At 42.5% G+C, this 116682-nt stretch overlaps 2 protein-coding genes across 4 annotated transcripts; one reads left to right on the forward strand and one right to left on the reverse strand.

Moving 5' to 3' along the window:
- Positions 1-8713: 8713 nt before the first annotated feature.
- Positions 8714-108063, forward strand: Herc3 (HECT and RLD domain containing E3 ubiquitin protein ligase 3). Of its 3 annotated transcripts, XM_041644687.1 has the most exons (25): positions 8714-9153; positions 21762-22022; positions 43212-43371; positions 44171-44247; positions 44996-45217; positions 46073-46164; positions 47405-47535; positions 48678-48838; positions 51033-51109; positions 55955-56079; positions 57977-58036; positions 59034-59145; positions 59485-59674; positions 61694-61857; positions 61964-62077; positions 70047-70070; positions 70173-70262; positions 72585-72755; positions 73872-74015; positions 77110-77276; positions 79859-79925; positions 80377-80459; positions 104021-104204; positions 104393-104495; positions 106367-108063. In XM_041644687.1, the coding sequence occupies exons 2-25, from the start codon at positions 21791-21793 to the stop codon at positions 106573-106575; spliced, it is 3159 nt and encodes a 1052-aa protein (XP_041500621.1). In that variant the 5' UTR covers positions 8714-9153; positions 21762-21790; the 3' UTR covers positions 106576-108063. The 3 variants fall into 3 exon arrangements, with proteins under 3 accessions (XP_041500621.1, XP_041500631.1, XP_041500637.1); XM_041644697.1 differs by lacking the exon at positions 21762-22022; XM_041644703.1 differs by lacking the exons at positions 104021-104204; positions 104393-104495; positions 106367-108063 and adding an exon at positions 87675-87746.
- On the reverse strand, positions 92194-94047 carry Nap1l5 (nucleosome assembly protein 1 like 5). Its single transcript, XM_041644716.1, has 2 exons — positions 93422-94047; positions 92194-93188 (listed from the first exon to the last, which is right to left on the reverse strand). Exon 1 carries the CDS (start codon positions 93903-93905, stop codon positions 93438-93440), a length of 468 nt encoding a protein of 155 aa, XP_041500650.1. The 5' UTR covers positions 93906-94047; the 3' UTR covers positions 92194-93188; positions 93422-93437.
- Positions 108064-116682: the final 8619 nt, after the last annotated feature.

Consider the following 116682-nt stretch of genomic DNA (forward strand, 5'->3'; position numbering starts at 1 on the left):
AAGCCAAGCATGGTGGTATGTGTCTGTGATTCTAACACTTGGGAGGCACAGACTGGAAGACTGGAGGATTGGAAATTCAAGGCCAGCCTCAGCTACATAAGGAATTTGAATCCACCCAGGAATACAAAAGATTGTCTCAACGAACAACCAAACAGAACTGTGGAGGTGCATGCCCACCCTATCTATCATCCCAGGGCAGAGGTGGTGAAGTCTGGAGGAGCAGCCATTTCAAGTCATCTGTGGTTCTGGTGAATTTCATGACTGGTCTGGAGTACAGTGACATCCTATCTCAAAAAAGCATAAACAAGTAAGCAAGCAGAGTAGCTAGACCTGGTGTCTTACACCTATAAATCTGAGCGCTTGAGAGGCGGAGGCAGGAAGATGTAGTTCAAGGCCAGTCCTGGTTGTATATAAATTTTGAGGTTAGCCTGGGCTAAATGACACTCTGCCTCAAACAATAATGACGACAACAACAAAATGTTCAATTATGTTGTCATATTTAGAAAACAACAAAAATATTTTGCATAAAATAAACTTCTTTAAAATTATATTTATATGTTTTTGAAAATTCCAGGTTATTAAGCAGGCAATATTGAGCTATATTCCAGTCTTTGATGCCAGGCTATTAAGAATTAAATGCAGTTGATGAAGCAACAATTTATTTTACCTTTTTTTCTTAAATCGACTTAATGTATTTTATATAGTAAGCATGCATTTGTAAAGAGAAAAGCAAAATTTCTACATCCAATAATTTTCATTAAATTTTAAAATTTCTTCTTTGACAATTTCATTTATCTATATAATATATTTTGGTCAAGTTCACCCTCTATTACTCTCTCCCACTCCTCTGTATTCCTCCTTTGCCCAAGTCCCCTTCTTACTTTCATGCCCTGTTTTTTATTTTTAATGACACACTATTTAAATAGGGTTGATTACATGAACATTGATGCGGGGTTATTTACTGGTGCATAGGCAACAACGACCATGTCACTTAGGAAGAACGACTCCTTGTCTCTCAGCAGCCATGAACTGGGGGGCCCAAGAGTCTCTCACCCATCCGTGCTGGATTGCTGACGACACCATCTCATGCGGGCCTTGTGCAGACAGTCATACCTGCTGTGTTCACAAGAACAAAGGCTGTGCTACACACCCAGAACACAGAACTTTGCCCGCTCCTCCCTATCCTCCAGCTCCTGCATCTTTTCAGCCCTTCTTCTCTGAAGTTCCTTGAGCCTTAACTGGGTAAGGTTGTGATATACATGTTCTGTATATCATGAACTGAGCTGAGCGATCAACAGTCACTCTCAGCACTTTGGCCAGTTATGAGTCACTACAAACAGAAGTTCCTATCTGTGGGTCTAAACAGAAATGCTTAATGAATTCGTGACTTTTATGATGCTAAGAAAGATCCCATAATCCTTTGCTCCCTGACTTCAAAGCTAGCATCCTGTGGACAACACAGCCAAGTTAAGCTGCCATTTGGGATGACTCCTAGGCCGTGAGTGACATTTGAATCAGTTTTTCTATTCAGTTGCTTGCTAAGAGCAGAAGACTCACTAGGTCTTTTTATTTTAGAAGGTGGGGGCTTGGCTGGGCAGGTGTGGAGGGGGCTTCTTACCACAAGGGCACCCTTCCCTTTGTCCAGTGCAGAGCTAGCCTTTCTTTAATCTCCTTAACAATGGCATCCTCTCCCCCAGCACAAGCCAAGGCTGTATGTAACATTAAGCTTGCTAGCAGCCCTTTCCTCTCCAAACTATGTAGTCTGTATTTCTTCCGGTCCTCCTTGGTCTTTGTCACTGTAGATCTGCGTAAGAGTGATCACTAATAAAGTTAATCTCACTGGGTGGGAATAAGACTTAATACCATAATTTCTGAGACAAATTTGAAGCAAGCCAAATTTGAAAAAAGCAAATAGATACTGGTCAGGCCCATACCTGGTCTTTCCAGAGTATGGCCCTGATTTACATTAGTCAGAGACTTATAAAGGCCAAACTCGCAAGACTATGTATTTCTAGCTTCATCCAATTTGGGGAAACATACATCCTGACTTATTTCCTGCCTACAAATCTCCGACCTACAAATGGTCAAGTACATCCTGTGCAGTTAGGGTAACCAAGCTTGTTTATAGAAACGAAAACATGTGGCTTATTATCTTACATGAGCAATAGTCCCCCAGGAAGATACCTGTCCTTGGGCAAGTGGTGCTTACGGGTTAGAGGCATTTTTGTTTTATAGGTCTCTTAAGCACAGCAATTTAAAATTAAAACATAATTGTATTCATCAGAAGAACCACTTGACAGGGTCAATTAGGCTTTCTTGAAAGCTCTTCCCATAAATAATAGCTCAGGACTTTTTAATTTAGCCTCAGGCAAATTCTTAGAATGAGGTTGAAAGAGGCCACATTCTTTGCCAGCATATCACAAGAATGGCCTCTAGGCCAGTTGCTAATGGGCTCCCCTCTGAAGCCTCTTGAGCTGGACCTCCACAGACCCATTGCTATCCTTACTACTGTTCACTTCCAGGCTCTTACTAGAATGACTCTGAGGACAGTGTTCAACTAACTTCCTTGTTTAAAGTTCCAAAGTCTTCCACATTCCTCAACACAAGCAACGTGGTTCTTCCCAGCAACAGCCCACTCTCTCATTATGTCTTAGCTAGGTTTTTAATGCTGTGACGAAACACCTGACCAGAAGAAACTTGGGGAGGAAAGGGTTTGTCTAAATTGACAAGATGACCCCTCCAGGGTACGGTTAAGGGGAAGGTTTTTATTGTAGATATGGAAGGGAGAATTTTGTGTAAGCATTTGGAAGAGTTCAGAGCAGAGATGAAAAGGAAGAGACTGAAGTGGTCAGCAGACCAGAGGAAAGAGAGATGGAGAGAGTAAGGGAAGAAGAGAAAGAGAGGACCAAGGGAGTACATAGCCAAATAGCAGGGTTATAATGAGAGTTGAGATGGGGGTAGGGAAGCTCCTGTCCTGGGAGAAGTTTGGGAGTTAGTAATGAGAAGAGCTGAGAAGAGCCAAGATGCCAGCATAGTTTCTCTACTTTTTAACAGGTACTTGAAATACTGAAGAAGCATGGAGGCCAGCATGTGCTTTGATATACTAAGAGGCACCACAGATACTGTCACTGGTAAGGTAAGGGGCTCCTTTGGTAGAGGGAATCTGGCTTCCCAAGCCCCTGAGGAATGCTGGCTTTTGTCCATCTGCCAGAATTTGGGGACATGGAATTTCCTTTGGACCCATCAGGGTTTAGGTTTATTTGACTTAACTATATCAAAGTCACGGCTATATTGAAGGATGCCAAGGCAGAAACTCAATGGAATGGGAACCTGGAGGCAGGAACTGAATTAGAGACCACAGAGGAGTGTTGCTTACTGACTTTCTCTTTATGACTTACTCAACCTGCTTTCTTACAGAAACCAGGACCACCTGACCAAGGGTGGCACCACTCACAATGGACTTGGCCTTCTCCCCATCAATCACCAATCAAGAAAATAACCTATGGGATTGCCTACAGCCTGATCTTAGGGAAGCATTTCCTTAGTTGAGGATCTCTTCTCTCAGATGTCTGTAGTTTATATCAAGTTGACTTAAAAATTAGTCTGCACCAGTGTCTCAGTTAGAGCTTCTATAGCTGTAATAAAACACCACGAACAAAAGTAATTTATACAACAAAGTTTATTTGGGCTTGTGATTCCACAGGGTTTGTGGAAACTGGAAAGAAATTACCTCCAAAGGGAGTGCCACTATTTGGAGGTATGGAATTGTTGGAGTAGGAATAACCTCGTTGAAGGAAGTGTGTCACTGTGGAGGCAGGCTTTGAGGTCTCATATATGTTCAAGGCACATCTAGTGTTTCCGTTTACTTTCTGTTGTCAGAACAAGACATAGAAATCTCAGCTGCCTCTCCAGCACCATGTCTGCCTACTTGCCGCCACGTCCTGCCATGATGATAATGGTCTGAACCACTGAACTGTAAGCCACACAATTAAATATTTTCCTTTATAAGAGTTGCCGTGGTCCTGGTGTCTCTTCACAACAATAGAAAGCCTGAGGCAGAGTTAAAGTTCATGGTGTGGAAACAGGGCAGCAAGTGCCTGTCGTGGTAGCTGGAGCAACCTGCTGAGAATGTACATCCCTTACTGTAATCCCAATGTGAGGAGAACCCTGAAGGTGGCTATTGCAGGGCAGTGACTAACGAAAAGATGAGAAGGAAAACTCAGTTCAAATAAACTTCAACTTGGATCAAGACTTCAGGGAGTCTGATATCAGGTGGTTTATTCTTAATATATTTAAGTCCAGTATAATTTAGAATAAAAAGTTTTCTTGTGAAATACAAACATGATGCACAAGGAAGCATAATTATATTGAAACTTGACTCTGGGTACAGGTCATTTCTTCCAAGAAGTTGGGTTATAGAGATAGGCTGCCCTGTATAGCTAGGGCCTAGGGACGGATCTGGCTTGGTCTTGGTCGTACAGAAAACATAGTTGTCATTTGGGCTATTAGCCACTGCTGGTCCTGGTTGTTGGAGCTTTGGGGAGCTTCTGGCTATCAGGGTCATTTAGATTACTAACTACCTTCAGTTCTGGTTGTAGGAGCTTGATACAGCCTAGACCAACAGATAATGCAGATTGCCAGGCTATTAATCACTGCCAATTTCCAGTTTCCTGGATGGAAGAACAGGTTTTCAATTTTTGCCCCTGGGAAGGCTATCCTGGGTGCTTGATGTTTCTTGTCTCCTTGGAGATCTGTGGGCCCAAGAACCTTTTTGCTGTGCTCCCAACATCGAAGCACAGAGAGTGAACTGGAAGCAGGTGAGGCTTTAAGCTTTCAAAGCTCATACCACATGCCATACTTCCTCCAGAAAGGCTCCATCTCCTAAATCTCCCCAAATGGTGGCACTAACTGGAAATCAAGTAGTCAAATGCCTGAGACTATAGGGACACTTCTCATCTCAACCAGACCAGTTATAACACAGTTTGACAGGATCACCTGAAGGACTATGACTTCTCAAGCTCAAGTTCTTGACCAGGCTTACAATAGCAGGAAGGAATGTCTTCCTGTGAGGTAGGCCCCATATCTCATGAGAAAGTTGTTGGTCACCTCCTCCCGATAACATTCACGTCACTGCTGTACCCGTGGGCACATCTTGCTTGGCTGTTGGTATTGGAACATGCAGGGTCTTCTCCTGGTTAAGATCATCTGGCACTCTGAAAACTAACCAGAAGGAAGGAAGCTTCCAGTTTGATTTTTGTATGTCCTGGCACTAAAATGTGTGGTATCTTCAGCAACAGGGTATTATTAGGAGTAGAGTATTATCACCCAGTTCTGAGGTAATCAAGAGCAATGGAATAACCTGTGTTGTTTTGGGGTTCTCTGGAGCCTCCCTGATCAGCCCACGAGGAGGGATCACAGGCCTTGGATTTTCACTGACTAACCTATGGCTTTTGGGAGCAGCGTTATCCACACTTGCAGGGCACCTCTATTCAGACTCCCTTTATATTTTATCAGCTTACAAAGAAGAGGATTTCCATCAAGTTTTTTTACGTTCATCTTTAGCTTTTGTTATCCCCCTCTCCCACATTTTCTTTGCTTCCTCCACTCAAATCATCCTACCTCCTATTATTTTCCTTTACTTTCATGTATTATGTGTTCCAGAATCTCTTCCTCACTAAAGGCCTCTTTCCTCCCCTCCTCTCACAGGTCCTCAAACTTTCTGGCCTCCACGGACACTCCAATTTAAACATGTGAACCTGAGCTAGGATCCACATGTAAGAAAGAATAGATAACATCTGTCTTTCTGGGGGTGCTTATGTTTTATTTTGTCTTTGTTTTCAAAGCAGGCAAAGAAGAAAAAGAAAGAAAGAAAAAGAAAACTATCGGGAGATTACACACAGAAACACATGCACAATTAAAAATAAGAAAATAATATCTTTTCAAAAGAAGTGAAAATAAAGTCTTTTCACTGTTCCACAAGTAATAAAGTTCCTCAAGTTTGGGGCATTTTTTAAAGGAGCCTACAGTACTGTGGTTATATAGACATCACTTCTACTTCACCTCTAGGTTTGAGTCTTTGATAACCAACTTTTCTCTTCAATGTAAAATTTTACACAAAACCGACTAGATCCATAGGCTAAATATGCCAACCAAAATTGAGATTATTCTGAACTTGGTATTTGACACAAGAAATGGGATCAGGCACTTGTCTGCCTTAGGTGCTCATTGGCCATGTACTCTGCTCTTGCTAGTGGTATCATTTCTAAATTGCATTTATATCTTTGTAGCACACTTAGCTTTTCTAACACTGCTACACATCTGGAGAATGAGTGATTACTTTTGCTTCCAGTGTTTCCAAAAGCAGCTTTAGTGATCCAAATTTCAAAGGTTTGTAATCCCTTTTTTTTTTTAAACCATGATTCACAATCTCATATGAAATCACATCACCGAATGTAAGGGTCACAAAAATTTGTCATTTCTAAATGTGCAGTGACCAGAAATTAAGTCGGGAGGCAGTGAGTAAGCGATGATGTTCCTGGCAGCCGCCCGGCCCCCCAGGGCAATTTCATACCTCGCTGACTTTTTGTTTTGAACACACAGTAATGTACTTTCACTGCACAGATTGTCATACCAGGAAGCATAACATCATACCTAACTCATCGTCAGCAGACACTGCCTTAAACACCCAAAGCTCAGGCTTGAGACTACTGTGTAATGAATTACATTTTTCTTTTACTGTACACACAGTTTTCTGCTCTTGTAGAATCATATGGTTTAATATGGACAACAAAAAGTTGGTGTCTACTTACTGCCATTCCTGAGCAGGTTAGTATTAAATTAGTGTTTCTCTGGATTGGATTGTGGGAGAATGTAACTTAGTTGCTGACTTAAGGTTCATTAAAAAAAAAAATCATTCAATGAATTTTAACTTGAGATCAGAATAATTTCTCATAAAATGACCTTAAACATACTTATGACATTTTTATTATATATTTATGTGAAGTAGCTTTCTCAACATTGATGCTTATAGAATGAAAGTGTCTAATTCTAAAAAACATTGAAGTTGTTCTCTGTCCCAAAGTAACATGTATTCAGCAAGATTTAATTCCTTGGGTAAAATAAATGAACACACCCATTTCTCTTGTGTGTTAACTTTGTCCTCTTTAACAAATGGTAAAACTGTATGATAACAAAGAATCATTTTGAAGTAAAATTCCTAATGGTCTCAACACCTTCTTTACATATCTATATGTAAAAATTTGGGGGTAACGAGGGATTGCAAGAGGAGAAAGTTTAGGAAACCTTGTCTTCTATGACCTTAGTTACCCCATAACGGAGATTGTCCTTCCTTATCTTCCCGATGTCAGCAACCAGCATTGCCTTGTTAAGATGCATCGACTGCATGATCCCCAGGATACATCAAGACATACCAGTCCCCTGCCTTACTCTCAGGATATATCAATCCTGGAGATGGTTTAATCTGTCGGTCAGCCTATTAGGTTTTTTAGAGTAGGTGACTGGAGATCTGGTGTGATCCGAATGGTTTAGGGAAGAATTATTCTGGAAATGTAGATTATAAAATTTCTTTCACTTATGGTCATTTTTCTTTTTAGAATTTAATCAAAATAAAATGACATCATTGCCCTCCCTCATACCTCTCTCATGTATCCACCTCAAATTCACGACCTCTTTATTAATGTTATGTGTGTATGGATAAGGCAGGTTGTACTGGGGAATCTATTTAGTGTCTCTTGTTGCTATATGCTCTCAGGACTGAACAGCTGGTGTTGGTAACCACCTATGTGGCTCATGTCTTCATTTTTAATTAGTTCTTTGAGATTTTTGCATTCTTTTGGGTTAAAGCCCCGTGCTCAGAGTTTCAAATTAAAGGCAGACAGAAGCATGAATTAATTCAATGTTGCCATATGATTTCCTTGAAAAGATGATTTGAAGATGAGAGGAGCCCCAGCACAAGTCTGAGAGCATTTGTGGCCTTGGGGGAGAAAGAAGATCGTAGGTCATCTTCGAGACCTGGGAAAGTGGAGTTGAAACTTCTAACACCCCCTCCCCCCGCCATTTTTGGGGTATTAGACCAAAGGTGTGCTTTATGATTTCAGAACTGGTGACTTTCCAGCTCTGTTTCCTGCAGTGTGCCTTCCTCTCTGGTCCAGCCTCTTTCTGTGCACCACTGCGGCCTGCAGACCTTGGTCCCTGAGTGACACTGGGTTCGGAACCATAGCCCTGGCAATCACCCTCCAGCTCACCATGCCATTCCCCCCGTCGCTATCTCTCACCTCTGCATGAATATAAGAATCTGAGTCGAGAATCCCCCCCTCCCCCCTCAACGCCCTTCAATGGACATTGCTCCTTGGCTTCCCAGCCAGCGAAAAGCAATTTCACTCCTGGAAAGGTAACTCCGACAATCGCCTGTCCAGGGTCCTGTCATCTCTCTACCACCTCCAGCCTGCGGGTCCCACAACCTCCCAGCGGCGGGTCCCACCACCTCACGACTACCTGACTACCTCTCGGTTACCTCCTCAGTCCTAGGTCCCTCCCGCACCCTCCTGATCCTCTCCTAACCGCGGGTCCCGCCCCCTCCCGGTCACCTCCTGGCTGCGAGTCCCGCCCCCTCCCCGCCCCCCCTCCCGGTCACCTCTCGGGCCCCTCCCGTCCCGACGTCGCCCCGCCCTCTCCGCACCCGCCGCGCCCCGCCCCGCTGCCGCCGCCACCATTGGCCGGGCGGGAAGTCGTTCTCCCTGCTCATTCTGCGGCCGCGGGAGTGCGGGGAAACTTCATTAATACTGTGACGCCGGAGGCCGGGGTGGCCCGAGCTGACGGAGGGCTGCGATCGCCGGGGTTGGCGCTGAGAACCGGGCGTGCGGGTGCCGGCTATCTCTGGGGCACCGAGGCGGCCGCGCCCGCGGGGGAGGGGAGCTGGGTTGCCCGCAGCTCCCTGTCGCGGAGGCGCCTCTCCGCCCCGGCTCGGACGCGGGCCGCCGGTGACCTCCCTGCGTGAACAGCGGCGCGGCGACAGGGGAATTCGCGTTGCGGCTGCACGCGGGCTCCTCCCACCCAGCTGGCGGGCGGAGCTCCGAGACCCGGTCTCTGGTGCAGGCGTGCTGCGGCCGACCCGACGGCTGGATCGAGGAGCAGGTGTGTGAACCGAAGGGCTGAACCTGGGGAGACGCGCCCCGGGGGCTGCCGTGAGCGTGTGCAGCCCGGGCCCCCCAGGACGAGGGTTTGGACTTCGCTGTTCCAGGCTGGTTTCTGATTCTATATTACTTTAGAGTTCACATCGGCCTCATTAGGAAGTACATTAAATTCTTACTTAAGACGTCTAGGATTTTGCTGGGATTTATCTCATCCGGGGAGCTTTGGGGGAGGACGATTCAAATGATATCTTCCATTTTTATGTGCCTTTTGGCTCTTTCCACAAATAGGGAGCTATTTCTAGACCCTTTCATTTGATAATTTGATAAAGTGAACTGATTTTTAGCTTTAGACTGGAAAGAAAGGAAAGTCAAACGAGGATTAGCCTTTTTAGATGCGGCGAGAGCAATCTGGTACATTCAGAGGCATATTACAGTGCGGCTCTTTTTGGTATTTTCTTTTCTTGGAGAAGGAAAGCTTTATAAATCAGAAAAGCAAAATTAGGTGGATTATATACTCCAGTTTTGACCCCATTGGAGAAGTTAAGCTGCAGGAATCAGATTATATGCAAAACTCTGTTGTCATGAGCAAAATAGAAGCATGGCTCACTACTACCCAGTTGGACTTGTTCAGTAAGTAGTTGTCGATCATTGTGTTAAAGAAGAAATAGGAGTCCAAAAATGTTCCAGACAGTGTTGGAGAAGTCTTTGGGTATTGCATTTCATGCTGCGGGACACATTTGAATCTCTTAAGATTAGGATAATCACTTAAAGACATTGTTGTCAATAATGAAAGTAGCACCCCTGCTGGAGACAAAAGATGGCTCTGCACCAGTTTCAGAAATAAAAGTGGTGGTCTCCTAATCTGACGGAAGAGGTAGAAATGATGGCCAAAACTCATGCAGGACCACAGACTGTGTGGTGACTCAGACCAGAATAGCTGCTAGATGCGGGACCTTAACACGTCTTCATGCTTCCCTTTTGCTTTATTTGGGTGACTGGAGGTGCCAGTCTGGGACTTCTTGTATTGCACGTAGAGGATATAGTAACAGGGAGAGACGAAAGTAGAGTGTACTGTAGCAGTTGCAGTAAGGTAGCTCGGGAAAGCAAACGAACAGCAAAACTGAATTATTTTTCTGTAATTTCTGTCCAGTCTAAATGGGAGATGACTTGAAAATATTTTTACTGCTTCTATTAAATGGCCAGAATTTTATAAGGTCCTCTTTATGGCTTTAGTTCACGTAAAGATGCTTAACTTCATCAAGGTTGGTTTGAGGCTATCTTAACCAAACCCCTCCCTTGAGATACACTGGGGAACATTACATCTCTAGTGGTTAATGTATTCTTATTTTCAGAGGTTTACTCTTACCTTTCTTTTGGAAATGGAGTTGTGCTATATGGTGTAGACTGGCTTCTAATTTACGATAGTTCAAGTATGTGTTGAACTCAGTAATCCTCCTGCGTTGGCCTCGTAAGTACTGAGATTACAGGTGTGCACTCCAGGTCTGTGTAGACTACATATTTTAAGCACTTTGCAGAGTCCTGTTCTTTATTTTTTTATTTTTATTTTTAACATAACACCCTGTGCTGAGATTGGATGTTCTGGCTTCTAGTCCAAATGCCTAATGTATGATTAGGGGTGAGTTAACTTAAGCCCTCTGAGCCTTAGTTTTTTTCTCTGGTCATGTAAATGGGAAAACTATCTAACCCACAGAGCTGGTGAAGGCTCTGACCAATCTAGCTGCTTGGTCAGGGACAGTAACACATCTTCCTGCTTCCCTTTACTTTGAGGCAGTGAAGAGACAAGGTGAGTCCAGAAAGTGGGGACCTTGTTTCTGGGCTGTGCTTCATCAGCTTCTTGTTCCTCTCTTCTCCTTGTTCTTCCCCCCTACCCCTTCATTATAAGCCAGGGTTTCATGTGCCTGAGGCTGGCCTTGAACTCGCTCTGTAGCTGGTGCCAACCTAAAACCGATCCTCCTGCGTCCTTGCTCTTGAGTCCTGGATTACCGGCCGTGCGCCTTGCTTTGCAGCCACTTAACCACTCTGTCCAGAAGCTCAGCTGCCATTTCTGAATGGATTGGTAAGCCTTGGACGTAAGGTGGTCCCTTTGACAATACAACCCTGCTCTCTTTGACATTTAAAACATTCAGAAATGATACTTGCTGGTGCTAAGGGTGTGTGTTTCTGTGTGAGTGAGCTGGTTTTATCATGAGTCAGGATTGTGGAGGACAGTCTGGTTAATTCTATGGAGACTTGTTCACTCCTCCTCTTCCTCCGGCTGGCCTACGTTCTGGTTGTATAATCACTGATGATTTAGCGAATATGAGCTCACTTATTGCACACACCTGTGTCCTTTTACATTTTCCTTTGAAGTGTTTTTTTAGCAAATATTAATGTACATAATAATTTATATGTAATAATGGTTTTGTTTTCAAATTTTTAAAGATTTATAATGTATTTTGATCATATACAGCGTTGTCTTTAAACTCATATTAACAAAATTCGAGTGAATTGCTTTTGTGGCTTGGTTTCCTTTTGTTTGGGACACAGCTTGGTGTCATGTTAAAGAGTATGGCTTGTAGTCTAGTAGAGGAAGTTTGAATTCTGCCTTTTGACTTAGGAAGTTTCTATTTCAGCTACTTATTTACATGTTCTTGGGCAAGTGATTTAATCTTGCTAATCTTGAGGTTTCTAAAGTGGTTTTGCCAACTTACCCTCCCACCAGCTGTGCATAATAAGACTTCTGGCTGTTCTAGAGCCTTGACTTGACAGAGGGTAAATTAAATAAAGTGTTTAGATCTAGACCCAGGGCTAGTTCTGCAGCCACAGCGAGCGTTGTTGTTCCTTTGCTCAGAGATTATTTTTGAGCCCTGTCCTAGTTAGGATACTGTTGATGTGACGAAACACCGTGGCCAAAAGCAATGGGAGGAGGACAGGGTTTGTTTGGCTTATGCTTCCCCATCACAGTTCATTTTCAGAGGAAGTCAGTACAGGAACTCAAACAGGGCAGGAACCTAGAGGCAGGAGCAGATGCAGAGGCCGTGGGGACTGTTGCTTTGTGACTTGTTCAGCCTGCTTTCTCATGGCATCCAGGACCAGTTGTCCATAGTGGCACCATCTACAATGAGCTGTTCCCTTCCCCATCAGTCACTAATTGAGAAAATGCCGTACAGGCTCGCCTACAGCCTGATCTTATGAAGGTATTTTCTTAACTGAGGCTCCCCTTGTGTCAGGCTGACATAAAACTGTCCAGCACGAGCACCTGTTATGTACAGGACAACAGTCTGGTCTCAGAAACTGGAGAAATGAACAAGAAAGAGTCTCAGCCTTGGAGCTTCCCTGGAAAGCCGGAATTCTATTCTCTCAATTGTAGCATATTTGTGTGTTTGCTGTGTCTCTGTCCCTGTCAGTCTGTCTGGTTGTCTGTCTCTGCCCTGTGGTGTGTGTGTGTGTATGTGTATGATGATTTACACCTCTCCCAGGGAAGCTAGGGCAGGATGATTGTTTTGGGTTTGCAGCTAACCTGGACTACATGCAAGACTCAGGAATAGAACAATAGAGAAGATCTAGATCATCTAGTTCGATCCCCAGTACTAAAAAAACCAAATAACAAAAAACCCACCATTTTCCAGCTGTGGTAGTTCGTGCCTTTAATTTTCATACTCGGGAGGCTGAGGCAGGAGAACTAACATGAGCTTGAGGCCAGTCTGACCCATATATTGAGTGCCAGGCCAGCCTGGGCTTAATGAGTTAGATTCTTACTGATTTAGACAGTCTGGCGGTAGGCCTGGGACTAAAGTCCCTGAACTGTGCAGTGTTCATATCTCCATCGACACTAGCGAATGCCAACTTGTTTTCCATTCCAGCATGGGCCACAGAGCGACCCTGTCTCAAAAAGCAAAATAAAATACAAATTCCAGTTATGCTATCACACACCTGTAATTCTAGGGCCTCTGGTAGTTTGCATATGAAAAGCCAATGCCTCTGAACAGTCTGGTGGCACCAGACTCATTTTGTAAAACTGTAGCCATTTGTGTGCTTGTGTTTCTGTGCACATATGTGTACGTGTACACTTTCAATGAATGGAAAAGGAAAAGCCTGCTTACCCAAGCAGGGGATCCTGCTCTGCTCTGTTTAGTGATAGTGTCATTGTAGAAGGCATTCCCTTTCGTTCTGCTGAAACACAGGGGTCCATTTGAAATGGAGAAATACATAGAAATAGAGACTCAATCAGCCACATCCAGCATGGAAAACATAACTGTGCACAGGTTAAAACTGGAAAGTGTAGCTTTCCAAGATCAGGATTCAGTTCACTGTGCTCTTGCCTTCTACTGAGAATAGGAGACATTACAGGTGGACTCAGCTTGGATGCTCCATAGAGGTTGTTTGTCTGTTTGGGCTCAGGGTGCTGAGGGGGGCTCTAGGAAGTGGAAGACGCCTTACCAGTGCTTTTTCTAAATTGTGAAATATTTGTATTGTAAAGCAAAACAGGTGATGTGTATGTTGAGAAATGTAAGAACAGAAGGAAAAATTGTGATTCCTTTGGTAACTCAAAACTGTTTCTGAGACTCAGTGTTAGTTTAACTTCTATACAGTATTCTATTTGATGCATGTGGTATAGTTTGTTTCCTTTGAGACAGGTCTCACGAAGTCCACACTGGCTCCTCATCCTCTGCCTCTCTAGATGGTGAGCTTACCTTTTCGCCATCACACAACGCATCCCTGTCTCTGCCCTGAGCATCCTCTCAAGGGATGCTTTATAGGTATTTACTACCATACTTGACTCCCCACCCCTGCGTTTCTAATAATTATAAAATTGTTATCCATGTATCGTGATGCCTAGATTAATGTATTTCTCACTGCATTGTATAGTAAGGTGGCCGGTAGCCAATGTGCTCACATATATTAAAATGAAAATCAAATAGTGTTATAGTATTGAAATGTCAGGTCTTCCGTTTTATTACCCATACTTTGAATGTACAGCCACTGTAGCGGACAGTGCCAGCACACAGCATTTCAGCACTGCTGCAAGTTCCAAGTTTTTAGCTTTTACTGTCTCTGCCTCTCTGCGTTTGCAGGAAGACCATAGATTCTTAATGAGTTAGACAGTCTGGCCCGAGGCTCAGGAATAAAATGAATGTGCTGTGCACTATTCGTGTCTCCGTATCGTCGCTGAAAAATGCCACCTTGTTTTCCAAAGTACTAATGGCAGTTCACACTCACTAGCTGTGAGTCAGTGCTCTGGCTGTTCTGGTGTTACCAGACCTTCTTCCAATTCTCGCCAGGCTGGCTGGGTGTCTTGTGAAGTCAGCCCACAGCTCCCCCAGAGAGCCTCTCATTCATCCGGCTTCACAAAGCCTGGTGCCAGATAGTGAAGGAGGCATCATGGTGAGAAGGCGATGGGCTGGAGCACAGATGCTTTGTCTGATGGCTGAAAGGGGCAGAGGGCCCAGGTCCACTAAAGTAAAGGATAAGGAAGACGCAGAAAGGGAGTGTGGATGTCTTGTTGAACATCTGCTTGCCTTTTATGCTGCTCTTGCTGGTAGCAAACATTTTAATAATAAAGCATGTCATTGGGATGAATTTTGTTACTGGCATTTTTTGAGTTTTGTCTCAGTTTATTTGGAGCTTGGATTTGGGGCATACCTGCAACACACCGAAGCCTGCACACGGCCTTTCCTGCATATATAGCACCATTCGTGTATCCACCGCTGAGCGTATTTTAAAGGGAGTCTATCATTATTTTAAGTGAGGTTACAAGTCCTTTCTGAATATTATTTAGGCGCCTCTGACTTTCAGAGGAGTAGGAGTCAGTTATGAGACTGCTGTGGACATGATGTTAAGACCGTCGAGATGGAGGTTGCTGGTCTGTATTCAGTGCACTCCCTAGGACTGGTGCAGAGAGAGATGTCTGCCTTTTCTATCCAGATTCTAAAGAATCCCCGGAAAGCTCCCTGGTAGCCTCAGGTGCCCTGATGAAACGACGCTGTGTTGGCAGCTTTGCTTTGCTCTGGTGCAGGCTTGGCAGGACGTGGCTGATGTTGGTCCCAGCCAAGGAGATGAGGAGTGACACCTCAGTCTCTTCTGCAGCTGTCCTATCTGCAGAGGCTGAAAGCGGAGGACTAGGCCATTTGATGGTCACCCAGGGCAGGACTGACCCTTTCCACACACATCTCCATAGAGCTCTGTTATTCCCCCACTTTGGAGAGAAAGGAAAGAGACCCTGGCCTCTGCGCTTCCTCCTCCAGGCTTCCCAGCAGGAGTGTGGTTAACTCCGAACTTGAGCTGAGTTGACTCATGTGGCCGTTCTGGTGTCAGTCTTTTACCAAGACTAGATGAAGAAAAGGAGACTGTGTCATGTGTGACCCCCGGGGAAAGTTGTTCTTTGAAAATCATCCTGCTTTTGTTTTGTGATGGAGGAAGTGAAGGCTGGGCGGGAGGTGTAGGACAGGGGACTAGCTCTTCTCTCTTCTCTCACGGATTCTCTAATTGTATATTTTGAAAGGAAATGAAAGAATCTTCCCTAAGAGCGAAGGAGAGGTAATGAATGTAGAAAAATGAATGAGAGAAATTGGGATATCAAAATGCTCACTGATGCACAGACTGTGGCTAAGCTAAGTTCATGGACATTGGCAGCATCCAGCTTTAGGGGTTCAGCTAGAACATGCCTGTAAATGAAAGCTGAATTAATGGTTGTGGGGGCGTGGTCCTCCCCCTTTTGGGACAGTGTCTCACTGTGTTACCCAGGGTCGCCTTAAACTCACGATCCTTCTGCTTCAGCCTCCCAAATGCTGGGATTTGCAGGCATGCATCATCATGCCCAATTACCTGGCCTCTTTTTAACACCCTGAACTTCTTTCCGGAAAGCTGGGTAATTTTACTGCCCCCTGCCGCCATTTTGAGACATTGTGATGACCCCAACCATATTCCCTATTAGGAAATAACTCACCTACAGCGATGTCTCTTGATTGTGGCTACTGTTTAATTCTCTTGGCAAGATTTTACTTGACTATTTGAAGATGTCTTTAATTCAAGGGAGGTGAAGTTTCGAAGTTTTCATGTTCATTTATTGTTTTCATCCTAAAATGACTCTACTAGTCAGCCAAAGGTCATGCTTTAGGCTGTTTCTGTAGGATTATACTCCCCCAGAGGACTGAGAATTCAGCTGGGTCTCAAACACAAACTCCTCCAAAGTTGATTGACTCAGGATACCAGCACAGTAATGAAGGGAGATGCCATGCAGGTTGGGATGCATGGCCCCTGTTGAGCAACAATTTTTTATCACTGTTGTAGAATTGGCCCTGGTGGAAAAAAATAATTAGTCGCTTGTTAATCATGGAACCCAAGCAAGACAAATGGCTGGGTGAATTTAGTGTCTGGTGTGAGGGAGTCCTATCTGCTCCCCTACACCACTACCCCATTAGGAAGTAATTCTTCAGTACATTCCATAGATTGACTGTTGATCAGGGTGTTCATTTTTGCAGACAGTTCTGGGGACTTTTGGGAATGCTGGACATGCAGTAGTCCATCCTAGGCTCCTTATTGGAAGGTCTAGAGTGTGGAGTCTGAATTCAAACCCCTACTGTGCTGCGTTGTGTGTGGTCCTATAATTACTTTCTCTAGCGCTCTGTCTCAGTCTTTTCCCTTCGTGTGTGTGTGTGTGTGTGTGTGTGTGTGTGTGTAGAGTGTAGAGTCTGAATTCAACCCTACTGTGCTGCGGTGTGTGTGTGTGTGTGTGTTGTATGTGTGTGTGTCTAGAGTGTGGAGTCTGAATTCAACCCTACTGTGCTGCGGTGTGTGTGGTCCTATAATTACTTTCCTTAGCTCTCTGTCTCAGTCTTTTCCCTTCGTGTGTGTGTGTGTGTGTGTGTGTGTGTGTGTAGAGTGTAGAGTCTGAATTCAACCCTACTGTGCTGCGGTGTGTGTGGTCCTATAATTACTTTCCTTAGCTCTCTGTCTCAGTTTCTTTTCCCTTTGTGTGTGTGTGTGTGTGTGTGTATTATGTACTAATACCTATGACTTTGACTCAGAATAAGCTCAAATTAAGTCTTACCTCTTGATGTTCTTAATGATGTGGTTATTTTCAGTCAGGATCTCTTTTATTACAAGTAAAAGAAACCTAATTTAAACAAAAGTAGGTGCCAGGAACAACAGACTAAAAACACACACACACACACACACACTTATCTGATTGTAAATAATAGTTGATTCTTATAACTTCCAATAATCACATTTTATAAAGCTGCTGTTGTGAACAGCACATTAGTGACTCATGGAAGTCTTCCTTCCAGGCAGATACAGAAGGGGCACAGTGTTTGCGTCACCACTGTGTAATCTTGCTTTATGTATGCTAGTTAGTATATACTAGAACTAGCTATGCATCTCTGTCTGCATGAGTTGAGGAAGGTTTCCTGCTTTCTTGCTCTGGGTAAATGCTATATTTACACTTTAACTGAAAGCCCCGTCAGTGCTCCCCGTGTGAATACCCGACACAGCCGCTTTCCCGCCGTTTCTGCCATTGTTTTGCACTCCAGATATTTTTACGGCAGCTTTTGCAGGTGGATGATGTAAAGATTCAAGAAGTTTCCTCTTCTTTTTTCTTTTTTTGTTACTGATAGTAAATGAATCACAAATTACATTTTAATTTATTCTTGGAGAAAACTCACCTAAGACACACGTTTTCTTCGCGTAGCAGCCTTCTGCACCCAGTATCACGACAAGGCACTTCAGCCTGAGGGACGTTTTGAACAGCAGAATCTCTGACCTGTCCAGGCCATGCCATCCGCTCTCTACAGGAAGAATACCTGCTAACTTCTGAGCGGGACCTCTACTCTGGTCCTCTTGATTGCAAGGGGAGTCATCTCTAGCCCCAGACACATTTTCTTATATTGGCTAATCCTGTAGTTGTAATCAAGTATGACTAGTTCTGTGCTCAGAGGGCAGGTTTAGTTTAAACTTTACACGATATTTTGGATACTGACTACAGTGTAGTCCTTCCAAGAGTATTTTATGTTGTGGTATTGTGGGTGACACGTTACTCACGTGGCGGAGTGGATATGTGTGGACGTTGCTGTTGATCTTAGATGGGGAGCATGGCTCTGCTGCCTCCAGCTGTGCAGCATGGGTGTTCTTGAGCTCTGCGAGGGATGCTTTATCCAAACATTGTTACGGATGATGACAGGAGGTAATAATAAGTTGTGTATGATTACAGTGGCTGATAGATGATGTAGTATTGTGGTGTTAATACAGTTGTTGATAGGAGAGAGAAGACAAAACCTTAAAATATTAAAATGAAAGCAGTGAGTGTGAATTAGCATTTGAGCCAGGTGGGAAGTCCCATTATAAACACATGCTGTGGTCTTATTCTTGTACCCTCTCTGCCTGCTTTGTACTTTAGGTTTCTTTCCCCAGTCTTTGTAATTCATCAAAGAATAATTCTTTCTGGGTGGTGGTGGCACACACCTTTAATCCCAGCATTCAGGAGGACATCCAGGGCTACATAGAGAAACCCTGTCTAGGAAAACCAAAAAACCAAACCAAACTAAACCAAACCAGAAAACCGTAAAACTTAAGCTGAGTAATTTTTTAGTGTAGCATCTGATAGACACCATACCATATTAAACTCTGGGGAAGAAGCAATACTTTCTGGTTAAGACACTGAATTAAGCTCAGTTTTATACTTTCCAAAAATTCAAAGATTAAATTAAGATAGTGCAGTTGTGAAATTACATTTGAACCTCATTAGGGACACAGTACTGTATTGTCAAGGATTGAACCAATTGATTTCATTGGATTATAAACTGTAGTCATTGTTTTATGTTGAAGAAAGGAGTTGCCCATCTTAAGATCTGCGTCTGCACAGCAAGGCTGTCTGCTTTGTGCCCCTAGACCCTCAGATGTTAGCACAGTTCTTCCCATGGATTGGTTGGTGATGTGTTCTTGACATGTTGTGCCTAACCCTGTAATTCATAGCAAGACTGACATTTCCTTTTATTAAGTAGGACCCCTATAATGTGTGCAGTGCAGCTTAGATGTCCCCGTGCTTTCCTGAGAATCTGAAACTGACTTTCAGTAGGGGGAAATACAACTTTAACTAGATAGAAAAGAAAATTTAATTATTAAACATATATGAAAATTGAAATGTAACCTAAATGTCCCTAAGGCTGGTTTTTGGGAGATTTCCTTTCATATCCAAATAAAGTGATTTAAATAACAAACTATGCTAAGTAGGTGTCTCCTCGGGCAGGGAACAGTGTTTGAACCTGCATCTTATCATCATTTGCCTGACATTCCTGGTCCCCTCACGGTCTTCAGTCTTCACTCAGTTTTCAGGAAGTACTTTGGTTTTTTGTAACCCACTCACCCGCTGCCAATGTTCTGAATTTCCACATACTGGTAAAGACTTAGTCTAGGGATTTTTACTTTGACAGTTTGGGATTCGAGAAAATAATAGCAGGCAGCATGGAACCGAACATTGGGCATGACTCTTCTCAAATCCATTGCTTCCCACTCTGTACTGGCCAAGCGTGTGGCCAAGTGTGTGGCCAAGCGTGTGGCCATGTTACAGGCTTCAGTCTTCCCTCTTCCCCTGGCATCTTAAAAGAGGAGGACCCCCCTCCCCCACTTTGTGTTTCCAATGTTGGGTATTGAACCCAGAGTCTTGTATAGGTGCTAGGTAAGTTCTCTACCACTGGCCTGCCCTCATCCTTCTGCTCTTTATGACATGCTTGGGCTTTCCTACCTTCCTTTTCTAAATTCTAAACTTTTCTCTCACTGGGTGTTTTCTTCAGTGGGGAGTCACCTGCTTGACATTTCTAACTAGTGACAGTAAGAGCCAAAAGAAGAACTGCCACATCATTTTCCAGAGGGGGGGCATTATCCACTAGAGCAGCCCCACCCTTCCCCAGAGCAGCCCCACCCTTCCCCAGAGCAGCCCCACCCTTCTCTGGAGCAACCCCACCTTTCCCCAGAGCAGCCCCACCCTTCCCCAGAGCAGCTCCACCCTTCCCCAGAGTAGCTCCACCCTTCCCCAGAGCAGCCCCACCCTTCCCCAGAGCAGCTCCACCCTTCCCCAGAGCAGCCCCACCCTTCCCCAGAGCAGCTCCACCCTTCTCTAGAGCAACCCCACCCTTCCCCAGAGCAGCTCCACCCTTCTCTAGAGCAACCCCACCCTTCCCCAGAGCAGCCCCACCCTTCTCTAGAGCAGCTCCACCCTTCCCCAGAGCAGCCCCACCCTTCTCTAGAGCAACCCCACCCTTCCCCAGAGCAGCCCCACCCTTCTCTAGAGCAACCCCACCCTTCCCCAGAGCAGCCCCACCCTTCCCCAGAGCAGCTCCACCCTTCTCCAGAGCAGCCCCGCCCTTCCCCAGAGCAGCTCTACCCTTCTCTAGAGCAGCCCCGCCCTTCTCTAGAGCAACCCCACCCTTCCCCAGAGCAGCCTCGCCCTTCTCTAAAGCAGGCCCACCCTTCCCCAGAGCAGCCCCGCCCTTCTCTAGAGCAGCCCCACCCTTCTCTAGAGCAGCTCCACCCTTCTCTAGAGCAACCCCACCCTTCTCTAGAGCAACCCCACCCTTCCCCAGAGCAGCCCCGCCCTTCTCTAGAGCAGCTCCACCCTTCTCTAGAGCAGCCCTGCCCTTCTCTAAAGCAGGCCCACCATTTTGTGTTTCTCTTAGCAATAGGAGGACTCCACCTCATTTGGCCACCTGATGCTTATGAACTGGTAGAGAGGGAGGAGATTTTGGTTTTATTTGTTTGAAAAAGTGTGCTTTTGTGGGTACATATTTTTAAAACTTAGAGATCTAGTGTCTGCAGTAGTCAGCCAGTCAAAGTTGGTGTCCTGCTATATGGAAGAAGCCTGTGTTAGTCTGCAATCTCTGTTCAGGGTGTCAGCCATCTGAAGGCGTTGTTTGATGAGGAGGAAGAAGGTAGAGGAGTACCGGTGTCATAGGAAACAGGCCCAGGGGACGCAGTGCTGATTTCTGCAGAGGGCCTGCTTTCAGGTAGGAAGCATGACTCAAGTGTTGGTGATGGATGGGAGGCAAGCGCATAGTTTCCTCGTTCTTCACTGACTCAAGTGACAACATGCTGTGGATGGAGCTGGTAGTAGTAGGTCTATTTAACAGGATGGCTCATATAAAAGCAATTTTTTAAAAAGGCAGAGAGTGTGCAGAAGGAAGGACATTGAGAAAGTATGAGGTGAGCTCACCCCATCTCTGCCTAGTGGTGTGCAGAATGTCTGCTTCCTGCCATTGACATGCTCACTCAGTGTTGTAAGGGAGATTTATCTAAAATTTCATTTTAAGTGCTTAATAAAATGCAAAACAGCATCTTTATGACTTGTAGCTACTTTTGACAATATTAATGTGTTTTGTTTTAGTATGCAAGACGTGATGAACACCATTTTTAATTATCACAAAAGTAATGGATTTTGTTCCATTTTCTTCAACTATCACATCTTTTGCTCACATGGGAGGGTTATTTTATTTTTATATTTTTATTGGTTGAATTTGTTACTTGATTTCTTCTGACATTTTAAAACTTGTTTTTTAATTTTTTTTCCTTACCTCCTCCCTCTTTTTTTTTTTTTTTTTTTTAAACAAAACTGTCTTCCAGGCTATATGACTCTCTGAACGATAAGAACAATGTTATGTTGGGGGTATTGGTCTCTGGGCCAACCAGGCATCAGTTCCAACCTGCGAGGAGGAGGAATCGTGGCTGAGCCCCAGGTGTGCCGCTTTGTGTCAGACAGAAGCATCAAGGAAGTGGCGTGCGGAGGAAACCACTCCGTGTTCCTACTGGAGGATGGAGAGGTTTACACGTGTGGTGTGAACACCAAGGGGCAGCTTGGCCATGAGAGGGAAGGCAACAAACCAGGTGAGTGCCACTCCTGCTTGGTTAGCAGGGCACCGCTAGGGCAGATGGTAGTGGGTCATTCCTTCCCACACCGCTGTCTTCGGGGAAGCTCCGGCATTCCCCACTGACCTGTGTCTAATTTAAGATATGGAATGGAAAAATGGAGTTTCTTCTTTTAAACTTATTATATAACATGCAAATCAGGATTGAGAGGTGATTTTCCCTATTCAGTGAAAGTTAAGATGTGGCCATTTTAAACGGATTCCTCACGTGCTCAGTATCTGAAGTTTTCCTCCCGATTACCTCTTCGTTCTTTCCTTTCTGCAACATGCTTTCGGGAAGCACTCAGTGCTTAGCACTGTGTGGGACCTTGCGGCAGAGATGAGGGATGCAGTGACGAGGTAGGACTGTGATTCTTGTGGCAAGTGCTGCGTGGATGTTTGGGTGCAGGCTGTGACCGGATAGACTGGGGTGGGGTGGAGGGGTGAGGTGGGCAGAGCAGGACGGAGTTGATGTTTGACCCATGAGCCTGTGTGTCTGTCTGTCTGTCTGTTGCTGAGTACAGAGTATATGCCAGGGTTTGGGTAGACAGGTGTGTGTGTGTGTCTGTCTGTCTGTCTGTTGCTGAGTACAGAGTATATGCCAGGGTTTGGGTAGACAGGTGTGTGTGTGTGTGTGTGTGTGTGTGTCTGTCTGTCTGTCTGTTGCTGAGTACAGAGTATATGCCAGGGTTTGGGTAGACAGGTGTGTGTGTGTGTGTGTGTGTGTGTGTCTGTCTGTCTGTCTGTTGCTGAGTACAGAGTATATGCCAGGGTTTGGGTAGACAGGTGTGTGTGTCTGTCTGTCTGTCTGTCTGTTGCTGAGTACAGAGTATATGCCAGGGTTTGGGTAGACAGGTGTGTGTGTGTGTGTGTGTGTGTGTGTGTGTGTCTGTCTGTCTGTTGCTGAGTACAGAGTATATGCCAGGGTTTGGGTAGACAGGTGTGTGTGTGTGTCTGTCTGTCTATCTAATTGCCGAGTACAGAGTGTATGCCAGGGTTTGGGTAGACAGGTGTGTTTGTGTGTGTGTGTGTGTGTGTGTGTGTGTCTGTCTGTCTGTTGCTGAGTTGCTGAGTACAGAGTGTATGCCAGGGTTTGGGTAGACAGGTGTGTGTGTGTGTGTGTGTGTGTGTGTGTGTGTGTTACCGAGTACAGAATGTTGACCAGGAAGTGGGTGGACAGGTGCCCTGGTGCTGGGCTGAGGCTCATGATAAGGGCAGTAGGAAAGGCTCAGCTGAAAAGGCAGGCGTTCATTAGTGTCCTCACCTTAGTGCTTTTCACTTATTTCCGACAACCCGTGTGTATTTTCAAGCCTGTTAGTTTACCTCTTTTTCTTCTCACTTTATCATTTTAGAGCCTAGATTTGACACTCAGTGGCCACAGAGTGTCGGCTCGTGACTTTGGAGTGGTAGTGTGGAGGTGAGCCTCCTGGACTGTGACTGTGGTCCATAGTCTAACACCCTTGTGAGCCAGAGTCTTTGCTCCCCGTTGTTCCTTTCACGCAGCCCAGATCAAGTCTAGCTGTAGAAGCCTTACTGAAGAACAGCGGAGGGGGCTGAAGAGACGGGGCGGTGCTTGAGAGAGTTGCTGCTCTCCCCAGCACCCATGCCAGTTGGCTCAGAACCTCCTCTAACTCCAGCTCTAGAGGATCCAGTGCCTTTTTTCTGGTCTCTAGGCACACATGTGGCACATACTCACACAGACAAACATAAATTCGCATAATTTTGTAAAAGAGAGAAGACCAGGCACCCAACATCTGTGGGCCTGGAGGATTCAGGAGGGCTTATCTGTATTCATTGAGGGAAATTGCATCAGGTGACCTGATTTATGTTGTTTCCTCTGTATATACTTTATCCTATGGCATGTGGCTATGCCCTGCTGTCCCTGCTGTTTCTCCGCCTAAATGTCAACCTTAATTTGTAGTCGTGACTTCATGTTGAACACTTGAAAACAACAGACTACAGGATTTATGTGGGGTTTGATGGTGAATACGTATAATCTTAGCACTTGAGTGGTAGAGGCAAGAGGTCCCAGATTTCAAGGCTGTGTTCAGTTATAAAGCACGTTGAAGGCAGCCTGGGCATTGTGAAACCGAGTCCTCTGCCCCAAATTATGAAGTGTATGAGTATGCTCAGCGGCCCTCCCCTTGTTCACTGTCTGCCCCCGAGTCCCCATGTGCAAAGTGCCCACTGTTTGTGTTCGTGTGGGTGTAATTGCAGCTTTCCTAACCTGTTGCCACGATTCTTGGGATTTTGAAGAATGGGTTTGTAGGCTTACCTGTCCACAACGTCCTTTTATACGGTGCATCTACTATGAACAGCGTTCAAATGATTGATTGTTTTATGCAGTACAAACAGTCAGTGAAAACTGTCAATAAATGCATAAGTTGTATTTATTATGTTTTAGCTATTAGCATAATATATAACTACCTTGAAGACAGTGGGAAATTTTTTATTTTTTACTGATAGTCTTCTTGGTGGAAAACATGAAAAATGCAGATCTTTTTTCGGTCCTTCACAGCTCACTGTCTCACCTTAAGCTCATTAACATCCCGTTTCTTTAGGTGAGAGGAACAGTGGATTCCTACAGGGGGGTGTGGCAGCTCGGACCCTGCTCATCTTAGGGAATGGTCTTGGTCAGGCAGGAGTTGGGTACCTTGGACTCACCTTACTCCAGTGACTTATTTTTAAAATGTGTGTGTATTTGTGTGCAGGGGTAAGAAAGGAGTGGGAGCGGGGGGAGGAAGGGGTGTGTGTGGGCATGCCTGTACCATGGGATGTCAGTTCAGCTTTGTGAACTTTGTCCTTCCCTTCCTTCTTTATGTGAGATTGAACTTGAGTTGTCAGGTTTTGTATCAAGTGCTTTTCATCTCACCGGCCCCATGCCCATCTTGAAGGACTATGCTCACCTGACCAACTCTTGCAGGAGAGTATTCTGGGAGCTGAATGGTCATTTTAGTAATAAAGATAGCAAAGCCAGGTAGCCTAGTGCAGGGTTTGCTTAACCCTGTCTGATCCGCTTGTCCACTCTGGAGGTGGTCTGTGCTGTTGGTTAATGTAATATCTCCCGCCCTATCTCAAATGTCAGGAGTCATGCATGATCTTTGCAGTTGTCTAGCAGATGAAAAACTCTGACCTGTCTCTGGAATTACAAGACCGGATGCCTGAGCTGAGAGTGTGAGAGTTGGCCTGCTCTTTTTACTATCAGGAAATAAGTGTAGCCCTGGACAGGATCCTTTCTGAGTTTCAGTTCCCCTTTCTGTCAAAGAAGGAGACTTCTTGTTCTGATATTGTAGGTTTTGGGGGGGGGGGAGTAATTGTTGTTTTTGACACATCCTCCAGCTACGTGTAAACTTCCCTTGAAGTCAAAGATGACCTCGAACAGCTGAGCTCCTGTCTCTACCTCCCAGGAGCTGGGATTACATGTTCTACACGGTCCTGTACTGGTAGCTGTTTTCACTGTAAAGGTGGGGTGCACGTGTCTCTCGCTGCAACTTTGCCTTAGATCCTAGGGTGGCAGCAGGTAGGAAAAGAAACAGAAACCAGGTAGCACACTGATGGCAGCCATCTTTAGAAGACACTATAGTAAAGGGGTGGGAATGCAATCTCACGTTTTCACAGATCCTCGGTATAGAGTTCATGGAGCCTCTGGCAACCGCCTGGGCCTCTGGAAGGAAGTGAACGGTTCGGAGCAACTCTCTGTCTGCTTGTAGTTGAGTTAGGCCAGCATCTGCCACAGTCAAGACTGGCTGAATGCAGAAAACCAGAGAGGGAACACCAAGAAGGCCTTTGGAGTCAGCCAGGGATGCTGATCCTACCTGTGATCTAAGTTTGTGGTCAGTCATACCCCTGTGTAAATTACAAGAGAATCGGGAAATTTCTGTTCCAAGTTAAGCGAGTATGTTAATTATAAACTCTCCAGCAACTGCGGAATAGTGCCTCTGAATGGAGAGATGTGTGGGTGGGTGCCTCCCTCTCTCGCTTTAACTTTTTCATGGTGCTCTAAATCTGGGCCCCATGGGATTTATTTTTAATGAGTGAAAGAAAGAGATTGAGCTTGCTTGCTCTCTGTGCTTGTTGGGAATCCTTACGTGGTGAGCTACTAGACAGAGAAGGACTGTAGAGGGCTGTGGATACAAATTTGCACATAGAATACTTGACTAGCATGCACAGGAGTCTGGATTCAGTCTCCTGTAGTGGGGGAAAGAACGGAAGGGGAGTGACCTTGTGTTCCTGGCATCAGAATGGACCTTCAGGTGGCACTGGGGAGGAAACGGCATGGAAGCCCTTTGCCAGGAGGGTGTTCTTATGAGGACCAGGTTGAGGTGTCAGTTCACATTACACCGATCAGTTGCCTTTGGAGTATGAAGTTTTCTCAGACTAAGTATGTGATGATGTACATCAAGGCTTTGAGAACGTGATGAGAAGTGAGTTAGAGTTATTCTCATGGGCTTTAAGATCTTAGATGCAGAAATAGTTCATGTGCCCTTTTCTGGCTGCAAAGAAGGTGAGAATGGAGTCTTGTTTTTTGTCAATATTCATTGCATCCATAACACCTAGAGCAGTGTGGATGTCTGATGTAGCCGTATAAGACTCGCTGCTTTGCCCTAAAACGTCGTGTCTTGGAAATCCAGTGGCTCAAGGAGCTATTGAATCTGACCTGCCAAGGAGGGAAGTTGGGAGATCTCAGGACGGAGGTCCTTGGTCTGGCCTTGTGCCTTCAGTCTGTCCCACCAGCTGTCAGGGTTGTTTACTCCCTTTGTCTGTAACTGACACACAGGCTTGGCTTTTGATACCTTCTACAGATACCCGGGGTTGGATTTCTTTTCCTCCTTGAGAATATGTGTTGCTGTAGATGCCTTGCGGCTCCATTGTTTCCTCAGACTGTCATTTATCAGCCTCTCCAATCAGTACTGCACCTCCGTCCTGTATGTGACCGGAAGGGGTGGTTTCTTTCTGAAGAATTACACATGGGGTTATGTGCACATGAGTTCAGTTGCCCATTGGGGCCGGAAGAAGGTATCGGATCCCCTAGAATGAAGTTCTAGGTGGTTGTGGACTGCAGTGTGGGTGCTAGGAACCTCACTCAGGTCTTCTGTGAGAGCAGTGCATGCTGTTAACCTATGAGCCAGCAGTCAAACTGCAAGAAGTGGGTTTTCAAGGATAGGCCAAATATGGCTGTGCCAGGAGTCTGTAGAATTCTTTAAGGAGTGGAGGGTTATTGTTTAGGGGTGTGTGTGTGTGTGTGTGTGTGTGTGTGTGTGTGTGTGTGTCTGCGAGGAATCCATTTGTAAATAGGCTGAGGACAAGCAGACCTGAGATAACTGGAAGTATTTTCCTTACCACTTACTGCATCTCATCAAAACCCAGTGGCCAGCTCTCCTGGGGTCTGGCTCTTCTGCATTGTGCCTTTCCTTCTTTCTCCACCCTACATTCTCGTATCAGCCGCACCCTCCCCGTCCCCACTGAGGTAGCTCTACTGATTAGAGGCATTGTAGGATTATTACTAATTCCTTTATGTTCTTGTCCATAGTTTATTCATAATTTTCTAAGACATAGAGTTACAGAACTGGTGGTATAGGGAGACTTGTGTGTTCCCTGTCCTTTATAGTAAGACAAGCAAGCAAAATGAGTTTTCCCTGCTCAAATTATATTTTTATAAGCAACTTAATTTATAAGTGAAAAATAGATATTGAAATATTTTTCATAAGCTCAGTAGAAACTTTTGTTTGTGTCCATTGATTCCCACCCCAATGTCAGCATCCCACCCCTCACTATCCCTCCGTGATCCCACCCCACCGTCACTATCCCACCCCTCACTATCCCTCCGTGATCCCACCCCACTGTCAGCATCCCACACCACTGTCAGCATCCCACCCCACTGTCAGCATCCCACCCCGCTGTCAGCATCCCACCCCTCACTATCTCTCTGTGATCCCACCCCACTGTCAGCATCCCACCCCTCACTGTCCCTCTGTGATCCCACCCCGCTGTCAGCATCCCACCCCACTGTCAGCATCCCACCTCACTGTCAGCATCCCACCCCACTGTCAGCATCCCACCCCACTGTCAGCATCCCACCCCTCACTGTCCCTCTGTGATCCCACCCCACTGTCAGCATCCCACACCACTGTCAGCATCCCACCCCACTGTCAGCATCCCACCCCACTGTCAGCATCCCACACCACTGTCAGCATCCCACCCCACTGTCAGCATCCCACCCCACTGTCAGCATCCCACCCCTCACTGTCAGCATCCCACCCCTCACTGTCCCTCTGTGATCCCACCCCGCTGTCAGCATCCCACCCCTCACTGTCCCTCTGTGATCCCACCCCACTGTCAGCATCCCACCCCGCTGTCAGCATCCCACCCCGCTGTCAGCATCCCACTTGTTACTTCTTCACACACACTGATTTCCAGGGTAATGGGATTCAGTTAAAGATGCCAGGATGAGCAGAGTGGGGCTACAAGTCCGAGGGTAAAGAAGTCTACTCACAATGGGAATCGTCTGTTCATGTTTCTTTATTTTTCTCCATCTTTCTCTCTTTGTTTTACCCGTTACAAACGTTCCCGGTAATAGATATCCTCAAAACCAGCAGTTCCCCAGCCCTAGCAGGTTCCAGGGCTGGAATTCTTTTGCCCCATAGAAAATCATACACACATACACACACAAACACACACACACACACACACACACACACACACACACACACACAGAGAGAGAGAGAGAGAGAGAGAGAGAGAGAGAGAGAGAGCACTCTGTGAGAAAGTTAGTTAAGAAAGGAATTAAATAATCAGGGGGTTCTAGAGAGGAAGGTTAGTGCACTGCACTATCAGAGTAGTAGATAAAAGGTAAAATAAAAAGGTTTATTTTCAGTAAAATTATGAACAGGGCACAGATTGTTTAAATCAGCGCGCCACTTTCTCTCAGCATGCATAGAGGCTACCAGGTAACCAAGCAACCTGGGGAAAGCTAACGGCTCTGGATAAGCGCATACACCAGGCACTGCAGTTTCTTTCTTTCTTTCTTCTTTTTTTTTTTTGAAGTTTTTTTTTATATTGATTTTATTGAGCTATACATTTTACTCTGCTCCCCTCTATACCTCTCCCCTCCCCTCTACCTTCTCCCATGGTCCCCATGCTCCCAGTTTACTCAGGAGATCTTGTCTTTTTCTACTTCCCATGTAGATTAGAGCCATGTATGTTTCTCTTAGGGGCCTCATTGTTGTCTGGGTTCTCTGGGATTGTGATTTGTAGGCTGGTTTTCTTTGCTTTATGTTTAAAAACCACTTATGAGTGAGTAGATATGATATTTGTCTTTCTAGGTCTGGGTCACCTCACTAAATATGATGTTTTCTAGCTCCACCCATTTGCCTGCAAATTTCAAGATGTTGTTATTTTTTTCTGCTGTGTAGTATGCCATTGTGTAAATATACCACATTTTCCTTATCCATTCTTTGGTCGAGGGGCATTTAGGTTGTTTCCAGGTTCTGGCTATGACAAACAGTGCTACTATGAACATAGTTGAGCACATGTCCTTGTGGTACGATTGAACATCCTTTGGGTATATACCCAAAAGTGATATTTCTGGGTCTTGAGGAAGGTTGTTTCCTAATTTTCTGAGAAATCACCAAACTGATATCCAAAGGGGCTGTATTCATTTTCCTGTAAGAATGGCCAAGATCAAAAACACTGATGACATGTTATGCTGGAGAGGTTGTGGAGTAAAGGGAACACTCCTGAATTTGCTGGTGGGAGTGCAAGCTGACACTGCAGTTTCTACGGGCCTAGGTCTGGAGTTAGACTTACTGCTCTAAGCAAAGAAGAGACCCAGGCCTCTAAATGATCATTTCCGGGCTACACTGTTGTCAGTGGTTCTGATCCTGGGTGTTGTGGGGTAAAACAGAGCAGCAGCTTGGACAGGTAGTAATGCCCTTGAAGATCTATGAATATCTTAAATGGGATTCTGTTTTCCTGGACCCTAAACACTGACTGAATGCCTGTTGATTAAGATAATTTGCAGGAAGGCAGATTTCTGCATTTACGTAGGAGAAAGGAACAAGGCCTGGCAGTGGGAAACTTCTGAACTAGGTAATAATTAATTCCCAAATATGTAACAGAAAGGGAGTTAGCTACAGCGAAAGTCTACAGCAAAAAAACAGCCACTTTATTCACAAAGCAACAATGCCAAAGAGCCTTGCCTTTTGCTTTAAAAGCCTTTACCAAAGCCCTTGGCTTTGATAAGTCACTCATGAAAAGATGACTGAGCAATTACTCTTTAATGTTATGACTTGTAGCACCAGGGATGCGACTTTGGTATAAGCTAATCCTTGTATTATTAGGGATGTCTGAATTTGTATGAATATCTTTTAACATTTCCTGTCTTGAATAGGCAGGAAGTGTGGTAGGTACAATAAATGTAATTGAATTTGATTCTGTTAGACTTCTACTCTGGAAACCTTTTGTAGGGAACCCCAAGGGTGACACTTTATGACAAATCCCTAATGCCAGGTTTGAGTCATAGCTAGGATTCTTTCTTTGCACTTCCTCCTGGTTAATTTCTTCCTTTCCTGTAGGGAATTTAAGCCAATTCATACACATTTTGTATTCCATCTGAGCACTTCCATAATGCCAGCACTGAATGGAATAGCTCTGCTGTTTGATGAGTGAGGTTTATAAAGAAGAACGTCCAAAAGTCTCAGTTCCCAGAACTGGGGCTGCTGCTGCTGTTCGGCTTTCAGCTCTTGGCATCCGGAGGATGTGACAGTTCTTGGTGAAAAGCGTATTAGCTGAGCTGAAAGGAGACAGAAGTGATCCGATACTGACTCTGTGTTATTGAAGAGTGTAACTCTGGTGTTGAAGGCAGAAGTCACCATGGGAAATGTCTGAATTCAACACTCCCCTTGCTTTTCCATTTGAGTGGCAGGTGGCCCAGGAAGTTGCATAACCCCTCTGATGGGGATGGTGACAGTAATCAACCCAATGCTAATCTTTAGTGGGTAGGTAGACCACCTTCTGGTGGGGTTGATCCTAAGTGACTGTTTTCTGCCTGTGACAGCCATACTACTTTCTTTAAAGACAGTTGAGATTTTAGAAAATATATGCTTATTAATTAGCTACCGTCTTTATGCGAGGAGTTATTGGTGTTTTATAATTAGCATTATTTTAGAAAATAGCCAGCGGCTTGCATCCAAATAAGAGGCTCCGCTTACTTGTCGTTGCAAGACTGTTTATACCTATTATAAGCTGTCATCGTCCATGCTATGATTAGCATTATAAAGCACATTAATCCTCACGATGGCTCTAAATTAGGTCAGTATTATTGTCTGAAGTATATGTAAAGGACAAAAGAGTTGAATTTGGGATGACAATTGGATTTTGATAAATCTTTAATGAAAAATATTTGTTTATTTATTTTAAGTGTTTGCCTGCCTGTGTGTTTATGTACCAGTTGTGTATCTGGTGTCCATGGAAGTCAGAGGGAGGCATCAGATTCTGTGGAGCTGGAGTTACAGGTGGTTGTAAGGCACCGTGTGGGTGCTGGGTAGTAACTAGGGTCTTCTGCAGAAACAGCCAATGCTCTAACCACTGAGCCATCTCTCCAGCTCCCACACAAACGTCTCAGTTTGACTAGGTCTTCCTGATAGGATTTTATTCTCAGTTTGTTTTTCCTGCTTACATTTACTTTCTGTTCATCCTTACAGAAAAAAAGAAAGAAGATCACAAAGAAGTTTGAATTTTTTTTAACCTACTAGCTAAACACTAAATGTAAATAAGATACTTTGTTAACAAAAAGGGATAGCAATTCTCCTTTCATTGATAGGATCATTAGACAACTGTTGACAGCTGCATACTTTTTAAACAATGTACATGAGTATGTGTGTGCACACATGCATGTGTTATCCTCAGAAACTCTGCCTTTTCCCTTTAGGACTGGAGCCCATCAATAGGGCCCGGCTGGCTGGCCAGCAAGCAAGCTGTGATGTTGTCCAGGAGGCTGTAACCCAGACATTGTGTTGTTTGGGTACCCCAGGCACTGAAGTGATAAACCTTATTACTATATAAGTTACCCAACTTTAAGCACTTTGTTGTAGCATCATGAAATTATAAGAGAGTTATTGTATTATACAGAAGAAATTTCAATATATATTTTAATAATGTTAGATAATGTGTCAAATAATAAATGCTGGCACATATAATAGACTTTCTTTTGGGCCACCAACCAGCTCGCAAATCACGACACAGAGACTTATTTATTATTTATGAATGCTTGGCCTTATCTTGGGTCTTATTTTAATTTGCTTCTCTTTATCTGAGTGGGTTTTTTTAACCTTTATTTCTGTATGCCTGACTTTCACTGCTTCTCATGTCTGTCTGTCTGGCTGGCTTCTGGCCTGGGGTGTGTCCCCTTCCTTCCCCCTCTATCTCTCCTCCTCCTTCTCTGTGCCCACCAGCCCTACCTATCCCTCTTCTGCCTAACTATTGGCCATTTAGCTTCTTAGTAGACCAATCAGGTGCCTTAGGCAGGCAAGGTGAAACAGATGCAACACATCTTTACATAATTAAACAAGGGAAGCACTAACAAATGTCACTTATCTTTCCATTGCTAACAAAGGCAGCAGAAACAAATGCAACACACCTTCACATAGCTAAAATAATATTCCACAGCATAAACAAATGCAACACATCTTTGCCTAGTTAAAGTAATATTCCAAAACAGCAACATTAGCTTACAGAGAATTTCAAAGAGCTGTAGAGCATCTGCCAACTAAATATCCAGGCTGATATATTAAGAAACAGCCTGGCTCTATCAGAATCAAGAGTTTGTCATCATAAATTTTGGGGTCCCTGCAGGTGCTTATGGCCGTCAGGGAAATGATGATTGTCAAGAGGCAAGAAGGAAATCTGTTTCAATATGATTTAGTTAGCTAGTGTTGGTTCAGACTTCTAGAGTCTGACACCAGACATTTATTTTAGCTATCTTTGTGTACAGTACAATTTTGGAAAGATTTCCTGATGACAGTTCAGTCAACAAAGCTTAAGACATGTTTGTTTACACTGAAACTCTGTAGAAAGTACACACAGCTTCTTCCAGAAAGATGTGTTCTGTTTGGCTTACAAACAGTGCTCAGAATAAGGGTCTATAGAGAATGGCTGAAGTAAACATAGTTCCTGTCGGAGTCAGGATTGGCGTGGACAAAAGAGAACAGTTACTTGGGTTGTTGTAAAGTACACATGATATGTCTCATAAGGATGGACTGAGAAGCAATACCCAAGATGCAGGGCTGGAAAGTCTGGGATAAACAAGCATAATATTCAAGGGAATTTGGGTGAAACCTGGCCTTAGCATTCTAGGTAGGAGACAGGTAAACATCTCTTTCCTTTGGAGAGATGAGCTTGTGTGTATAACTTTTCCTGGTTTCCCTGGTGTAGAGGGTCCAGCCTTTTCCAGGCCAGAGACTGGGCAGGAAAACATACAGAGTTCTTTTTTGAGGGATTAGAAGCTTCTTTTTAATTTTCTTATCCTTTTTGTCCTTGTTCTGCCCTTTTCTTTTTTGTTCTGTTCTTCTGCCCTGATGTGTCCCTTCCTCTGCTTCCCTGATGACTTCCTTCTACATCTCTCCTTCTGTATCTTTACTGGTGTGTGTTTTCCTTCTCTCTTCCTTTGGTTTTTTCCTTACAGCTTATATACTCCAGCAAAATCTTTCAAGCAATAGAAAAGTTACAGTGTGGCTACATTTTGTTATTTTAACCATTACCCACTGCAATGAGAAGCTTCTCTGACCAAGGTAAAAGCAGCCAGATAGATGGACATAACATAAATATTTAGATGGCAGTTTGACAACATGAAGGCAAACCAACATCTATAGATTCTGCTCTAGGGCCTATGACTTGCCTAACCACATGTTTTGACCGTGTTTATAGTGCCAGGCATGAATTCCCTTCTGTGGAGCAGGCATCAGATCTGATCTAGAGTGTGGTTGTTGAACAGGCATGGTACTGTTGCGCCAGTGGGCACATCTTGCCTGGTAGGTTGGTATCGTAGGATGAAGGGTTCAGTGTTAGCTCAGACCGTTGATACCTTTTCTTCCCGAACACCCTGCATAGTGTTTATTTCTTCTCTCCAACTGCACCCTTCCGCTATTGGCCTTTCTCTCTCTGTCTCCCCCCCCCCATCTCCCTGATCCCCTTCATTTTCTCTGGTATCCCCTGTTCTGCTCTATTTCTGTTGAATATGTTGAATATGAATGTTCATAGCTTCCATATATATTTACGTGAGAGTCTACAAAGTTGGTTTTGTGCCTGATTTATTCACCTAACATAGTATCTTCCAAACTCATCCGTATTTCCCCATACCACAGAATTCCATCCTTTTATGGCTAAATAATATCTTACTATGCATAAATTCCAAATTTATGTTATTCACGCGTCCGTTGTTGGATGCTTAGTTTGATCCATACCTGCTGTTGTATATCTCTGATGTATCATCCTCTTTTCTCCTGACCTGCTAGGCTTCTACCTAGAAATCTGTCACTCTGATTCTGTGTGTCTTGAAAACTGTTCTTGCTTCTTTGTCTTTGACTTTTGACTAAGTTAAATCTAATTGGAGTTGTGATGCACTATTGTTCCTGAGTATTGGCAAGTTTTAGTTATTTTATATATATATATATATATGTGTGTGTGTGTGTGTGTATTTAATTATATATTAATATATGTATATGTGCACACAGATGTATATGTATGTTTGTGTGTGCGTGTATCTCCCGTGGCTTTCTCCATTTCTTTGTCTTCCTGTGGAATTGCAACGATTTGTTCCTTTAAGGCTGTTCTGTCAGCTCTGCTTCTTCCTTGTCAGTCGAGTTTCCTTTTGAGTCAGCCTCTAGCTGTCCCTGAACCCGCAACCCTTGGCATTTCCCTTTTACTACTGACGTCATAGGCAAGTATGCTTAAATGTGGCATTCTATTCACTTTTATATTTCCTTCCTTTCTAGGTGAGTCAGTTCTTTGACTTCTTTTTACGTTCTTTTGCTTGATCTAGTCTGCTGCTGTGGCTCTCAGTGATGTTTTTTTATTCCAGTTGTTGGATTATTTTTGGTTGTTCTGAGTACACTCACATCAGCCGTGTGCGGGGGTCCACTAGTGACCAAGTGGATGTTCATAGTAGTGATAGTGTGTTACAGCTCTGCTGGGGGTGGGCTTCCTTGCCTGCAAGCCTGGCTTTAAGGCAGGCATTGACATATCTACCCACTTGCTGCGGGTCAGTTTTTCTGATGTGCAGCTCTGTCTGTGTCCTGGGAGTCAGTTTGAATTTCAGCCTTCCATGTTGGTCTTAAGCAGGTGCTGCATTCACTCATGGAGCTATGGTGGGATGAGAGAAGAGATACAAGATCTGGAGTGTACTGAGACAGCTTGCCTGTGTTTCAGCAGAATAAACAGAGAGAAAGTGTCCAGGCCAGAGGAAGGTCAGAAGTGTAACCCTCAGTGGCTGCCCCTTGGTAATCCACATCCTCTGTCTAGGGCTTACTACCAAACACTGCACAAACCCTGAGGCAACTTTACCATTAGGGCCCACCTGTTCAGACCTGTGAGCCTCTGAGCACAGTTTATACTAAAACTCTAACAGGTATCAGTAGGGAAGCTTAAAATGAAAACTCAGCAGAGGGAGTGGTTGCCTGAGCTCTGGGAGGAGGGGAATGAGCCCGTGGGTCACTGTGTGTGGATCCCAACTTGTAGAACGTTCACAAACCCAAGTGCAGCGTGCAAGCATTCCCCCTCAGGTGTAGGTCCCAGCATCCCCATAGGGTTGAGCTGTCCCATCATAGGACTCTCAAGGTGCTGGAGACTGGGCCCAGCTGGCTGAAAGCTTGTGGCCTGCCCCATCCAGTCTTGAAGAACAAGACAGCACAGGGTAACCATGACTTTCTGGCCACACGACATAGCCTGTGGTTGCTACATGAACATGAAAAAGGCAAATGAGGACTCGCAATGACACACAGACCCTGCGCTGGACGGTTGGTGCATGGCCAAAACAGCCACATGATTGACCTCCTTAGGGGGAACCTGCCCTCCTTTTAGCTACCCTCGCCTTTTTATGGTGCCATTAAAATCCATTTTTTTTCCCTGTAGAGACTGATTTGATATTGCTTAGATCAATTATTTTAAATATTTGCATGCAAATTCTACTTTTGTGTGTTCTCATTTTTCTGTGTCCTTTGTATTCCTCTTCCATGTCCCTTTGTAATATCTAATTTCTGTTTTGCTACTTATTTTCTTGAGACTGGTTTTCACCACAGGGCCAAGTCTGGCCTCAGCCTCCAGAGTGCTGTGACTCTAGACATGAACCTCCATACCTAGCTTTAATATTTACTTTTAAATTCTGTCTCCTTTTTTTCTTTTGATTTTATTATTTTGTTCTTCATCTAGACACTTTTCTGTTCTTTTTTTCTCCTAGTATTTCCTGCTTTTAATTTTTTTTCATTATTTTTATTATTTGCTTTATTTTTCTTGGATCTGCTCTAACTCTTTTCTGTTCTTTGCTTCCTCCTATTACATTTCGCTCTAATTTTTATGTCTTTTAGTATTGTCCTCTAGTATTGTTTTTATCTTTTCATAGTCCTAGTCTAAGTAGTATCTTCTTCCTTCACGTAGTATTGTCTTGTTCTCTTCCCCATTTTACTGGAGTTGTAATTGGGTCCCTTTGCAGTTAGGTTCCTTCTCTGGGAGTAGTGCCGGGATCATGCCTGGCACATTGAGGACGCCGGCTGAGAGTTTAACTATTGAAGCACAGTTCTGAGAAACCGTACCCCAAACCTCCTACAGTGTAGTTCTTCCTGAATTTTGGCAAATAACCCAAGTGACATAATCTGGGAGTTCAGAAGTTTAAACTAGGAACATGGCTCCAGATGCATAAATCTCAGTTTAGAAACACAAGAAATACGGGATGAGGGACCAAGGCAACATGAGTCCTCCAAAAGTTCAAAATGCTGTAGCAATCAAATCCAGCGATAGTGAAGTGGATGATGTATAAAGAATTCAAAAGATTGATGATGAGAATGATCAGCAAATACAAGAAGAGTGTGAAGAAGCACTAGAACAGACTCAAAGCAAATGCAAGTGAATAGCTAAATGAAAACTAGGAGGATGATGTGAGATATAAAAGTGGTTGGGGGTTGACTGGAGAGATGACTCAGGGTGAAGAGCACTTACTGCTATTGCAGAGGACCTGGTTAGATTCCCAGCACCCATGTGATGGTTGACAACCTTCTTAACTCCTGTTCCTGGGGAGCCTTTGCCCTCTTCTGGCCTCCATGGGTACTGTACACACACAGTGCACAGACACACATACAGGCAAAACACCCATGAACATGAGATTTAAAAAAAAATTAAGAGTGATGAAGGGGCTGGAGATATAGTTCAGTTGGTGAAGTCCTTGAGTCATCGGCTCAAGGCCCTTGGTTGAGTCTGTGGCATTGTATAAACCACAATTGTATATACAGGTGGGATAATGCACACCTGTAATCCAAGCACTCAGGGGGTAGAGGTAGGAGGATCAGAAGTTCAGGGTCGTCCTTGGGCATCTAGGGAGTTCAAGGTCAGGACTAGAAACACTGTCACAATTTTTTTTAAAGTGATAAACAATTCAAAATAACTAAAACCCTTAGAAAAAGATCAAATTGGAGAATTGGAAATGAGAAGTTCAGTCAAATAAAAAGTTCAATTGAAAAAGTCTCACTGACCCACTAAGTCATGTGGGAGGCAGGATATCAGGGAACAGCAACAGCAGAGAGGCATCCAAAAATCCACAGAGCAGCAGAGGACCAATGAAGGATGTACTGAACTTATAAGACCTCTGAAATACCACTAAAAGATCAGGTTTGTGAGCCATGGACCTACAAGAAGAAGATGCACAATTTAAAGGCACAGAAAACATTCCATAAAATTAAAGGATAAAAATTCCCAATTCTTGGAAAAGAGGTAGACATTTAAGGGAGACTTTTAGAACTTCAAAAAGACAAAACCATTAAAGAATGTCTGTGTATTGGTATGGTAAAACATCAGTGATATAGACTACCACCATAAACAACTGTTGCAAGCTGTGAGAGGAAGATTACAGGTCACGTATACAGGCATCCGAGAGAGAGAGAGAGAGAGAGAGAGAGAGAGAGAGAGAGAGAGAGAGAGAGAGGGAGAGAGAAGACAAATACATCAGTAGCAGTAGACTTCTCTTAGTATCCCCAAAGCAGGAGGGCATGGAATGGTCTCCTTCAGGTCCTGGAGGAAAATAACTGCCAGCATCCATTCCTGTATGCAGCAAAGCTGCCTCTTGGAACTGAAGGGAGAATAAAGACCTCTCATAATAATGAGTTAAAAGAGTTCATAGTCATTAAGTGTGAGCCACAGACGGTAGAGACGGTAAACACAGGCATGCCCATATGGGATTTGGATGTGAAAACAAGACTCAATTGTTTTCTGTCTGTAGCAAACTCACCTTGCTGGTAAGGATAAGCCCAGCATGAAAGGGATAAGGTGGGGGGGAAAAGATTACAAGTCAACAGAATCTAAAAGCAAACAGTTATATTGGATTTTCTGGTATTGTAGACTCCAGTCCATTGTTAGAAAAGATAATGAAGAGCCGGGTGGTGGTGGCGCACGCCTTTAATCCCAGAACTCTGTGAGTTCGAGGCCAGCCTGGTCTACAAGAGCTAGTTCCAGGATAGGCTCCAAAGCCACAGAGAAACCCTGTCTTGAAAAACCAAAAAAAAAAAAAAAGAAAAAAGAAAAAAGAAAAGATAATGAAGGTCTCTTAAGATTGATAAAGGTGATCATCCATCAAGGTGACCCACATTTTATAAACATATTCCCTGAACATTGGTAGACCACGTTTCTAAAACAAAAACTACTGAGCATAAAGGCTCAGATGAACCCCGATACAATAATAGAGAATAACTTAAATACCCCACCTTAATTAGGTCACCTAGACTACACCCACAAGTCATGAACGAAACATTTTGGGGTTAAACAACATAACACTGTAGATTAAGAGGGCTTAAATCACATCTACAACTTCAGAATATACATTTTTCTCAGCAATTCATGGGACTTTCTATAAAACGGGTCGTATATTAGACATAAAACAAGCATAAATAGAAAATTAAAGTACCTTTTATCACATCATAATAAGATAAAATTAGAAATTAACAGTAGAAATTATAAAAATATATGAAGTTGGAGCTTAAATGAAGCATTTGAATGGTCAACTGCTCATTGAAGAGACTGAAAAAAAAAAACCATGCTAGAATCAATTAAAATGAAAATAACGTACAGAACTGTGCTGTATAGTGAGAGTAGCCGGAGAGAGATGTTTATAGCTGTGAAGGCCTGAAGATCAGCAGTGACTCTGTAACTGGTGAGGGAAGAGGAAGAAGTGTGACTAGGGAAACGAAAAGGGAAAGAGCGACACGAAGAGTCGGCAGCAGTGAGTCCTTTGAATGGATTAAACCGATGATCAGACCCCTCGCCACACTGAGCAAAGGATGGATGAAGACACAACAGAGTTAGAAAGGAAAACGGTGACTAGGATCCCACTGAAACACAGAGGATCGTTAGGGGACATTGGGAAACTTCTATTTCAGTAAATAAGAAAATCTAGAAGTTTCTAGATACATAGGACCTTCCCAAATTAAACTAAGAGTATAGAAAAAAGAAAATCTAAATACAGTAGCAAGCAAAGAGACTAAACAGCTAGTAAGAACTCTATCAACAAAGCCTGGTCCAGCTTGATTCACTGCTGGTTTCTACCAGACTATCAGCACAGTGTTTCTTAAAACATTCCACAAAATACAGAGGAAATGAAAACTTCCCAACTTATTCATGAAGCCAGTGTTATTTTAGTGTCCAAATTGGATAAGGTTACAACAGCAACACAGGAGACTACAGACCCATTTCCCTGATCAACATAAACGCAGACTTCTATAGTACAACGCCTGCACACTGAATTCAGCAGCACAGCAAACATGCACTGGAATACATTACTGTATCGAGGGCAGAACACTCCATGGTCATTTCAGTAGACAGAGTAGACTCCTTTGATGAGCATTCAACTCCTCTTCATGATAGTAGCTCTGAAGGGACTAGGAATAAAAGAATCACAAGGCCACATAATGGGGAAATAGCATTTTTTCCAAAATCAGTAACAAGGCAAGGGTCTGTCACCATTCTTCTGTACGGTGCTTGAAATCCTAACCAGAGCAACACCGCAAGAGAAAGAGGCACAAGGCAGAAGATGAGAAGAAATCAAGCAGCACATATTTGCTGGTGTTACTATGGTCCTACACCCCAAAGACTCTAATAATTCCACCAAATTCTTTTGATCAACATTGTAAGAAAAGTTTAAAAAATCAACATACAAAATTAAATATCTTTTTTTTCCCTACACAAATAATAAATAAGACAGAACTCGGAAAACAATCCCACTTAAAACAGCCCGTATCTCCCAAACCCCTACAACCAAAGATCTGGAAGACTTTTTTTTAATGTTATTTTTGAGACTATATTTTAATTACAACATTTTTCCATTATCTTTGCTCCCTCTAAACCCTCCCATATATTCCTGCCTGCTCTTCTTCAAATTCATGGCCTGTTTTTAAAATCAGTTGTTATTGCACGCATATATGTAGGTATATACATACATCTTCCTAAATATAACCTGTTAAGTCTAAGAAATGTTACTTGTATTTGTGTTTTCAGGATTGACCATTGGCACTAGATATCCAATTGCTGTGCTCTTCGCTGGGGAAAACCACCTCTCTGGTCCCAGCTTTACTCAGTTGCCTGCAGATTTTTATGTAGCATTGAGGCCTTGTAGACTTTTTTCCATCCAGTTTGATTTGGCACATTCATTGGTGTCTTCATTGTTCAGTTTCTGTTTGGACAGTCACATTGGTTAGACTTTATGGTTGTGGCTTCTGATATTACTAGGAGTTACAATATCACAGCAAAGTCCCTGATCCCCTAGCTCTGACAGTCTTTCTGCCTCATCATGTGTGTGTGAGCGTGAGCATGTATTGAGTGTGTGCTACATTTTCACAGCCGTTCATCAGCTGATAGGTATCAAAATGGTTCCATGACCTGTCTATTAAAATAGTCTTTAGATTAATATAGCATGTGGGTTACCTCTATTATCATGCTGTCTTTGACTCTTTCTGATACACATCCAAAATGGTACAACTGGATCGTGTGGAAGGAAGTTCTAGTTTTAGTTTTTGGAGACCCCTCCTCAATTGCTGTACTAAGTTTATTCCCACCACCAGTATCTACCAGTATCTCCGTGTCCTTGCCCAGCCTCTCTGGCATATTGTTCTCTTGGTGCTAGCCATTCTGACCAGTTTGGAATGGTTTCAGTGTAGAAGTGATTTACAATTTCCTGAAAGCTAAAGATGAAACTGTTTCGTTTGCTCATTGGCCACTTGAACTACTTCTTTGAGAAATGGCTGTTAATTCCTTCATCCGTCCAGTAACTGCATCACTTATTCATCCATCTATTAACTGTATTATTTGTCCCTCTGGCATTTAATTTTTATAATTTGTTATGTATTTTGGTGATTGATCCTCTGTCACATGAACACATGGTAACGGGTTTCCCTTGCTCTCTGGGTGTGCCTTTGCTGGTAGTGGTTCGCTCTGTTGCACAGAAGCCTTGTACTTAGACACAGTCCCACCTGTCAATTCTCACTGTGTCCTCAACAACTTCAGTCCTAATGAGAAAGTCACTGCCCATGCTTACATCATAAAGTATCTCTCCCCACGTTTACCTGCACTAGTATCACAATTATAGGGCTTACATGAAGGTCTTTGAACCAATTTTTGGTAACTTTATTTATTTATTTTTTGAGTGAAAGTCACATGTAACCAGACTGACCCTTGAACTCAGTATACAGCAGAAATGACTTTGAACTCCTGATTTGTCTGCTTCCACTTCTTAAGGGCTAGGGCTACAGGATTGTGCTACTACACCTAGATTAAATCGTTTTTTTTTTTTTTAAATAGGCACTAAGGTAGGGATATAGTTTCCGTCTCCTACTACTTGTTAAAGAAACTCTGTTTTCGACCGTATGTTTTTAGCACCTTTATTGAAAACTCAAATGGCAGTGGTATGGTTGATTTCTGGATTTTCTATTCTACATTGCTATACAGGTCTTTTTTCTGTTTCACTGGTCCTATACTTCAGCAGCATAATTTGATTTCAGATGCTACAGAACTTTCACTATTGCTTTTTTTGGTCCATACATGTGTGTATGCATGCATGCATGTATGTATTATGTATGTATATATACATATACATGATGGGCCCCTACATGTATATAGGTCCATGCACATAAACACACACATACACACATACATACATATATGATGGGTCCAACTGTATCTATATCTATCTATATTTAGGATGGATTGGTCATGTAGAAGAAAATGAAACTGGAGAGGCTCACGTTAAGTAAATATGCCAAACTCAGAGAGACAAGTAGAATTTTTTTTCTCTCATATGTGGAATCTCAGTTAAAAAAAAAAAAAAAAGACCTGAAAATTGAAGGAGCACTTTAGAGAATAGGAGGGGATAAGTAGGGGAGAGATGGTAAGTATACATAATGAGAGGAAGTATGATCAAAGAATCTTATATACAGGTATGAAAATGCCACTCTTCTACTGAGAAGTCCCCAAAGTTTTTCTGAAAACCTACAGGTTTCCCAGTTCTCTTATAAAATAAAATTGCCTTGGATGATGGTCACTGTGGTTCTTCTTCATTGTCAACACCTGAGTCTCAGATCACCTAGGAGATAGACATCTAGGAATGTTTTGGGGGTGTCTCTGAGTTTTAATTAACTGAGGATGGAAGACCCTACATGTGGGTGATACCATCCTGTAGGCTGGGGTCCTGGACTCAGGGACAAGGGGGTAAGTGCCAGCATTGCAGGCTCTCTTCCCAGGTATCTGAGGAGACACAACTGTTTGCTCCTTTTGCCCTGAGGCACCAGGCCTTCTTAACTGTGAGCTGAAACAAATTCTCATCCCCTCCTGGTTGGGTGTTGGTCACACAGTGGAAGGCGGCTAACGAGGGAGCAACATTTCTGCTTCCAGTCTGTGCATTTTCCCCCTCTGTTTTGATCTCTTTCAGAACAAATTGGAGCATTGGCCGATCAGCACATCGTACATGTGGCATGTGGAGAGGCTCACAGCCTGGCTCTTAGTGACCGGGGCCAGCTGTTCTCCTGGGGTGCAGGAAGTGATGGGCAGCTGGGACTCATGACTACTGAGGATTCCGTGGCCGTGCCCAGGTGAGAATGTTACTCAAAAGGTTCTTGATTTTGTACTGTTTTCTTCATGGTGTTGCTATTTCCTTTGTGCTGTTGATATGCCTAGGAACAATGCTCATGGTACACAAGCAAACAAATAAACCAATTCTTTTTAGAAATGTATGTCTTGAATTATAAACATGTAAGTTGGTCCAGAACTCACTTTGTTCTAGGACTAGCTCCTAGCAATTGACAAATGTGTTGACTAAAAAGGGTGTCCCTCGTATTTCCCATACTTATTTACCTCAAAATGATGATGATCAGGAAGTTTTTAAATTCTCCCTTGCTTTTCTATTTTGGAAACAGGGTCTCATTTAACCCAGGTTAGCCTTGAACCCACCATGTAGCAGAGGCTGATTTTTTATTTCTGGTCTCCTTATCTGTACTTCCGAAATGTAGGTTTCTGGGCACTGTCAGCCACAGTCTGCTCATTATCATTTATGAAGATAGTAAATACTTTGGGGATCCTAAAAATTTTGTGTGCCATAATAATTCCTTTCTAAAGTAGGGATGGTACATAGTGGGATTTTAGAAATGGGTCCAAGTGTGGGAGATTTTTGTTTGTTTGAACTGTAAATTCCTAAGAGTGATAGTGAGAACTGTAATAGAATTTTATCAGACGACATTACATGATTGGTTAGACGGGATTACATGCTTAATTTTGTAAAGGTCTTTTAGACAAGATGATTTTTTTAAAAAATGAATATGTTTAGTTGCTAATGCTTCTGGTAATTGTGTTTCTGTGTGGATGCACACCTATGAAATCCCTTTTCTGTTTTAGGTTAATACAGAAGCTCAACCAGCAGACCATATTACAAGTTTCCTGTGGCAACTGGCACTGCTTGGCTCTGGCAGCTGGTAATTTATATACATATATGCTAATGCTATGTTAATTTAAAAACCACTTCTCTTCTGCAGCCCTGTGTTATCTAACTTGCAAGCTTTAACTGAACAGTGGCATTTGTCAAGCCGCTTTTGTGCAGCTCATCCTTTCTCGGTGATGTGGATGGTGTGCGGTGCATCATTGCTGTTTCAGCTCTTACGGAAAAGAGAAGCAAGGGCCAGGATGGTGCCCAGGTGTTTTTAAGACAATAGAAGCATTTTGGACTTGGTTGTTAAAGGCTACAATCCATTCTCAAGCTCCATTGTACTGCCAGGATTCCAGAAAAATGTAAAATCAGGAGTCAGGGAAGTGTAGGACGGTGCAAGAGTGCTCTTTTCCTGCTGCATGGACCAACTCAGGCCTCCATCCCAGAGCAGTCCTAGGTCACAGCTGCAGATCCTGTCCGTGTGGTCAGAGCTAAGTTCACCTTGCTTAGACGTGCACCTAGTAACTAGCCTGCTCAGACCTGGATTCTCTCAAACCTTCAGTGTTTAGATAATGTTGATAGCCTTTGAAGGGCACTAAGGCTTGAGTTTGCGTTTCTGTTGTCGGGTGCAAATTTAGGCTTTGGGAATCTTAAACCACGCGGTGCCTCTTCATTTTCTCTTTGATGGGTTTGGTGTTCAGAGGGCAGCTAGTGACTAGTGGAACGGCTAGATTATCTTTGTGTCTGGAGCCTGTATCATTTTGTTTCTAACAATGGTTATCCTGTTTTTATTTCAGATGGCCAGTTCTTCACCTGGGGAAGGAACAGCCACGGACAGCTGGGCCTGGGGAAGGAGTTCCCCTCTCAAACTAGCCCACAGAGGGTGAGGTCTTTGGAAGGGATCCCACTGGCTCAGGTGGCTGCAGGAGGGGCCCATAGCTTTGCCCTGTCTCTGTCAGGAGCTGTTTTTGGCTGGGGAATGAACAACGCAGGGCAGCTTGGGCTCAGTGATGAAAAAGGTAAGCGAAGTCTCTGGACGCCATCTTCAGTTCACAGGCACATCCATGTGTTTGACAAAGGCTCCTGTGGACTGACTGTGTGCTGGCCTGGTGCAGCAGTGAGCAAGAGCGGACATCTGTGGCTTAGTGGAGACCACATTCTAGGGGGTGGATGCTAATAACAAGCCTGCCAATGTCTAGTGTGTCACATGACTTTAGAATAAGCTCCCCATTCATCACAAGTCTGTCAGGGGGCGCTCTCTGATAAGGGCGTATTTGAGCAGAGCTCTGTAGGAGACCAGATAGGAAGTAGGACATGGTGAGGAGTATTCCCGTCAAAGGGAACAGGCACCACCGTGAAGATGAGTGGAGGGGCAGCAGAGGTGGAGAGCAAGGATGCTCTGGAGGCCCCGCTACCAAGGACCCCAACGGGCACAGCGAGGAATCTGACTTTCTTCCTCAGTGAGGCGGAGAAGAAACGAAGGGTTTGGAGGAGAGGTGTGGTTTAGTTTGAGTAGCTGTGGGGGCTCAAGGGGGAAGAGATCTGTTTGGAGAGAGAAGCAGTGGTCACGTTTTTGTAGTGCTTGAAGATGCTGCTTCTGTCCTAGAATGTGCAGTTGGAAACAAAGAGAAAGCTGGAAGGAACAGGTCATACGCATGGGGTACGTGAATTGGAGCTGACAGGTAGAGAGTATAGGGAATTATGAGTTAAGGTTTGATATATAAAGTTTTGCTGGACTTTTCAAGTAGAGTTGGAGACAGAGAGCCTAATGTGTGAGTCAGGAAGTGAGAGGATATAAAGTTCATACCGATAGTTGTATCTATCTTATTTGAAAGGCCAGCGGTAGTGACATGCTTGTGCTTAATTTATTTTAGATCGAGAGTCTCCGTGCCATGTGAAGCTTTTACGAACACAGAAAGTCGTCTATATTAGTTGTGGAGAGGAGCACACAGCCGTTCTCACGAAGGTGAGGCTTAGGGGACGTGGCTGTGGAGGAGGTGAGACGGGCAGCCTCCCGTGTTGCAGAGCAGCCGTGGTGGCGGATTGCGGGGCTTCGATTCTGCCATTCTCTTTCGCTTTGTTTTGATTGTCCTGGAGGAACAGAAAGAAGACTGCTTTTTAAACATATGCCAATGCTTTCCTCTTGGATAACGTCATAGATTCTCTGGGTGACATTTTAAAATAGCTCAATATAAATAACTTAAAAGTATGGTATATATGCATATGCAAAACAGCACCATCCTTTGTCTTTTTAAATAATGCATTTTAATATTTAAAAAATAGTAATTTAGTTGCTATTTTAAAATTATTAGGTGGTGTCTGTTGCTTTTAAAAGAACATTTTACATGTTAGAAAGAATGAAAATTCTTTCTTCCATTCCTTTATTTCTTTTGTGTGTGTGTGTAGTTTTGAGACAAGGTCTCATGTATCAGGCTGCTGTTTATCCTGCCATATAGCATGTGTTAGTCTGGTTTTGAACTCCCGTACTTCCTATCTTTACCTCCTAAGCACTAGGTGTGAGCCACCACGCCTAGCTTGAAAATGTCTTTTCATATTGAGGACTTGCTGTCATGTATTACTTAGCATTTATTCAAGCACACATTTAAAATATTTATCACAGAGTTCATGGAAACTCAGTTTCTTACATGCGAGTGAACCTGGAGAATCCTCTCATCTCGCCTGTGTTAGCTTTAAACCTGTTTGCCTTCTAACACATTATTGCACTTAACAAATGATTTTGCATGTGTCTTTTGCTCGTGTGTGTCATGTACATGCCTGGTGCTTGTGAAGTCCAGAACAGGCCTTTGGATCACCTGGAACTAGAGTTACCTCTGGGTGAGAGGTTCGGGCCGTAAGTGCTGGAAACACACACACATGCAGGTCCTCTGAAACAGCGGCAGGTGCTGTTCCTAAACGGCTGGGCAAACTCTCCAGCCCTACATCACTGCGAGTTAAATCATCTTTAAAATCCCCAAACAGCACCTAGTCCTTAATCCCCAAACGGCACCTAGTCCTTTAAGCAGTGTGGAATTTGTTCCCCACGGCTGAGGGCTTACATTCCTTTATTTTTCTACTTCATAAATGTTTTGAAGAAATGCTGGTGGCCTAGTACCAGGTGAGTGCAGCGCCCTATGCTGACTGGTAGGACGGAACTTACATGTGGTTTTAGAGGACAGCCCTCAGTGCTGACTCTTGTTCCTTCTTAGAGTGGCGGCGTGTTTACCTTCGGGGCTGGTTCCTGTGGACAGCTTGGACACGACTCCATGAACGATGAAGTTAACCCACGAAGAGTGCTGGAGTTGATGGGCAGCGAAGTAACTCAGATTGCTTGTGGCAGGTGAGCGCCCCTGAGACTCGCAAGCCTGTGGGCTCACTGAACCTCTGTCGTGTTAAGAAATCTCTTTTCGTTTGTATGCTTTATTTTTTTTTCTTTTATAAGATAGTACTGGTCTGTGTACCCTGTGCTGGCCTCAAACCCTCAAACGCGTCAGTATGGAATGGAGGCTTCCTCCTGCACTCACCTCCCAAGGGAAGGGATTATTGGCGTGTGTGCCACAGTCACAGCTGTGTTTAAGGAAATCTCAACTGCATGGTCACCTGTGTAGGGAAAGTCAGACTGTAGTAGGCATGGTAAGGAAGGGTTTTAGGTAAGCAGACCAAGAGGCGGGCACAGGGCCTCATGGAATGGAGGGTGAGTAGCAGAGGTGCAGAAGGAATGTGACAGTTCCTTGCTGTAAGGGCTCTGCTTTTCTTCCACCCTAACGGGAGGATGTGGCAGGTTGTTCATCTCTTTCTGCATGCTGCCTTCCTCACCAAGATCAGCAGGCACATTTGTCAGTGTTGTCATCTGCTGCTGTTCAGTTACACATCTGCCCTGCCATTACCAAGACACAGATTTGGATCTCCACCAAGGACATTAAAAAGCCAGATTTGCGGTGTGCATCTGTAACCCCAGTGCTGTGAGAGGCTGAGACAGGCGTATTCCCTAAGCTCACGGGCAAGCCAGCCTAGTTCACCAAGAGACTCTTAAAAGGAGGTTTAATGAGAGACTATCTTTAAAAGTAAGAAGAAAATTATTCCTGGCTTACACACCTTCATACACATGCATAGACTCACACACTAGCAAGTGTAACACACACACACACACATGCATGCACGCATGCGCTTGCACACCCCCCCCCACACACCAAAGAGAACCATAAAATCAAATTATACAAACCTTCTCATAATGTCGTAAGCAAGTTTATGCCTTAGTGTTGGACTAGTTACATAGTTGTCCTGGGTCTTAGCCATAGGTTAGCCGTGTCTGATTAAGTATCAGAGGTTAAAAGTCTGTTGTTAAAACAAAACAAAAGAACATGGAGAGACTCCTCATGAATCAGTAGGAATTGCTGTGATCTTATGTAAAAGTTAAAAAATCAGATTGTGTACATCCTTATCAGTGGAAAGTACACTAATGAGTTAATTCTTTTCCTGCAGACAGCACACCCTAGCCTTTGTGCCTTCTTCCGGACTCATCTATGCCTTTGGCTGTGGAGCGAGAGGTCAGCTAGGGACTGGACACACATGTAATGTTAAGTGCCCCTCTCCAGTGAAGGGGTATTGGGCTGCCCACAGTGGTCAGCTTTCGGCTAGAGCCGGTAAGAGTGATATTCATTGCAGTTAATTATATTTTTAAGTAGTCATAACTATTATTTTAATATGTATTTGTTATTTACTTGAACTATTTTGAAAGGGATAAGCATGAGACGGTTTTTGTGTGTGTTTGGATATTTATTATCAAATCATTTGAGCACTTGCTCTGCACGAAGCTCTGAACAACCATGGGGCTTCCGGGTGTATATCTTATTTTTGTTAGTGGTGCAGATTAGTCTTAAAGTCTTAATTGATTGTTTAACAAATTCCATTACCATGTTAAGCACTAAATAGCAAGCACAAGACTATTGGCTGTCACCCCCTTGTCAGAAGTGAAGGGCTGATCCCTCAAGGACAAAAAAAAATTCTAGAGGCAGGATTTGAACCCAGATCTCCCTCACTCAGAGGCCTGTGGGTGCTTGCGCTCTGATTTTGGTGTCCGATGACAATGGGATGAGACTTCTTTCTGAAGATTCTCTTGAGGAGATTGGGCTGGCAGACTATTCATATTGACCAACTACTTTACCCTGAAACAATATATCCAGAACTAGACACTGAACTGCCAAGATATTAAATAGAAATATGATTTAATAATCAAATTTAATTAAAAATTTTAAACTAATAGATTTAGGGCTCGATATGGATTTAAAAATAACAGTTATCAGTTTCCTTACTGTATTTGTTTTTGTGAAAAACAGCAAAGAGATTCAATGGCCACATTGGGAAGAGGAACAGTCGAAGGGTCCAGTGACCCCCAAGTTCATCCTCCTCCTTCCTGGATGCTAAGCAACTGAAGGCTTTGGCATAAATAATCTTTGTAAACCTAGCATACAGCACAAAGCTGCTGCTGCAGACCTGCCAGGAACTACTTATGGGACAGATATGTGTGAGAGCTTAAAATATAAAATAGACGGGACTGTGTGCAATAATCTCCAACGCAGAAAAAATAGCTTGGTGTCTACTTTGTCATTTGTAAATAACTTTCTCTGGGTGTCTTCCTCATACTTGGAATGCATGTGCTTAGCAAGTATGCTCCTGGGTCTGGTAGTGCCCTCCTGTTACACAGAGACGTTCAGGATCACAAACTCCTAGGCAAGCCTGAGCTACGTAATTGTCCTTGGCTCAACCCTTTCCTCCTCCCAGACAATAATAATCTAATCAAGAAACTCAAGCTTAATTTGATACTACAATCTGGCTTAACTTAAGTAGTTATAAATTTCTGCCTGTGTGTTTGACAAGTTATGGTAGAAATTAGAAAATTTCAAATTTTTACGCCATATGCTATGGACTTATGGCCCTTGTGGTGATAGGAGACCACGGGGAAGGCTCTGAGGACTATTGCAGCTAGAGGAGGTTAGAGCTTTAAGTTTGTGAATGGGAGGATTATGAGTGAGCAGACCTGTTGCCTGGAAGTGTAAAATTCATGTCCAAGGAGACCAATCATTCTAGGAGATTATACTTTATGCGAGAGGAGGGAAGAGATATGGAGAGATGAAACAGTGTGAGATACTGGATTATTAGAAGAAATAATGCAATTGCATGGATAGGCAATCAGGTCAGCCCTGAAATCATATATATATACATACAAGTAACATTAAACAGACTGGGAAGGTTTGTGTTTATTTAGGTGTCTATGTCTATGCCTATAACAGTAACGAAAAGAGACGATGATCTCAAAGGAGAAGGGAGGGGTGAGCGCAGCGGGTTAGGGGAAGAAATGTAACTGCATTTCAAGTAAATGAAAAAAAGCAATGAGGTGATCGTAAGAGTGCCCCTTGTGATGGGGTATCTATGTGGGACTGGGGAAAGAGGTCTTTGCATCATCCTGAGGGGGATAGAGAGGACCACATGCAGATGTATAACTGCTGTGCATACGTTACCGTTTATAGTAGTGCCCGTTTTAGAATCCAGGCCAGTGGCATGATGAAATTAGCATGAGAAACAGAAACAAGGTCAGGGTGAGCGGCGGGGAGGGAGGCTGGCCGGGGGGTATGGACACTCTTTTGTATATTTATTTTTAACTGAGCTAGAAACAGTCCTGGCGGTGAGCTAGGAGGGAAGGTCTCTTCTCTGCACACAGTTAAAGCAGATGAGAAGCCCTTCTGAAGCATACCTTGGAGTATCAGAAGAGAACGGAGGAGAGCAACCACTGAAAGACAAACTGAATTTTATTTATTTATTTATTTATTTTTTTGACAGATCGCTTTAAGTACCATATCGTTAAGCAGATCTTCTCTGGAGGGGACCAGACATTTGTACTTTGCTCCACGTTTGAGGTAAAGTTTTCTTTTGGTTATCACATTTAAAGTGGAATGATGGTAGTCCGTGTTTGTTTTAATGGTTACACAGACGCTTTGCAGCTCTTTGTTTCTACTGATTTTATCTTTCTAAAGGAAACAGACTAAGCCTTGGCCTTATCTCCATGCAGCTCCTTCAGATTGCTCAGTTATCTTGTTCTTAACTCTGTACAGTTCTGATTTATAGTGGAGAATTAATTGCTTATATCCATACTTGTTCTAAATGGAGGCTTAGAGCATTTGTGTTACTATTTTTCTGTTTCTTCACTCTTAGGGACCAAATGAATTACAGACGTTTGATGACTTAGTGGGTTTCGTACATAATAAAGTACAGAATAAATATATGAGAGATACAAAAAAGTTCAGATCTTTTTTATTATTTATTACCTGCTCTTGATGCCACACCGAGATTTCCCATCTCTTGCTCCTTCATCACACTATCAGTTAAGCCACAAAGAACAGTGGTGTACATGGGCGTGGCAGTGCACGCCTGTGACCCTAATACTCATCTGGTAGAGACAGCAGTTCAAGGCTATCCTTGCCTACGTGGCCCATTTGGGCTAGCCTGAGCTACAAGAGTCGCTGTCTCAAAGAAAAAGAAAGGAAAGAAAGGGGAAAGGGAGAGGAGACAGCACATTTTGCCTTTCAGAGTTCAAGGTCTGGTATAGGTAGAGAATCTATGGCATTTGTCTAACTCTTTCCTCTCTTCATGGCCAAGGGCAGTCAACTGAAAACACTGCTGAGTTGTGGTTTTCTTCCTCTTTCTTTCTTTCTTTCTTTCTTTCTTTCTTTCTTTCTCACACTCCTACTTCTATTTAACAAGCCTTGTAGGGGGTCAAGTTCAAGGTAGTCATTAGAAAAGCAGGAGACTTGGTCAGGAAGAAAGCAGAGGCCCTTTCTCCATCGCTCTGACCCTGCTATGTTTAAGTCCCGTCTCCTGAGTACCATTCTGTGATTCTATACGAAAGGCCCTGGCCAGGCTGGATGCTGCAGTTGCTCAGCTGTGTTTCGGGTCAGGAGTCTGCAGAAAGCCATGCATTTTAACCATCTTTAGGGTGATGTAGACTTGCTGCCTTGGACCTATTTTGGGTTCAGCTTTATAACTTCACAGAGAAATCTTAGAGGAAGTTGAGGTTATGCCTGTTTAAAAAAAAATGATAAAAACACAGGGCCTGTTCAGTTAACTTCTCTGTTTTCAAGTAGTTGTCTTAATAGGAATTCATTTATGTAAGAAACTAATTCTTATTTTTTTTCTGGGACTTAAACATAAATCTTAAGTTTCCTTCCTTTAATAAATATACAATATGTTCTGTGTAGCTGAACTTTTAATGTAGTAGTAGTGTTCGGTCAGAAAACAACCCACTGATAAAAGGAAGTAAGTTATATGATAGTGTTACTTAGCTAGGAAGTTAAAGTTTCAACTGGTAAGAGGTGTCCCCTTTTTACAGTCTCAAGTTCTCAGTGGAATCTTCCTCCTGCCCACTTTAGAAAGGTAGCTGGACTCCCGTGCAGCTCACCACTGCCTTTTGTCTCAGGATGTAGCTGTGCACACCTGTCTTTTCAAGTACAAAGCCATACATATTTATATATTTTATATATATGTAACACACACACTAGTTTAGATACAGGGATTGAAAATTAAATGATTACCTACCTTTTCACTACTTTAATGTGTGAAGTGTCAGCCAGAAAAATAATGTTTCAGGTTCTTTTGGATTTCACAATATTTGCATATGCAGAAAGTATCTTGGAGATGGAGCCCATTACACAAGAAACTGACTACAACTCCAGCGCATCGTGGCGGGGCCATATGACGTCTTCCCTCATTCTGTACATGAACATGACACTCACTGGAACTCAAATACACTCAAGCCATGTTGCCCTACATCTTAAGTCATTGTTTGCAGAACCATGAAACAGCACAGCACAGCTCAAACCCACCATGAGGGTTGTCACAGGACATCTTAAATCACGGTGTGCATGAACAAGGCTTCTTGCTGTGGAGTTTTCCATTCCTGGGTCATGTCACTTTTGGAGTTTGAAGCTTTCAGGTTTTGAATGTTCTAACTGTGTTCACATATTCCTTTGCTGTATTAGTCAGGGGTTCTGGGTATAAATTATAGCCTCATGTTTTCTTTTGTTTGGCGTCAGGGTAGGGCTGAAGGGGGAATGTGGTTGGAATTCTTAGATAGTGTGTTTACTTCAAGCCTGTTATCTGTAATATTTGCCCCCCACTGTATGCGCTTGCGTGTGTGTGTGTGTGTGTGTGTGTGTGTGTGTGTGTGTGTGTAATTGAATAGTGATATGCTGGTTCCCAGCTTTGGTTATCCATTAGGACCACTTGGGGGATGCCAAAGCTCAGTACGTGCTGGCAAGTTCTGAAGCACTCAACTGTACTCCCAGGCTTCGATACTTGCTGGTTATGTACAAGCTAAAAAGAAAAACACTGTACTAGGTCAGTGCTTCTCAAATGTCACTGGGCTTTGGACTCTCAAGGGAACCTTGAAAATCCCAGTGACAGACACACATTCCGGGCCAGTGCCAATGTGTGCTCCAGGCCAGTTGAGTTAGACCAACAGCAGGCCCGCTTCCAGTGTCCCCCAGGTGACTCAAAGTGCAGTTTTCATGTTTGTTTCCCATAGCCATGGAGGATGGCGGGAAATTATGCTTTTCTTGTGTCTGGGTTATTGAATATATAATGAAGAATGAGAAAGACAGTTCGAAGTCTACATGATTTCTGTAAGTTTGTGTTACTGTCAGTGTGCATTTGTCCCTTTTTGGAAAGCTGTTCAAGTCTAGTGGTAATAGTGATTTACACCAGGACAGGGGCAAAGGTAGCTGGGTGTGTGTTCAAGTTGTCCATGTTGATTTAAGAGTTTCTTTGATGTTTCAGTATTATGTTTGTTCTTTTAGTATATGTCTGTAGTCCTTCTTTATAGAACAGTTATCAAGACCCAGATGATCTGATGAGGGTTGCAGGGCTTTCCTTTCTCTGTATAATGCCAGCTCACAACTGTGGAGTACAACTAGCAAGTTTCACTTGAAAGCTCTATTTTACGTGCAAGAGCAAAGGAGAAAACTACGTATTCTATGAATTAATGGCTTTGACTGCTTAGATTTTCCTTTTCCTTCCTTTAGAAGGCAGAAAACACTGTCAACTGTTTGTAGTTCTGGATTATAAATAAGTGTGGGAGAAAAAGCTGAAAACAAGAAGGTTTAGCAAATGAAAGTACTTTCAATATTTCTTTAAAATGCCACTAAATGGGTCGGTGAGCCAGCTCAGATAGCAAGGGGTGACTACTATGTGCGCAATAGATGGAAAGCACTGGCTCCTGTGAGATCCTCTCACCCTCACACATGAACCTTTGCACATGTGCACACACTCATGCACAGACACACAAATTAGTACACTGTTGTAATTAAAAAAAATCATTGGGGTTGGAGTGGGAGAGATGGTTCAGTGGTTAAGAACCTTCTGGCTGCTTTTCCAGAGGACACAGGTTCAGTTCCCAGCACCCACATGGTAATTGATAACCTCGCAACTCCAGTTCCAGGGGATCCAGTGCCTTCTTCTGGTCTCTGTGGGCAGTGGGCATGCTGACAAAACACGCATGCATACAAAAAATCAATTTAAAAATAGGTATCACTAAAGAAAGGATGTACAGTGTGGACAGCGTGTGGGATTTTCAAAGCTATTATTAACATCCTTTTTGATACTTTCTTTCATAAGTTTGTAGGTATATACTTGAAGCCAGAAATTAAGAGTCACTGGGGCTGAGGAGATGGCTCAGTAGTGAAAATGCTTGCCCTGCAAGTGTGCGGACAAGAGTTCAGATCCCCAGAACCCTTGTAAAAGCCAGGTGGGTGTGGCATTAATCCCATCATTGGGAGGTGGAGACAGAGGCTCCCTGGAGCAAGCAGGCTAGCTAGACTAGCCAAGTGGTGAGCTCTAGGTTTACCTGAGAGACCTTGTTTCCAGGCGGAGAACAATCAAGGAAGAGTGACCAAGTCAACCTCTGGTGAGCACATGATTGTACTTGAATATGTGTGCACACCTTGTACATATACTCACACATGTGAAAACACAAAGGGCATGCACTGCACACACAAGCAGTAAAAAGTCACGTGACACTAAATTTTCAGAAATTTCTTACACTGTAGATTTATAACTAAATTCTGCTTTTTTTTTTTAAAAAAAAAAACTTATTTAAGCAGAGTTTTAGGTAGCCCAGGTTGGCCTTGAGAACTCATTATGTAGCTGGGGATGATCTTGAACCATTGATTCTCCTCCCTCTCCTCACCTCCCAAGCGCTGGGATTACAGGCATGTACTGTCATGTCTGGCTTAAACATTTTATGCTACATTTTATTGAAGTGGAATGAACAATTACGGCAAGTAACCAATACCTCTGTGGTCTGGTGACTCAGAGCAAGGGAAAGGAGACCTAGAAAAGTGGTCATTGATTTGAAATGGACTCTCTAAAGAACACCTCCTCAAGGGTGAAGGAGACAGGGCTTGATGGAGGGAAATGTTGGGTTTCGGTCACTTGCAAAGGAGGTCTCACACATACAGTCTGGTGTGGTACCCAGAAGTTGAGGCAAGGGAGTGATGTTCTTGTACCGTGGCTACCTGCCACCAAGTATAATGGAGAGGAGCAATGGCCTAGGGCAGATCCCCATGGATGCAGTACTGGGCACATGTGTCTGCTCCAAGGGAGAGCCACCAGTGCCTTCAGTTCATGAAGGACAATGTGGAGACCATTGGGGAAGGAGACGAGAAGAGATCCGTGTCTATTGTTTCTCTTTTCTCTTGTTATTTCTCCAGAATTCTTCTCCTGCTGTTGACTTCAGGACTGTGAACCAAGCACATTATACCAACTTGATAAATGATGAAACCATTGCACTTTGGAGACAAAAACTCTCAGAACACAACAACGCAAATACAATCAAGTATGTAATTGCTGTCTGCTTTCATTTTGCTTCTTCCAAAGCTCACTGGAATTTCCTAGCTTCGTGGCTGATATTCTTCTCTGCACCTACAGAGGTTGTGAATATAAGTGGAGTTTTGCATTTATGAAATCATTCTTGTAAATTTATTCGGGACCTCATCTCATTTAGCAACCCCTATTAACACAGTGATTTGCGCACCAATTCTCACTCCTCAACTTGACTTACTCATTGCAAGATCTTTGAAATCCCATGGAGGAAGACCTGGGTTGGTCTCTTTGCTGAGGGCTCTCTGTATTTTGTTGCCTATAGAAAGGGTTTTCTTCACACTGTTATGTCAAGGAATCTTGAATCTTCTAACCCTGGCTGTCCTGTCACTCACTCTGTAGACCAGGCTGACCTCAAACTCACAGAGATCCACCTGCCTCTGCTTCCAGAGTGCTGGGATTAAAGGTGTGTACCACCACCACCTGCTAAGAATCTTGAATCTTAACAGCCTTTTATTTTTAACTAATTTCAGTAACTACAGTTTTGTCATTTAATGCGATTAGTTGAAAATAATTCAAAAGGTGTCTGGCGGAAAGACACATTAAAAACGTGAGGCTTTTGTTGAGTGTTAGATTTTAAATGAAAATAGTTTTCTGTACATTTTGTTATAGATTTTTGTTGACTTTGAGCAGCGTTTCCCTGTTTGTCCCATAGTCTCATCCATGAGAACAAATAAATCAATCTATAAGAAAGCCGGCTGTCTTGCTTTGTGATCTAGACGGCTGAAGCAAATGCCTAGGCCCGCCCTGCAACAGCTGGCGTCTCCTGTGGTCAGCATTGCTCAGGGGCAGAGACTAGTGGGTAGTGAGGAGTAGTAAGGAAGGCCAAGAGGTCAGGCTGCCGAGCAGTCGGCAGCCGTAAGCGTGGGCTTCACCAGTACTACTTTTGTTTCTTTATAAAATGACGCTAGGAGATCACCTCTGAAGAGTTCACCTTATCCAGAGTCTACAGCCAATAGAAATTACTATGGTCTCTGATTTTTGTTATTGTTGCTCCTTGTTTTTGCTGTGCAGAGACACCATGATCATGGCAACTCTTATAAAAGAAAACATTTAATTGGGTGACTTTCATTTTCAGAGGTTTACTTCATTATCTTCATGGAAGGCACAGTGGCTTGCAGGCACCCATAGTGCAGGGAAGGAGCCGAGAGTTCTATATCTTGATGCAAAGGCAGTAGAAGGAGTCTGTGTCCCACACTAGGTATAGTCTGAGCATATAAGACCTCAGAGTTTACTCTCACAGTGACACACTTCTTCCAACAAGGCCACACCTCCTTAATAGTGGCCAAGCAGCCCTACACATGAGTCTATGGGGACTGTTCCTATTTAAACCATCAAAGTCTCCTCCTAGTCATTTACTTGTTCCACCCCTTGTCTTCCGTGGCAGTCCTGGGTCCTCAGAAAGCAGGCACTGCTACAGGTTCTGCAGAATTTAGGCAATAGGAGTAAGTCTTTACTCGTCTTTCTCGGATGGTCAGTAGACTAGGAAGACATGGCCCGGTATTTATTAAGTAATGTACTTGGGAAATAACAGCTCACTTTTTGTTTTATTTCATTGTTCTTGTTGTTTTAGAAATGGTGGTAAGAGAATGTCCAAGTTTTTTGTTAGAAACAACTTTTCTATTACAGGTTTTGACACTTTTAGAAGAAATCTACAACCTGTGGGACCCTTGTTCTTGTCGAAATGCAGGCGAAACCCTGTTCTCTAAATCGGGTGTGCACCTGCTAGAGGAGTGAAGCTGCCCTCATGGCCTAAGGGCCTGGCTAATCAGATGACTGACTTGCTGCAGATGCTTTTATAAGTACTGATTTGTAATTCTGAAAGACATCTCTCCCCTTTCTGTCTTACATAGCGGCGTCGTTCAGATACTGTCTTCGGCAGCTTGTTGGAATGGAAGTTTTCTGGAAAAAAAGTAAGTGACCTAGATAGAAGCTCACAAACCCATGTATCATGTAAATACTTACCAAAGGCTTGGAAACCCTTCTTTCGAATAGTATTTGGTTTTAGTTGAAGGGGGAAAGCTGACATTTGCATACAATTGAAATGTCCACTAATGATGAATTAGAGGACCCCAGGGTGGCCGTGTTTACTCACCCCCACTGGCAGATCTACATGCCTTCTACACATTCCATTAAGCAAAGAGTCAAAATGCATATTATAACTTTGAAGGGGACTAGCAAGAGTGGTTAGGGGGCGGGCAGAGGGAGGTGGATGGAGTGGGCATTTCAATGCACAGCGTATGCTTATATGAAATTGTCCCTTGTAAAAGAGTACCATGTATAATTAATATACACAATCAAAAAATATTTTAAGTATAGCAGTTAGACTTCAGTACTCTGTGTGATTTTTCCCCAGTCTCTCAACGTTTGATTAGTCAAAGTTTTCTTTAATACATTTAAATTAATTCTTTGAAAATTTTATACAAGTGTACAATGTATGTTGGTCATATTAACCCCCGCCCCCCGCATCTCCCCCACTCCTTCCAGATCTACCCCTGTCCCCACCCACTCACTCGCCCAATTCGTGCTGCCTATATACACGCGGAGATGGGGCATTCCTGGAGCATGATTGGGTTGAGCTACCAGGGACCACACTATTAACGAAAAGCCTCCTTTCTCTGGTAGTAATCATCTGACAGTAGGTTTTGAGCGAGGATTGGGGGTAGCGAGTCCATCCTCACTTCTTGGGGGAGTGCAAACCAAACCCGGGCAAGTAAAAGTGCTGTTAGACTCATTCTGCTGTTTTTTTTTTTTTTCTCCCAAATTAGTGTTCTGTAGTATTTTGTCTACTGGATCACGTTTAAACTCACTGAGAATGGATAAGCTAATTAACTACTTACAGTTTTTTATCAGTGTTTGTTTGCTCTTTATTTTCTTTTATTACATATGGATTTTTGTTTTTTTGTTTAGAATTGATGAGCATTTTAAGACCAGCCCCCAGATCCCCGGGATTGACCTGAACTCCACTCGGGTTTTGTTTGAGAAGCTAATGCACTCTCAGCACGCCATGATTCTGGAACAGGTGTGTCGCTCGCGCTTATAAAACACCATCAACACACAAGAGTTCAGCTCTGACGGTAAAAGGGACAGCAAGGTGAAACGGCAGAGTCTCGTACAAGCCTTAATCTTGTGAATATGCTGGTGTTGGGCGCTGGGCTATCTTTTGCTTACCTCTCCAAAGTACCAGATCTCTGGGAGGGAAGCCGGGAGTCTGAACCAGAGCCTGGCACCTTCTCCTTGCCCAGTGCCCACTGAGTAAGCAAGACTTGTGAGTTCATCAGATGACTTAGGAATTTGGAGGCGAGTTATTTAAGTCTCAGATACGTTTACATTTCTCACACTTCTTTTTTCTTTCTTACAGATACTAAACAGCTTTGAAAGTTGCCTCATCCCCCAGTTGTCAAGTTCACCCCCAGATGTGGAAGCGATGAGAATCTATTTAATACTACCGGAGTTTCCCCTGCTTCAGGATTCCAAGTATTACATAACGCTCACTATTCCCCTGGCGATGGCCATTCTTCGGCTGGATACAAATCCTAGCAAAGTATTAGGTAAATTCATCAAATTTAATACTGCTGGTTTTGGACTTCCATACTTTGTCTTGTCAGCTGACTCTTTGGACTGAGCACTAACCCTCTATTTAATGGCTTTACCATGTAATTCTTTCTTTGCTGTTGATTTCTAGCTAACCCTGTTTGCAGTTTGGGTGAACTGAACTGTTATTTATCTCAACTTGAAATGATTCATGACAAATTAATCCCAATTTTGAGGTATTTATAATGTTAGGTTATTCATCATTAACATATCCCCCCACACACATCTGCTTGCAGTTGTAATGCCTTGAATATTATTATCTGTCTGTCTATCCATCTGCAGTACTGGCTTTAGGGGGTGGGACCAAATGGACGGCTTTTGGGATGCAGAGATCTCCAAGAAAGGAGAGACAGAGTGACCCGGTGAGGACTTACGGAATGTTTGTTTTGTTTTTCTTTTTTAGGACAGTTGAGTCCACACTGATTTTTGCAGGCTCGGACACTTTGCTGAGATAAGAACCTTCCGTTCCTCAGCGAGCTGGAGAGGGTCTCTGCTGGAGTAGCGCCCGAGACGTTTTTAGTGATCCGGTGCAGAAACCTGTCACCTGGCCTTTTACTTTTTTTCCTTCCCTTGGTAATTTTTTCAGGTGTTTGTCGCGGCTTGGTAGCTTCTGTGGTTCAGACGGCCCTGGAGTATGACTTTCCCTCGAGCAAACAGACCTGCCTCTGGCTTCCCCATTGCTTCCACCTTCACACAAGAGATGAATCCAGAAGTCATAATGAATGGCTTAGTAATACATTAGGACTTAATACTTTCCAAGATCAGGGGCTGTTCAGAGCGTGTTTTCTTAGATGTTTCTAATAAATGTAAAATAGAGGGATAGCAGTTTTTAAGACATTTTATCAGACTTTTTAAAGCTTTGGCTTTTTAATTTTTCTTTTTATTTTTCCAGGTCAGATAACAAAACTGAATAGGATTATTTAATTCTGTAATTAATTTATTTCTAACATCTTATAGTTCAAATTTAAGAGAAATTCTCAAAGTAGAGTGAACACAATAGATGTCTGCACACAAATCTAACAGCTATCTATAGTTTGTCCATTTTTTTGTCCTTTCCCCACTTTAGCTTTTTAAAGTTTTATTTTATGTTTATGGATATTTTGCCTGCATGTATGTCTGTGTACCATGTTCCTGCCTGGTGCCGTAGAGGCCAGAAGAGGGCATCAATCCCCTGGAACTGGAATTTCAGATGGTTGTGTGCAGCAGTGTAGGTATTAGGAATAAAACCTGGGTCTGGAAGAGTAGTCAGTGCTCTTAACACTGAGCTGTCTCCTCAGCAGCTCCGCCCGCCTCCGCTTTAATTTTTAGTGAAATATTTTAAGTAAGAAAACCTTATGGATTCCAGTGTGGTTAAGGTCATTTCTGAAAAATCTAGTGATAAAATCCTGCTTGGTTGGATATGAGAAAGTATCACCTGGAGAGAATATATGTCACGGCTCTTTTAAACATTAATTATGTCTCATAACAGGAAGGAGTGGTTTCTCTCTTCCCCCGAAACTGAGGTGTCCCTTGCACTCCTGGTACAGAATGTCAGGAGTGGTGAGAGGGGTGCTGGAAGGACCAGGGCACATGAATGCTGCTGCAGTAGGTGCGGCCAGCATCCTGCCGTCCAGAGCGTGTGACTGGACCCCACCCAGCCTTGGCACGAACTTTTTCAGACTAACCTTCAGCATGAGTCTGAAACGAACAAACAAACAAGCAAGCATAAAAGTCATTTAAGATAGAAAAAGGAAGGGGGAGATGGTGGTGGGGGAGAAGGAGGAACAGGGAAATAAAGGTGTTATAAGTTTAGGATTTCTTGAACAACTGTTTTCTCCAGACATGTTCCAATGGTTCTTTCTTAAAATCAGTTTTGGGAAACTGTATTGTAGACTAATATTTATCTTCTAGCTGTAGGAGCTTTAGCTGTCAGGAAGAAGACATAAGAACACTTGCCTGAGGTTTTGTGTTAAAACATGTCTTATTTCTTTCTTAAGATAACTGGTGGTCTCAGGCATGCCCAAAATACTTCTTGAAGCTGGTGAACCTCTATAAAAGTGCAGTCCTTTATCTGCTGAGGGGACGGAAGACATTCCTCATCCCCGTGGTCTTCAACAATTACGTGACTGCAGCCCTGAAGCTGCTGAAGAAATTATACAAGGTAGCCCTCGGGGGTGGGGGGACGTGTAGGAGGACGTGTCCTGCGGGCCTCTCTCTGACTTCTCACTTCTCTGGTTTCACTTGTTCTTATCTTCTGCTTTGGGCAGGTAAATCTTAGAGTGAAGCATGTGGAGTATGACTCCTTTTACATCCCCGAGATCTCCAGTCTGGTGGACATTCAGGAAGACTACCTCATGTGGTTTTTACATCAAGCAGGAATGGTAAGAGTTCATGTAAAACATATTTTAAAGCTCTGGCCTTTTTGTGTCTTTGTATTTTTTGTTTGTTTTTAAAATGTAAACTTGGCCCATTTTGGAGGATCAAAAATGTGAGCCTATTTCCACCTTGTCTGAAGGTCAGAGAGTTTCAGCTTGCTCAGAGTTGTTGCCATTCCACCACGACCAAAGGTCAGAGAGTTGGAACTTAATTCTATTCCTTCTGACAAAGGTCCCACCTAGATTTAGAGCAGAGAGTTCTACGCTCTCAAGGTTATTGTCAACAGGTGTGGCTAATATCCAGACCTTGTATTTCACATATAGAGAAGTAGATCTGTTTCCACCTCAAACAAAAATCTAAGGGTCCAACTAAGTTCTTATTCCCATAGGGAGATAACAATGGATTCCATTCAGGAAGTGCTTTGCCTACAGAATGTTTTGATGTAGTGTACCTGTCTTGTTCTAGCAACAGAATGTTTAACTAAGCAGGTAGCCTGTAATCTTCAACTGGTCTGTTCATTTCCTTGTATCATGGTAATGCAGTTTTTTTTATCTTACTCCTACCTTTTGAGGTTGGGGTATTTAAGCAAATGGAAATTAAACACGGGTGGTTTTCAGTATTCACTAAACCTCCCTCCTGGTACTATTCTATGCTTCTGTTTTATTATTTTCACTCGTATCTTTGTTTTCTTGACTTATTTTTCTAATCCCCAGGCCCCTACTGTGGTTAGTAGTAACCTTGTTGAAGCTGGTCTCTGACAACCCATATACCTTGTCTTTGGCTTTAATGCTGTTGTCACACCTGCCTTTCAATTCACATTTACATTGTTGAAACTTGGAATTATTTAAGGTAACCCTAAGCATCATCTGGGGCTAGGATATAACTTAGTGGTGAAGTGTGTGCTTAGCATGCTCAGGGCTCAGGTATGATCCCAGTACTACATTAAAAAGGAAGAAGGGAAGGAAGGAAGATCAAAATATCTAAAGTGGTCAAATTGATAAAAGCAGTGGATTGATGGTTGGCAGAGGTGGTCTGCTGACAATGGGAAGTGCGAGTTGTTTTTAAATGCATTTTAGGCTCCAGTTTAATAAGATGTGATGGTTCTAGAATTCTGTTGTATAACAGGGTGAACATTTCAGGGGTTATTTTTGTTCTGTTTTTGTAGTATTTTATCTTAAGTGTTGGTGCTTGAGTGTTTTATCTGCATGTATGTTTGTGCACCATGTTCATGCCTGGTGCCTGCAGCCAGGCAAGGGCATTCGATCTGGAAATGGAATTATAGACTGCTGTGAATTGCCATATGATTCCTGAGAGTTGAACCAGGGTCCTCTGCAAGAGCAGCCAGTGCTATTAACTGCTGAGCCATCTCTCCACTCCCTTGTTTGGTTTCAGAGATAAAATCTCATGTATCCCAGACTAGCTTCAGATTTATTGTATAACCAAAGATGACCTTAGTTGTCTTGCCTCCCCACCTCTTCCCAAGTTCTGGAATTACTAGTATGTGCTTCCACACCTGTTCTTTATGCCTTGTTGGGTATCCAACTCAGGACTTCATTCAGCTCCTAACTAATGAACTGTGTCACCAGTGTATAGACCGAGTTTTCCCACCCCAGCAGCTGCTTCCAAATTGCTACTTTGAGGCTTGTATCGCTTATAAATGCTCAGCCAATAGCTCAGGATTCTAACTAACTAGCTCTTACAACTTAAATTAACCCGTTTCTATTAATCTCCATATTGCCACATGGCTCATGACTTTACCTATCCTTCACCATGTCCTGTTTCCTCTGCGATTGGTTAGCTAGCATGCAAATGTTTTTAATACTGCTTATTAATACATTTGAAAATAGTGAAGATGTTATACTTTATATTATATACTTATTTTTTTGAGTCACAAATTAGATATCTGGACATTGATAGATAAATTTGCAGCATTTCTTGGATTTTGGAAGATCTAGCACACAGCTGCCTTCTAGGAGTCACCAGATGTCTGGGTGGAAGAACATCTTTTTTTAAATTATTAATTTATTTATTAAGTATACAGTGGTCTGCCTTCATATGTCCCTGCAGGCCAGAAGAGGGCACCAGATCTCATTACAGATGGTTGTGAGCCACCATGTGGTTGCTGGGAATTGAACTCAGGACCTTTGTAAGTGCAACCAGTGCCCCTAGCCTCTGAGCCATCTCTCCAGCCTGGAAGAACATCTTTTAGATAAGACTTTTTATGTACCACCATCGCCACTGATTTACCCCTGGTGTTGGGGATCATTTGCTAGTCATTGTTTTCTCTCTTCTTACATGATCTGCCCAGACCTTGCAACCACCTCTTCTTGAAAATGGCTTGTATTAGGATGTCCTACATCCCTAACTCAACTCTGATAATGTTTGACATAGCCTCGAGGTACTGTGGATTCCAGTTTGCTAGCCCCTAGACATGGTAGGAATTGCTCAGCAGTCGCAGCGGGCCTGGATAATGGAGGGTTTTAGGATTTGTGTACATCGAAATGCCAGAGAACAGGTGGTCGTTTGGGCCTTCTCTTTAGTGCAGCTGGTGTAAGAGATGCTTCTGAGGCCAGTCCTTTGCCACTTTCACAGATTCATCACCACTGTCAGGGTGGGGCAGTTTCCCTGTATGGTTTTTGAGCTGTTTTGTGGCCAACTCCAAGGAAAAGTATTTCCATAAGTATATTTAACTAAATAGCCAAGGTAGTTTTCTTTATCAGGTGATAGATGATCAAAGTAATGGTAGAAATATTTTTTCTCATGGAAAGTTTAAAAATTGGGACACTGGTATTTTTTGTAAGGTTTTGTTTTTGTTTTGAAAAACAAAATACTGCCGGGCGGTGGTGGCACACGCCTTTAATCCCAGCACTTGGGAGGCAGAGACAGGCGGATCTCTGTGAGTTTGAGACCAGCCTGGTCTACAAGAACTAGTTCCAGGACAGGCTCCAAAACCACAGAGAAACCCTGTCTCGAAAAACCAAAAAAAAAAAAAAAAAAAAAGAAAAAGAAAAACAAAATACTTTTCAATAGAAAAGTTTTAAAAGAGTAGATATTGAAATTTCGACATGGGAGCGTCAGTGGACTCTAGTCCTACTTAATTTAGAGATTGTGAAAGGTCAGTTTGTGAGTTAGAAAATGTTAGCGACAGAAATGAGTCTGAATGAGTTATTTCCGGTGATTACTCATCCGCAGGTAGAACACAGAGGCCCAAGGACAGTTTTTCTCTAGAGTGGCGTGCCTGACATTCAGCTCTTCTCATTTCCTTAACTGTTATTATTAGAATATCAATGGCCATGACCACAGTGTCTGAGTAGACGTGCCGAAGTGACCGGTTTTACCAGTTTCTCTCTGTGATAAGCACAGGTGTTATAAACAGACGTCCTACCGGATCTTAGTCTTCATCTCCTCTTTGGTAAATAAAGCCATTGCTACAAGATAGAAGATTAACTGAAGTTAGTGTGTGACTTTTTATTCTTTCTGTAGAAATTTTTCTATTGTAGAAGGCACAGTGTAATTAGAAATTGAAACTTGTTTCTTGATGTCTTGAAGTATTGATTTAAATACTAATGGCATTTCATATAATTTTTATTTTAATTACTTTAAAATAAAAATAGTGAATAATTGGTTTGCTGTATTAATACTTAACCTGGTACTAGCACAGTGGAGAAGACAAAGCACATGGTCCTTTCTAGAAGGACTGTCTAGGGGTCCTGTGGGAGGTCCCTGCAAATGCTATTCCCTGCAAAGAAGTGAACTGTGGAGAGGCAACAAAGAAGCTCAGTTCAGCACGGGTTAGCTGGGCTGCTTCAAACTTATGTAGTCTGACACCAGGGCACTTTGTTTTAGACACACTTAAGTACAGTACAATTTTGGAAAAAAGGTCCCCTGGTAACAATTATCTCAGTATCATGTGCATGGTAAGTTTAAGGCATGATTGCATCGAAACACTAGCAAAGTACATGTGACCATGAAGATGGGTTCAATAGCTAAGGGCCTAGGATTTGGTGTGGTCTCTAACCAAGATGGCATACAAGTCAGCAGGCTATAAAGTACACGGGACGTCTCCCCTAAGGATGGGTTTTCTTGATTGGGAAGCAAATTAAAGATGAAGGTCTAGGGATTTGGGTGTGGTCTGGCTCTATAGGTAGCAAAGGTCACCAGGTCATTAATAACATTTCTGGTTTCTCCAGTGCTTATCTGTGAGCACTCACGCCCTCTACTGGTGTGGTAGAACACACCTTTAATTCCAGCACTTTGGAAGGCAGGGGCAGCTAGATCTTTGTGAGTTCAAGACCTGCCTGGTTCACAGAGTGAGTGGAACTATATAGTAATACTTTATCAAAAAGAAAGGAAGGAAGGAAGGAAGGAAGGAAGGAAGGAAGGAAGAAAGAAAGAACTGGATTAAATTTCCAATTTTGATCTGCTGCTTTTGGCCTTAGTCGGGTAAGTTAATTTCTTTAGGCCTGAGAGTTATGCGGGGCTTCCGCCGTGCTTGGAAGGAGCCTTCAGGGACTGTTTTTCACAAGTAGCTCTTGAACACCTACGCATGTCATTACCTTGGCTAGTTGCTAGAATGGAACACAGTCCTATGTTATCTGCCTCGATGAGTAAAGCACTGCCAGGGATGGTTCTGCAGTGCCTGATTTTGTTCATTTTAAGAGGAAGCAATAGTGGATTATTTTATTTGCTGATAATGTGCCGCAGTCCTCATTTGCAAACTAAAAGGCATACAGAGTGAATGTCTGGATGTCTCTGCAGGCTCCCGTAGAGGGCAGTGCTAGTGCGGCATTCAGTGGTTTGCAGAAGGCCTTCGGAGACAAGATCTGATAAATCGTGGCATCTTGCTGTCTCATAGGCTTTGAAAAAATGAGTTTATGCCATAAATGCAATCTGCTGCAGGCAGAGACCTTGAAATACTGTACTAGTACTGTGGAACCTTATGTTTGTGAGACTCATTTCGGCAAATGGGTAGCCCAGGATAAACAGCCTTGTAAGAGGTGATCAATTCAATGGTAAACTCAAAATAGTTTGCTGTATTATCCTGAGTGTGAGACCTGCTTCTGTGTTCCAGACTTGGTTCTCAGGGCTGGAATCGTCTCTCTGGTGTTTCTCAGTGCAGAGAAGCGCTCTAAGATCCCTAAAGGAATATAGTTCCAAAGGGTCAATAGAATGGGTTTTAGTTATTATTGCTGTTATATGGTTCAGTTAAATATGCATAAACACAAAAGGAAGTGTAGTTCTTATTCATATTATGTACATAAACCAAATTAAATATACACATTAATTAGAAAACATTGTAGTCAGTCAAATGCTTAGGACGTTCAGGGACTGAGTGTGGTAAGCTAGTGTGTCTCCCCTCCACCCAAATAAATGTGCCAGCCTTGTAGATAAGGACTGCAGCTACCAGGCCTAGATTAAGCCTCTCGCAGGCCTTCAGGGATGACTCAGCTCCTTCTCTTGCTGCTGTTCAGTCATCTTCATGCAGCAAGCTAGGGAAGTATTGGCTTTTTCCTTAGTAAACACAGTACCTCCCAGGCAAAATCCTTTTCTTTTCTCACTGTGCTTGCACAGCTGAACGTTTACAGCCACCCGTGCAGTTATTAACAGATAGGTGTAAATTGGGTGATAGCATACAATAAGAGTGTGGTTTTATTTCGCTTAGAAAATCATTTAAGAACACAGGACATTCTAGGAGACATTAAAGCAACAGCAGTATATCTCTAAGCATGGATAATTTGTTCATTGTTTTTCTTTTGACAACTGTTGCAGATGAAGATGCTCTTTATTGCTGGCTTTTGTGTATCTGTTACTAATATTTATTACATAACTGTCATGAACATACCACACTGGAAATATAGATGGATATGTTTGTGTTTTACCAGCATATTGGTTTATTGAATAACAGTAAATTCACATTTATTGGTTATTTTCCACATCGCTGTGACTGAATGCCTGAAAAAAGCAACTTAGAGTTCAGAGATGCAGTCCATCATGGTGGCCAAGGAAGGCAGCTGGAGCAGCAGGGTCCACCGCATCTTTCAGGAGTTCAGTCATAGATCTCTCTCTCTTTTGAGATAGGGTCTTTGTATGTATCCAGGCTGGCCTGGAACTCAGTGTGTATCAGAGAATGACCTTGAGCTCCTATGCACCCCTGCTGTATCTACCGCTGAGTGCCAGGACTGTAAGCAGGCACCACCATAGTGTCTATGTAGTGCTGGGCATCAAACTCAAGGCTTTATATGTGCAAGTCTGCACTCTACTAGCTGAGCTGTACCCCTAGTCTGACATTCTCTCTTTTTTTTTTTTTTATCCTGGTAGGACCTCACCCCCAAAGAATGATGACCTACTTCCAGGGTGGGTCATTTTCCCTTTTGACACCATTACCAATATATCCAAAGGTCTGCCTTTCTGAAGATTGTAAATTGACCAAAGGAGCTAGCTATCACATGATAGCTGACCATTAGCAAATTACAAGATTTTTTTTCCCTCTAGTCTTCATTAGTAGTATTACTTGTGAAATCCCAGATTATGTTTTACACAGTTTTCATGCAAGTTACATAATGGCTACAAAAGAGTTCAAGAAGTCACAGAGCTCAGAGGCCTTCAGGTCAGAGGACTGTATGAACCCATCTGGATTGCTACTGGAGGCCAGCAGAACTGAGACCCAAGAATAAGTCATAGCAGCAAGCCCAGCTGAAGGGCTGTGGGATCATCAGAGTGAGGCACAGGGCCTGGTCCAGATAGAGGGGTAAACAGACAGATGGACAGATGATTGGATGGACAGAGAGCAACTCAAAATGGGCCCTGGCTGAGCTGAGCCGAAGCCCCAGGAATAGCTGGTAGCTCTCTGCCTGCGTGTCCCTTAGAGCTTTCACAGGGTGCTTGCTCAGTGAGTGGGACCGTACACTGTATTATTAGATAACCTTTCTGTGGGGCCCAGGTAAATACACTGTACTTTTGTTGGTCTGTCATGTTAGATAAGTTCTAGGGCCTGGTTTTGTGCATATGGTTTTATTCCACGATGTGCTCGTGCTAATAACCTGTGTTGTTAGATGTTGTCTACTTATATAAGTCATTTATCAGTCTACACTTTATGGTCTGTGCCAGACAGGTGGTGGCATGTACTTGCACGTAAATTGCAGCTTCATTGTCTTCCCGCCTTGTGTTTACACTCAGATTGAAGCCAGCCAGTGCTTTGTGAAATGGACTCCCCTAGGCAAGACGCAACGGGAAAGGCACTGTTGCCTACCAGGTGGAGGAATTCAGTGCAGTGTACAGCCTGATCTCCACAAATGACACATTTTTTTCCCCCAGAAGTTTTCCTTATTTTTCCTGACATAAAAACTGTCATGTACCTGTTACATGCACTCATTTGTGGCTGAATTTGTGTACTATAACTTTTCTCACAATGAAAATCATAGGATCAGCCTCAAATTCATAGAGCAGCTTTTATGGGCAAAATATTTACCTAGTGTGAGTATTACTGTTTGCTTTTCTAAGCATGTGTGCAGGAGACAGAGAAAGTGTTACTGCTACTGCAGGCTAAGCGGCCCTCATCTGGAATCCACGTGTTATCCTCACATTTGCCAGGTAGTCCAGGCTGGCCTTCAGCTGGCCTTCTCCGCACAGCTGCTAGGCATGTGCCACTCTGCCAGCTGGAGCTCCATTTCTTACAGAGAGAATTCAATCAATTCTCTGAATTATGAAGACTCAGTAAATGACCTTGAAAATCTTTTTATGTTTTTAAGAATTTTTGCTTTTAATATTTTTGCTCTTTTTTTTTTTGAGTCTGTGTTCATCCAAACATCTTTTTTTTCTTATCAAAACATTGTCAACTATTGAAACATTACTAGGTTGATGGCTGAAAAACCAGATAATGTAAAAAGATTTGTTATAATATAGTTTCTATTTGGGGGGTTAAAATTATGCTTTTATAATTCAAGTAAGAGTATTTTCTTTTTGTTTTTTGCACAGAAGGCTAGACCATCCATCATGCAGGTAATTGGTGCTTTTCCTTTTTTTTTTTTTTTAACATACTGATGTATCTCCAGTGTTCTCTGTAGAGTTCTGTAACAATACCAATGACATGTTTTCTTCTAGGATACTGTAACCCTTTGTGCCTACCCTTTCGTCTTTGATGCCCGAGCCAAGACCAAAATGCTGCAGACCGATGCGGAGTTACAGATGCAGGTAGCGTTTTCAGGGTCATTTCCTCCTTTGACTTCTTGTCGTTGTTCACATCCAGTTATTTTATGTGTCTACAACTCTCAGGTCACCGTCTATTCACCGAGGAAAGTCAGGGCAGGAACTCCTAGCAGGAACTGGAACAGAGATCATGGAGACACACTGCTCACTGGTTTGTAGTAAAGACCCAGGACCACCTGCCCAAGGATGGTACCATCCGCAGTAGGCAGGGTCTGCCCCACATCTATCTTTAATCAAAATGCTCCAGACATGGCCATAGCCAATATGATAGAAGCTATTGCAGTTGAGGCTCCCTCTTCCCAGGTGACTCTAGTTTATGTCAAATAAAGAAAGAAACAAATAAATAACAAACAGCAACCAAAAAAGACTAGTATAAGATATTCCTGTGGAATGTATAGTTGACAAGGAATTTTCTCCCATTTCTTTCAGCTATTTTTTAAGGTTTTATTTATTTTAATTTTATGTATATATGAGTATTTGCCTGGATGTGTGTCTCTGTACCACATGCATGCATGGTGCCCAATGAGACCAGAAGAGCGTATCAGATCCTCTGGGACTGGAGTCAAGCAGATGCTGGGTATTAAACATGGGTCCCCTGGAAGAACAACCCATGCTCTTAACCAGAGCCATGCCCCTAGTCCCTTTGCTGTCGGCTGGTTGTTGCTTTGCTGTGTGAAAGCCTTTTTCATGCAGTTCTATCAGTTAATGCTTAGTTATTTTTTGTGAAAGCTGTTGGTAGTGTCTCCATTTTGAAGTATTTTTTTAACCTACCTTTCCTCTAGTATTTTTCAAGTCTTATGTTAAAGTTACTTTGATCTATTTTGAGTTGATTTTTGTATAGGGATGAGCAATTCAGATCTAGGGTTTTTTTTTCTTTTTTTTTTTGTGTGTGAATAATCTAACTTTCCCAATAACATTTGAATAGGCTGTGTCTTTTCTAATGTATGTTTTTGACATCTTTGTCTAAAGTGAGGAGTCTGTAGCTATGTGGGTATATTTTGGTAATCTGAAATATCTTTCTTCATTCTTCTGCACAAACTATGTCAAATCATACAGTTATAGGGTTATTTAATATGCAATATGCAAACTGTATTATAGAAAATAAAATGTGATTCTGAAAAATAATTTTAATATAGGTTATATTGATTCTCTGTATTGCTTTTGGGAGAATGGTTGGTTTTCCCTGTCAATTCTGTCTATCTTCTGGGGTAGTTTTTTATTCTTTCTCCCCCATATTTCTTTTTACCTCCTGTGTTGAGTTTCTTTCTAGGCTAGTTTCCAGGCCAGTGTGTAGTCAAGCTTACTTTGAAATCTTGGCCTTTTTCTAGGCCCCTGTTGCTAAGATTATAGGTGTGTACCACGATGCCAGGTTCAGTAATGTTATATTCAATGTATATTTATGTAGACTTGGAGTGCTAGCTATTTCTGTTTCTGCCAGTTAGTAAACACTTGAGGCTTTGTGAACCATGTCTCCATTAAGAACCATTTAACTCTTTTGTAGATGACAGCCTCAGAAACATGGAGGTAAACAAACCTAAGAACACCAAAGAACCCCAAATAAAAGCAAAACTTTATGTATATTTAAAAACTTGAATTTTATATAACTTTTTATATTCTAAATATTACCCCTCAAACATTTAAAATGATAGAAAACCGTTATTAGCACAAGAGTTATGCAAAACCAGGCCCTAGACTGTGGGGCCACAATTTGCTGAGCAAAAGGGAATAATCATGGAAATTGGTGGTCTTTAATGAATCCAAAAAGATTTGTTTAATAGTTTAATTTACTGTGTATTTTATTATAAAATATAATTTATTTTATTTGAATGCATATAGAGACATTAGTGAATTAGCAATTCAGATCTACTAAGCCCTCCTGTTAATGGACATGTCTTTATTTGTCTTTCTGTCTCTCCATTTCTTTTTCTCTTTCTTCAGTTTTGTGTCTGCTTATATGTATATCTGCTTTCATATGAATCTAGCTATGATATTGTTGAGTTGAAGGTGTTCTAGTGAAATGGACACTGTTGACAGTGGCTGTTGGTTCCTTTTTCTGCTATTTTGAGAATGATTCTTCAAGTCTATTGTTACTTTATTCTTAATGAGTTGAAATCACTTTATTGGGCCTAGTTAATTTGATCATATGACTCATAAACTATTTCATCTAATCTTGTTGAGTCCATATTAGAAAGATTTATGTGGCCTGTGAAAGAAAAGGAAAAAATGGAAAGGCAGTCAGCCATCTCTGGTTCAGAGACTCTCCAGGCCGTGCACTATACTCAAAATAATTCGGTTGTTCTATTCCAGGTGGCAGTCAACGGAGCCAACCTGCAGAATGTCTTCATGCTTCTTACCCTGGAGCCTCTGCTGGCCAGAAGCCCCTTCCTGGTCCTTCATGTCCGCAGGAACCACCTTGTTGGAGATGCCCTGAGAGAGCTGAGCATCCATTCTGACATTGATCTGAAGAAACCTCTCAAAGTGAGCCCCTTCAGTGTTCCCTCTTGTGCCCTTATGAGCACATGACAGCAAAGATCTCACTGAGTAGAGAGGGCAGCCACTCATCGTTGGTTTCAACCTTCTTACAAGAATCTAATCACCTCCTTTTGTCCAATCACTAAAAAGAGCATTTCATTGGACTATCAGACCAAATGCCAGTGGTTGTTGAGAGATTCTTGGGCTCTGCTTCTGCTGTCTGTAGTGTGCCTGTTCTAGATTATCAAAAACAGTCATGTAAGATACATATGACGTTATATAACTTTGACAAAATACGGCGATTCAGACCTCACCAAGGAAGATTAGGATGTCTAGAATTTAAGAGACAGAATGATAAATGGAGAGATGAAAAGGTGAAATCATCTACGAAGCTGTTGGCCTACTAGTAGGCAAGATTAGCGATATGTGATTACTGACAAAATATCGCTTCCCATAGACTGTGCATTAGTGCATGAGACTGCTTACTGTACTCTAGGCTCTGTGTGAAACTTTACAGCAGGTACCCTGAGGAATAGATAATAAATTACTTGAAGATGTTTAAAATGAAATGACTTCTATCTCAGTTGCAAGTCACCTCATAAATGCTGGTTTCAGAACCACAGTCTGCAACAGGTTGAACCGATTATCTCACATTGTTACCTTCTCCAAAATGTCCTAACAAGGACACATGCTCACGACTCTAATCTCTGCTCATCAGGAGGCCGGAGTTGGAGAGTGGGAAGGTCACAGCCATTCCTGACAATCTGGATAGATTTTATCTCAGAATAACGTGTAACTAGGACTAGACGTGTAGCTCAGTGGGAAAGCATGTGATTCACTTGTGTGTGTCCCAGGGAAAGAGCATTTGCTTCGCATGTGTGCAGCTCCTGTTCAACTACTAGAACCACACACACACACACACACAAAAAAAAAAACTTTAAAAAAGCCCTGAAAAATTCTACCGGTCTATCTGGTTGTTCTCCCTAGAACTTCCGGCTTTTATTACGCACAGCCGCTGCTTACAGTTTGTTATTGAGATGGTGCTCTTGCTTGGTAGTATAGCTGCATCTTTGGCTGAACATTGCTTTCCTTGAAGTATTCATTGTGTTTTTATGTTCCCAGGTGATCTTCGATGGGGAAGAAGCAGTAGATGCTGGTGGTGTTACAAAGGAGTTCTTTCTTTTGCTGTTAAAAGAACTTTTGAATCCCATTTATGGGATGTTCACCTACTATCAAGAGTCACATCTCTTGTGGTTTTCAGATACAGTAAGTTCATAATGTCACAATTGAGTACCCTGTTTGTGCTAGACTTCCTGTTTGTTGTCAGACTAGCCTCTTGGTTTCTAGTATTGCAAAATTAACCACTAAAATGCCTAACATGTCCAGCCTTCAAGCTGGACTTGCTTTTAAGACTTATAGTGTATTATCCATGAGCTCCAGTGGCATTTCTAGTAGGTGAGATCCAGGCCATAGTATCTACAAAGGGCAAAAGGAACAGTGTGATAAAGAAAGTAGGCTTAAGGGTAGAAGAGATGGCTCAGTGGTTAAAAGCACTGGCTGCTCTTAGTAGGATCCAGTTATGATTCTAGACATCCACATGGTGCTTCACAATCCTCTGTAACTCCAGTTCTTGGGTGTGCCCCCTCTGGCATTCTCAGGCACCAAGTATGCATGTATACATAAACATGCAAACAGGCAAAACACCCATACAATTAACAGAATAAAATAACTATAAAAGATTAGTTTAGCTCTTCCTGTTCTCTGTCATAGCACAGAATCAGGGTAAGAAAGGGAACCCACATGGAACTCTACGTATGAGTAGTGTGGATGCACACTGACTTGATCAGTCAGATCTTGGAGTAGCTCCCAGGCCAGATCCTAGTGTTTTCTAGTGCTAGATGTATTGAAGGGTTTTTTTGAGCATTGAGATAAATGAAAAGAATAACACCTATTGTATGGTCTGTGGGCCAAGGCAGAAGAAATCCTGGATTGCAGATGTGTAAAGAGACTGCTTTTTTGTTTCCCGTCACCCTGACCCGAATAATTGCACAAAAACTAATAATTACAACACTGTTTGACCAATGGCTCAGGCATATTTCTTGATAGCTTTTATATTTTAAATTAACCTATTTCTATTAATCTATGTAACACCATGAGGCTGTGGCTTACCAGTAAGGTTCTGGCATCTTTCTACTTTGGCAACTACATGGTATCTGCCTGACTCTGCCTTCTTTCTCCTTGCATTCAGTTTAGTTTTCCCACCCACCTATTTTCTGCTCTGCCGTAGGCCAAAGCAGCTTCTTTATTAACCACTGGTAATAAAACATATTTATAGCATACAGAGGGGAATCCCACATCACAAATGCCAGAGAATGAATTAAGAAGAAGCAGCCCTCAGATACTGGAAACTTTGGCATGGGGATTGCATAAGTCAGGGTTCTTTAGAGGACCAGAACCAATAAGATGAATATATATTATATAAAAGGTTTTTTAGACTGGGTAGTCAACATTGCATGTCTATATGCTAAAACAGCTACTCCATCCTTGAGACTGAAAGCTTTAGAAGTTCCAGTTTGGTGGGAAGGCCTGGCAGATTCCTAGAGACCACTGCTTTTTAATCTACAGTAGAACGCAAAGAAGCTGGAGTTTGATGTTAGCAGCAACAGCAGCAGATGCACTCAACAGTACGGAGTAAGGGCAGGCAATAGGGCAGCATTGCTTTTGCCCTAGAACTCTTAAAGGTTCCATCAGCTCTGTGGGACAGTCTTTGCTCTCAGCTAATCCTTCCTAGAAATGCCATTATAGACACACCCTGAGGTATCTCTCATAGTTAATTTCAGCCAGGTTAGCAATCAAGATTTATCTACTGGGTGGTGGTGGCACAGGCCTTTAATCCCAGCACTCCGGGAGGCAGAGGTAGGTGGATCTCTGTGAGTTCGAGGCCAGATTGGTCTACAAGAGCTAGTTACAGGACAGGCTCCAAAGCTACAGAGAAACCTTGTCTTGAAACAAACAAACAAATAGAAAGATTTATCATCACAGAGATCCAGAAAGACACTGGTCTTGGTATCAAATATGACCTGAACATTGGTGTCCGTTGCTTGGACATCTCTATAGGCCTGCGTAGGCCAGGTTTCAACAACACAGACAAGAAACACAGGATAGACTGCTTGTAGAAGGAGCAACGGGCTGCGTTCCTGCTGCCCGGCTCCCAGCCACCGGCTAGCTTTACCCGAAATAACAACACACGAACTGTATTCATATAAACACTGCTTGGCCCATTTCTATTAATGTGTGTAGCACCACGAGGTGGTGACTTATCTTGCCTAACCCATATTTAGTAAGCTGTGTATCACCAGTCTTACCAGGAAAGATTCAGCTTCATCGCGGCTGCCCTGGAGAGGAGAGGCATGACGTCTGAGTTCACTTCCTCTTCCTCCCAGCATTCTGTTCTGTTTACTCCACCCACCTATGTTCTAACCTATCAGACCAAGCAGTTTCTTTATTAATTAACCAATGAAATCGACAGATTGATATATGACACTCCCACATCAACTGCTCTGATCAAACACAGAGTCAGTGGAATGGAAGTGATGGCATGATCCTAATAGTATGATGGCATGATGGGGTCATTCATTACAATTAACAAATTCTATCCAAAAGACCAGGACAATGCTTTAATGAAAAGTTTAAAAAGAGAGAAAAGAAATTGGTTTTATATTGTGTTGGGCATTGGTAGTTACATATATATTCTTTAATGATGGTAGATTGTGTCTGAATATGTACATATAACGTAGACTTTTTAAAAGTATTCAACAGGAAAGTTAAGCTTTAGATGCAGTACTAGAGTTGAGGTGTGGCTCCATGATGGAGCACTAATCTAGCACGCATGAGTACCTCCAGCATTTGAGGGGCTCTTACTTCATCCAACCCATAATTTCAGGGTTTTGGTCTCCTAGAGTTTTCTCCTTAGATTTTCATTGTCCTCAGTGGTAGGAGCTAGTCACATCGGATAATTTAGAGATTCACTCTGTGTGCTTAGTAGACACGTGTAGCCAGTGGCTATGGTCAGGGGTGGTACAGAGTAGAACAGTTCCATCATCACAGAGCGGCCTCTAAAGAGCCCTGCTGGAGATAACAGCAGGCAGTTTCTAGTCCATCAGAAGAGTTCCAGGCACTTGGCTTGGCAGTGCATCTAGCAACAGTAACGAACTTTGATCAGAGACGTTTCTCTGCCTCAGAGCGTAAATATACATATGGGCTTCATTCTAATGTCCTGAAACATTTTGGGTAGGCGGTACAGTATCTCTAGGTCTTATAACACTACCTCTTTCTAATACATTTGTGCACACCCTGACAGTGTTTTGTAGAGCGCAACTGGTTTCACTTGATTGGCATAACCTGTGGTCTGGCGATCTACAACTCCACTGTGGTGGATCTCCACTTCCCATTGGCTCTCTACAAGAAGTTGCTGAACGTAAAGCCTGGCTTGGAAGATTTAAAGGAGCTGTCACCAACTGAAGGAAGGTAAAGAGCTAAAGGTCATGCCGGTGGTGTGGGGACCTGTCCTTACTGCCCTCGAGCAGGGATCTCAGGTGGAAAACGACATTTCTGCTAGTTTGGGTGTGCGAAAGTGTTGTAGATTATACGGCACTTACCTGAAGCATTGCCTGTGTTACTGTATGGACAAGAGAGGAAATTAAAAGAGGGACCTGGTACCGGAGATGCAGTTCAGTGGTTAAGAGCATTGGTTGCTTTTTCAGAGGACGTGAGTTTAGTTCCCAGAACCCATGTGGTGGCTCACAGTCATCTGTAACTCTAGTTTCAGGGGATCTAATGCTCCCGTCTGGCCTCCACAGTCGCCAGCCATACACAGACAAACATGCAGGCAAAAACAACCATACACATAAAATAAATAAACCTTTGAAAAAGAAAAGGGAGGGATCATCACTCCTTAGGAATAATGTTTGCTTTCATTTTCTTGTACCCCCTGCAAAGGAAACTTTGAGCCTTGTCGTGGTCCAGAGTTAACAGTGGGGGAGATTATTGGAATGAGAGCCTTTCAAAAAGTTTATTGATAGAGTGATTGATAATTTGCATGCCATCCAACTGACCCATATAAGAATATTTAGTATAGACTTTAATGTATTCAAAGTTGTGTGGCTGTCACTGTGGTCACGTTTAGACTGTTTCCCCACCTGAAAAGCAGCCCAGCACTTGGTTATCTTGTCCCTGCTCTCCAGATTATTAATCGTAGGTGAACACTAATCTGCCTTCTGCCTCCATTTGCTTGCCTATTTTAGATTTTCCTCTTTCAAATTCTTGAGACAAGATCCCATTATGTAGCCCTGGCTGGTGTGTAACTCACTATGCAGACCAAACTGTCCTCCAACTCACAGTCATTGCCTCGTGAGTGCTGGGACTAAAATTGTATGCCGCCATGTCTACCTACTCTGGATAGTTTTAAGAAATGGGATGCTTACAGTGTTGTTCAGTTTGCCTATTTCACTTGGTGTGTTCTCCAGACTTGTCCTGTTATAACATGAGTCAGTGTTTCATTTTTCACACTGGCAGGCAATATTCTACTGTAGCCTTCTGTTTTCTGACATACCCGTACGCTAGCCCATTGTATATATTCCTTTGTACACATACATCACATTTTGTTTCTCCATTCTTTATTTGATGGCACTTGGAGCGCTTCTGCTTTGGAAATATTATGAATAGTGTTACTGAGAACATTTATATGCAAGGTTTTGTGTAGACATAACTTTTGTTACTCTGACATATGCCTAGGGACAGAATTGCTGATTCATATGCTAATTTCATATTTAGCATTTTGAGAAACAGTTGGAATGCTTCTCGCAGTAGTCAAGCTACATTTTTGTTACTTTCCTTTTTTTTTGGCTCCTAAGATTCCCCCTTTTCTTGAGTGTCTCTGTGTTGATTTTGGGCAGCAAACAGCACACAGCTGGCTTGAGAGGAAAAAGTGGCTTCTTTTTTATGGGAAAAGGTGCTAGTTTTAAGTTGGGGCAGAATCTCAGAGTTCAGTCCTAGCACCACAAAACAGCAAGCATAGCTGCCCATAGTAATGAACACCTGGAATTCAGTCCACGGGAGACTGAGGCAAGAGAAGCAGGATCTTAAAACTAGCTGGCACAGCACAGCCAGTTCAAAGCAGTGTTGTCTCAAAAAATAAATGTCTTTGCAGAGCGTGGTGGTATACCCTAGGTTTAGCTCCTGGTGTCAGAAAAACAAAAAACACTTTATTTCAGACAGCTGCACGTATAAAGCTGCTGCTCACACCTACCAAGCAGTGCTATTTGTTTATCCGATTCTCTTTCTGGTGTATTCATTTGTGGATATTGTTTGTATGGGTCTTAACTGTTGTGTCTTTACAGCTGTGATTTGTGTATTGTGTTTACGATTCTGAAAGTTCTATATTATTTGCCTGTTTTGAAGTGATTTCATAAGCTATCAACATATATAAGTTTCAACACAACAGAGAGCTCACTTCTCAAATCCCAACCAGTAACCAGAGAGAGCAAACGGGAAATGAGAGTGGTTTTGAAACTTGAGAGCTTCCCCCCCCCCCCCCCCCCCCCCCCCCCCCCCCCGCAGTGAAACCTCTAGCAAGGCCACACCTTCTAAACCTCCCAAGATAGCACCACCAAGTGAGGACTGGGTATTAAACACATGAGGCCAGTCTCATTTACATGACAGTGACTTTGTGGCCTTTTTATTTTTTATGATGGCAGAAGGGTTATTTTACTAAAATATATGGATAAAACCAGACTATGGAGTCCTTACAGTACCATGTTCTCATGTACGTATGTATGTATATACTGGCAATGCTAAGGAGGAAGAAACACAAGCCCATCAAATGTAAATCCATGTTAATCTCATCTTCAGTTGAGAACAGTATATCAGCTTGGGAAGGGAGGTCATACAGTCTGCTGCCTTAATTCTCGAAGGTTTTAGGTACATGTCTTTCTGTTCTCTGGATTGATATTCTCTAGACTTTATTTTTCTTGACTAAGACTCTGAACATAATCGAGGTAGAAACAACATTGCATTTTTGATTTCCTCTTTTCCTGTTCTTCTGTGACTAGGAGTCTTCAGGAGCTTCTAGATTACCCGGGTGAAGATGTCGAGGAGACTTTCTGCCTCAACTTCACGGTACGCACTCCTGTATTTGTGATTGCGACTGTTTTTCATGGGAACTGTGAGTCAGAATTAACAGTAGATTTCCTACAGACAGCAACATCAGAGACTTAAGCTATTTTAGTCATCATATCTTGACTTCAGTAAATGTGTTGCAAAGAGGGGCCTGTGTTTTTCTGTGCACTTAGGAAAATTACTGAAGCATTAGTCCTCTGTACTGTTGAAATTACAAGCTACGGTTTTCTACAGTTCCTGTCACTTTCTCCTTGATTCATTTACATGACTTAAGATGTTTTCAAGGTGCTGTTATTTTCTGATTCAGAATTTTATTCTATTCCCCTCCCCATTTCCTGTAAATGTAGTCATTAAATTAGATTTACTCCTAGTTCCTCTGAGTCACTTGGGTTCTAGAAAGGAAAATTAGTTAAGGGAAATGAAAACGTATCTTTTTCTGTGTTAAACGAAGGTGTGCCGAGAAAGCTATGGAGTGATTAAACAGAAGAAGTTGATACCCGGGGGAGACCGAGTGGCCGTGTGTAAGGACAACAGGTTAGTTCTGACCTTGGGCTGCTGGATGGAGATTTGGCTATTTTATTTTCTTGATGTTTGGATGTTTTCGTCCAGGATTGAAATAATATTGTAATATCTCTGTGTAGGAGGTGAGGGCCATAGAACAAGAACTTGAAGGCTGCAGGGAATTTTAAGAGAGTGAGATGGATGTAATGAGTTCCTCTGTCCTGTTTACCAGCTCCCAAATAACCACATGGAAACTTTTTATTAGTTATGGAAACTTGGCCTTAGCTTAGGCTTGTCTAGTCTGTTTAGTCTATCTAAAATATGTTTGACCTTGAAAACATATCTAACTTGGCTATAAATTTGTTTGTTATAGATGACTAACTACTAACCAACTTTTATTATCCTAAATTTGTAATAATATCCTAGTTTGTAATAATAACATTTAAGGACTAGAAATTTGCATTAGCTGCATAGGTACAATACCTTAAGCAAGAGTCGAAACATATACAGTATAACAAAAATAACCTTAAATTTGTATCAGTATACATAATTACATACCGATGTAAAATATTTTAGATAGTGATTGTTCAAAAGTAGACTCGGCAATCTCCCCTTTTACTCCATCATTTCTATACCACACCCCCCGTTTTCCCTTCAGAAAGAGATTCCTGAATCTAATCTCCTTTGTTTAGCTTTCTCTCTGTCCATGAGCAGTAATAATTTGTAACCAACCCCCCTAAATGATGACAATCATCCATAACCCACCAAATGACCAAAAACTACCCATTCCACCTCTTGGGTATATGTGCGTTGTGTTCTCTAGGTTGCTTCCTGTTGTCTTTGGGGGACCCTGAGAAAATTAGGGTAATGGTCAAGTCCTGGGAGAGCTAGCCTCAACATTTGTTTCCAGTCTCTTTGCAATAGGAAAGTGCATGGCTTATATGAAGTCTTGGCTGGTGTAGTCTATGAGGCCACCTGTTTTCTTTGTTCTGAAAACACAAACTTTCAAAGGTAACATATATATCTGCATTAACAGATATGTGGACTTTGTGTTGTACACAAGCCAGCCAAAGATGATTTTTTCTTTTATGTGTGAGCACGTAAAATATGCATCACCTGTCTTATAGTTTTTCCAGGTTTATTTCTTTATGTCTGTAGCCAGGATTTTCAGGGGGTTTCCTCAATAAAACCTGATCTTTATCAACCTTGAAGGAATCCACAGCCTTTTGTTTTCTGTGGAAAAAAAAAAAGCATAACATCTTCCCTAAAGCAATAGGTTTTCTGACTTTCATTTTAAAGTCAAGGCATTCCTGAAGTATCTAGGATGGTTTAATTTAGCAGTCGCTTTTATAATCCCACGTCTTTCAACAGCTGTAGTTTACCCATCAGCAACCAAAAAAAAAAAAAAAAAAGCACGAGACCATATAGGATCAAGACTCTTTATGTATTATCCCTTTTATATTATTTTATTCTCTTTTTAAAGACTTTATTTTATTTTCACACTGTTTGTTTTTTTCTATGACTGTCTATGCCCACTTTCTTTTCTTAAGTCTACACACAGTTTTTGACATTCTATAGCCTGTTTAGAAGTCTTTGTCTGTATCTGTCTTTACTGAGCACCTGAGGTGTTCTATGATCATGTGAGACAAATTGTAAACTGCTCAGCTTTTCTCATGGTGCTGGCATATGGCTCTGGTGGCCGGCTCCAGTCTGCAGGCAGGCGCTGGTAGCTACGTCTCTGTAAGCCTCTGAACCTACCCGAGAGACTACAGTCACTGAGAAGCTGCGATTGATTTTTATGTTCTGAACTTTTATTTTTAAAGCGTTCTCAGGCCTTATGTGGATGTTTGTGACTCCACATTAGTCACCATGTGTAATAAGTCTTTCTCTGTTCTGCCTGCCAGCTCCCAAATAACCACATGGAGACCTTTTATTAATTATAAAAGCTTGGCCTTAGCCTAGGCTTGTTTCTAACTAGCTTTTATAGGTTAAATTTTTCTAGCTGTCACGTGACTCGTGGCTTTTACCTCTCCTCCTGCATGTCTTACTTCCTTTGCATCCTGCTGGCACTCTCTGTTTCTTCTCGGAGCTCACTCTGTCCAGAAGCCCAGCCTATTGGCCTAGCTATTGGCCTTTTAGTTTTCATGAAACCAATCACAGTAACACATCTTTACACAGTGTAAAGGAATATTCCACAACACATGGATTTAGTGAATAGCTATTTAGCTACAGATTTGCATCTTCCTAACTTAGACCCTAAGTAAGTCACATAAACTGCTTGCTTTTGGATATCTCAGTTGTAAAGCAAAGATGACAAAAAAATTGTCCTGCCTGACTCTTCGGATAGTTGTGAGAATGCAGTAATATATAGGGAGTTATTTTGGAGTAAAATAAATGGGAAGCACAGGTTTCTCCTATCTAGCAGAATGCCTGGTGCCAAAGTGGTATGAAAACGTGTTGAATAAATAAATGGTGTCAGCGTGTGCATGTAGAAGAAGCCGGCCCAGAGCCTTGCCTGCTATACTTTCACCACTAATTACTTCTCACCTCTAGGAGTTGTCAGGATTTCCGCCTCCCAGGGAAAAGGCAATTAACTCCGTTGTCAACAGTAGAGCCTCCATGCTCACTAATCCAGCTCAGTTCTGAGCTGCACTGTAGTGATAATCAGACTTCTTATCACTAGCACTGCAAATTACCTGTAAAATATAGCCGAGTAAAGATTGTTGGCGCTCAGTTGAGCCGAGCTGGTGGAGCGATGAGGTAGCATGGCATGGTATTACCATGGCAACCAGGCAAGCTGAGAGGCCGGGTAGTAGTACTTTCTGGTTGGGACTGCCAGCCTGCAATAATGCCACAGAGACTTGTTAATTACAAAAGCTTAGCCTGTAGCTTATGCTTGTTTCCAGCTAGCTCTTATACCTTAAGTAACCCGTATTTTTTAAATCTATGTTCTGTTACGTGACTTTTTAACCTTTCTTCAGTACCTTCCGCCTGACTTTTCCAGTGTCTTGTTGGTATCTCTTGTGTGCCTAGATTCATCCTGAGGTTGTCTCTCTGCTTGGAAGTCCCACTTATTCTCTGTTGCCTATCTGTTGGCTACTCAGCTCTTTATTAAACCAGTTAATAGGGCTTTGATGGGTTAACCTACTGATAAAGGTGGTCCTGTTGTGACCCCCTCTCGTCTTAGCAATTCCACAAGCTGGGAACTGAACTTCAACACATGCACCTCCTGAAGGGACAATTCATATTCAGACATCTCTATCTGAAGACAGTATCAGAACTCTCTTGGGACTTAATCCTCCATGCTAACACCATCGCACCCTCACCCCAGCCTCTGGCTACTTTACCTGTGGTCCCCACTAACTGGCCTGTAAATCGGGTTTCCTGGCTGCGCTCCCCCACGCTGATTAATTTGATTGAATGGGTCAAAGAACTCAGAGAAATGCTCACTTATAGTGGGGTACAGATGAAGAGCTGCATAAGGTGAGGTATGGGGAAAGAGCTTTTGTGCCTTCTCTGGGTCACCTTCCAGTGACTGTTTCGGTCGGGTTTTATAGACACTTCCTTAGTGTGTCTAATGCTAGCAGCGTCTATGTGGAAACAGCAAGGTCTGCCTGTATGGTTCTTCTCAACCTGTTTTGCATTTTTAGTATGGATCAGATTTCCTTCTGAAATGGGTGTCTTATCTATTATCAGCCAAGGTAGGTCTCTGTAAGGTAGGGACTCTAATTGGGGATCTGTAGATCAAACAAAATGATATACACACATCTCAAATATCACAATGTGGCTTAGTATATTTAAGGTGAGATCTGTGATTCAGGTTTAAAGATTTAGCTGCACTTTTGGAATGAATCTTGGTCCTTGAGTTATCTTGTTAGAGGAAGGTAAATAATAGATTTTGTTTACTTTTGTATTGAACTATGAAAATCTACACAGGCGTTCATTCACTTTACAGACCCTGAGTGTTTACTGTGCCAGGCATGTTGCAGACATGGGAGATGACTACTGTCTACCCTTCTTTCTGTGGGTTGGGAATGTACACAGGCATGTGACAGATTATGGTACCTGTTATATGAATTATATATCATATATCATGGAACTAGGGGAGAAGCAGCAGGCTTTTTGTAAGACGTTTAAGAACATAGATATGGGGCACATTTTAGGCAGAGTGAGTGTGTGAGTCAGAATATTTAGGGTTGATAGATGGTAGGGACTGTCAGGGATTTGTCACTGGGCCAGGACATGGTCGGTGCAAGAACTGTAGAGTTAAGATTATCAAAGCCTTGAGTAGGGTTTGTATTGAATGATAATCTCAGTTTTAGAAAAATAACTTATGGAAATAGACAATGTGCACAGAGACCTGAGAGGAGGCCGTCGAATTGGCTCTGGTAAAGAACGGCCAGGGTCAGCATGGAAGCTGTAGAAATCACACGTTGGTTATATGTGAGTGACACAGTCAACAGGTGTCTGGTTCTGTTGGAGCAAGGCTTTAATTGGTGACCCTGTCACGGTTTCTAGTTTGGGTAGCTGTATAATAGGTAACAGACTATAAATAAAGCTGGTTCATTGAGGAAAGTTCTGTTACTTTGGCTATCTATTACTTTGACTATCTGATAACATCCAGGCAGTTACTTAAAGCAGGGAATTTATCTGAGTCTCAGGAAAGAAGTCTCAATAGAAGTCTTTCCTTTGGTTGTGCATGCCAGCCTCAGTCACCTGAGTGGTAAATGGATAGAGATGCTAAAACAAGAATAAAAGGAAGCATGCATTCTTTGGTGGAGCTGTGTAGTTAGAATGCGATGCAAGTCACTGAGGGGAGAATCTGACATAGCTGCCATCCACATTGGCTAGCAGTAAAGCTTGTCTGGAAGAGTAAGGGCGTGGGAGATGAGAAAATGCTTGTCCCCAAGGGATAGGGCTGTGGACACGGGGAAGCTCGGCTTCAATTAGGCTCTGAATAAAACTGTAGAGTCGCAAGATTGTATTTGTAAGTGCGCACACACACAGACACACACAACTCACCTCAAAGGGATTAAGAGATACTTTATTCTAGAGCCAAATTTGATTGACTGTGGCCCAGAAATTTGGTGCTAGTTTATCCCAGGTTCTGTGTTCCCCCATGGAGGCAGTTTCTTGAAGTTGCACAGCAGAGGAACAGGAACGTGATAAATCAAGTCAATTTTAAAACATAACGGTGGAAACGTCGGGCTCTGGAGCTACAACATTGCAGCTTTTCCATGCCACAACAGCTCTGAGTCCCCACTTCACTCCAGGATTCTCATTTACCTAAGAAACCTGGAGAATTCTAATTTCTAAACTAACTTACTCTGGACTTTAGTTCACTAATAATTACAAAGCTGCAGTCAGAGAACCTGGAAACTTCCAAGTTCCACTTGCTGAGAACCAAGCATTCACGCATGTTTGTCTATGGGAGCCATGTTCTTTCAAGCCACCATCCTTGACTCTGGGAGTCTAGTCTTTTCTTGGATGATTTTGAAATCATTGAAAATCTGTATTGGATAAGGGACCAAATAGCTTATTCTCAGGATATTTTTCCTATGTAAAAACAAGTTTATTGTTTATGACAAGTTCATAAAACAAGTATTGGTTACAATTTGGTTACAGTTATTCCTCTTTCTTCCTCCTTTTGGTCATTGCATTGTAACAGATGCATGTACATATGTAGGTACATATTGACCCATGGTGACATTTTGCTCTGTGACAAACCATAATTGCCGATGTGATCCCTTAAGATTCTAATGGAACAGAATAAATTTTATTGCCTAATGATATCATAGTCTCATAATGTCACAATATGACTCCATCCTCCCATGCTGATGGCTTCTGCCGGTTTTATGCAAGAACGACGCCTACAGAGCATAATGCGTGGTAGCAAACAAATTATTGCTCCTTCATGTATTTTTCATGCTGTACTTTGTATTACTGACAAACGAAAAACAAAAAAACCTCGCAGAGCTCTCACCTCAAAGGGAGTAAGATAACAGAGCCAAATGAGTGACCAAGGCCTGGGCAGCATGGAGCTCAGCTACCCCAGGTTCCATGGTCCAGCAAGGCAGTTTAAAAATACGTTGATGGAAACCTCAGAGGCAGGTTGCAGCAAGAAGCTGCCTGCTAAGTTAATCTATTCCAAAGGATTTTATCAGTTAATCACAGGATGGTAGGCCCAACATTCTGTTAACCACAGAATGGCATAAGGGGTTAAGTCTAGCCCAAGATACGGTGTAGTCAGGCTCTGCACGTAAAATATTCTAACCTCTCCACATCACTGCTCTTCAAATCAGGGAGTCAGATTTTGTAGACAGAGCTTCTCTCTGGGAATTCTCATTCTCTGTCATGCTGGCAGCCACCTCAGTCGTCAGGTGTGTGTTTGTCCCAGTCTGTGTAAGGACATACTGTGAAGCTCACACGTGATGAAAGAACGTATGAGTGTGTTCTGTCAAGGCATCCCCAGGATGCATGGCTAGAAAGCAAGATAGGCTGTAGTTGATGCAGTTCTAGGCACTTACAAATTCTTCTTTTATTGTGATTAAATTATTTTCCTCACACTTTCCATATTTAGCAGACATTTCTCTGAATCAACAATTTAATTGAGTCAACAGTTGCAAGATAAACTGTGTGGGAATACTGAAATATAACTGTTTATTTAGGGAAACAATCTGTTCTCACATGCCACTATAATGAGGCTGAGGAAGACTAAATTGCCATGGTTTAATCTGAAGACAGAGAGGTAATCTTAAACACATGCCTCTGGGGGACAGATCTGTTCCAGACCTAGGTGCTAGCCCATTGACACTTGGGTACTGGGAAATGGAGAAGAGGTCACACATACATGAAAATGCCTTTTGTAGAGTGATAGATAAACCTGGTTGTTACTTCAGGGAAAGAGGAGCCGGGCGTTGCTGGGAAGCATCACTTGTACAGCTTACATGGCTTAGGTAGGGGATTAGATTGTAAGACTTACGAAGTTAGAGAAGCTAGCTTCCTGTTTGCAGGTGATGAGAGCCACCGCTATCTCCTTAAGCAGAGCAGCTGTGTTCCAGAAGCGGGTCCAGGACACAGTATTTCCTTTGCCTTACCTTCTGCACTATTTATTTCTCTTGCTGGCAAATGTGTCCTAATGAGTGTTGCTGAACCCAGTGCTTCTCAAGGTCAATGATCACTTGCCCTTTGAGGAGAGCTCGTGTTTGTTTAAAAGGCATACCTGTTCTCTTGTCTCTTGCTTTTCAGTTGCTGGCCTCGCTTTGACATCAGCGCTGCTCTTACAGAGTGTCTACTGTGAGGTCCTTTAGTGGGGCTAGAAAGATAGCCCATAAACCCACGAGTAGTAACAAGACAACTCCGGTTTATCTCGTGCGTTCTCAGAATGTAGGTTACTTTAGTGACTCCTAAAGTCGCAGGAGTTTCACACTAACAGTGAGCAAGCAGTAGTTTCAGAGCAAACTTGACGGGCAGTCCTCTAACCCATTTCTTTCCCTGTTCCACGGGCAGTACAAGTATATCCCACAGGCTGAGGACTCGAGTTTCAAGACTCCCCTGGCCCCTGTCTGGTGCCAGTTGTGAGCCTCAGGTTGTTTTTGCTTGGTTGGCTCACAGATTTCAGGCAAACATCGTTACCTGTACTAATTCATTGTAGAAGACATTCCACAGGGTGCACATGAGAGAGTGCCTCAGATGAGGTGTGGGAGAGGTCAGGTATGGAAGAGTCCTGTGCCCCTTGGGATGCATCTCTTTCTAGGAACTCCCACATGTTCACTTGTCCAGGAGCTATCCAAACCGTATTAAACCTTTGGGATTTAATTGAGTGTTCATTTTATAGGCATGGATGCCTCGCCTACTGGATAAGAGTGTACAGTCTTATGCTAGCATACTGAGTGGGGAAACCCAATTGCCGCTTGTTCAGGTTTTTCCTGGACTCTGTAGAATTTCTTTCTCTCAAGCAGTGATTCTCAGCTACCCTAATGCTGCAACCCTCGTGTTGTGGTGACTCCCAACCGTAAATTATGTTCGTTGCTACTTCATAACTGTCATTTTGCTACTGTTATGAATTGCAATGTAAATATCTATGTTTTTCAATGGTCTTAGGAGCCCCCTGTGAATGGGTCATTAGACTTCACTGTTCCATAGTAAAGGGCAGAACTCCTTTGAAATGGAGTTCCTATGACCTATTATGGGACAGGGTTGGTCAAAGAATTACAGGTTATCGTTGATTTTCTTTTTGTGTTGGGATTGAAACTTTGGGTATTTGCTGTTGTGACTGCAAATCCCATTTGGATGCGTTTCCTGCATTCAAGGACAAGAAATGCTGTGAACCAATTCTCTCTATAGTAGTGGTCAGATCTGGCTTGTGCTGCTCTGCTTCCCTCCTTGGAATTGAGGACTTTTTATATTCTATAGCATGTTATTACCACTGATGTAAAAATGACCTTAAATTGATGCAGTTAAATTCCAGTTTTGTTCAAAATCCACAGAGAGAACTCAAGAATGGAGCTGTAGCTCTAAATCACTTCTGTGGCCCCTCACAAACACTGGTGAGGGGTGCAGTCTTCAAGGTGCACATTTTACTTGCACTGGATTGGTACAGGGACAAAACGATGAAGCAAACAGTAGCCTCACTTCTGGAGTATTTACCATGTGTCAGGCACTGTCCTGAGGACTTAACATGCAAACCACTTTGCAGGTGATGAAGTTGAAACCCAGAGAATTACATTATTTGGCCCAGCTATGCAGCTAGAAGAAAAGGACTTGATTGATTGATTGATATGCACCCTGCCTCTGAGAGCCTACAGTGGAGCTTGAGAGTTCCTGTCTTGTTCCCCAGGGGAAACAAGGGACTGAGAGTTTACTGCTTCTCCGTTCAGGCAGACTGTATAATTTTCTATAAAAAAAAAAGAAAGAAAGAAAGAAAGAAAGAAAGCTAGCATAGTTAAGAGCATACTGTAAATGTGTAGAATTGTGTCTGGATTTTGAACCAGGGAATACATCAAAGCTTCATGAGTAGAGTGTAGTGGCTCAGTCTTTGATCACAGGACCCTGGAGGTAGAATCAAGGAGATCTCTATGAGTTTGAGGCCAGCCTGTGTAGTGAGATCCAAGGTAGGCCAGAGCTACATACTGAGACCCTGTCTGGAAAAAAGAAACAAGCAAACAAGCAAAAAATACAACAAACCCCTCATGGATACCTGTAATACTGTGTAGTCTGCTGTGTAAATGTATGTTTTCTTTGGGGATTTGGTTTGCTTGTATGTTCTTTTATGTCATCCTTTCTGTATTCTTTCAGCCCCCCTCTCTTTTGTTAAAAGTGTCTCAAATACATTTTGTATAAAAAGGGATTGTTTCTTACCTTTACAATTGCTTTTTAGTGACAAAATTCCAAGAATAAAAATGTAAAGTCTGGCATTTTGAATCTGTTAACAGACAATTTGGCTGGGTTGATTTTATTAACGAATTGTACTAGGTTATTCATCTTTGTTTGTGTAGAAGAATGCCTTTGTCACTTAGTCCTCACAGTCTCACTCAATTACTTGCATTTCTTTCATATAGAGGGTATTTTAAAGATTCTCCACAGCACCGATCCATCTTAATGCTGTGGGAACTTCTAAAATACCTTTGCAAATACGATTTTGAGGCAGTATTTGCACAGTATTGCGAATATCTGAAATTGCTGCTATTAAAATGTCTTGTTTTATGTAAGTTTCAGCTGAATAAAGACATTTGTTTACATGTATGTGCAGTGAAGAAGTGCCTGTGTGTGCATGTATGTGGACCTTCACACGGGCAGAGCTGCAGCACCGAGCATACACTGTGAGCCTTGAAGTGCTGCAGATTTCTGCGTCACACTCTTGAGAGCAGGCACTGAATGTACAATGAGTGCTGCTGGTTACTTTGTGCTTTGCCGAGTTTGGCCTCTCAGGGGTTAACACAGTTTACCGCAAAGCAGTATTTTCCTTGCCCGGGAAGATGGTGTCCTGCCGACATTGCAGTGCAGCTGTGACGCACTCTCAAATATCCCAGCTCAGGAGACACACGTCTGGGACCAGCTCAGTGAGGAGATGAAACTGACATCCATCCCAAACGTCCCTGAATTCTTTAAAAGAGGAGCCAGCAGTGGTCTGGTGCTATGACTAGCCAGAAAAAAAATTGCTAGTCATATATGTAATACAAAATAATGCCTGCTGGCCAGAGCACGCAGCTGGAGCATGTACGTCTCCAGGCTTGTTAGAGCCCCGCTTCACCTAGTGCTGGGCACAGAAGCACATCTTCCTCCCTAATGCTTCTTCCTTTTTAAAATAGTCAGCTCAGGTTCTTTATGTCTATTTCTAAAAGTGCTAATTATCTCTGAAAAGTACTAATTTTCATATGATTTGTCAAACTATTAAGACCATTAACCTTTGGCTGCGTGTATCTGCTGTAGATAAAATTCACAGTTCTTGACTGCATTTGGAATGAGTTATAGACTCAAAACTTGATTGTTTTCTAATTTTTGTCTTGTCGTGTTTGTTTATTTTGGCTGTGTGCGTCCTAATCTTAGCCTTTCTGTACCTAGTAATTGATAAATATTTTGTGTATTTTCTCATTAAAAATGTTTCCTTGAATCTATTAAAGTCTGATTTGCTTCTAAATTATTGAAGGTAGCCTCAGCTTTTCTTATAGGTGAACAATATAGAAATTGTATTAAGTTCCAAATCCCACTTGGGCTTTGAATTGAACTTTGATAAATTATAAGTTAATTTTAGAAGAATTAATGTTTTTGTGATCATTTTTAAGTCAGAAGCTTATTTTTGTGAAATCCCCCATTTAACATATATTATACACATTTTTAAATTTTAGGCTAGCTTATGTTTATGTATATATATTATTTCTAGTGTAAAAGAAATCTTATATATTTTAGTGCCTTGAATTAATTATTGATTTAATATATCTGGCAACCAATCAATTTATCAAACTTGTATCTAATGATTTTCCGTTCCGTCTCTTGGTTTTTTATATAACTAGTCATATACCTTTAAAATAAATTTCCCAGTGATTAGACACTTTATTTATTATTTAGTTATTTTTTAAATTTTTGCTAGACCTGAAGAAATATTAAATGGCAGTCCCTCCATTTCTGAAGATGTTGAGTTTAATTACCTTTTTAATTAAAATAATCATACAATTATGATCATAGTGTATGTAACATCCTCCTTCATTTGGGTTGATCACGCCGTAGGAAGTCGCCACAACCTTAGAGTTGTTCATAGTCAACTGTTGTCATTAGCAACAGGTTAATATCACCCTCCATTTCCAACGTCGTCATCAGATTTTGCTGCAGTATGATTAACCCTTGCAGCAAACGGAAGAGAATGGCGTCTGATGTGTGGGGGTGGGGTGAATTCATAATGCGTCATTAAAGTCTTACCTTTTATGAGAGGAAATTAAAACCAGATTTTATGTGAAGGAAACCAAAACAGGATAGTTTTTGAATGTCCTGTATTTCTGAATTAAAAAACATTTTTTTTTATTGATAATAAGGAAACACCAAGGTAGGGGATTAATAAAGCTACCATTTTCTGTTGCGTAGCAGGAGAGGAAAAGAGTGGGATTTTCTATCAGGGTCTTTTGTCTTTATTATAATAATAATAGCTGGAAATTACTCTTGGGTGTCAGATACTGCTGTTATGTGCTGGATATAGAATAACTCCTTTTCTTTTCATAATACCTGTGAGGAAGGGACCGTTACCACCCTCTTTTATAGATGAGAACACAGGCAGTCAGAATAACAAGTCTTTTTATTTTTGAAAATACTGTTTTGTTAACACCACAGTGGTAAACAACTTTATGTTTGTACTCTTACAGAACATTGATTCACAGATAATTCAAAACCCACAAAGAAGCTAAAGGCCTTTACATTAAATGTCCTTCCCCAGAAGTCCTTCCTATATGTCCTTCTTCCTTAATTAAGCAATAAAAATGATTATGCACCATTTAATAAGTCACATTTACATAGCAAAATAATGAAGGCACAGCTAATACAAGCAAACTTAAACCCTTTCTATTTCTGAGCTGGGGGTGGGGATACACACTTGGATTGATTCTTCAAGTATATATTTTTTCCAAACATTAGCTTCATTGAGGGGTTCTGATGGTTTTCACAGCTACTTGCTAAAAGCTACAAGACAAAAAGACTTCACAAAGGTCAAACTACGCAACACTGGATACACATGCTTTACGGAATTGCTACATTCTACATCTCTTCAAGTAAATTATATTTCTAAAATGCTCTAAGGTGGTTTACTACTTAAAACATTTTGGGGTAATTTTTTACGATTTCATAAACAAACACTACCAAGAGAACCGAAAACATGAGACCACAAGTGAGCACGTGTTGACAATATTATACATGTAATACACCCTCTGTCTTGCAACCGTGTTCTTTCTTAAATTCAGATATTCAAAACATTTTCCATAACTTTAAATTCCAGTTTCCCTAGCCAGTCGTGTCACTCTGCCCAGGCTTCCTCCATGCCACGTCTCCTCAAGAGTGTCAAGCTGATGTCTGGGTTTGCAAACGCAAAAGTCTTAAAGATGACGCCTTCCTTGGGTTCCTTTTCCTCGGTGCTGAGAAATGTAAAGAAACTGAAGAAATTAAGCATGGAGAAGAGTTCAGTCTTAGCTTGGGTGTTCAGGTGTAGTGTGATGAATGGATTTCAACGTGTGACGCACTTCACATTTAACTGACTGTCTCTCATCAGTCTCAAGTCCAGTTCTCACAGAAGAGCAGGGAGAAAAAAAAATAAGCTTAATTAGCCTTCTCTTAAAAACGTCTTTTGGCATCTGTTTTACACACATAAAAGTCAGATTAGAAACGGGCTAGCCAAAATCTACTTGATTCAATTTAAATTTAGGAATGTCAGAATAGATTCACATGTATTTTGGGCAAAACCTGAGCCTTTTAAAGTCTGCCGACATCGGAAATAAAAGGGGCAGGGGATTTATCACCTGTCAGCCGCTGTGTTCACTTCTTGCCGGTGTCGGGACCCCCAGTTGCGCCAGCTGCCGCCTCTTCTTCGTCCTCCTCCTCCTCGTCCTCTTCTTCCTCATCGTCGTCATCATCTTCCTCCAGGGTCCACGCGCAGCCCTCCATCTCTCCGGTGAGCTCCTGGATCTTGGCAAGCAGGGGCTTGTAGATGTCGTTGTACTTCTTCTCCAGAGCCTGGAACTCCTTGTCAAATTTGGCCTCGATCTTATCGCAGCGCTTCTGCAGCTTTTTGAGCGCCAGGACCCGGCACTTGACGGAATTGGGCAGGCTCTCGATAAATTCGTTCTTGGGCTTGGGCGCATTCTCCGCGGGAGCCTGAGGCTCCTCGGCCACGGGCGCAGCGGCACTGTCGCCGGTTGCCGCATCCTCGCCACCCTGGGCGCCCTCCATCACCTCGTCTTCGGCGCGGCTCTCAGCGGGTCCCTGCTTCTCGGGGTCGGCCATGGCTAGCGTTCGGCTCGGCTGGGCTGGTTTGCCGCAGTGGTCTGGTGATTGCGCAGTCTGCGACCGAGCTGGTCCAGAGAGGTCCTGCAGCTGTGACTGCGGCTGGTCCAGAGTGAGTCTAAGGATGCGGCAAACGCTGACGGCTGTGGTGACGTCCGCGCTGCCGCTTCGCGGCTCGCGGCAAGTGAATGGCTGCTCGCTATCAGCTGATGGTTGTGCGCACATACTGCACCAGATTGTTGCTATGCCGCTATCTCCAAGGTCTTCAAAACCACTTAGATACCCAGCCCCCAACTTCCGCTCCCACCCCTGCAGAGCTGGCTGGAACCAGCTCGAGGCTGAGCCTGTATTTTTCCATACCTGTTTGTACAGCCCCAGCCTGTTTCATGTGTGCCCCCCTCTCCCATCTCAGCCCTTTGAATCCACAAAGCACCTGTGAACCCCTGTCAGAAGTGCGCCATAGCTGATGCTGGTCAGCCTTGGTTATGGGTACCTTCTTTTCTGAATCTTGATTGCGTCTTAAATTTACTTTCAGAGAACAGAAATGCGGGAGAACCATTTTCCTCCCACTCCTTTGCAGACCTGCATATCTGCGTGTATCTGCGTAGGCCATCTTGGACTCCTAGAGCCCCCAGCCAGCTGGCCCTGTTGAACCTAGTTTCATATATCCTGGTTGCAAATTGTCACAGTAGGGACTTTGGAATTAGTTCTAGAAGTGTTTGTGTAGGAAATCTCAGCGCCGTAAGCATCCTGGTAATGTTACCGAAGGCTTCACACAGGTGCCTATGAAAAGGAATGAAGAGAGGGTAAACAGAAGAAAAGCAAAACCCTTGTGAGTGTCCAACCTTGTGACTATGAAAAGACGCCATTTCATCCACATGTGTAGGGGCCTGATTCGTCATTATCTTGGGAAGCTTGCAGCCTCTGGGTGGCAGGTTAGGCAAGCCCGTAAGGGCAAGGGAATAGAGATTTCTTTTCATTCATCTCGAAAAGCATGTGTTTGGTCCTTCTCTTTCTTCCGGACCTACAGATGCGCACGCAACCGTTTGCCACCAAACACTTCACAGTTAACCATCTGCTCTTTGGATCTGCTTGTAATTTGCATGTGCGAGCTTTGGAAAAGACCAGAAATATCAAATGCTGTTTTTCTGATAATGAAATGATTGGGCACTTTAATTTCTCACCCATACAAGCCAGAATTGGAGGATTATTTTTTTATTTAGCCAACCTAGGCTAGCTTCTAACACCCTGATTACAGTGCCCTTGAACTCTGGGTCCTTCCTGTCTCCTTAGAGCTTGAATCAAGGGCAGGGCACAAATCTTAAATGGTTTCTAGAGGATGAGTTTGTTACCGATTTAGGTTTTTCTTTCTCTATGTTGGGTCTTGCCAGAGTTATGCTTATGAATTCTGGAAGGAATTTCTATCTTTTGGTTCTTACGTTTATTAAATTAATTATGTGTAAATCATTTAGTGCTGGTACATAGTAAGCACGGAATAATTTTTATAAAATTACTGCATTAGTATGCAAAAGAAAATTATACATAATGTCTTTTAAAAGCAAACATTTTTGTGTCTCTGATCAAAGAAAGTAAATGCTTACAAAATGTATTTTAATGTACTCGTGAGTCTTTTAGTTTGATTTACTTCCCTCTCCCTTTTTCTTTTTTTAAATTGCATTTATGTATTTATGTGTTGATGAAGTGGTTATGTTTTCTGTGGTGGGAATGTGTGTTAGTCCTATTCTTGCACCATGTATTTTCTGGGGATCTACTAAGATGGTCAGGCTTAGGAGCCACTGAGTTAGCTGCTGAGCCATCCTTTAAGACTTTTTCTTTTTCACTCAAAAGATCCTAAAACTTAGACTAGACTATTGATAAAATTCAGCATTTGGGGAGTGCTTTCACAAGCAAATGCTTTCATGTAAGCACCATGATATAGTAACTTCAGTACCCTAAAATACCCTTAAGGCCCTTCTCCTACAATGCACATGATACATTGATCTGTTTGCTGTCTTAATAATTCTGTATTTCTTAAGTTGTCATGAATGAAATCACATGTAGCCTTTCGGAATCTGTCATTTTCACATGCAAAAGCATTTGATATTCATCTGTACTGTCATGTATTTGTTCCATTATATTGTTGAGAAATGTTTCCAATAGTGTTATTTCCAGCTTTAAAAGATATGAATAATACCACTATGTACATGTCTATAGATTTCTGTATGAACACATCTTTATTTTATATAAATGCCTACCAGTGGGATCTCTGGATTATTTGGTATATTTAACTTCATAAATAGCTGCCACGCTCCTTCCACATGGCTGTGCTCATTTGCTTACATATCGGTGATGGATGAAAGTTATAGTGTTGCACACATTCTGCTTTGAGGTAGAGTCTTAAATATGTAGGCTCGACCTTGACCTCACTGGCTTCAGCCTCTTGAGTACTGGGACGACAGTGCCCCTAGCACCCTTGGTGATGAGTGATTCTGAATATTTCCCGCTGTGCGTGTTTACCATTCTTTCATCTTCTGTTACTTATTTTCTAATTTTAAACTGAGTTTTAAGGTGTTATTTTTATGTATTTTGGATGTGAGTTCTTTGTAAAATATATATTAACATTTTTGATTCCTACTTTTTAGTTTTATAATAGAAATCAGAAGACTTAAAATGATTAGCAATAGACATTAAAATTTGGGGCTGAGGTCATTTTGTAAAATTTTCTTTTGTGGATTGAGCTTTCGGCATAATGCCCAAGAAGTCTTTCCATGATAGTTTAAGCTTCTATTTTAGGCTGTGGCCCATACTGAATTAACTTTTATGTAGGTCTAAGGTTATTTATTTACTTCTTTTGCCTACAATGTCCTGCTGATTCAGTACCATTTGTTGACTTTGAGGACAATACTACTTTTCTGCCACATTGCCTTGGTAGATTGGTTGGAAATCAGTTGCATTTATACATGTGGCTGTTTCTGACTTTTTCTTCTATTGTATCCATTTGCATGTCTGACTTTTCATCAACACTAGACTTCATAATCATAGCTTGATAATAGATCCATGGGTTCAGATAATGAGCCCTTTAACCTGGTTCCTTTTTCAGAATTGTTTGGCCTGTTTTTAGTTCCTTTGCCTTTTATATAAACTTCAGAATCAGGTTGATGTGCTTTTAAAAATGACCCTGAATATGATTAAGATTTCCAAAAAGTGTTTGCAATACATACAGCACTTGTATAAACATGTCTCATTTGGTGGGCTTTATCCACTCTGGTACACAGTCGGGGCTACAGTAACACATAGTGAGGAACAGTGTAGATGAGGTGATGTGTGTTGAACTCTGACCTCTCATGCAACTTCATACAGGAAATGGAAAGAAGGTGGGGGTGAGCTGGGGGAGGGGGCAAATGGGGGAAAGGGGCTAGGTGAAATGGTTATGTTCTCCAGTACATGCTAGGGCCTGGTTTCAATTCCTGCCTTTACCCATGTGTTAATTGTTCCTCTTAGTCTCAGTTTTTAATTCAAAGTAATTATGTCAACTTTCAAAGGGTTTTGTGTGTTTATTTTTATTGACATGTAATTCCGTATTATACAATTTACTCAAAGTTTTCATTGAATTAATGTATATCCTGGAACTTCTTACAGGGATTGGTCATTAGTAAGTACCCTGAAACGAATAGAGGATAGTTATTTTAAAAGTGTTGATCATGATGCTATTAGAATTGGCATATAAGGATTTGAGTGTATATGTTAGTTTGCTAAAATGCTGCAGTGAATTCTAAGAGGCCAGGCAGTTGGTTGCTTAATAGTTAAAGAGTTAAATAGACACAGGTCTCGGCAGGGTTTGTTCCTTTTGAGGGCTGTGAGGGAAAGAGAGGTTCTAGGCCTCTCTTGGTTTGTGCTGGATGCCTTCCCATCTCCTCATAGCATCTTTCCCATGTGTTATAGATACAGATCTATCCCTTCTCTAAGGTTCTATTCTATGTATGGCTCACCCTGATGACTTCAGTTTAACCTGGCTGTTATGCTGACTAATTCTGAATGCCAGTGTGAAAACATCTGGTATCCATGATCGTCCATGCAGCTGGGTACTTCTGTGAGGGTTTTTTCTTTTTCTTTTCTTTTCTTTTTTTTTTGAGGTTTTTTTCTTGATATGATCATTTGAGGTGAGATAACACACTCTTAATCTGGTGCCAGCCCATGTAAAAGGCCACAGAAGAAGGCGGTGTTTTGCTTTTGGCCAGCTTGCGCTTACCTCTCTCTGCACGTTCATCTGCCCTGCTTCAGAGGCGTTGTGTTGATGGTGTTAGAACCTGCTTCAGGATTCCAGTGTAGACTGATGATCAGTGGCTCTCTAGGGCTCCAGCACCAGGTTAGGACTGCAGACTGACCACTCTTGTTCTTTCCATTCTGAAATAGCCATTGTTTGATTAGTGGGATCACAGCCTATGAGTAAATCCCCCTTTGATAGATATTCATTCATTCTATCAGTTCTGATCCCCTAGAGCAGGAGTTCTCTCCAGAAAATTTGTATTACGATTCGTAACAATAACAAAATTACAATTATGAGGAGGAGGTGTGTCACTGGGCATATGCTTTGCCACCCACAGCATTCCCAGTTAGCTTGGGCACCTCCCCTCCCCTTTTCCCCTCCCTTCTGTGTGGGTCACTCTGTTTCCTCTTTCTCTCTCTTTGAATTATTTCATGAATTATTTTATGATTTTTCTTTTATATTCTGTGTCCTGAGGTTCATCTAGACATTTTTGAGAATGTTTTTTTTTAAATATTTATTTATTTATTATGTATACAATTTTCTGTCTGTGTGTATGCCTGAAGGCCAGAAGAGGGCGCCAGACCTCTTTACAGATGGTTGTGAGCCACCATGTGGTTGCTGGGAATCGAACTCGGGTCCTTTGGAAGAGCAGGCAATGCTCTTAACCACTGAGCCATCTCTCCAGCCCTTGAGAATGTTTTTATAGGACCGGTGGAATTGTGGGGAGATTTTCTGACTTGGCCGTTCATATTTGTGCTGTTGCTATGAGACCTGGGCATGTCTTTCGTAGGTGCGTCTCTCACGTGAGTTTCTAGGCTGCCTGTTTAGAGGAAGTTTGTCTTGTCATTGTCCAAGTTTGACTGACTTCAGGTCAGGTATGAGGAGCTGCTGTTGATGCTTAGTGTTGTTTATGGATTCGCTGGATGGGAGTGATTCCAAGTCAGTGGTAAGCAAGAAATCATGGTACAGGCTAGAGACACACTTCAGTGATTAACAGCACTGACAGCTCTTTCAGAAGCCCGGGGGCTTGATTTCTGTATTGTATGTTTTAATTAGTGGATTTCTTGGTAACATTTTCAGGCTTGTGTATGATGAATTCTGATGATATTTAATACCCCATCACTTTCTCCACCCACTAAGTCGTACTTTTTTTTTGTCTTTTTAAAATCTAGATTACATTACTCAGATGGGAAAAAACATGCAGTGTGTACCTTCCTGAGTTTGACATTTTTATTTAACATGATTTCAGACTCCATCCATCTTCCAGCAAATGATATAATTTAGCCTTTATGACTGAGTAATAGTGTGTGTGTGTGTGTGTGTATCACTTTATTATCTATCTACTGGTGAACACTGTGGTGGTTAGTGTCAACTGGGTGCCTAGATGGGAGGTAGGCCAAGCCTCTGGGCACACCTAAGGTTAGTCTCTGATATTGTCCTGTGGGATTGTCTTGACTACCCTAATTGATGTGGAAAGACCCACAGTAATTGAAGGCAGGACCAACCTTGGGTGTTGGATCCTGAGCTGTAGAAAGCAGACAGGACAAAGTGAGCGCTAGCGTGCATTAGTTCATTGCTTTCTGCTCTTGACTGCAGATGTAATGTGCCCAGTTCTCTCACGTCCCTGCTGCCTTGGTTTCTATGCCATAAAGCATGTGGAATTGTGAGCCAAATAAGCCCTTTTACCCATAAGTTGCTTTTGTCAGGGAATTTTATCACCTCCAAAAGAAAGGAAAGTAATTACAGGCAAAGCTTGGGTCTGTAACTGGGCTTTTTTGGGTAATACCCAAAAAAAGTCAATATGGCAATGCAAGCCTTTCTTTGACAATTTCATTTCCGTTGGATTTATTTTTCAATATGTCTGTTATTGGTATATAGAAAAGTCTCTGACTTTTTACATTAATTTTGTATATTGCTACTTTGATGAAAGTATTTATCAGATCTGAGCTTTGTAGCGGAGTCTATGACATTTTAAGGATAGCATCACATTGTCTGAAAATAGAGATACTTTGTCCTTTCCTATTTATATCCTTTTATTTCTCTTCTCGCCTTTTGCTCTGGCTATGATTTCAAACTATATTGAATAAAGGTGGGGAGTGTAGACACCCTTGTTTCATGCCTGATTATATAGCATAAATACTTTCACTTTTACCCCATTCCACACAAAGTTGGCTATAGTCCTGTTACACACACAAACACATCGGAATCTTTTCTGCTGTTTTCAGTTGTCATTTCATGGATTTCTGTCTTAATTTTTACTTTTCTTTTTCCATCTGCTAATTTTATATTTGTTTTGTTTCCAAAATGTTAGGTTATTTATTTGAGATCTCTGAAGTTATTTGTTTTGTTTTGTGTTTGTTTGTTTGTTTGTTTTTGTTAGGTTTGGTTTATTTTTTCAAGGCAGGGGTCCTCTGTGTAATAGCTCTGGCTGTCCTGGAACTCACTATGTAGACCAAGCTGGCCTCGAACTCAGATATGCACCTGCCTCTGCCTCCCTGAGTGCTGGGATTAAAGGCGTGTGCCACCACTGCCCAGCGAAATCTCTGAAGTTCAATGTAGGCATTCATGGCTCTAAAGTTCCTTATTAGAACTAGTTTTGCTGTGTTCCTAAGGTTGTGGTAAGTTGTATTTTGGTTTTCCTTTGAATCTAATAATTTATTAATTTTTTCTCTGATTTATGTAACACATTGGTCATCAAAGTGTATTGCTCAGTCTCCATGCACTAACTTAATTTCTAGAGTTTTCCTGACTGTTGATTTCTGAATTCCTTCTATTATCTGATGAAATAAAGAAAAAATTCTGATTTCTTTTGTATTTGTTGATTTGCGTTATGGCCTATTCTGTTTTAGAAAAAGTTCTGTGGGCTGCTAAAAAGAATGTTTATTCCCTAGCTGTTGGATGGAGTGTTCTTTGGGCGCTCATGTTCAGTTCACTTGTTCTGTGGTACGGTTTACCTCTGGTGTTTCTTGGCTCGTGTTTCTGGTTTGGATGACCTATGTATTGGCGAGAAGGAGTACCACATTCATCCACTCTCATTATATCTGAACCTCTGGGTCCCTTTGCATTCAGTACTGTTTGGTTTTTGTTTAACACACGTGTACTTTTAATTGTTATCTCTTGGTGAAGGAATGTTCTCTTTATTGATATAGAGTTAACTTATTTATCCCTTCTGACTGATTTTCACAGGTATGATGGGCTTGATGTAAGTATATCTGCTTCTACTTGCTTTCAGATTTTTCACCTGCGGTATTGTTTTCCATCCTTTAACGTCCAGTCTGTGTATGCCGATAAGAAAATAGGTTAATGTTTTTAAACTATTTTGTCTTTTAATTTACACTCATGATTAGTGTTGTAAAGTGTGTAATAACATCTCCTTTCTTCATCTTAGAGGTTTGCTGGTTTACTGACCTAATAATGTTGAATTCTTTGCTGAACTCTTAAATCTGTGGGTACCATTCCTCCGGGTTGTGTAAAGTGTTCCTTTAAGTGTCTTCTGCAATGCTAGCCTTAGTGGGTGTCCAGAAAAGCCCTTAATCCTCCTTCTAGTACAAAGGATCACCTTGCTTGAGACAGTAATAGTAGGCAGTTACTTCGTTTCAGGGATTGGATAGTTGGTTCATTTTTTTCCCTGGTCTCAAAGTCCTTATCTGAGGGTGTTGTTTTGATAAGTTTGTCTTCACACATTGTTGAGATTTCAGTATTCTTTTTCTGTCCTTTGCTATGACAGTTATGCCATAATATCGCATAAAGAGCTTGTCTGCTTTGTGGTTTGGAAATACTGTACTTGGATTTCTATTTCCCTAGATTTGGAGAATTGTATGGGGGAAAATGATTCAATAATTCATTCTGTATTTCAGCTCCTTCTAGTGCATCACAGATTTGTAGTTTTTAATCTCTACATAGTGGTGATTACTCTCTGAAATAGTGTGTTGTCTATCCTGATAGCTGTGTTCTTCCTGCTATAGTATATTGGTGATGCTATCCACTGAGGTTTTTGTTTAATTTAGTGATGAATTTAAATGTATCTATTTATTCCCATTTATTCTTACATTCATTCCCATCCTCATATTCTCAACGCCCTCCTCTCCTTTTCCCCCTCTCTTCTCTTTTCCTTTGTCTCCCCCCCCCCCCCGCCACAGATTCTGTACTTCTGTATTGAACATTCCCTCTCAGGTTGTTGAATTTCTAATCTAGGTCTTCAGTTGACATCTTATCTGTTTATTTGAATGGTCTTCAAAGGCCCTGATCATTTTAAAACCAAAGCAAAACAGAACTCTAGACTTTTGACTTACTGGGCACTTTGGCCATCTCAGAATCTTCAGATTTGCGTACGATGGCTAACTTTGGACAAGGTTTGCTGCTTTGCCTCTTTGACCTCTGCGAGTTTCCGGGTACTGGTTATGAGCATGCTGGGATGGTACCTTTTCCGGCTTTATGGTAGGGTCTTCTGTTGGCCAGCCTTCTTTTGAGGGCTCTGCCACCAGTACCACCCAGAGAGAGTAAAACAAAATGCTATAAGAATATTAGCAATATAAATTAGATAGACAAATGCAATCAAACCAACTAAAGTCAACAGCTATACTAATAGGAACCGTAGGGAAAAAAAGTCTAGTAAACCTCAAAGTTTAAAAAGTCGTGAAGGTTAAAGTAGTAACAGTGAAGAATAAGATAAAGAAGGGAGGAAGGGAGAAGAGGAAGAAGCAAGGATAAGTAAAAGAGAAGGAAAGGAAATAAAAACCAAGGAAGAGGAAATAACAAAAGATAAACTGATTACAATGCAATGAAACTATAAAGGACTAGCTAACAAGTCATTGTAATAAGTTGTTTAATAAGAAGTGAAAAACAAGAGCATGTAAAGAATGCAATTTAACATGATATGAAAATATAGTTTAAAAAATAAAATAGTGATGCTTCTTGCCAGTTCCCCCTGTGCAGTTGGATATTGTATGCCACCAAGGGCCAAGTTAGCAAAGAATCAGTCACTTTAGAGAGCTCTGCCAGACCCCCACAGTAGTCCAGGCAAGTTCTCACTTGACCCAGAGGCCTTCAACGTTGGGCCTCGAGGAGTGGAAGACATCCAAGTCCAGAAGTAGCCCCCAAATCTCGGGAACGGTGGAAGCAAACAGAGCTCTGAGTTCTGCTCTGGCAGGAGCCTGGCTCTGCCTGTCCATTTCAGCTCTTCCCTGTCCAGCAGTACACAGGGAGGAGAGTGAGTGTTCTGCTAAGCTAGGTTCTGACTCGGGTTGTGGCCACAGGGCACTGTTTCCACAGTGATCCTCAAGCAAAAAGACCCTCGCTGCAGTTTTCAAAATAAACAGAATCTCAGGATGCTCAGTGCAGACCAAGCATCGTCATGTGATGTAAACCCCACCAGCGTGTGTGCAAATTGCCTTCTTTTTTTCTGGAACAGTGTTATGAGTGGAAAGTAAGCTCAGGCACTTGCAGCCCTCTGACCCAGGCAAGTTGTTCATTTCGACTTGCGAAGGCAATGAGCCGTTCCTCCACAGCGGTAGCTCCTACTCGGAACTGTTCCCTGGCCCCCTGTCAAGATGATGTCTAGCTGTGGCACTGAGGTGTTGAGAGAGATGGAGTGAGTGTCCCCTCCTGCCACATAAGAGAAGTCACTGTTAACCTAACCTGACACTGGATTTAGGACTTGTGAGAAGCCAGGCCTGCTGCTTTTTACCACCAGGGTCCTCTGGCTTACCCCACATGCAACTTCAACCGGGCCCTTCTCAACTTTTTTCTGCTCTTGTTTCTCTCTGCCTTTTATTGAAAGGCAACTTTATAGAGTCTGTGAGACTCTGTCAAATCTATGGTGTATCCTGTTTCTCTGGTCTTCCTGCAGGCAAGAATTCGTGGATGCTTACGTGAATTACGTCTTTCAAATCTCAGTTCATGAGTGGTACACAGCCTTTTCCAGTGGCTTCCTAAAGGTGTGTGGGGGCAAAGTCCTGGAGCTCTTCCAGCCTGCAGAACTGAGGGCCATGGTGGTGGGAAACAGCAACTACAACTGGGAAGAACTGGAAGAGGTAAGCTCTGGAGAGCAGCAGCCGAATAGGAGTGCTGGGGACCCGATACCTTGAGTAGTGGCTGGGGTTTCCTGCCTCCCGGTGGTTTCCTTCTCAAATGCAAGTGGTATCCAGCGTGCACTGTAATGTCCTGATTCTGTTAAGATACATGTTTTTTTGTTTTGTTTTGTTTTTTCACTTTTGGACAGACGGCTGTCTACAAGGGTGATTATTCAGGCACGCATCCCACCGTGAAACTCTTTTGGGAAACCTTCCATGAGTTCCCCTTAGAGAAGAAGAAGAAGTTTCTCTGTAAGTATTCCTCACGTCAGTGGGTTGTCCATGTTGTAGTGTGACATCGTGTAGGATGGCCAATTTCACAGGCAAAGATTAACTTCTAAATAACTAGGTACTCAAGAAAATATATATATTTGCAGTATATTAATTAAAATGTATTTTAGGCTGTTAGTACACATACGTGAATCAAGAAGATAAAAGAGTCATTTCACCCATCTTGGCTGTCTCTAAAAATAATAGTCACTTTGTGTGGAAGCACTGATTCTTGCTGATAGCCCTAGCTACTTAGGAGGCTGAGACAGGGGAGTCACTTGAGCCCAAGACTTTAAGATCAGTCTGAGCAACATAGTGATAGTCTGTCTTACCAAATCTAGAAAGATTAATCTGGAAAGATTCCAGATAAAGCTGAGAAGGTTTGATTTATAAAGGCGTTGTTGTGATTTGAATAACTCAGCATGCAGTTTCCCTGCTGGCAGTGTCCAGGCAAGGGGGTTCCCAGAGCTGTAAGCCTGTCACAGAGCAGTTCCGGGGTACGTTCATCATCTCCAAAAGAAACGCCAGACCTGTCAGCTTCCTTCTTCATGCCTTCCCCTCACCCACCCTGTCTTGAGACGTTTCTTGGAAATAGAATTATTCCATAAGTAGTCCTTGGTATTGCATGACATTTGAGTAGGACAGTAGCTTTAGAGAGGGAAGTGGAGTTAGCTTCCATGATCAAATCCAGCCCTTTAGAAGTGCTTGGCTCTCCCTGTGTGCATCTGTGTAATCAGGCCCACAAATCGGCCAGTGAATACAATAACAATTTTTAGCTGCATGAAACAGAAAAGGGGTTTAACAAACAACTTCCTGGCTTTTTAAGAGCAAGCAGATATTAATATTAATGCAGGACTTAGCTCCAGATTCTGCTGCTCACACGGAGCAAAGATGAAAAAAAAAACTGGTATCTCACACAAGAACTGCTCATGTCCATAAGCTGTTGAGAAGCCGTGTCATGCGTTAGATGAAGGGCTGGGCTGCCGAGTGAAGGTGGAAGGCTGCTCCTTTCAGGGGAAGCCTTCTTTCAGGTCCCAAGGGCTTCCTTAGAAAAAGGCCTTTCTAGTTAGAGAACATTCGATTTAAGGCATTTGTTGTCTCTTCGTTGCTGTTGTGTTATTAATTCTGCAGGTGTGGCAAGACTGGATAGATGTTTATCTACCTTTGGCAATGGCAGGTTATTTGAAATGGCTGCTGAGGGCTGTCAGATAGTACAGTGGCAAGAGTCCTTGCCTACCACCTGGGTTCACACTGCAGCACCCTCACAAAAAGGAAAAAAAAGAAAGAAACGGAATGAATTCACTGTGGTAATTTCTGGCAAGTCCACAGTGAAAGAAAAAAAAAAAAGAAACAACAACCAAAAGCACTCTGCAGGAGAAGACAGCAGCGTCTGTCTACTTTGTGAATGAGAATTTAATTATTTCTGCCAAGTAACAGTGCGTCACAAGAGTGAACTGTGAAGCTGCCTAAAGAGTGTGTGGGTGGGTCAGGTCTTCCGGTTTATGTACAGGGGAAATGGAGTAGATCCCCAAAGGGAGACAGCAGCCAGCCGGCTCTGTTCTCAGACATCTGAGATGGAGATCTTGATGGCACAGAGACATGAGTTCTTTGCTGATTTCTTATACAGGAAGGCTCTTTTCCTAAGACAGTTTTCCTCTGCTTTGCTTTTGTGAAGGCTCATCTGTGAGGACAGGTGTCCTATAGAGGCCGTAGAGCATGGCTGAGCATCACTCTGGTGCTGACATGTTGTTACATAATGTTGTAGTTCCCATGGAAGCCACAGGGTGTCATGCCTTCCTCTGTGACCTGGAAGATGGTTTGCATAGTCACTGATACCATTTTCTTCTCTTCAGTGTTCTTGACAGGCAGCGACCGGATTCCCATCTATGGCATGGCCAGCCTACAGATTGTCATCCAGTCCACAGCCACTGGGGAGGAGTACTTACCTGTGGCGCACACCTGCTACAACCTTCTTGACCTCCCTAAATATAGCAGCAAAGAGATTATGAAGGCTCGACTGACCCAGGCCCTCGACAATTATGAGGGTTTTAGTTTGGCCTGAGGCTCCCCAGCTTACCCAAGACATCCTTCCCTTCCTCATTGGGCACATTGCAGCTGATACAAAATATCATGGGGAGTGGTTTCTATTTTTTTATTGTCTAAGTGGATTGAGACTTTTGAATCCTAAATCCCAGTCAATGTGTTTCTTGGGTTCAGTAGTAAACAGTCTTTTTGAAAAATCAGTGTTTGGGGATCGGCCAAAAAATTGGCTTTAGTACGGAAGGTGGATTGGTTTTGTTTTGTTTTGAACTAAGGTTCCTATTGTTCCTTATCTGTGAATGTGTTGTGATCTGCTGTATTAAATGGCAGTAAATTTTTAAGCTTTTGTCTCCCAGATGTGTCTCAGTCCTGCTGTTTCTTCTCTGTGCTCCCCTGCTCGTTTCCAAGCTTCTCTCTCCTCTGAAGAGATGACTGATTGGCATATCCCTTCTTGCCTGCCATGCAGAGCATTGCCGGTCTCTGCAGCTTCAGAAATGCATGGCTTGTTGCAGCCCGCTCCAACCCACAGATGGAATGGGCTTCTTCAGAACTCCCAAATTCCAAAAAGCCGAGTCTGGGTTCATTGCTTGTCATAGCTTTTGAGATGTTATGGGAGCCTTTATGAATACACCCTGCTTAAAGAAAACAGGTCACGAAGGAATAACAGCCTTCTGTGACTGTCCACTGCCTAGGCCTCCCAAAACACACATACACTTCTGGTTGCAGGTGGGATGTGTGCGTATTGTTAACCATGACATGTGGATAGACAGTGAATTAGTAAACCCCTGTACCTTGCTTTTGAAGCAAGTTTCATTTTCTTGTCTACATATTGCCCTAGAATGGTGTAATTAATAAACATCTTGTCCCTTTCTTTATTACTTTATATCTGTTGCTTTCCCTTTCTTACCTTTTCTTTCCTCTGTTCTCCAACCTGTGCTTTCCTTGCTCTCTTATTCCTGTCTTTGCTACTTGAATCAGTTCCCCTCTTCCTTGTGCTGGTGGATGCATGCTGTCTTTTTTATTTTAAATTTTGTAAGTTTTTTTTAAACCTCCGTCTCTGTTAAAATATAAAGATATTCTTTATGATAGAGTCTTTGTTTATCACATATGAAATGTCCATTTCCAGTGGAATTTCAGCAAGGGGATTATGTTTAAGTCAAACACATGTGTCTCGAAAATGAAATGTTTAACTACTCATCATTGGATAAGAAAATTCTAATGATCAAAGAACTCATGTAACCTTAATTTATGATATGTAGTAGCTAGAGAAAAGACCTATTTATATAAAATGAAGTACATACAGATTGTGATGCAGCATCAAGTCTTGATGGAAGGAATGTAGATTTTTGCTTTTTCTTTTTGTTTCTAAAAGTTACTCCAGTTGCTAAATTGGTAGTTTTTCAGTCCTTATAAATACAACATTTAAAAAAGATACATAATTATATGAAATGTTTATTTTCTATGTGTGTGCATATAGTTCATTATTACCCAATAAATTTGGTGTTTTAACTTAAAACAGTTTTGCGTTGTACTTGTGGGGATGCACAGTGAACTTTCTATGGAAGCTGTAGGGCCTTCCAGTCGAAAGGAGGTGGAGCCAAGTGCTCTACACGTGGATAGGAAAGCGATGGGGAAGAATGGGGATGGGGAAGGTTGTTAATGGTCAAAAAGCTTTTCTCAGAGAGGGAAAGGAGCTGGCAAATGCTCCCGCATGGGAGAATACTTGGGGAAGAGCCTGGAAGAGTTTGCCTTGTGCACCGGAGGAAAGAGAATAGTGACGGAGAACTGAGAGGGAAGGGGGACTTCCAGGCCCAGAGTTGGTGGTAAGCTTTTGTGAGTGGTCCATAGGATGTGTTCAAGAATCCAGAGCTGGGTGATGTGACATGAACTTAGAAAGGTGAGATGTGGACGGTGGGATTTAGAACACTTAGGATGGGAATGGCAGAAGCAGGAGGCAGCTCACAGCATTGAGGGAGGTGACAGTGGAGGTGGAAAAGGGCATTTGAATAACAGAAGGGGAAGGGGAGAGGAGACCCGAAGTGAGTCAGACCCAATCACCTCATGCTAATGAGTATTAGCACCCCCCTCTGTGCCAATCTGTGTGTGGAGCCCAGCAGGAAACTTATTTGAATAAAATTACCTTAAGTATGATGTATTGTTTTGAGAGAGTTAAATAGGTGGCTGGTGGGTAAAGGTCCTTGCCACCATGGCTGATTCAGTTCCATGACCCACCTAATGGAAGGAAAGAACGAACCCCAAAAAGTTGTCCTTTGACCTCTACTTGTGCAACATGGCATGTGCATGCCTACACACACACACACACACACACACACACACACACACACATAATAAAAAGTGAATTACAAGTAATAAGGAGAACAGTAGCTTTTTAATGCTAAGATCTATTCAGTAAACATTTAGTAACTTACATAGTGCTAAGTTTAAAGAAAATTATTTCCTTGTACATTAAGTTTAGGATACAGTCAAGTTGTTTCGATTTTTATGCAAAATTTATTTCTTCAGTATTTTTTGTTTTTAATTTTTTAATTTTAGATCATTTCATTCATGCAAGTAACATCTTTTTAAAATAAACATTTATGTCACAAACTCTAATACTTCTGGACTTCATTGTTCAGATTTTCTCATGTCCAAAGCTCATAAAAGTAGACTGAGATTGTTATCCTTGTAAACAATAACTCTACGCGCTCACAGATGGAACTGGCTAAAAGCATGCTTTCCTATTAATAATTGCTCATGGGCGAAGTAACTGAAGACGGTATTTGAGGACAAGATTGTCTTTTGAAACCTTTTGGAGACTAACTTTTATTTTAATCATTTTATCTCCAAAAAAAAAAAATAAACAATGGCAAAATCTGTGTCTAAGGACCATGCACAGCACATGATAGTTCTCCAGTAGAGGTCACCCTCTCGGAGCACCTCAGGAGGTAAGGAAATCTTCAGTTCTCACGCGGACTCTTCAGAGACCTCTCAGGACATAGCTCAACTAACTTGTGCTTCACATATTTCATCCTCAAGTCATTTGTGTTTGTTTTTGCTTTCGAAATATGGTTATTAATTCCTGAGAATTTCACACAATGCATTTTGATCATAGATCTTTTCCCCAGCTCTACCCCTCTTCCCTACCCACTTAGCTTTCCATTTCCTTTGTTGTAAAGCCATGGAGTGCAGCTTCTGTTGCTCAGATACTCTTGGGTGCACCTGCCCTGTGCAGTGATCATCCACTTAAAGAAAGTTGGCTCCTCCTATCAAAGCAGCTATCAAATGTCAGTGATGACTCGGCTATGGGTAGGGATGTTGCCCAGCTCCCTACTCTGTACTGATCATACCTAGCTTGAGTTTGGGCACAGGCCTTGTATGTACTGTCACAATCCCAATTAGTTTATGAGTACATCTGTCATATTATGTCTGGAAAACATGGTTTAATTGTTATCACTGAATACCCCTGGCTCTTACACTCTGTCTTCCAGGATGATCCCTGAGCCTTGAGAGGAGGGATATAGTACAGACATGTCATTTAGGGCTTAAGAAATCTTTTTTTCTGCACATTCACTAGTTGTGGGTATTGTTCTTATTTCCTGCGGGTTAGACGACGGTTACGCGAGGAAAAGACACAGACAAGCGGCGGTCCCACGTGGGTGCACTTTTAATGGAGGAGGGGCAAAAACAGGAAGGGGGTGCAGACACAGTAGGAAAGGCGGGGAAGAGAAGGGGGGGAGAGAGAAAGAGAGAGAGAGAGAGGGGGCTCTTGGCGCCCCAGCTTTTTAATGGGGAATGCAAAAGCTTCTGGGAAATGTGTCCCCAGGGGAACGCTGGGAGTTGTAGTGTTGCAAGAGAACAACAGTGGGTCTCTATGTAAATTGCCACCTACTGCAAGAAGAGGGTTTTCTGATGAGGGCTGAGGGGTGCACTAATCAACAAACATAGCTCTGAGTCATTAGGAGTTCGGCTGGGTAGTGGGTTCTACCCTCGGCCCTATAACCTAACCAGCCACAGATTCTTGGCCCCATCAGCATTGCCATATATAGGTTGCATCTCATGGAGTGAGCCTTCTGGCCAATTAGAAGTTGGTTACTCCCGTAACATTCATGGCATTCTTGCACAGTCATTATAGCTCTCAGGGTCTACAGCTGGATGAGAATGATTATTTTTCTTTCCTTTCAGCACTCTTCAGCACTATGAAAGCTCGCCAGTAGGGATGAAAGCTTTAGGTTAGTTAGTACAGCTTGATTTGTCCATGTTCTATGACTCAAATGATAATTTAGCAGTAGATTCTTTTTGCCAACAAATTCTGGAGGGTAGCCCAGAGATTTAGCAATATCCTGTTATGTTTGAGGGGATCAACAGGGATTCTTCTATCTAACAATTCAAGAAGAGGTAGCCCATTCATGGTTCTGGTTTTTCATTTGTGGTATCTGGTTGAGCATTGTCTCCTATTATATGAAAACTCCATTTACTATCTCTCCCCATGGCCTCTTACTAATGTCCTAACTTCTAGGTGTATTCCAAATGAAGTACACATAGTTAAAGGTTTAAAGCGAACATTCACATATGTTATGTTTGTTTTTCTACGTTCAGGACACCTCAGGAGGACTGCCTCTGGCTCCATCCATTTACCTGCAAATTTTATTATTTATCTTAAAAGCTGACTAATACTACATTGTATAAATTATAACACATGTTCATTATTGGCTCATCAGTTGGTGGATATCTAGGCTGTTTTCATATCTTGCCATTGTGAATAAAGCATCAGTTAATGTGAATGAGCAAGTATCTTTCTAATAAGATGTACAGTCTTTGGGATATATCCCAAAGAGAGTGGTATAGCTGGATTAATTGGATTAAGTGGTAGATTGATACTCTCATTCTCTCTCTCTCTCTGAAATGCCACACTGATTTCTGTAGGGACTGTACCAGTTTGTACTCCTACCAGAACCATGAATTAGTGTTCCTTTCCCCCCAACATCCACACCAGAATTGTTGTTGTTGTTGTTTTTGATTTTTAAAACTTAGTAATTCTAGCCAGGGTATGATGAAATCTCAAAGTAGTTTATATTTTCATTTCCATAAGGGATAAGGATATTAAATATTTAGAAATTTTCTTAGTCATTTATATTTCAAAATTTGAGAACCCTATGTTTAGTGTCATGCCTTATTTTTGAATTCCATTATTTTCTTGATGTGTTGTTTGTTTTAGTTCTTTGTGTTTCCCTGACCCAGTCCTCCATCTGTAGTAGATACATAGTTAGGAAGGATTTTTCCCATTCTGTGTTTTGCACCTTTACTTGAATGATGGTGTTCTTTGTTGGCCAGATGCTGTAGCTGTCAGTTGTTGGTCTTGTGCCTGTACTCTCTGTTCCTATTCAGAAAATCCTTCCCCTGTACCAACGAGTTTAAGTGTGTCTCATTTCTCCTCTATCCGATTTGGGGTATCAGGTCTTTGGCTGAAGATCCTGATGCATTTGGAGTTGAGTTTTGTGCAGGCTGTTAGGTAACAGTCTGCTTTGATTTTCCCACCTACAGCTATGTAGCTTCACCAGAACAATTCAAAAAGGCCATTTTTTTTTTTCCAGTGTTAGTTTTGGCTTCTTATGTCTGTACCTCCAATTCTCATCCATGATGTATGTGTCAATAGTGACAATAGTAAAGAACAGCTTAAATCGGGGTTGAATTAAATATACTGTATTTTTGTAAGAAACTTAAAAGTACATGCCACTTTAAAACATGAGACTTATTGCTTTGTAGTCTGGAATGAGATACAATGAACAGACAATTATAACATTTAACAGTAAACATAGGTGCATCTAAGTCACATGTATGTACACACACACACACACACACACACACACACACACACCGTGAATAGGAATTGGGTGAAGAGGATGCACTTGGTAGGCCCTACCAAAGGCATGCCACTGTGCAAAACACACATTTAACAGAGTCAACACCAGGAAACCAGGCAAGTTCTTTACCTCAGTAAAGATGGTGGGACTTGGTCAACTGACCTGGCTCTCAGTTGAGATGGTGGTAAGTTCACTCAACCTCAGTCAAAATGGCAGCAGTCACGTGTGTATGGAAGAGAGACCTAGAGGTGTGATCCTCCCTGTTGCCGAGCTGCCTTGTGGATCTGACCAATTTTGTCGGCAGTGGTAGTGGTGGCAGGGACAGTTTGAGAAGAAGTAGAGCCAGCTGGACACTGGCAGAGTGTAGTTTGAGGATTTATACCATAGCTGAAAGTGTGAAAACCCATGAAAAAGACACCACAGGCCACAGAAGAGTGTCCTCTATCTATAGGTGAGGTGTTATAGCCTGACCGGCTCTGGTCCAGGTCACTCGGAAGCCAGAATCGGTTTAAACGCCAGTCCAAGTGGTCCAAAAAAAGGAAAAGAAAAAAAGAAAGGAAAAAGGAAAATCTCAGGGCCCCTGGGCCCCTGAATCGAATGCACCACACAGCATGTGCAGGGCTAGCGTGGGAGGACCAACCCCGGGTTGTCTGGTCACATTTTTAGCTATGGAAAGCAGCGAAGGGCTCAACCGTAGCCATGAAGGCTGTGGTTGGGGGCCGGAAGGGGAAACTCACCAACAAAACTGCTGGTGTGTGTAGAGGTCAGCGTTCAGGCAGATGTGGTTGTTGTGGAAAAAATATACCCAGTTTAAGATCCTGGGTCTCAGGCACCAATGTAATGGTTTAAGTAAAATGCTGAGGTTCCCCCAAGGGACGCAGAGGTAGAAACACTGCAGGTCCCTGAGTGGCTGCAGCAGGCAGCGGGTCCCGAGACCATGGTGCAGGTCTCCGAGTGGTGGCAGGCAGCCAGCAGCGAGTCTTGAGACCATGGCAGGCCATGAAGGCAGCTGGGTCCCAGGCAGGGATCTGCACGGCAGGTGAGAGACAGAGACAGATAGACATACCATGCAGAGTGAGGTTGGATATTTAGTGGGTTATGGAAGGGAAGGGAAAGGGGAGAAGGGGAGAAGGTAAAAGAGCATGGAAGAGAGAGAGAGAGAGAGAGAGAGAGGAGAGAGGGAGCGAGGGAGAGAAAAAGGAAGGAGAGAGAGAAGAGGAGCTACAGCAGCAGCTACCTCTTTGGGAGAGAGGCAGAAAGGAAGAACTCAGGCTGTACCATGACCAAAAGCAACTTGGGCACACAGTTTCATAGAACAGTTCATCATCAAAAGCAGTGGGGGTAAGAACTCATGGAGGGTAGGAACCTGGAGGCTGGAGCTGATGCAGAGACCATGCGGAAGGAGGGATGCTGCTCACTGGCTTGCTCCACATGGCTTGCTCAACCTGCTTTCTTATAACACTCAGGACCACCAGCCCAGGGATGGCACTTCCCACAATAGACTGAGCCCTCCTGCATCAATCGCTAATTAAGAAAATATCTTCCAGCCAGAACTTATGGAGACCGTTTCTCAACTGAGGCTCCATGTCCTCTCTGATGACTCTAACTTGTGTCAAGTTGACATAAACTAATTAGCATATATGTTTATAATTATACTATCTTTTCTGGGTATTTTCATTTTAATGACTATAAAGTATCTTTCTTTGTTGTTTATGATTAGTTTTTATCTGAAGTCTATTCAGACATTAGAATAGTCTGTCCTTTCAGCCTTTATCTTCAGGTGGCATCTATCATATCATTGGCTATGAGGTGTGTTTCTTGGAGACAGTGTGAAGATGGATCCCGTTTTCTGATCCCGTCTGTGTCTGTGTCTCTTTATTAAGGAGTTTACATAATTAATATTGAATTATTGTTGACCAGTGGGTTTTTATTTCCTTCATTTTGTTGCTTGTGACAGAGAAAGGGATAAAGGAGCAGATCCTGTTAATCCCAACGATGAGCATAAGACCACCACTGCAATTTGAGCCAGATTGGGAGCAAGCTTGATTGCTTTATTGGGGCGCACCAAAAAGAGTTGGCCAGGACTGCCTCCTAAGTCAGGCTAAAGAGAGAAGCCTCAAATCCATCTCTTGTACCCTGCCCCCGCCCCCTTTTTGAGACAGAGTTTCTTTGTGTAGCTTTGGCTGTTCTGTTCTGGAACTCACGCTGTAGATCAGGCTGGCCTCGAAACTCACAAAGATCCGCCTGCTTCTGCCTTCTGAGAGCTGGGATTAAGGGCTGCACTTGGCTTCTGGGCCCCCTTTAAGGAGTAGTTTTATAAAAGAGAGATAATGGGGCAATAAGAAAATACAAAAATTCTTTTAAAAACATCACATGGTCACCATGTGATTAGGGAGGGGCCAGAAAAGGTCAGGGAGGGTCAGGGCCTTCTCTAAAACAAATCAAGGTCATGGGGAGGGGAAGGTCAGGTTCTAGGAAGCAGGGAGCAACTCAACTCTCACAGTAAATAGAAACTTATTTTTAAAAAATAAAAAAAAAATAATGGCTCCTGCCTTCAAAATGGAGTCAGGCATTTTCAGTAGGAAGTTGCACAGAACACAACCATTGTGCCTTTCTAGTCCAGGTTCTTGGAAAAAAGAAATTACTAAACCTTGCAAGAGAGGAGTCCTGGGAAGAACGTACAGATGTTGGTCTCTGACTTTTAAGTTCCTGCTTTGGGGCTATCAGTGGGATGCGGGTGGACCCCTTGTACCTCTTGTTCAAGCGTGGATGCCAGTATCAGGACCCCTTGTTCCTGCTTGCCAAATGTGGATGCCAGTAGCACATATCCAGTCTTCCCTCAAGCCCCTGCAGCACGGCCTGTGCTGGCAGAAGTACCCCACTGCCTGTGATGTGGGCAGAGGCCTGGTCTCCTCTACAGACTGGCCCATGCCGGCTTTCTTACCTGCACTTTGTCTCCTTCCAGAATAAGGGAATGTGAACTCTTTAGTTACTATAGCGCCAGTAAAGTTATCTTAAATGTCAGCTTCTTTTCTTTTCTTTTCTTTTCTTTTTCTATCAGGGTGACTGGGTGCTTGGCAGAGTGCACGATCACATGCTCTTGAGATCTTCTGAAAGCTGATTTTCCTCAGTCTAATCCCATGCGAGTTAGGCACAATTGATGATAATTATGGATTCAGTTCCCACTAGTGTTGAACTTCCTGAACCAAGAATTAAAATATACCCCTCAGATGGAGCCAGACAGTAATAACCAGGCTGGTAGTTCGTGGTCCCCTTTTCTTTCAGATTAGGAGGAAAAGATAGAAAAAGCATATTGTAATAAACCCATTCCCTCTTGGGTCCTCAGAGGCCTGCGTTCTCCAGGATGAAAGACAACAGTAAGGGCCAAGTAGGTTCTGGCTCTGTTTCCTGCAGGACTGGCTGGACACAGCCAAAAGTTCTTGTTGAAAATAGGTCTCTTGACCTTTTGTCCCTGAACATTCGAAATCGAAGGACTCTCAAGTTCAAGCATGGTCAGTGTAGACACCTGGGGCTTCTAAATTTCTGAGGTAATGGTGGTCGTGGGAAGGGACAAACTGTGGAATAATTCAAGGTTGGAATCTGCCTTGATGCTGGCCCTGCCCAGGCACGGTCTTCAGCTGGTACTTCTTCACATGGTGAAAGAGGGGGAAACCCCAAGTGCTTTCCCCTACGCAGTCACGGCCGCAGGCTGTGGAACTTAGTTGCTTGGCAAAATTACAGCAACTCCCCTTCCCTAGGGTACATTTCGTTTTTAGTTTAAAAATATACACCTAGATAAACTTCAGGGCATCTAAGTCACCCAGAGATCAACTCAAAGGTTATTCTTTGCCTTCACTCCAGAGGACTCGGGCGTTTCTTTCCACGTTGATCTCAGTGGTCATCTCAGTTCATTCTTCTGATGTGTCTGAACAGATCCAGACCTCCCAAAATGTTTTAGAGAGAAGTATATTTAGAAGGTTTGTTTCCTGCCCCACGAGGAAATTTAGCAAGCACTAATCCTTCTGAGAAAGCAGCCAGGGTGTTTGAGACTGGTAATAGTCACGATTTGGATTTGTTCTCCAACAGAATAGGTTAACTGTTTCCATAAAATCTTGCTCATTTTCACATCCTAACGTTGACCTCTGACCTACGCAAACACACACGTACACACACATGTACAACCACACACACAGACAGCACACACGCACTTACAGCGCACTTATGCACATGCACATACCTATGTGTACAACATGCATGCACATGCATGT

Source organism: Microtus oregoni, unplaced genomic scaffold (genome assembly GCF_018167655.1).
Source record: "Microtus oregoni isolate MIOR12 unplaced genomic scaffold, Mior012 000002F_ref0000024, whole genome shotgun sequence".
NCBI classification, from domain to species: Eukaryota; Metazoa; Chordata; class Mammalia; order Rodentia; family Cricetidae; genus Microtus; species Microtus oregoni.

Bases quoted from the DNA above. Each gene is read 5' to 3' on its own strand.
- Nap1l5 (XM_041644716.1), bottom strand. From the start codon at position 93,905: ATGGCCGACCCCGAGAAGCAGGGACCCGCTGAGAGCCGCGCCGAAGAC.
- Herc3 (XM_041644687.1), top strand. From the start codon at position 21,791: ATGTTATGTTGGGGGTATTGGTCTCTGGGCCAACCAGGCATCAGTTCC. The intron at 56,080-57,976 runs GTATGTAATTGC...TGTCTTACATAG, and splicing joins AACAACGCAAATACAATCAA to CGGCGTCGTTCAGATACTGT. The intron at 70,071-70,172 runs GTAATTGGTGCT...GTTTTCTTCTAG, and splicing joins CTAGACCATCCATCATGCAG to GATACTGTAACCCTTTGTGC.